The sequence below is a fragment of the Ictalurus furcatus genome, chromosome 21, assembly GCF_023375685.1.
Source record: "Ictalurus furcatus strain D&B chromosome 21, Billie_1.0, whole genome shotgun sequence".
Taxonomy (NCBI): domain Eukaryota; kingdom Metazoa; phylum Chordata; class Actinopteri; order Siluriformes; family Ictaluridae; genus Ictalurus; species Ictalurus furcatus.
The window spans coordinates 17949630-18093808 of NC_071275.1; the positions used below are offsets into that span (position 1 = coordinate 17949630).

At 41.7% G+C, this 144179-nt stretch overlaps 3 protein-coding genes across 8 annotated transcripts in view; 1 reads left to right on the forward strand and 2 right to left on the reverse strand.

Annotated features, from left to right (window-relative positions):
• Positions 1 to 27665: 27665 nt before the first annotated feature.
• adamts9 (ADAM metallopeptidase with thrombospondin type 1 motif, 9) lies at positions 27666 to 89571 on the reverse strand. Its single transcript, XM_053652729.1, has 39 exons — positions 89418 to 89571; positions 88287 to 88669; positions 84258 to 84417; positions 80181 to 80455; positions 79420 to 79503; positions 79022 to 79146; positions 78748 to 78788; positions 78516 to 78621; positions 77325 to 77471; positions 76867 to 77008; positions 75808 to 75912; positions 75199 to 75344; positions 74622 to 74803; positions 73926 to 74062; positions 73667 to 73784; positions 70165 to 70260; positions 65238 to 65404; positions 64464 to 64593; positions 63628 to 63754; positions 63031 to 63241; positions 62759 to 62914; positions 61737 to 61898; positions 60727 to 60846; positions 58191 to 58298; positions 57270 to 57437; positions 55589 to 55861; positions 54264 to 54425; positions 53801 to 53968; positions 46463 to 46630; positions 38318 to 38488; positions 37822 to 38022; positions 36756 to 36885; positions 36147 to 36241; positions 35935 to 36029; positions 35501 to 35634; positions 31493 to 31584; positions 30324 to 30428; positions 29376 to 29480; positions 27666 to 28697 (listed from the first exon to the last, which is right to left on the reverse strand). The coding sequence occupies exons 1-38, from the start codon at positions 89506 to 89508 to the stop codon at positions 29391 to 29393; spliced, it is 5571 nt and encodes a 1856-aa protein (XP_053508704.1). The 5' UTR covers positions 89509 to 89571; the 3' UTR covers positions 27666 to 28697; positions 29376 to 29390.
• A 43385-nt stretch (positions 89572 to 132956) lies between these two features.
• Positions 132957 to 134536, forward strand: rhol (rhodopsin, like). Its single transcript, XM_053652998.1, has one exon. The coding sequence runs from the start codon at positions 132957 to 132959 to the stop codon at positions 133974 to 133976; it is 1020 nt and encodes a 339-aa protein (XP_053508973.1). The 3' UTR covers positions 133977 to 134536.
• A 4942-nt stretch (positions 134537 to 139478) lies between these two features.
• The window catches only part of magi1b (membrane associated guanylate kinase, WW and PDZ domain containing 1b), a 153228-nt gene continuing 148527 nt past the window's right edge, over positions 139479 to 144179 (reverse strand). For 5 of the 6 annotated variants that reach the window (XM_053653112.1, XM_053653109.1, XM_053653114.1 and 2 more), the window contains exon 23: positions 139479 to 142293. In XM_053653112.1, the coding sequence (XP_053509087.1) occupies positions 140882 to 142293 (1412 nt within the window). In that variant the 3' untranslated portion in view covers positions 139479 to 140881. The remainder of the gene's footprint in view (positions 142294 to 144179) is intronic. The other variant, XM_053653113.1, reaches the window with a different exon arrangement.

Sequence of the window (144179 nt, forward strand, 5' to 3'; positions counted from 1 at the left end):
CATTAATCACACTAGACAGCAGATCGCCCGCAGGCCAAAGCGTGCATTAGCTCCCCATAGCTAACTCAATAAGCTACGGCACAACTCTGAGTGTTTCTCACGATGTGTGCCAACCACCAAAACAGAACCCGGATCAAAACCTTAAAATCGGGCTGCGTTAGTCATGCTGGCACTTAAGAATCACCAAACTACCAAATTATTTATCTCAGACTTCCTATAACACACTAACTCGGGGTCTGATAATCCATGGGTTCCAGTGAAGACTGCACAATGATGTTAGAGATTTGAACACATGATAAAAATAAAAACACACCATTTGTCATTGCGCAAAATGAACCCAAGCAGCCATTTTGGTGCCCCCCCCCCGGCGCTATGCTGCTAAATTAGCTAACAAGTAGCAGAAGCTTCTAGTGTCCTGCTAATCATCACACAAAGCCCCTGTCTAAATCATCGCTCACCTGAAAAGACTGTGTTTACCTCAGTAATTCAGTTTGTACATAAACAGCTTCATTATATACCGTAGGCATGATGATAGCTTAGCTAGAAGCTAAGCTTTTGTTACTTGTTAGAAAAATTAGCCTTGTAGCTTCGGCGCAAAACTGAAGGAGTAAACGTTGGACACTGGCTGATAATGTGTGGAAAAAAAATGTGTACGCTTGTTCACTCTGTTGACTGGAGTGTCACGCTTTTCAGACACTCTCAATACATGTGGTGAACAGATTCACACACACACACACACACGCACACACGTATTTGCCTCATCTTTCTCTGTCTCAAGATGAAGTGTGATCATAAAGCACCTGCTCTATATTTGTTCTCACACGCATACAAACACACATACACATTCACACAATGCAATAATCCATATGTGGTGAGAGCGGAGACAGATGGAGTTATAAAGAGTTCTAGAGAGTGTCTTTTGTACATTATGCCTAAAACCCGCTCATGAATATCTTATGTAAATCCATCTTTAACCTTATCTCTAACTTTGAGAACACCACCAGCTACATGTTCGATAACACACACACACACGAGGTGCTCCATGTTGCCTGGATACAATTATTTAATTGGTTTAATTATAGATAGGACACGAGGAGACGCAGCAGTCAGACAGCAGGACGCCGGCACTGCTCTCACCCAGAAACTAAAAGTGTTGGAGATGAGGGAACGGCTTTAAAGAGACTGATGAGTCTCCAGAAGCGGCGCCGCTTCTCTGGAAGTGCCTCGTCCTAACAGCTCGTCCCTCACACTTCCCACACACTTCCCATTTTCAAAACTCATTCGTCTTCCCAAGCTTATAATCTACCCAACTCGTAGCTTTATTATTATTTTTCCCTCCAAAACTACACTAGGGTGCTATTGTAGGTCTATTCATGTTTGTATAGACAGTATGTCCGTTATGTGTGAAGGTTTTTTTTTTTTTACTTATTGTCAGTCATTTACTTCAGCCCTATTCGGACAGGATTAGTAATGTAATAATTACTGATGTATCTCTGTATTATGAATTTCATTATGTCAGGAAGATTATGCTTTCTTTTAAGTACTATAAATGGACTAGTAGAAACAATACCAGGTAATAAATATACATCCCATCCAAACTGACGTGTTGGTAAAGGTCCGTAATATCCTGTTGGGGGGGTGGGGGGTGGGGGGTGAGTGGGACTCACAGCAAAACCAAACTAAGTTTTGCGCAATAAAATATATCATTCTCTCCAGGATTGTGCGATTTTGTGATCGCAGAAATTAGCGCAAAGATCAAAGAAACATTTTTCAAAATTACCGCAGATTTCAGCCGAGACGCGTCATGTGACATCACAACGCAAATACAGCCAAAGCCTCGAACGCGAATACAGTTAAAAAAGGTCTCGTTTACCAGCAAACATCACTGCGAAAGTTTTGTGCAAAAAAACATATCCAACAACAACAAAAAACTCTACAAGCTGCATCCCAATTTTTTTAAAAGCCGCATCAAAATGGCCGCGACAATCACAAAAAAAAACCTGTATGGACTGAAATATAGGCGAAAGTTGAAAGAACGATTGTTCTACGGGCTTTAGCTATTCAAAGCTACGTGGTATGGTCATGTGAACTACTAATTATCAAACTTGTGATTATACACGTGATTATAATAAAGCCAAAACAATTATTTTTCATTAAAAAAAAAAAAACATATGAAGTGTATGTAGTACCATATGGAAATGTTTGATCTTGTACATGGTGAAGACACGCCCGTCTCTACCAAGTCAAAAGCGAAAAGTATAAGTGCTGTGATCATCAATACGACGCTGAGTATTTTTATTAAAGCATCAGTCAACGTGGTTTCAAAAAAATCCTTGTGGTACTAAATATGTAAAGATCTCAACTAAGAAATTGGGAAATATTTGAATTTCACAATAGAAGCTATAGGTTAGATAATAAAAGGGAACTAATATTAAAAACAACAACAACAACAACAACAACAACAACAAGAAGTTGACCTGGGCAAATTGGACACCTTTTTCCTTAAACCTCATTGGCTCTTAAATTTTGTGATGTAATAACACTTTGCTGTAAAACTATAACAGATACCTTAATGAGATTTCCAGCTCCAGCAAAACCACTGCAGTGACAATTTCCACATCTAAAATGAATTCCCGCCAAAAGCTTTTAATCATAAATAATGTTTTATGTAGTTTAGGGTGACTTTAATTACGCGATCAAAGCCAAAGAAACCATATACCACTCTTAGAACCCACAGCCTGAAATAAAGTGTCATTCCCATGCAGGAGACGTCATACCCAGAGAAAAATTCTTCACAAACCCACAGACCCGAGTACCCAGAAAAAAAATAATTCACATTATTAGGCAAACAAACAGAACTCGGCCCTGATTGGACGCAGATGCTGCGAAAGCGTTAGCTTTAATCAGCTTCATAAAACTGCTTGAGAACTATAAAACCACTCTGAGATGAAGTCATCACCACTCCTACATGACATGACATCACTTTTTAAACAACATCCCCTTCGTCACCCCCCCTTTTAACCCACACTTCATTTCAGAATAAAAGTTCAGGTAAACATACGCGTCCCGAGTCAGCACGTGAAGCGTGCTCATGAGCGTGCTCGTCAGAAGTAACCCGCCTGATTAGCTAGCCCTCCTAAAACCATTATCTTCTAATTCGAGGAAGGAGACACTGGTTAACGTAATGTGGAAAAGGCGCTAAGAGGATAAAAGATTCATCCACATGAAAGCGGATGGGCGTGAACAAACAAACAAAAAGTGACACAAACAAACAAACGCACGCAAATCTGAACTTTGTTACAATCAAATGAGGAACAAAGCGAGCACGCGCACACACAAAAAACGGCTTGATGAGCGCAAAGAGGCTTTTGATCTTCACCATGAGATGAGTATACGTTACTCTTTCAGTACACACACACACCCTCAATTAGGGGGTGTGTGTGTGTGTGTGTGTGATGAGCACGGTTTAAAACAGGGACTGAGTCAGAGGCTGTTAACTACTAGAGGTGGAGGAAATGAGCCGGAGGGAGATGTGCCCACTCAAGCCAAAGGAAAAAACAGAAATAGTCCCTTTAATCTGAACTATCTGATACCACGGTTTAAAATAAATAAATACATACATACATACATAAATAAACAAACAAACAAGGTAATTTGAACAGTTTGGGAGTCTTAAAGGCACACAGGAGGCTTAAACTAATTGCAAAACTATAAAGTGTAAAGTTTCCCACATGGCTACATGGAATTGTTATAAAATAGATTCATATTTTTGATATCATATCATATATATACACAGTATATTATGTCTACTTGGAATAAGGGTTGAGATTTCTTAGCATAGAATCACCAAATACACAAAATGTGTTTATCAAGCATCCATGCTAATATCATCCTGCTGGAAAAAAAACTAAAAGAAAGCATCACTGAAATTCTAATGGTTTCCACTACATATACAGTGTAGTGTACTGATTTCCTCTAAACTCGATTGTTTCAGAAATTAAAACAACGTCTAAGGCAAAGGGTTTTAAAATGAAAATGGTATTTATTGAAGCAAAATCCAATCCAATATCCAATACCAACTGGGCCTGTGTGAAAATGTGTTTGCCCCTTTAATTACTAATTCACCAAATCTATGAGACTGCATTCATAATGGGGTTCAGCTGGACTAGACACAATCAGGCCTGATTACTGCAAACCCTGTTCAATCACATCAACACTTAAATAGAACTTTTTCAACAGCAGGAAGTCGGTTAAAAGGTCTTACTGAGTAACACACTACGCCAAAGCTGAAAGAAATTCCAGAAATGATGATGAAGTACGTGATTGAAATACATCAGTCTGGGAAGGGTTACGAAGATATTTCAAAGGCTGACCATTCAAAATTCCTCAAAGAGCAAAGTGACGACTCACCCAGGAAGTCCCAAAAGATCCAAGGACAACATCGAAGGACCTACAGGCTTCTCTTGCGTTAATAAAAGTCACCGTTCATGACTCCACTATCAGAAAGACACTGGGCAAAAATAGCCTCCATGGAAGAGTGGTGAGGTGAAAACCACTGCTAACCCAGAAGAACATTAACGCTCCTCTGAATTTTGCTAAAACACACCTTGATGATCCTCAAACCTTTTGGGAGAATGTTCTGTGGACTGATGAGTCGAAAGTGGAACTGTTTGGAAGACAGGGGTCCCGTTACATCTGGTGTAAACCAAACACAGAAATTCCACAAAAAGAACATCAGACCTACAGTCAAGCATGGTGGAGGAAGTGTGATGGTGTGGGGATGCTTTGCTGCTTCAGGGCCTGGGCAACTTGCAGTAATTGAGGGAAACATGAATTCTGTTCTCTACAAGAAAATCCTAAAGGAGAATGTCCGGTCTTCAGTCCGTAAGTTGAAACTCAAGCGCAACTGGATTATGCAGCAAGACAATGATCCAAAGCACAGGAGTAAGTCCACCTCTGAATGACTCAAAAAAAGCTAAATTAAACTTTTGGAGTGGCCGATTAAGCCGATTTGGGATGCTGTGGCAGGACCTTAAACAGGCAATTCATGCTCCAAAAGCCCTCCAGTGTGGCTGAAATAAAGCAATTCTGCAAACAAGAGTGGGCCAGAATTACACCACAGCGCTGTGAAAGACTGATTTCCAGTAATCGGAAGCGTTTGGTTGCGGTTATTGCTGCTAAAGGTGGCACAACCAGATTTTAAGTTTAAGGGGAAATTATTATTATTTTATTTATTTATTTATTTATTGATTGATTGATTGATTGATTGATTTATTTATTTTACAGGTAATAGGTGTTGGATAACTTTTTTATTGAAGCAAAAAAAAAAAAGAACTTGTATTGTGTGTTCCAAGTTGTATTTCGTTTGAAGATCTAAAACTATGTAGTACAAGATGTACACAAAAACAGAAGAAATCAGGATTGGGGCAAATACTTTTTCACAGCACTGTACCATTACAAACCATCAGCTAACCAATAAAACCATTTCCATCACTGGTGCTTAAAATGGTAACCACTAGACATAACACACCACCAATAAAAGGCAACAAATTCCCAGTAGAGACCCACAGGGACCATTACATTTTCCATTAAGTCCATTATAGTTCTCATTATAATCATTAAAAACATTACAAATTCTATGAGGGATTCTATTGTTTGTTTGTGTCTCCAAGCAGGGCATGAAGATATTTAACGACATTCTAATGATTTCTTTTTTTAATTCATCATTTTTATTTCAGTCTACAGTTTGGTTCTTTCAAAGTGACCTCATCAGTCAATATCATGGAAACTAAAAAATAAATAAATAAATAAATAAATAAAAACACAATATTCTCATGATCTTCAGGAAGTTTGGATGATGCCACTTCCTGTTTCATAGGGGTGTGTGTGTGTGTGTTCAGGTTACAGGGTTGAACTAACCTGGACATCTTTCATAATCTATAATGGATGTCTCATGGAAAAGTATGACTCGAAAATAATTATACTTGAAGTGTTTTAATGAGGACATTAAAAAGTATCATAGTTTGAAACATAAAAATCAGAAACATCAACATAGGTTGATGGGAAGGATTATTTAGCGGTGTTTAAAACGTATTGTACTTTTACTTTACATGCATACATGTAAATGTAATGGCACGCCAATAAAAAAAATTATAATGACGTTTTCAGTACTGACATTAGAAGAGAATAGGAACACACTCAAACTATATAGACTCCGCCTCTGCCTGCCTGCCTGCCTGCCTCTCTCTCTCTCTCAGATCTGAGAAGTCATCAGCAACTCCATCATGACCTGGGATGATATTACAGATCCGTCTCACACCCCACGTTGAACGATCCCTCGAGTTCAACATCATCAAGTGCAACTTTCATCTCATTTTTGCATTCTTTCAGACTACAAGGCTATCGTATTTAAAGATAAACGACTTCTTGCCCTTTTTAACGATGGCCCTAGTTTCTTATTTCACAGCCACTCGATCAAGCCGGCGAGCCAGGTTTGCTGCAGGTACTGCATCTTTACTTTTGCTCGCCCGATAGCATTTTAAATCCAGCACGTGCAAATCACTAATTAAGTTTCCATCCGAGACCATTAATCAAACGCGCTGCATGGCCGCTGCATGCTTGTGAGAGCGTGCGTTTGTTAAAAAGCAACAGTGCGAGGCTGGATGTGTAACATGAGAGCGCAGAGAGATCGGAATGAAAACATTTTATTGGCCTGCACGTCCTTGTGAAAACAGCGACTCGGGACGACACGCCAAAAAAGCAAGCTGGGACGCATGAGGCGGAGGAGAATGTGGGGAAATCTTCCTGAACCTTGAGAAGTTTTAACAATCTTGATCAATGGCAAAGTGTTACACGGTGTTATGTAATATTCTGGCTTTGTGTACTTTATGTGACAATTTAGTGAAAGAGCTTAAACTATGTCAAATCTCAGGGTCTATTATCTAGATGTCTCCATGGAATAAGTATGACTGTGTGGTTGTGGGTATGTTTTTATACACACATTAGTGGAGACCAAACAGAAGGTCCTCACAAGGACCATTGTGTGTGGGCATGCTATATATATATATATATATATATATATATATATATATATATATATATATATATATATAGTGGAGACCAAACGGATGGTCCTCACAAGGACCTGTGTGTGCGGTAGTGGGGTGGGGGGGCAGGCATGTTTTTATATATTAGTGGAGACCAAATGGATGGTCTTCACAAGGACCAGTGTGTGTATGTGTGTGGGGGGGGAGGGGGGCATGTTTTTATATATTAGTGGAGACCAAATAGAAGGTCCAATGGAAGGTTCTCACAAGAACCAGTGTGTGTGTGTGGGCATGTTTTTATATATTAATGGGGACTAAGCGGAAGGTCCTCACAAGAACAAAGTTATGAATATCTGATGGTTTTGATGCCTCAATGCAGAAAATTGTTTTTTTCTTTTTATAAAAACTCAAAAATTTTCCTTTTGGTTACAGAACATTAAATGGAAGGTCCTCACAAGGACCAGTGCAGGTGTGTGTGTGTAAAGCACTGAAGAGAATGAGACTGAGACTATGTCTGCCAGTAAGACTAAGAGAGTATGTCTGTGTCTTTGTCCCTCTGGACTCCGTAGATGTGTGTTTGCTTTCTGACCTCTCATTCGTTGCCAAGGCACTGAAAGTGTGTGAATAGAGGCATCACCGTGGAAACAGGCTCAGGGACGAAACTTTTGTAAATGTCACTGCTGATTTTTTTTCTTCTTGGCCAGCTGTGCTGTAGCTCTAACATTTACAGACTTACTGACTGTAATCATGGTTTCTTCTTTAAGGTTTCAGCACACAAAAAGAGCAACGTCACAGCGCCACCTGGTGATCGTTAATGTCCTGAAGCCGGTCCAAAGTGTGGCATTATTTTGGGTTAATCTTAATCGTAGCTAATCTTTATCTTGTGAGATCAAACGCAAAAGGAAAAGCAGTGCCCTTTAGAAAACATTCAGCTGGGGAAATCTCTTTAGATGGTTCTTGATCGGCGAGTTCACAGCTGTTGTGCTGTAACGTGACCCTCAGGTGCTCTGTAACACCACCCCTGGAGGAATTGGACGTGTGTGTGTGTGTGTACACTTGCTCTGTGATCACAGGAAGCTGGACCGAATTCAGCTCTCCTATTAAGAGCTATTTCCTGCCCCCTGCTATCAGAGGCTGCTCCTTGAGCCGTGACATGCTAAACATTCCACCCCACACACACACACACACACACACACACACACACACACACACACACACACACACACACTGAAAGAGGCTCATCTTCTCCTGTCTGGGATGCCCATTTTACAGCATTCACAGCCAAACTGTGACACAAAAATTGTAGACTGAAGACTGATAACATCTCTCTCACACACACACCCCCACACACACATACTATTCTGGCCATCAGCACTGAGCTAATTCATTCTGATAGACTTAAAGATGCTGTTTGTTATAATAAATCAAAAAAATGCAGAGTAACCTGCCTAGTTTAATCGTTTTAAGTTTTAAGCTTCCGTTTTCATTTATTTCTGGCCTGGACACTAGCTCCACCCTCTCCTGGAGCCGACCTGCTTAGCTCTGACTGACCCTCGCATATGATATGATTTAGAGCAGTTTTAATGATACAGTGTGACCATGTTCTGTGAGCAGTTAAACTTTACTTGAAATTTTTTTTGGCACAGACGTCACGCCTCCATCACCGAGACAGACTGGCACAGAGGCCACGCCTCAGTCACTGAGATTGACAGACAGGCCACGCCTCCTTCCCTGAGATTGAAAGGCACAGAGGCCACGCCTCCGTCACTGAGGTTGACAGGATGAGGCCACGCTTCCGTCACAGATGTTGACAGGCAGAGGCCACGCCTCCATCACCGAGGTTGACAGGCACAGAGGAACTGCAAGTGCGAAGCAGTGACAGTTTTGCTGGGTAACTTGCTCAAATTTCTGCAGGGGCCTCATAACACGTCTGTTATTGTAGCGCTTGATGTCTGGCCACGAACAGGTGGCATTCAGAGAGAGAGAGAGAGAGAGGGAGAGAGAGAGACAGAGAATATAATCAAAGACTGTTTTGAAGTGCTTCAGCCATTTTGATCCCTTTTCACAGACAAGCTGTTGTTTAAGTTCCATCCGTGTGTCTCCAGGCAGCATGTACTGTACATGCATCAGCTCTTCTCAACCGACTCTGCATGATTACCAAGCACTTTTCATTCATTTCCACGTAAAACATCTGATGCTTAAATGTGTTCATGTGTATAGACTTAAGCTTCGCGGGCTATCTGCAGATTCTTAGCTACTGAAGATGTTTAGAGACAGCGTAATCGTTTTTAAAAGTTTTCACAAAGAAGTAGCTTAGACCTTGACACGATGCTTGTTTTTGTTTCGTAGGTTTTTTTTTGTTTGTTTTGGGGGCTGCAAACAATCCCATAATGCAACGGGACTGGTGCGGACGAGGTCAGAAAAAAAAACATGGCGGAACACAGTGCGTCAGCTCTTTTCACGTATTAAACCTCGGTTAAACAGGACTTTAACAATACCGGAGTAAATTGTTCACTTGTTGAAGTTTTAAACGATAAAACCGTCGTCGCAGTGCTTGAAATCTTTTTCTGCCTTAGCCGGCCAAGCTAACAGCAATGAGTTTACCTCAGTCTGTTAACCCCGCCCATGTTACTTTACTAATTCACTTTCCTGATGTGCAGTTTGACGTTCGTGCGGTTGCTTTAATCTGGTGGTCCTTTTAAGATTGGTGTGTTTATGACGACGTCGAAGGTCACATGACAATGGTAAATGTAGTATGTCCAGTATTGTAGTCATAACACACACACACACACTGATTAGTGTGTACTGCCTCGAATGCAGTACATACAGTCACAGTAAGCGATTTCGGACGCAGCCCGAGTGTCGTACTCAATTCAATTCAATAGACATTCTCATATCTTTATAGAACTCTAGATGTAGATCCCTAATTAACAAGCCAGCAGTGACTAATGCTGCGTCCCAATTCGCCTACTATCCGGCGTAAATAGTATCCGAGATGAGAATTAGCGTGTCCCAAATCATGAGTATCCCAAAAAGGTACCCGGATGGTCTACTATTTCCGGTAGAGCGGTAGAAGTGTGTATCCGTTTAGACTTTCAGCTAATACTGCCCATAACTGCTTGAGCGAGGGAGGAGGAGCTTTGTGACCGTTTGAAGGACGCATTTTGAAGAGGTGTAAATGAAATGTGGAAAAATAACTCGAGGGAATGGTAAATTAATTTCTATACCGCTTATCGTTCAGGGTCACGGGGAAACTAGAGCCTATCCCAGGAGGTACGGGGCTCAAGGCGGGGCACACCCTGGACGGGATGACAATCCTTCGCAGGACACATTCACACACTAAGGGCACTCTGGACACACCAGTCAGCCTACCAGGCATGTCTTTGGACTGGGGGAGGAAACCGGAGTACTCGGAGGAAACCCCAGAAGCGCGGGGAGAGCATGCAAACTCCGCACACACAGGGCGGCGGTGGGAATCGAACCCTAGACCCTGGAGGCGTGAGGCGAACGTGCGAACCCCTAAGCCACCGTGCGCCTTAAATTAAACTCTGTAGTATAAATGATAAGGAATAACGAATGAAGAAAAGCTGAACTGCAACGAGGAGTTTGTTTACAGTGACAGAGTGTGTAACTACGCAACAGCGTTCTCTTCCTTTAGGCGTTAGTATGTCCCAGTACTCGCATACTCTTTTGCGACACACTTAGAAGCATGTACTTTTTCCCGAAATCTCCCTCAGATGACAAACTTTGAGCAATGCAACAGGGAACCCATATAACTAACTCATATATAACCCATAAATCATAACAGTATACAGGTGTAGAAGAGGAAAGACGAACAGTAGTGTGAGCAGATTGTGAGATCAGAGTGTTTCGGATTACAGCAGCACTTCTTGGGTACAGTATCTACAGCATCCAGGTGAGATTATCCACTCAAGCAAGCATGAGACATGGGAGTAGACCTCTTTGGAAAGGACAAATCTTCGAGGGTGTCCAGGTCGGACAATCCACCGTAGCAGAAAGTTAGTCGCTGGAGTGGTACTGTAATCGTCTCTGACTTTAAAAAAAAGACATTTTAGAGTAAAGCTTTAAAAAGTACTCCACAGGATGGAGTTTATATGTTCGAAGCAGTTCCTGTTTTTCCTGAAAGTGTACAACAAGGTATTATGTCACAATTTAAACGTGTAGACTGCAACTACACACTTCAGTGTGTGTGTGTGTGGGTAACAAGGCGACGGGACAGAAAGCCCATCAGGATGTTAAGCAGCTGCAACCGCTTCTAACATTTCAGGGGTCGCCTCAAACTCAGACAACCTTTGACCTCTGGGTTCAGGGGCTTTAAGAGAACGCGCCGGTTTCCCACACACTTCTCCGAGCGCTAATCAGTAACGTGTCACATCATCCGAGTGATCCGAGATAGCATCGGTCTGTCTCATACAGCGCCACGTACTGAGAAATTCCATACCAAAGTATGACAGCAAATGGTGGCAGTGTGTAAGAGGATGCACGCGTCATTTTCCTCAAAGCGTCAGAGATCATGTGACCCATTAGAGACAGAGAGAGAGAGAGAGAGAGAGAGAGACGGAGGTGATGCTCTCTCTACCATTGTATAATCAGCTTAAAACTTTATTACGTTTATCGCAGCCAATGTGGTGTAAAGATTTACAGATTTATTCAAATGATGAAAAATATAACTGCCTAACATTTTATAACAGTTCACAATATCACAATATCTTTATTTATTTATTTATTTATTTTTAAAAAATAGATCATAGTTTATACTTTAGGTATACTTTATCCTTCTCTAATAATGTTTATGGATTAAAAATTAAATAAAACGGTATATTTAAATTTTTATATATATATAAAAGTTTCCATATTTTCAATAACTTTTTTTTTTACTATTTTAAGGTTGATTTTAATGAATGTAATTATTAATCAGCTAAATCATAAGAATATTAGGAATTGTATCTTACGGTTTTTTCTCTCTCTTTTTTTTTTAATTGGCTACTGATTAATTTAATTGAAACACATAAAAAAAACACTATTTTTAAAATGACTTTTCATGAATTATTTTAAAGATTTTTTTTTTCCCATTTAATTTGAATTAATATAAATATTATCCAGCATAATATTAGAATTTTACACATTGTTAAAATGAGGGTTGTTTCTTTTTTTTTGTTTTTTTTTGTTATATTTTTTTTAAGTTCACAAATTATTTGTTTGTTTTTGTTTGTTATTTATATATTTTTAAATTATGCATGAAACTGATCAGGAAGGAAGACTGAGGACTGCCATGGTTTGGCCTAAACATAGTTTACAGATTAAATAAAGTAAAATACAAACGAAACATTTAATTATTGAGCTATTTGCTGAGTCTCAGCACGAGATCTACCTCCAGCTCAGTCTCCCAGCAGGACTGGGTGGAACTGCTTGGGTTCACAACCAGGAATAAATGTCAAACACTACAAATTTGCTTTAACGCCGTTCTTTTTTTTTCTTTCTCCGATCACGAGTGTATAATTACGTACGTTAGGATTTGAGGCTACTTATACCCTGATAAAGTTCAGGCAGGAGCTAAAAATGAGCCCTCGTTAGAAAAGCCTTCAGTCTCAGGGATTCTGAAGGCAAACTTGAGATGAAGACTGATTAGAAAACTCGTTTCTCTGCCATTGACCTTTGGAACTTTCCAGACTTTCTGGGAGTCAGGTTGGATTAAGCTATTCGGAGGTTAGGGGGTGGGAACCACGTCACCACACAATGGAGCGGGACTCGGTGGAGGGGTGGGGGGGGAAGAAAAAGTGAAGCTATTTGTCCCTGGAATAGTTACTACATCCCCCCCACCCCACCCCACACACACACACCCCACCCCCCCTTTAAGCTGCCTTTGTTCCAGATGACATTTCAAAAGGAGGATTGGAGTCATTAAGACCGGGGTTAGCCGACGTGGGAGGGAATTAAAGTAGATGAGCCTTTAAAAGCTCAGTGCAGGACACAGACTCTGTATTTACATTCAGTGAGTAAAAATTGCCGGCTGAAAGACGCCACGTTCTTAAATTAAATTGTATTTTCACGGGGTTACAAAAGGAATATCAAATCAGTCTTGCATCAAAAGTAACATTGCTGTTAAATCTGATTTATTTTCAGGTACATGCTATATCTCCACCAAACTAAAAAACAAAACAACAATTATTTTTAAAAAATCAACTCGATGTTAATAACGTCCAGTTGGAGACATTCATAATCACCCTTACGATGAAGATGGATTTTCTAATGACAGATCGCCGAAGATAGAATTTGAGCAACACCAGCTGGACATCTGCGATAGCAAATCCAACAGGAAAATTCATAAACGATGTGCGAGGATAGCCGAGCCCTCTCGAGACGAACCTGGAGCTGAACGACAAAAGCCCTGGTTCAAAGGCAGACAGCTGAGGAGCTGGACAAAAGAAGAGAGATCATACTGACACGCACAAAAAAAAAAAAAAAAGCTAGGAGATGGAAACAGATGAGACGCAGTGAGATGTAGACGTCAAATTACCGAGGAGAGATTTCAGGTGGTAAAAGGTCAAGAGGTCAAATCTTTAAATCATGGATGTCAAACTTAAAGTATTAAAAGGTGTTTTTTGTCGTCCGCCCCCCCAAACAGTCATGAGTGAATGCAGCGTTAAAATCTATTTATCATAATCCTGATTGCCTCCATCCATGACAGGCACATGACACAAATAACACACTTCACTGGAGCAAAAGTAATGTATGCAGATACGCTCGTATGTTCTCTCTGGCTCTCTCTCTCATACACACACACACACACACACACACACACACACAACCTCCTGCAATCATTAGCCAAAGAGGTTTAGAGAAAGATAGAACACACACACACATTAACTCCGCTGAGCATCTGCTCCGTCACTGTGTAAAGTGTTTTATTTGTTTCATTATAACCTAGATCCAGTCACCCCAAGAATATAATACATGGACAGCTCCAAGTATTCCAAGTATAGATTAAGGGTCAAATCACTTAAGGAATAAAACACCCAAGGGGGGGACCACCAATAATCACTGGTGAGATGGTGTGAATCAGTTATTGTTACCTTGACGTTTTTCTATAACAGGACATCTTGATGTGTTGGTTTGTTTGGGGGTTTTTCCCCCCCCACTGTATACCCAGCAATACCATTTCTAACACTTATTTAAAAGAAAAGCACATCATGCTTTTATTACTTTTACGGTTACATTTAATGTTGTTAGACGTCCACGAATCTAGAACGTTTCTATGCTAGACCTGTAAAATACAGTATGTTCCTCTTAACATGTGGGCTGAGATCGAGGCTGTGGCTTTTCTCATGAAGGCCGATCCGATTCGAACGCTTCCCTTTCCACCTTGAACGAGTTAAAAGAAAGAAGAAAAAAAAGGAAAAGAAAGAAAGAGAAAAAGGTGACGAGTCATCCGGCTCGCACGCACATCGACCGTCCTGAGCAATTTGTTGCAATTGGATTAATCGTCCTGTTCGACAACAAAGCCGACTGTCGCCATGACTACCGTGACTGACAAACAACAGGTCATTAGGTCCAATCAGATGCACACACAGGCACGTAAATGTAAACACACACACACACACACACACGGGAAGCCAACAATGCTGCTCGAGCACTGTCACTGATTCACAAAAGGTTGATCCATGATTCAGTGAGGTTAGAGGCGAATCCAATCAGAGCGTCGCGTCAAAGGGCACCAAACTGACCAGACATTGGTTTAGCTAATAAGCTACAGGAGGTAGCGCTAACATACGGCCCAGATGAATGTGGTTATCATTTCAAAAGGATGCGAGAGAGAGGGGGGGGGGGGGGTGGGCGACACACCGATTCCATCCCGTTAGAAGTAAAGGTCTTTGACGCTGCTCCGCATGGACATGCTAATCTGACAGACTGTAATGCAGCTCAGCTACTTTGTATACGTGTGTGAGAAAGTGAAAGGAGTGATCTCCCGAATCTCTCGGAAAGACTGAGCATCAGGGTCCGTCTCCTCCTTCAGCCTGGGTCAAAGGAGCACTCCATTCATAAACGGTGTAACCGGGTTGCTGGTTAACAGGTCGCCTGTGTTATGCAGATCCGTTCGGGTTAGCGGGAGGACACGTCAGTATCCACAGCTGTTTCTAGAAAGTTTGGAGTGAACGTTTCTCCAGAAACGGGCTCTTTACTCTAGCCTTCAGGGACCACAGCAATCGGAGAGAGGTGTCCATTTTAGGTGCAATGGTTTGGTTAAAATAAAAAAATAAATAAATAAATAAGTGTCTCACCTTTACATGGCCAGTTTTAAAAGTGTAACCTGTCAAAATAAAATAAAAGATCTGTATGACAAATCATTCGTTTTGTGTATGAATGTATTTAATCTGTATTATTATTATTATTATTAATTTTGATAGCTAGCTAGGCTAGCTAGTTAGTTGCTATAGTCTGATACAACACACTCCAAAATAATGAAAGGACTCCTAAATAATGAATTCTAAAATGTATGCATTAAACACACGCATTAAAACTTCTAAAACCACCATGTGTACGATTGTTGGTGTGAATTTTAGCAGCAAGGAGATGTTTATTAAACATTTTTGGAAAGGAGTCTCCAGTGTCAGCGCTTTGTGCCACGGGGAAGTCAAACACCCGCTTATTTACCATTCGAACCACACAACCTTCCTTCCCTCCTCCCTTTCTCTTCTTCTCCACGTCGTTTCTACTTTCTCTTCGTCTAGGGTTTCAGATGAGGCCTCGGAGCACAACGGAGATCTTTGTCTGATCCTTGCTCCGGTCGTTAACAGCTCAGGCTACGAGCGCTGCGGATGGTTAGCGTTGTAAATGCCGAGTGTTATAGATGGGATTTCCCCGGCTTCAGTGAACATACCCCTCTGTATAACACAGGTCAAGTGCTAGCATTTCCCCTGGTCCTTAAGAGCATTATTAGCATCCGTAACATGTTACGTGGAAGCAGAGTTACAAGGAAATGGCTCTTTTTTTTTTTCTTTTTTTTTTTTAAACGATCAGAGTTTTGTACCTTTGTTTAGGTTCTATTTCTGTAGTGGTGCATTGTGGGATTCCACAAGTTCACAAGCATCAGACAATTGCTAATATCGTCAGGGTTTTTACGTATGCAAGGCTGATCGTGAATCAACGTAAACACAGCAGGTAAACGGGGCACGAGAGCTGATCAGTTTGCAAACACTCGCAAATCCGACGTGGATAGCGGCTGTAATGAGCCTCGTTAGCACAAAGAAAAAAAATCAATCACCCGAACGGTGAGAATTAATAATTCAACACGTGTCGCACAAGATAAAACCGCCATCTCCGGTTCCTCTTCCAACCCACAGTCCTCATCTCTGGCTGGAACATGCACATGAACTTGAACACAGACTGAAATAACATATTTTAAAAGTCATTACATATGTTGTGTACACATAATAATGTAATACGGTTAGGTTTATTAGAAATAGGAGGGTTAAAAAACAGTGCTCAGAGTTCATCATGAGTTATTTTGCTCACAGTACACTGGGTCGTCTTTCTCAGCTGCCGGTGGTGAGCTAACTTCTGCAAATTTAATGAAACGCAAATGAACGTATTGGAGTCATCTCAAAATCGCACACTCTTATCCCGAGCAAATCTTGTTAACATGTTAAGTAAAGGAATTTTACTGAGCACAGTGCTAGCAAAAGCTACACAGAACCCAGGAGAACCCACATCTATTCATACAGTGACAGTAATAAAAACAGGTCTTGACTGCAGCAGATCCGTGGCATCTTGTGAATATTTCGAAGATTGTGTATTATTTAAGGAATTCCAGCTTGGATCAATGTTGCAGAATGGGAATGTGAGTCCCAAGTGCATTACCTTCTTTACCGATCAATTCCAGTAAGGCACAGAGGCCACGCCTCCTTCACTGGTACTCACAGAGGTCTCACATAGGCCACACCTCCTTCACTGGTACTCACAGAGGTCTCACAGAGGCCACACCTCCTTCCCCAAATACTCAGAAGTCACACCTCCTTCCCCAAGTACTCACAGAGGTCTGACGGAGGCCACACCTCCTTCACTGGTACTCAGAGGTCTGACAGAAGCCACACCTCCCTCACTGGTACTCACAGAGGCCACACCTCCTTCCCCAAGTACTCACAGAGGTCTGACGGAGGCCACACCTCCTTCACTGGTACTCAGAGGTCTGACAGAGGCCACACCTCCTTCACTGGTACTCACGGAGGTCGGACACAGGTCACACCTCCTTCCCTGGTCTTGACAAGAGCTCCGACAGAGACCATACTTCCTTCACTGTTACTAACAGAGGCCACGCTTCCTTCCCCACATACTTCTATACAACTGTTCCCGGGTCCTGACAGTTTACAGAGGCCACGCCTCATTCCCCACATACTCACGTACACCTGTTCCCGGGTAGTAACAAAGTTTACAGAGGCCACACCTCCTTCACTGGAAGGATTCAGTCGCAGTTGATACACACTGCAATCATGAATCATATTGAGATCAGTGCACTGAATCGATTCAGTCAAAGCTTGTGATGGAGCTAAACTCGAACTACATTTTTAGAAATTTCAGAACTCTTCTTCAGTTGTCCTCCAGCATTACCTTTTTGTGGAAGCTAAGAACCCTTGATTTCCCAATGAAGCCTTACAGAACCATTATTTTATCCCCAAGAGTAAACACCTGATAAAGTCTGAAGAACAGCACCAGGAGAAACATACGTTCAACCTGATACCAGCTGCTAGTAAGTTCATCTAGTTCTGTTTACTTTACCAACTGCCCTCTCAAAAAGTAAGTGTGTGTACACCTGCCCGTCTGTGTTTCCTAATCTCTCCTTGTCTAGGGTCAAATCATGGCCACATACCTCATCTAACTGTCTCTCCTCCACCCCCCAAAACACGCACACAAAATTGGCGGAATAACGAATGCCTTTATTTCAGCCTTCATAAAGCTCTTTAAGAGATGCTATTGCACTGAAGGCTATAAAATCACCCCATACCGAGCATAGCAGTCAGTCTCTCTCTCTCACACACACACAGAGAGAGAGAGAGACAATAGGCTCCGGAACTCAGTAAGAAATGTCTGCAGTCACTTTGCCGGGAAGAGACTGATTTTATTGTAGCGCTGCAAAAGTTGGGTAATTAAGGCTGCATTCCTGAGCTGACTGTTGCCCTGTAATAGTTTACAGCAACGGAGCAAGCACGGACGAGCTTTCCTCGCTCTCGACAACCAACCGAGCAACCGGCCCCGCCTTCCTCGGTAAAGACCGCAGTGCAGGAACCGATATTTGCTTTCACAGCCAAGAGGAGTTTCTATAAACAGGATACTGAATTAAATTAGCTTTCTGGGCAAAATCAGAAGTGTGGAGCTCAGCGAACAGTTTAAGAGCCGCAAGCTGCATGAAATATATACGGTTCTGTTCGAAGATCTACACGTACCCCAGCAAGCATCAAGACATTCGTGCCAGACTTGAACAAGATGCCCTGATTTTGGTCAGAATGAAAGTCAATAACACGGCTCTTTCAGGATTTCAAGCGCCTCGGTGCGATCACGTAATCAGGAATGTTACGTGATTAACGCAGAGTTCAACTAAAGATTTCCAAAACCTGATGAGAAACACACGCCAATCAACTCGGAATTCCTACTCGGCAACTCGGGTTCAGCAAGCGACGTCAGATCAACACGGCCGCTCATAGCACCAGCAGTAAACAACGTAGACGTTCTTATGTACTGTATATACACATGTATTGGCTTTAGATCAACCAACATACAGAGATATTCACTTGTTAAATCTAACACTGACTCTTCAGGTTGCTGTTTTGAGGAGGAAAATATCCATCACTCATCACAGTTGTATAGCTGGCTAGCTTGTTGCTAATAAAAGACAAACACGGAGGCTTTGTCCCACTTTGTAGCTGGCAAGTAGACGAGTCAACAATGACTTCTCACATCCAAGGCAAGTCCAATGCAGGACAATTCTAGTGTTTCTAGCTTCGTGAATCGTGCGGTGTTTGCGAGAAACGCTCATTGGCTCAGATCGTGTTCCCGGGAAGTACGTTCACATGAACCGAACACCGAGGACCTCACGGACTTTGCTACCGAAACGAAATCTTCAGTCGTGGACCAAACAATTTTTGGCAAGGTTCCAGCCATGACAAATTTAAGAAGTAGCACAAGTAGTGTGATTGAACTCTCGTTGATTTAATTAAAAAGGCACGAAATAAAAGTCCTGGTGATACCAACAAGCTACCTAACTTGCCAATCATAAACAAAAGAGTCTCCAGTTCAACTTCCTGACTGACTAAAGGATAAAATGGCGGTACTTATTTATTTCGGTTTGCCTTCTTTTGTGGATCTATCGAGGGCAATTCAAGCTGTGCTGTTGGTCGGCAATGCTAATTTGCACACCAGTTCAGCATTACGTGAAGTTTTTAAGCCCCGGAATTCTGCAAAACACACACACAGAAAAACCCACAGCAAAATCCATTTAAATTGAGGTCAGATTTACCAACAGCTAGCGTGATTGTGTCTTAACCCCAAGTTGGAGTCCAGTTAAACCTCTGCACTGTTCACATTTCCATTCCACACCACACCACTGACTCTACATTATAACGTCGAAAGCCTTGGAGTCGCCCAAGCAGGAACGTGGCTCGAAGCTCCAGAAAAGCGTGAATAGCGGGCGCAGTGTAAACAGATATTTTTGGGAGGGCTAAGCTTCGCGCTGCCAAGCCTATTCACTACAAGAACACTAGCTTGGCCTACTAAAGCACATTTTAACCCTCAGCTGAACAAATATGAGACTAGACACAGATTCGGAGCTTAGCAGGACACATCCGTGAAGACCGCAGAAATACGAGACAGAACATACAAGCACGTGGCACTTTAATGTTTCGGAACCTAGGCTAACGATGTATATACTGCATTTTACACGCAACTAGCTGTGTTTTTCTTACAAGCAGAGGAAGACAATCCTCAGCACCTCCAGAGTGAATCCGATGCTTTGTTAGCTCTACATGATGCACGGATGATAAGGAAAAGCGCGTTTGCTGAAGGAGGAGGTGTGTGTGTGTGTGTGTGTTAAGATGTGGTGTTTTACCTCCATTTGTGCATGACAAAGCCAGGACACTGCTCACCACACACATTACAGGGCTGGCCTCTTCCCGGATTGTCCAGTGCACTAGGCTAAAATTAAGAGAGAAGAGAAACATTGAAAGAGTCAGGTACATCCATGTACTCTCAGAAAAAATTTCATTTAACAATGAAATTCTCGACATGTTGGTCGATTTCCACTTTGGTTAATAGTTTGCTGCATTACCCACAATGCCATCTGACTGCTTTCTGATAATACGCCCAGTGGGATACAGCTGTGCTTGCTTCATCTCTATCTGAACACAGCGATGCAGCGGCGCTTTAGTGCTTTAGCTCCTCCAGCTCTCTCAATCTGTCCTCATCTGTACGCTCTGCTCAAACGTTTATGCAACATCAACGTCATCATCTTGTAGATCATCTCGTATACAGCAGCTGCACTGCATTCTGGGACTCCAACGTCTGCACCAACGTCTTCACTACTTCTATGTCGGAGTTCTCATTGCTACGAAGATTCTGCTCGAGCAATAACAAGTCCCCCTTGTGCGACATGCCAAGTTCAGCCAAGTTCTCCGAGGAATAATGAAAACGCAACACCGAGCAACAAAGTAGTCACTAAACACGGCATCACAAATATTTCAGTATACTGAACTGTACATGTGACAGTACCATCAAGCACATCTTCAGTACCTTTACTACCTTATCATTTAAAAAGGTACACTATAGTCACGTTTCCTGATGAAATACACATTAAAAAGGTACAAAGGGTGACAAGTGATAAGGAAAGGTACCATTTTCTTCTGTGCGTGTGGTGCAGTTCCACTTTATCTCTCCATCCACCATTCCAAAAGCGACCAGGCTACATTCTCTCAGGCTACATTAATCAATGTAATAGCTGGATATTCACTGATCCTCATATTGCTCTGGTCTCAGTGTCCTCAACTCCTTGTGCTGGGTGTTATTCATTATTCATGCACTTCTAATGAATAACTGATGATGTACACAATGTCCAGTGTAATGCTGATACTCTGGACATGCGACCTTTAGTTTATGGTAAACGTCATTCACAGGAAATCATATTTAAATACGCAGGTTATCCAAGTGCACGGAGCACGACCGGGATAAGTACCAAACCTTATATTAGAACAGGATACTATGTCCAACAAAGTGCTTCAGTTGAGGTGCAATACTTCTGGAAAAGTACGCATTACTCAATTACGCACGCAATACTGCGCTCTAAACTTCAGTGCGTAAAGGCGCACAGTGATGAAATAAAACTGCGCTTTACTCACCGATCGGCTGGACTTTCTCCTCTTAGAGCTTCTCCTAAACATGGCAGGTTCAGAGAGGTGAATTCGAGCTGGGAATGAAAGAGGACACTCGGAGGAGTCCCTGCTCGCCCCTCTGTGCCTATGCGTTTACGCGTGAAACCCTGGCCATCGCACAACGTGCGTGCGTGCGTGCGTGCGTGCGTGCGTACCGATGCGCTTCCGGATTCTTCCCCCCTACCTCAACTCATCTTAGCCAATGAGAAATAAAAATACACCATTAAAGCTCATGAGATTCCGATTACGCTCCAGATCTAACTTGAAAGTGTGTTGTTCAAGATCGGAAACTTTGGAGATTTAATGATTTGTTTGCACCACACCGCTGTTGGATTCTCGATTCTGATTGGTCAGAAGGTGCTGCTCAAGTCGCTGTAACAGCAGCTGCAAAATCACATCTTATTCTTCTATAGCAACAGCTCATTCAGTCAATTAGGCTATTATTTGTAATTAAAAACACGTACGAGATGTTTGTGTACCATTTATGGAAGGAGTCTCCACTGTTAGCGCATCGTAACAGTGGAGACGTTTTCCACCAATGGAAAGCCTGCAGAACAGAGGAGTTTCTGGTTTGTCTTATTAATTTGGAGAGAGAGAGAGAGAGAGAGAAAAGGAAAATGGTGGTGAGGGAATAACTGTTTATAGCTACTTTACTGTTAATAATAACAACAAACAACAGGAACTTGTTTCCTGGACATTCCACAATATTAAATGCAACAATAAATGGATAAATAGTTTGGCATTTCATTCATTAATACCATAAAGATTGGAATCTTTCACAATTCCTGTGGTATAACAGGAATAAAACATTTGGGGGGGTGCTTCAAGATGGTACCATCCTGCTGAAAAAAAAAAAAAAAACCCCAGTAGAAACCATCACAGAAATTCGAACGGTTTCCACTACAGATACAATTGCAAGCCATCAGCTGTCATCCATTAAAACCATTACTAAATAGTTTCCATTACATGGTTGGATGTATTAAGGACATAGATACTTTAATGGTATCCACTAGATGTAACATGCCACCAATAGAAAGCAACAAATTACCAGTAGAGACCAACAGGGACCATTACAATTTTCATTAAAACCAATACAATTCCCATAAAAACCATTACAAATTCTGTGAGGGTTTCTATTCATGTTATCTTGTTTGTTTTTTCCAGCAGGGCATCAAACCATGCATGCATTGTTTATTATTTTTCTATAGCAGAACATGGACGTCTCGTTGTCTCGGCCTGTTAACATGTATAATACTCTCTCTAGTTGCTTCACAAGTCGTTTTATGCGATTAATTTGAGAGTTTTTTTCCTCTCCTTCTTTACAATTGTCATCTTTCCAGCTACGATTTTTTTTTTTTGGAAGGTGTTCAGGTAAACACGCATCATTTTTATCCAAGACTGAGACTCTGAGTTTACTATGATTAAAATAAGATATAATAAAGCTTTTGATCATACTTTTGTTACATTTTTACATAATATTTTGCAAATTGTACAGTACATTTAACATAATGAATTTATACTGTGTATCTATCTATTTTTAAAGTGCACACTTGGCAGGTTTGCTCATGAATAACACTCATTACACAATGCTCCTAACTCTACTGCAGCATCAGGGGAAATGGTAATTACATTTCTTGTTAAGTAATGCAGCGCGGGCTTCTCAACAAGCACTTGCTATTATATCAGTGAAGAAAAGGCTAGGGAGTAGGGAGACTAAAGAAGGCTTGATCAGTCTAGTGGACTTCAGGTCTCAAGGGCCTTCGCATTCTGAATGGTTAAACCCTTCAGCAGGAGCGAGCGAACGTCGAGCCGTTATTCGATCCTTCAACGCCTGATGTAACGCATACACAATTATGTACCTCGCACCGTCAGCGGCCATTTGCTTCGAGTGTCCACATCGACACCCTGGAATTATCCGGATTGGAATTTTTAACTAAATAAATCAAGTTAAAAAAAAAAAAAGAAGAAAAATGTAACTGGGTAAACTTTAGGAAAAATGACGGATTATTTACAGTCAAAGTCAGACTCAATTAAAAGTGGAAGTATCCAGCCTAAAATGGAAATAAAAAACAAAGAGTTTCTACTTTTCAGACGTATTTAAGTATGAAAGAGTAAAACGCAAGTCTTTTGAAATGATGAAATCAAGTTCGTCTTCTTTTCACGGGAAAACTAGCATTTAACTGTTTTACAATTACGTTTATTCATTTAGCAGACACTTTTATCCAAGGTGACTTACAAATGAGGACATGACCAGTTTGCTAATGAATTAATCAGAAATAACCAATATTTACCATTAGCTAGAATTTGAGTAATTTGCTAGCTGCTATATCTAGCCATTTACATTAAGCAATGCTAGTCTAACCTGCCATTAGCAAAGCTAACAGGCCAACAGATAAATGTAGCAAATTAGCTGAATTTACACCAGCATGTTTTTTTTTTGTTTTTTTTTTAATTAGGAGACTCCCCCCCCCCCCCCCCCCCTTGTTTACTCCAGCCAGCATATTGAACCTTTTTACTGAGACGCTAATCCTCAAGTTCCACACTGCTGTCCAGTGGATAATCCATATTTAAATTCACACGGATACCTAGAACATTAAGCACTTGTGTTGTACTGTGTAGCACGAGAAGCTCATTGCAGATGCATGAGAAGGTCCCTGGTGAATCGTGATAGGTTTTTTTTTCCCTACATCGACAGACTTGACTGAATGCTAATCTGAGCCATTTCAATCAGCTGTATGAGAGATGAAGAGATCTTCCAGATGGCTTTGTCCTTTGAAGGTCTACAATAACAATGTAACAGGTCAAATGTTTCTTTCTTCTTCTTGGAAATGTAATTAAGTCATGTAAATACACACACACACACACACAGGTATTCAGACTCAATAACACTCATGTGAAGTATAAATAGGGAGGAAAATCTATGAAATACAATTACTCAAGATTTCCAAACCCTAGTCTTTCACAATCCTGGTCAAAATGTGCAATTAAATTTCATAGCCTTTTTATTTACACTTATTAGATAAGATCTATCTGCATAATTTAGGGTTCTTAGCTTGCTAAAGATTGCTTAACTGACGAATCCCTTCTTTACACACTTACTGAATTTGGGTGGACAGGCCCCTCTTGGTTGTGCAATGTTCTTTTGACAATTCTTTTTTTAAATAATGGATTTAGGGTTTTTGTTTGTTTGTTTGTTTGTTTTTTTAAATAACCAAACCCTAATTGATAATGTTCCAGAACTCAGACTTGCTTTGCTAGGTCTTTAGTCTTCATTATAGTGCTTGTTGAGGTTCTCTAGCAAACTCTCTGGCCTTCAGGAAGAGTTTATATTGAGGTCACATGACACTTCACAGGTGAACTCCGTTCAACTAATGATGTCACTTCTGATGGCAAGAGGAACTAATTTAGGAGGTGAAAACTTATGCAATTCAAACATGTAGGGTTTTTTGTTTTTTTTCTAAAGGGATTTGTTAGTAATTTTGCACAAACATGCAGATTTTTCCTCCCACTACAGTTTTAAGGCTTATTTTGTGTAGATTTCTGACATCCTGGTTTTAAAGTTCTCACAACATGCTGCTAACTCCTTCTGACCTACACTCGAACCTTCAGCAGTAGTTTTTCATCATGCTTTTTTCATGAATCGACTCTGACAGGAAGCTAACAGCATGGGCTCGAACCTGGAGTGAGCCAAGACAGCTGTGAACGAACACACACACACACACACACCCCCCCCCCCCCCCACCTGAGAGATAGATAGACAGTGTGTGTTAGTGGCATTAAAGAGATAAACTCAGTCTGTACATATATAGAGAATGACATAAAGAGGCTAGACGTAGTGGGAGATCAGACTAATAATCTTGTTATCCACATAAAAAAGAAAGGAAAAAAAGCCGATTTGAAAATGGAGCTCATTCTGGACCAGGGATTGAATTACTACTACTATTATTATTATTATTATTATTATTATTATTATTATTATTATTTTTAAATAAAAGTTTCATGCATATAAGAAATGAATGAACCTTGCTTGATGGGGATGGAGCAAATCAAACAGAAAACTGTTTTTTTGTTTGTTTGTTTTTTTTAAATCAAAGGTAGTTTTATTGCATTAAGATTCCCTTTTACATGATCCATACAAGAATCATAACACTGCAAATCCACATCATTCCGGCTTAATCGCCAGATGCACAAGACATATGTTTATATATATATATATATATATATATATATATATATAGATTTCAAACAAGCAAAAATCCATTTACCTCTGTAAATATAATAAATACAGTAATGCAGAGACAAATTCGGGTGCACATACTTTTATAAATATATACAAACCAAGGAGTGTTTGAACTTGGCTATGAAACGTGAACTCCCTTTTTTAGTATGAAGTTTTACCTAACGGCAAGTCAAGATCCTCGATGATAATCGAAGAATTGAATAATCTATAACCTAAATAGCACCGTCTGATAGGTTAAGGCACGGATGGCTTTTTTTTTGAAGAATATGGACAATACCAGTGGCTCTAAAATGGATACAAATTCAAAAATGTGGAACAACTAATACGTGCCTGAGAAATGCTCTGAGACCATAAATCATTAATTAATTGTGACAACAACAACAACAACAACAACAACAACAATAAAAAAACAGCAGGAAAAAAAAGCCAAATAAGACGTACCCTGAAAACGATAGAACATACAAATAAAAATAAAAGACCACAAAGAACAGTCATTTTGTTATTTATGAGACCAAAAACAAATTATTCAAATTGCAAAAAATAAGTACATAAAACATACAAGCAGAATTCGTGAGGTATTTAGAAGTAAAAAATAAAGATGAAACATAAACACCATTTGTTTAAAAAAAAAAAAAACAACAAATCGATATTTTTTCTGTATTTTCTATATCTGTATTCGTGAAGGGTTTTTTTTTTTTCTTCTTTTTTTTTTTAGTTACTTAATAATTATTAAATGACCAAATGTCGTCCATCTTGTGGACTTCATTTTCAAAACTCCCAAAAGTTTGGTTATGGCTAACAGTAAGCATCATCTTCATCTGAAGTACATTTCCTGAAATAAAGCTGAAACAACTAAAAGCACCGAACGTCATATTTATTTCTTCTCCTGAAAATTCAGATTCAGACTCGATCTTCATTGCAAAGCTGCTTTTTTCCCCTTCTCTGAGATCTTATTGACCTGATGTCGTGATCGTCCTGTCATGTAGCGGCACTTCTGGCTTTTCATAATCCCAGTACGGTTAATAAACTCTAGACGACATGCTGAAGGTCCTTCATTCTCAGTAACATGTTTGTTGGACACGACTAAGGTGGTAGTGTCATTTTAGAGCTATGATTTTGATAACCTTGGCTATTTGGACATAACCATGATGTTAGTACCATGACCATTGTTCTTCTGGCTCATTGTTAATTTGTTTTTGTTTTTTTTTTACAATACCTTGATGGTTTCATTCACTAAAGAGATGCCATTTTGTTATCAAACTCCATTAAAGAAATATTCCAGTGTTTTTCAACCTAATCTCGATCCACTGTATCTGTAGTGTATGTTCGATTCTTGATTAGCATTAACATGAATTTCAACACATATTGACAAAAGATGTGAAAAACTGTCCATTTCAAAAAGTTACTTACAATGGAAGTCTAGGGGAACCTGTTGAATTCTGTCAAATATTTAAGACATAAATATATACATTATATATATATATTTAAAGTCCACGAACTTTAATTCTTGAGACAGATTTATTTGTAAGTAAGATCCAATCTGTATATTCTGTACTGTATATCTTCCAGAATTTGGACTACTTCTTCTGAGGGAAAGTAACCGGAACTACTTTTTACCGAATTTCTTAACATAGTCTTGGATAGCTGTTCTCTCATAAAACCACTCTTGCTTAGACACTCTTCACTCCCGTCTTATCTTTCCGTGGACCTTTATGGTTAACGTTTTAATTGTTGTATTGTTTGAATTTTGCAAAATATAGGCATATACTATATTTTAAACATTTATCGACAGAATTCAACATCTGCCCTGAGACTTCCACGTATGAAGTAAACAGGTTTTCAGGGGGTTTTTTCCCCTCAGTACTGGGAAATGATTTTTTTTTTTTTTTTGTGTGTGTGTGTGTGTGTGTGTGTGTGTGTATGTAGTATTAACACATTCACTCCAGATGTGGTCAGGAGAGATGAGGATGAAACAAACTGCAATACCCCTTTTATTTTAAATATATATATATATACACCCGCCCCTTCACTGTATACACTTTCCCACATACACGAACTCACAGACACCTACGATTGGTTAGTGCCACTCTGATTGACAGTAATGAGTAACGCCATTCCTCCCACCCACAGAGCACGGCCGATTTTGCTCTCAGACCCCTCAGTCGACGTTTTTATTCTGCTATTCCGTTCACAATCGGAGTCTTGCCTAACTTTATAGTTGTGTACGTTCTGAGCCTTGTTTGTCCACTGATATATGCGGCTTACGCTGTCTGAAACGTTACAATCAGCGAAATGTTTTCCACCTGCTGATGAAGGTTACATTCCCAGAGCGACTTCCCTTACCTGCTTCATTCTCTAGACTCATTCTGAGTTGCCATTTTGCCTCCACTAAACTAATCCCGCTTTTAGCCTGTCTTTTAAGATTATTTCTTGTCACACATACTACGAGATGATCCCAAATCAGACATCTCATCCTCGAATGATAGACCTGTGATTCAAGAAAACTACATTCTGCTGACATCATCAATCGGCGAGATCTCCAGAACTCTAGCGAGGTCGGTTAGGAAAACCTGACTTCCTTTCTACAGCACCCACAAAGTCTTAACCCTCCACGGGTCGTATGTATGGAACATGAAAGCGTAGGATGTAAATACTTTTTCCCCCATGTGTTATTGTGGAGCTGCTGGTTTCTTTATGTCCTACCCACCCTGATGCAGAAGAGTTTTCAATGACGAAAAACACTTATTATAAAACCCAAAACACGCGACAATTCACAAATGGCTTTGTTAACATTTTAAATAATTGTATAAAAATAAATGTGGGTTATAATAAATAATTCAACACGATCTGTACATTACATACACCAGCTGATATTTACATATGGACAGCAGGAAGTCGGGATGGACGAGGAGCGTTCTTCGTTGTCTTTATTGTCTTTAGCACCAAATAGAGAGGAGAACCCCAAGAGAAGAGAACGTCCTGAAGAAGAAAATCAGCAAATGGTTTACTTTCAAGGCTGATCTCACTTGTTTCAATCCTTATCCCATTTAGTTCTACAGCTCTATAGGTTGATACCTTTTGCTGCACAATCCCAGTTCCCTAAAAGGTCAGACGGGTGTCAAATTAAAGGAAAAAAATGGTGGCTACGTTACGTTTGGGGGTATTTATTTATTTTGCCAGCTTGATTTGCGTGCACGTGTCCCTTTAGAGGAAAGCGTCACTGCAAATCAATAGAAAGCTCTTCTGACTGATCACTTTTATCCTATGATAAAAGTATCTATCCTGGTGGGCGTGGTCACTTCCAGGATGACCCCGCCCCCATCCCCAGTGCTTCGAGAGCTCACTGAATGGTTCGGCGATGATAAAAACGATGTAGAATCAAGTGCTACGGCCTCCGACCTAACCCAGATCTCAACTCAGTTGAACCCCATTTAAGGTTTTGGAGCGACGTTTTGGACGGCTCTCTCCGTCACCTTCATCAGGACGTCGACAAGAACGGTGTCCGTCTCGACAGTGCAATTCCAGAGACTTGTACAATCTGTACCAGTGTACACTGAAGCTGTTCTTGTACCACTCAGACACTTAATGTTTGTTTTTTCCTTGAATTTGTCACCCAAATGTGTTGTCGTTATAAGAATGAAGAATGTAAGTCTGGACCTGTAAGAAGGTTTCTCATGAAACTTGGATGAGAAGGCCTGAACTGGAAGATGGAGTGCATTTGCCACAGTAGCCACCACACATTCCTGTCACTCTACTGCCATCCTGTGAAACAAGAAAGGAACTGCACGTCACAGGCCGTACTTAAAAACTGCATTTACAATGAGTGTTAAACATGGAATATTAAAGATTATTAACACAGCACTGCTCTTGCGTTCTCAGATCTGTCTGGTCAGACGTCACTGTTATAAATCAAATGACTGCTTTTAATGCATCCTTCTAATACATTATTATTATTATTATTACTTATACAGTACTGACACATGAACTCTATGTAATCTAAGTGAAATAATGAAGAGTTTGGGTGGTAAGAGTAACTCTGCTTGGCATATAACACGAACCGTATAACACGAACAAATGACAATGAGAGACATTAATTCCAGGAAATGGCATCACACGAGAGAAAAAAAGCAGGCTCTCGTCCGCATAATGAACCGATCCGCAGGATTCTCTGCAGCTCTCGACTTTAACACATCTGACTTTCTGTCCACTTTCCTCTCCATGTGGAGCGCTTTTCATTGCAAACCTTTTCACTCCCTGCCAAAAAAGGCGCCCCTGACTGATTTCAATTACAAACACAGAAATGGAGGTCTTCTCGTGGCAGCTGCTCAATAGTGCTCCCTGGCTGTGCACTTGAGGCTCCTGAAGAGGGGGGCGAATGAGGCAATGAATGTTTGGATGGAGAGAAGAAGTGTGTTCAGGGAAGGGAGGACTTGAGAAGGTGTATGAAGGGACGTCAAAATAGAGAAGAAGAGAAAGGAGTCAGGATTAGAAAACTCGACAGTGAGGATTATAAGCAAATGACTGGGTTCAGGACGAAAGCAGGATCAGATTAACGCATCACTGGTACGTTTTCTCGGCACTTTCTCGACATTACGAACGAGGTACCTGGGACTTGTGGATGTCCGCCACGGCGTAGTTCCCTTGGGAAATCCACTGGGTATTCTCAGCCACCTGGAAGCCTGTTCCTGAGAGGTTGAGTCGGAATCGGCCCTGAAGATCCAGAACAGAAATACACTCAGCGAGTGAAACCTCAAACAGGATCCATGTTAGTCAGTCAGTAGTGAATCTTTTTCATATAAATGGTATTACGAAATATAAAGGACATAACCATAGTACCCAACCAAGGGTACTCATACTGTGAGGGCAAATCGATGACTTGAAAATTGCTGTTCGCCGACGATCTCCATTCAATCTGACAGATTTTAAGCACTTTTACCAAGAATGGGCAAAAACATCAGAATCCAGATGTGCAACGCTAATAGAGATATATCCCAGCTGTAACTGCAGCCAAAGGTGGTTCCACCTAGTATTGACCCGGGGGTGAATATTTATACAACCAACCAACAAACATATGTATCCTACATTCTTATGGCGTTGACAATTCCTAAGTGACTGCCCTGGCAGTACCTGCTAAAAATAAACAAGAATAAATAAATAACTGTATAGGATGTTCACGGATCGTGGATTGCTTGAGACAGCTAAAACGTAAAGAACCGATATTCACTGAAATACATGTGTACTGTTTGAATGGGATGCAGCGACAAGCCGAGCTACGCTTCCTCTCTGGTGACTCGGGTAAAGGAAAAGAGGATAAGAGAAAGTCTGTTCCAGAATGTTTTTCTCTCATCTGGGGAGCTGAGAGACGGAGGAACACGATCGAGAAGAGAAAAAGAAACCGAGTGCGGTTGAGAGCTACGAAGAACACGAATATCAAAATATAGGATGGATGAAAGAGTGAAGACTTGAGAAATGAGTGCCAGATGTCAAATAGGTCGCTGGTTTAAAAAAAAAAATTTGATCGGGCAAGACCTGCAAAAATGCACATGCACACCCACACACACACACACACACACACACACATTCCTCTTAAACTCTATACATTTCCCATTTCCTTCTAGCTTCTTTAATCATCCCTGTTTCTGGTGCCAGACAATGCCCCGCCCCCCCCCCATGTGTGTTTTATTCACTGCATGCTAACAAAGCCGTGATCAAGACTCTAGTAACTTTCTAATACATTGCCAGGATGCATAATTATCTGGAGGAGTTGTTCCCACCTGTGGGCAGCGGGCGGCGCTGTAGCAGTCTCCTGCTGTGGCGAAGGGAACCTTATGACCTTCTCGAGTGTACGAGTACTTCCAATCTGTGGCTAAAAAAAAACCAAACAAACAAACAGAAACAGAGGAATAATTTACCCTGCTAGATTTAGACAGTGTGTGTGGCTTAGTTGCTGTATTTATAACACTTCGATAAGTTTCTAGTGCAGTTATTTTTGAGCTCTGGGATTGTAACCATCCCAAATCTGACCACTTTTCCTCTCAGAGGTTGCCACCTATGGCATAATAAGGATAAGTGATATATAAGTGAAACATAATACGAGGGCAATTTGAACCAATCAAGTCCTTGCCTTGTAATCTTGAGCTTTTTAGCAAGCGCAAACTGCAATCTTGAAACCATTAACCCCTTCATGCTTGGACCTAAATGATTCCTGGGCAGGCGCAGGGAAAGGTTAGCGCAGCAGGGAAGGCTACGGGGTTTTTTTTGCGTCTGACGGCTCCTTGACATTAGACAGAGCTGTAATTAACCACAATGTTTATTCTGGATTTGCTCATGACCCCACTTTCTAAACAGGTCCTCCGCTGAGAAGAAGATTAGTGTCATTAACCTCTCCAGATGCCAGGCTAGCAATCTCTGACCTAAACAGGTCACATGGTGGGAATACATACCCTCATACACTAGGCTCCTTTAACCTTTCAGGGGTTTTTTTATTATTATTTTCATAAAACTCTTCAAAAATTCTCTTGAATATGTTTTCTGGTGAGAAAGGAGAGCTCATGTGAAGTTAGAATTCATTTTATAGATTGGCGTTCCAAAAATCATGGCTATACCATCATGGAAGTATCTAGAAGAATGTGCTCGTACCATCGTCTTGGCAACATTGTAGTGCCCGAAATCTTTTAGAGCTACCATCATGGTAGTGTCCAAAAACAGCCATTCTACCATATTCTATAATCACGGTATTGTCTATAAAATCGTGGTTCTGCCATAGCAGAACTACCATAATACTGTCCAAAACCATGATTCTATCATGGTGAAACCATCAAGGTATTGTAAAAAACAAACAAACAAACAATGAGGCAGAAAAACAATGGCCATGGTATTACCATCATGGTAGTGTTCAAAAGGTCATGGCTCTACCTTGGTACTAACATCATGGTTATGTCCAAATGGTCAAGGTTACCAAAATCATAGCTCTACCATGATACTACCACCTTGGTCGTGTCCAAAAAACATGTTACTTCATCATGGTTGTATCCAAGAATTCATTGTAACACCATCATGGATGTGTGCAAAAGGCCATGGTACTACCATCATGGTTATGCCCAAAAGGTCATGGTACAACCAACATAGTTGTGCGCAAAAGGTACTACCATCATGGTTATGCCCAAAAGGTCATGGTACAACCAACACAGTTGTGCGCAAAAGGTACTACCATCATGGTTATGCCCAAAAGGTCATGGTACAACCATCATGGTTGTGTGCAAAAGGCAATGGTACTACCATCATGGATATGTCCAAAAGGCCATGGTATTACCATCATGGTTATGCCCAAAAGGCCATGGCTCTACCTTGGTAGAACACTACCACATCATGGTTATGTCCAAATGGCCAAGGTTACCAAAATCATAGCTCTACCATGATACTACCACCTTGGTCGTGTCCAAAAAACATGTTACTTCATCATGGTTGTATCCAAGAATTCATTGTAACGCCATCATGGTTGTGTGCAAAAGGCCATGGTACTATCATCATGGTTATGTCGAAAAGGTCATGGTACAACCATCATGGTTATATCCAAAAGGTCATAGTACTACCATCATGGTTATGTGCAAAAGGCTATGATATTGCCATCATGGTTATGCCCAAAAGGTCATAGTACTACCATCATGGTTATGTGCAAAAGGCTATGATATTGCCATCATGGTTATGCCCAAAAGGCCATGGTTCTACCTTGGTACTTGTGTCCAAGGATTCATGGTAACATTATCATGACAGTGCCCAAAAGGTCATGGTACTACCATCATGGTTATGTCCAAAAAAACATTATCATTGTATTGTCCAGAAAACAATTAGTATAAGTAAATCAGGTGACGAGTTATGGTTTGGCATGCTGAGTATTTTCCTATAGCATGCGTTTGTCTATAAAATAGCAGCTATGTCTCAGGGCCGCGGCACTGCCACACGACACGGCCTTTCTATAATCACTGTTATTTCCTCTCCCTTTCGTGGAACACGAGCCACATGTTTTGCTTTCGCAGCAGATCCCTCTCTCGGCCATCCGATCGCACGGGTAGTGACGAGAGGGTCCGCTAAGATCGATTTCGCTTCATATCTTCAGGACTATGACGCACGTGCGAAAAGGAACGTCCGCCATGGCTGTCCCTCAGGGAGACGGTTTGGATTAGCACCGTTGCTTATAAGACGTATGCTTTGCAGAAACTGAAAACTGAGCTCTAAATGCTCCAGTATCTTAATGTTATGTTGATGGCAAAGCTATTATTTGAGTCCATTAGACTGAATCCAATAGGCATAGTCATATTTCTGCTTTAAAACTCCTGCCAAGACAGAAAAGTCTTCTAGCCAGTCTTTGGAATGAGGCACAGCGAGAGGTTTCACATTTTTTTGTAGGATAGAGAAGTTCAGACGTGCTCTTTCCTCCAGATGTGGACTGTGGTGCGCAGCTTTTCAGATCAGCTGTGTGTGTGTGTGTGTGTGCGATCTGTCAGTTTTGGACGAAAGCAGATACAGCTGTTGGAGAATAATACTGCACTTATACTCAAGCTCACATGGTGGGAGAAATGAGCCTTCAGGACAAAAACTGGAGCTGTAGGATTGCATTATTAATGCTTATACTGAACAGCAATGGGGGCGCGGAGGCTTAGTGGTTAGCATGTTTGCCTCACACCTCTGGGCATGGGGGTTCAAAACCCACCTCTGCCCTGTATGCGCAGAGCTTGCATGTTCTCCCCGTGCTTCGGGGGTTTCCTCTGGGTACTCTGGTTTCCTCCCGCAGTCCAAAGCCATGCGTTGTAGGCGTACTGGCATTTTCAAATTGTCCGTAGAGTGTGAACCCACTGCGATGGGTTCCCTGGGATAGACTCCAGACTCACCTGCGACCCTTTGTAGGATAAGTGGTACGGAAAATGGATGGATGGATGGATGGATATTGAACAAAAGGACTGGACTGCGTCTGCTGATAAGTTAGGAATAAAACTCTTTGGAGCATGCTGTAATATGAAAATAATCAACGACAGGCTGGTGCGATGGGGCCCAATGCTAAAAGATTTAAAAACTAAGAGGGGATAGAGCTCGCCCATCGTTTATGGAATCAATTGCCACTGGACATCCGTCTTGTTCCCTCAATTATCGTTTTTAAAAAGAGGATGAAAGCGTATCTCTTCTCCCAGGCATTTTAATCTCATTTTTACTCTCTATTTGGTTTCATTTAAACCTACTTACTCTGTTCAGCACTTTGGTCAGCTTTGCTGTGTCTAAATGTGCTATATGAATAAAAATTTACTTACTTACTTACTAAGAGGAATTGCTGACACTGGAGACTCCTTCCACGACTGTTTATAGCTGCTTTAATGCAAGTGATAACAGGAACCAACTAACTCTCGGATGATCCGCAACATTAAATGTAACTATGAACAGATAACAGATTTATTAATGAATCGTTCTTTAAATAATAAACAATGCAACTGCTGTGTGTTGTGGGCAATTTCATCACTGATTACTTTCCTATGACAGCAGACCCTGTCGTGATTTATTCCTGTAGCCTTCACTGGATTTCGCTTGTGTTTTACATGACAGTATCCTAAAGCACATCAGTAAGTCTCACGATTTACCGAAAAATGATTTGTTAGCTATATTTCAGCCAGATTCAAGCCTGCCTTGCCCAATCGATCACCTTTGATCTGAAGCGCGAGTGTAAATGAGGTTTTCTTTTGCCGAACCATCGTTTAATCTACTGCAGCGCGTGTGCCAAGGAGCGTTTGACTCACTGATGACGGTCATCTTGCTCAGGTCCAGTCGGACCCGGGTGAAAGTGGAAAGGCCAGCGGCTGTGTAGTCTCTCCGGCACTGGCACTCCTCTCTGTGGATCAGATTTGATGGACACTGCGTGGGATCCATCAGCCTGGACAACACATTTACCGAGAAACACAGTGAAATACAAGTTTTGCTGATACAATCATTAACTGTATCAGTTAAAACAGCAATGAAACTATTACACACACAAAAAAAAAGCCACGTATAAATACGTATAACTATTTATAATCTAACTAGAAACGCTTAAGGAACAAATTCAACAGCCCATAGCAGCCAACGATAAATACAAACGTTTCTCCTTTATGCGCTGTATTTCAGTGGATTACAATGTTACATTTTAAAGAAGGTGTGGGGGTTTTTCCCCCCCAGACACCTCTTCTTTACCTACCTGTATGCAAAAACCTCAGAGAAGTTCTCGCCCTCTCCGGTCGTGAGAGTGATGTACTCTTTCGGACTTTCCGTGTGCATCTCTGAACAGTAGATCTGAAGAGAGAGTGGAAAATCGAGAGAGAGAGAGAGAGAGAGAGAGAGAGGAGGAATGAACTGGGATGAACAGTAACTGGATGAGTGTGAGGCGAATGTGTGGCGAACGAGTCTCACGTTACGTGCTTTGCCCTGTACACTGAGAAGCTGCTCTCCGTCAGATACAACACCGTTCTGCATCTGCACATCCCTGCAGCTAAACGGCAATATACCTGAAAGACAGACACAGAGAGAGAGAGAGAGATACAGAGGGAGAGAGAGAGATGGATGCTTGGTCAGGACTGTACTTACATAGTATTTTTTACATTGAGTTAAGGTCATTTATAATACTTTAAACCGAGCGAGTCCTGAGTGTGGGGGTGAGGTGCACAGCAGCTTAGCGGTTAGCATGTTTGCCTCGCATGTCCGGGGTTGGGGGTTCAAATCTCGCCTCCACCCTCTGTACATAGAGTTTGCATATTCTCCCCATGCTTTGGGGTTTCCTCCCGGTACTCCGGTTTCCTCTCCCAGTCCAAAGACATGCACGGTAGGCTGATTGGTGTTTCCAAATTGTCCGTAGTGTATGAATGTATTGTGATTGTGCCCTGTAATGGGTTGGCACCCCGTCCAGGGTGTCCCCCACCTTGTGCCCCAAGTTCCCTAGGATAGGCTCCAGGCTCCCCAGTGTAGGATAGGCCGTATGGAAAATGGATGGATGGAAGGATGGATACGGTGTTTTACACTCACAGTCTGGGTTACTGCATGACCTCCGAGTCTCTGGCTTCGAGCTGGAGTCACACTCATCACTGAGCTCCCCTTCTTCTGAATAACACTGCACCATGCGCTCCATCCAACCATCAGCACAGCTCACTGAACACTGTATACACACACACACACACACCAGACAGTCTATAAATAACCTGAAACAGTACACTAGACATAAGAGATACACTAGGATCTAAAAGTCTGAGCCCACTATGAAGACCTGTTTTTATTTCATCATCTATGAGGACAACAGAAAATAAAGCAGTAGGGGAAACAACACACGACATAGAATTCCATAAAAGAAAACCTTTTAACACTGTGGTGTAGGATCTGAAAGAAGAAATGAACCCGATTTAAAATAAAGTAATAAATAAAAGGTTTAAATTCCACGCGGCTATTAAGCGTTCCTCGATCAAATTCAGAAATATAGATATTTTTTCTTCAGTAACATGCATCACCTGTGCAAGAGTAGATCGGATTATCAATAACTGGGTGTTATTAAAGCGCACCTATTATGGTTTTGAAACCTGTCTAATTTTGTTTTAAAGGTCTCATATGATAGATTTACGTGCATCCGAGGTCAAAAAACACTTTAAGGTGCTCATAATTTAAAGTGCAGCATCACCTTTTTTAACCAGTGTCACAAACGACTCGTTAAATGTTCCGTTCTAAAGGATTCATTCTAAACTCCAACTTTCAGAGAGCATACTCTGCTCTGATTGGTCAGATATCCCAGTCTGTCATGATTGGTCTACCGCTGTCAGCGTGTTTCAAAAAGGAAACGCCCACTACCGTACCGAGGCGGGGTTTTTGTTACAAACCTACATAGGTTAGTACAGGAAGTAAAGTCTGGAATCACTAACGACTCGATTCAGCTGTTCAGAATCGATTCCTTCTTTTGGGAGTCGGTAACTCCCTTTGTCGTGCGCTTTGATTTTGGAAACTTTGCAGATGTTTTTACACTCACAAACAGCTCGATAACACACTGCATGAAAGGTAATATTTGAAAAACTATAATAGGTGCACTTTAAGAGGTAAAAGCACTCACAGGTCCCCAGATGCCCACTCTCCAGCTGTACACCTGACTTGAAGGGCACGAAGGTAGTCTGCACGCTTGGTAGCTCTCAGGAGGTGTCCCCGGGCAGTTGGATGACCCGTGGTGGCTGTATACGTAATTCTCATTCCCAGAATGCACTTCGCTGCAGGAGACCCGCCTCCTCTGGTAGCCCTGACCACAGGTGACAGAGCACTGAGGAGGAAAACAGAGAAAACACACAAACTGATGGAAAGGAACCGCTAGAAATCCATTACAGACACTTTAAGGCTCAAAACGTCTGACAGATTTGCGTAAATCTGCAACAAAAACGTGATATTAATTCGCACTTCCTCCTCAGAGATTGGACAGCACTTTCAGATGGAAGACTTTGTAGCTATGTGCCTCAGTGTTAGTGTTCGCCTGACTGTGCGTGGATATGACGAAACCTTCAGGAAAGTCTAGGTAACTATAATGACCTTTTTTTTTTAAAATAAATAATTTTTTTTACCTCCTCCCAGTCCCCTGTGATCCAGACGAACTCGCAGGGTTGAGTGTTACACGGCTCGCTCTGGTTTGGTCTCTTCTGCGCCGAACAGTGCGAGTCGTGGATCTCGTCCCCGCTGTGATTCACACACACCACGGCGCGACTCGTCAGGCCAGAACCACACGTCACGCTACACTGTAACGACAAGCGATAACGCTGGTAATGAACCGTTAGCCAACGTCTAGATGATCAGGCTTAACAAAAAGAAACAATGCAGTGATTGGTTATGAGGCCGATTTGCATATTGCGACCTTTTGAACATTTATGGGTAAAAGGTCATCTCTGAGTAGAGCACATAAACACGTCAGCCTAGAACAACACCCAGGAAGAAGAATGAAGCAAAATACGGGTGTAATCGTGACCGTTTAGGAGCCATCCACCTAACAGCTTACGTGTGTGTGTGTGTGTAAGGTTCATGCACGTAGAAACATGAAGAACAACAAGAAGTGACATTACACACTCAAGCCATGATGCTTTTATACGTGTTGTGTGTGTGTGTGTGTGTGTATGTGTGATTAATGCCCTGGAGCTGGGCTGATTATTCTAGCTGTGTTTTGTGGGACGATGCCCGCTCTCACACGTCACACACACTGTAAAACACTTCAGCTCTGACGAACACAAACACAACATCTGCTTTTTCTCCAACTTCTCATCACCTCCAGGAGACAGGACTCACTGCAGCGGCGAGGCTATCATCACACTCTAAATCAAACAACGCAGACACACTGTATGTGTGCAGATTCGTATATACGCTCCTTACAAATTATGATTTCAACAGTCAAATAAGATAACAAGATCCCTCCTGTGCCCCATTCAGAGAGTTCACGAGAGATGTGTCATTTGGGCTAATACAAGAATCAGTCATGTCTCGGTTCATAAGCAGGGGAAAGATCATGGAATTAAACACGGTGTTATAGGAAAACAGTTAAAGACTGGGTGGGGTTATGTTGCTATACAACAGCAGTGTTTTATTTCTCTTATACTACAGCATTAGTATTTCCGTGCAACAAAAGGGTTTGCCCTATCACCAGGAGATCGCGAGTCCGAATCCCGGTGACGCCACAGCCATACGGTCGGACGCCAAGGAAGAAAAATCGGCCGTGCTGTCTGGGTGGGAGGGGCATTCAGGTCGTACACATGGCCACTAGCCAATCACAAGCATCTGTGAGCTCATGTACGTGTAAGAGGGCAGACAGCAAATAAAAATGCTCTCACGTCAAATATATTTGTTGTGTTATCATAGATATCATTGGTACGGCGACTGAATAACAAAACACGTCATGGGTCAAAACTGTGGGACGGCTGTTTATAGTTAAAATTTCTTCCCATTTAAAAACTTGACTATCAAATAAGTAAAAGTACAAAACCTTTTCAGGGTGCTAGGTTTGTCATCCAAACAAAATAACGAATAAATCAATCAATAAATACACTTTTTTGGGGTTTTTTTTTTACTGTTAAACTGTGAAGCTAGGAAGGGATTTGCGGTCAAATTTATTTTAAAAATCGTGTTAAGCCACGGTTCTATGCAGCAAAATGCAAGACAAGCCTTCTTAAAGTATCCAGAACGAGGAAAAGCGAAGACTAGGAACTGCTTCACAGAAAACATGACAAAAGAAACTACAACACTATCCTGCTGAAACAAAAACATAGAATTTGTAATGGTTTTAATGGATATATAATTGGAATTGTACTGGTTTTAATGGAAACTTTAATGGTCCCTGTGGGTCTCTACTGCTAATTTGTTGCCTTCTATTGGTGGCATGTTATGTCTAGCGGATACCATTAAGGTTTTAATAGATATATAATTGGAATAGTACTGGTTTTTAATGGTTAGCTGATGGTTTGTAATGGTATGTGTAGTGGAAACCATTAGAATTTCTGTAATGGTTTCTATTTATTAGTTCTTTTTTAGCAGGGTAGTAATATCTCACAGATCACACATATGCTAATGTAAAAATGTTGAAACTATACACGCTCTCAGAACAGAGACTTTACCGAGAGTTTCAGCTATGTTATGGACGTTATATATGAAAACTGTGTAAATCTTCATGATAAAAAAAAAAGGTACCATTAGTGTTGAGAGGTGCGTGGGAAAAGTACCTGCAGCTAGGAAGCCTATCACATGTTGTAAGTAAAAAAAAAAAAGCTTTTTTCTGCCCTAATGAACTCCAGCTGCTCCTCGTCTTCGGTGCTGGGCCAGCAGGAGACACGTTTCCCAAAGCAATGCTGCTCTCTGCTAATTGGACTTTTCTTCTCTCTGAGCTCTGATTCCACGCTGCTAGTTGACCTGGATCTGAAACCGCCAAATCATCGATTTCTTCGCTCCGAGAAATTCGGCATCTCTCCGACTGACACGATGCTTCGATACATCCGCAAAACAAAATAGTCCCTTCTATCCCTAACGTTATGGCATCTCTTAACAGCTGCTCCGTCACCAACCTCTCTTTATTCTTCTCTTAAAGATAATAAGACAAAAACAATAACTAATAAACGTCCCGAAGACGTCCCTACGGCGGAAAACGTATCTGCCGACTGTTATAAATCACTGACACTGGAGACTCCTTCCGTAAATGTTCTGTAAATAAACCTCTCCTGAGAGATAAACGTCACCGTATCGACGCTGCTATGTTTCTTTTTCTTTCCTGCATAACAACGCATTTTCAGCTGTTTATTATTAGTCTTCGGTTATGCCATACACCATAATGCGTATATTTAAATAATTCATCAACAGCACTCATATTACACCTCGAATCAGTCGTCTTTTTTTTCTTTTTTTCCCCCCGTGTAAATCTGGAGCTGTTTATTATCCATCAGTGATTAAATATATCAGAGCTATTTATTTAAGTCGGCAGCTTTCGAGCGCTCACGGCTTCCCTTTTAGTCTAGAGAACTTCCATTTAGGGGGAAAAAAGGAAACCACAAAGGCATATGATTTTCATCAGAGCACAATCTCCTGTTCCCTCCGTCCAGAGATTTCTCTCTCTCTCTCTCTCGCTCTCTCGCTCGCTCTCTCTCTCTCTCGCTCGGTCTCGTGAAACCCTCTCTTTGTGCTACACCACAGTCCTACAGGAGGCCAAACTCTCCGGACTCAGACGGGGTAAGTGATTAGCACCTTTTCTTGCTACCCTTCTGAAAATTCGGAGTGTTATATGAACGGTCACTACGGCAAAATTAGCGAATAGAGTTAAGTTAAAAGTTTTAAAGTTAGTACTTTATAAAGTTTTTAAAAAGTGCAAGAACCAAGCTTGTGTATGTCAAAACCGCGTACTTTGTATCTCTTTAGAAACGCAGCCATTACATAGAGACAACGTGGAACGAATAAAAAATGCATTAAAAATGTATTTCAAATGATTTCTTTCAAATAAAATCTTTAAAAAAAAAAAAAAAAAAAAAGTTCTTATACTGTCAACGTCAGTGTTTGTTCAGATTAGCAGGTGCTAGGAATGATGGATTTTCTTTAATAATAATAATAATAATCAGTCGTTTATATTAACAGACATTTGTTCACATGATGCTGAGTTCTGGGGAACAAAAAAAAAAGGAAAATAATCAACTCCGGCATGGTGGGAGTAACTCTGCTTCGCATCGACTCACATAATGAGCGAGTCCATCGTTGAGTGATTTCAACAAGTGATTTATCCCTCGCATACTGAGTTATTAAATGAGATTTATTTCAAACATGGCTCATCATAGCGCATAGCTTTGGCTCTGCTGGAAATATTTATTACCGTTAAGTAATACAGCTGTTCATTTGCTACAGTGGCGTCATCGAGGTTGTGTTGAAGGGTGCAAGCGCACTGTTCTAAAAGTATTAATAAAAGAGTAGAATATGTAAATTGGTGTCACTTGGATAAGCTTAGAAGTGGCTGGATGAATAGTGAAAAGTATCCGTTCCAGTGCAGTAGATTCAACAAAATACATTTTGGAGCACGGAGCAAATACAGCTATAATAATGAAATGTATTCCTGAAGAATTCAGGAGAAAGATCTGCTCTCCTCTGCTCGGGCTCAGGCAGAGATTGTGCGCCTGTGTGTGTTCAGTCTCGACATTAATAAGCACCAGACTACATCTGGGGTCAGGGCAGAACACGCGCATGGCGTGAAGGAGTTCTCGGTTCTCCCTGACAGATACACTGGTGTACAGACTCTGATGGAATGTGGAAGAAGTTGTGAGAGCGTTCAGATTTGAGTGAATGACAGAGTAGAACACAAGTTATGTAACGATCAACCAAAAGATGTAGATAGATGGACGGGTGGATAGATAGCTGGATGATGGACTGATGGGTGGATAGGACTGATCAGATGGATGGATGGATAGGACTGATCAGATGGATGGATGGATAGGACTGATCAGATGGATGGGTGGATAGGACTGAACAGATGGATGGGTGGATAGGACTGAACAGATGGATGGGTGGATAGGACTGAACAGATGGATGGATGATAGGACTGAACAGATGGATGGGTGGATAGGACTGATCAGATGGATGGGTGGATAGGACTGATCAGATGGATGGGTGGATAGGACTGAACAGATGGATGGGTGGATAGGACTGAACAGATGGATGGATGATAGGACTGAACAGATGGATGGGTGGATAGGACTGAACAGATGGATGGATGATAGGACTGAACAGATGGATGGGTGGATAGGACTGATCAGATGGATGGGTGGATAGGACTGAACAGATGGATGGGTGGATAGGACTGAACAGATGGATGGATGAATAGGACTGAACAGATGGATGGGTGGATAGGACTGAACAGATGGATGGGTGGATAGGACTGATCAGATGGATGGGTGGATAGGACTGAACAGATGGATGGGTGAATAGGACTGAACAGATGGATGGGTGGATAGGACTGAACAGATGGATGGATGGATAGGACTGAACAGATGGATGGATGATAGGACTGATCAGATGGATGGGTGGATAGGACTGATCAGATGGATGGGTGGATAGGACTGAACAGATGGATGGGTGGATAGGACTGATCAGATGGATGGATGGATAGGACTGATCAGATGGATGGGTGGATAGGACTGATCAGATGGATGGATGATAGGACTGATCAGATGGATGGGTGGATAGGACTGATCAGATGGATGGGTGGATAGGACTGATCAGATGGATGGATGATAGGACTGATCAGATGGATGGGTGGATGGATTAATGGGTGGATAATAAATTCACAGATTGGCATATAGTTGGATGAACTAATGAATAGACAGGTGAATGGATAGATGGATGGATAGATGGAACAGACAGACAGATAGACTCCACCTCTGATGGAAGGATGGATGGATGGATGGATGGATGGATAGATAGATAGATAGATAAACAGACAGATAAATAAAGTTCCGCTCAGGCAAATAGAAAGATGGATGGAGGATTCATAGATTGATCAATAGACAGACAGAAAGACAGAGAGACAGAGAGACAGATAGATAGATTCTTGCTCAGGCAAATAGATATATAGATATATAGATAGACAGACAGACAGACAGACCGATGGACAGATAGATAGATAGATAGATAGATTCTTGCTCAGGCAAATAGATAGATAGACAGACAGACAGGCAGACAGACAGATAGATAGATAGAAAGATAGATAGATAGATAGATAGACAGACAGACAGACAGACAGATAGATAGACAGACAGACAGATACATATACAGACATGGTTGGTTCCATGTTCATATGGATGGATGGATGGATGGATGGATAGGACAGACATAGACTACAGCTCCGATACACAGATGGATGAATAGACAGATGAACAGATGGAGGTGTAAACAGATATTCCTACAGATCTAAGCCTTAAATGTCCAGTAATTGATAAGTCCCTGAGTGGTCACATGACTCCCCATGCTAATCAATTAGGAAGTAACCGAAAATGTCCCTCTGACCACAGAACGGAGACTTTTAGGCATTTTCCCTGTATAAAGTACCTTACATACTGATGCATCAAACCTTTACTGTTTATTTCATGGAGTTTGAATGGAAAGCTTTGTCTCACTGCAGGCTCGAGTTAACTCACACATCCATTACATAATGAGTGCACCGTTTCAGAGGTGATGATTTATGAGGCAAAGGTGCGGCACTGTGAAGCTGTGCATCATTACACGCTGCTCTACAACTTGTAAAATGCTTTAATTGGATACAATCTGGGTACAGTCTGGTATGTGAACGTACAGAGAGAGAGAGAGAGAGAGAGAGACTCTGAGAGACAAAGAATAAGAAACTTGAAAATGTGAAGGTTCGATTGTGTGTACTGAACAGAATCCTCAGCACCAACATGCGAACGGGACTTATTGAGATATTTCGATTGACATATTGTTGAAAATTGCTTTTTCCATTACTTACATAAGGAAGAAAACACTTGGGGGTGTGCTGTAGTATGAAAAGAATCAACGATGGGGTGGTGTGATGCAGCCCGACATGAAGCGAGTTACTGTTACCACCCTGACGTTGATTCATTTCCTATAACAGCAAATCCTGAAGCGTTTTATTCCTATTACGCCACGCCATTTTTTCCTTTTTAAAGCACGCCACGTCATACAATTTTATCCATTTATAAATTGCAAGAAGTTCAATTTAATGTGGAACGTCTGCGATTGTTACTATAGAAACCATAACGTATTAGAACGCGCACATAAATAGAAATCTCCCACCAGCTTCCAATCCATGAGGGTGAAAACTTCCCACATCTTTTCAACATGCCCCCTCGGCAGCGCTAACTGCCTCGGCATCTGGGGAGACGTACACCCGAGCTAACAGCTGGAATGCGCTCTGCCATGTTCATCATAGACTCCTAAAGCCCATCTGCTTTGCTCTTCTGCTTCTCCGTACGATAACACGAGACGACGCACGGACAGCTCGTCCGCGATTCTCACACGTGCGCGCGCGGCTGAGGTGTGTGCGCCAGATGTGTGCGCTTTTGGCTCTACCCTGAGCGTTCCCAGTGCTCATAGAAAGATGAAGAGAATTACTGCTCGCCAGATGTTCAGATGCACATTGAGAAAGGTGCTGTCTTGCCTGTCTCCATCTCTCTTACTCTCTCTCTCTCTCCATCTCTCTCTCTCTTTATTTCTTTCTGTCTCTCTCAGGATCGGTCTGACGTTCAGCATCGACACATGAAGAGGAGAAAGAAGGGAACAAGGCTTAAGCAAGGATCTTATTTATAAACTGTCCCTGTTATGAAATGATTTGATCCTAATTTTTTATTTTTTTTTATCTTATGTTAAATACAAATGAATATGTGCTTGATTCTGATTGGCCAGAAGAACAGGTGTTGATTCATTTTCTATAACAGCATGCTCTAACAGTTCTTCAGTAGTGTGTTTAGATTAATGCACTCGCTTGAATTCATTATTATTTATATAGTTACATCTTAGACAAAGACTCGTACAGCTGACGTGCGATGTAATCGTATACATCACTGATGTAATGAGTCTCCAGTGTCAGCGCTTTGAACAGTCTGATCTAAAGCTGGACGTTTTTTCACCGTGAGGAAGTCTTCAGGACAGAGGAGTTCGTGCTTCTTTTTTGAAGTTAATAAGAGAAAAGAAAAAAAAAAACTCAACTCAGCTTGTCATGTTGTAAAGAAACCGGAAAGCCCTTCATTCTGAAGACGTAAAAAAAAAAGTTAGGGCTTTACCTCTGACTGATCCAAAAAGTGCTGACACTGGAGACTCCTTCCATAAAGTCAAAATAAACGTCAGAGCTGCAGTTACAGAAAATTACTCGACACCTTCTGACCAATCACATTCAAGCATTCGACAGTTCTGTGCTATGCTTCTCAATATATACAATAACATAGATAATATTATGCAATGAGTTGCTATCGGATACCAGAGCCTTATGAATAATTAACCAGCTGTTAATGTAAAGATATAAAGATATTATAATCACTAATTATAATGCCTGCTATCTATTTACACCAGACAAACGGAAATCCAACTCTAATGCTATTGACATATTCAAATCCACGAGTGTATAGCCTACTGTGTATCACTCCACTGCATGTGAACACACTAAAAACATTCTGGAAATGTCATAAGAGCTGTCCGTATGTACGTGTGATGGAGTGTGTGTGAAATTTTACCTCTCCCCAGATGCTCGTCCTCCACTTGAGGCACTTCCCACCTTTGCAGGACTTCTCCTTACGGGGGCGGGGCAAGTGCAGACAGTTCTCTTCGGCTGTTGGTTGGCCAGAGCGGCTGACGCAGGTCACGTTGCGGCGTCTGAAGCCCTTCCCACAGGAGGCGGGGCACTACGATGAAAAAGAGAGAGAGAGAGAGAGAGAGAGAGAAGGAAAGCCATGCAGGGAAGCAATTAGTCATGTTTATAGAGTGACCTGTCAGAATTGTGCTCTTGGATGGAATTATGTTAAATCAAGAAGAAATAAAAAAAAAAATGAGGTCGTGATTTGGTAGAGCAGTTTTGGTGATTTGAGAAATTGTCACATATTAGTACGTATCAGATGACCCATCTGTTGATGATGTTAAATGTGAATCAAGTCTTTTATAAATCCTGAAGATATTTCCAAAGAATAAAATTGAAAGAAAAAAACAAAAAACTTGAAGAGTCTCCTGTAAGCAGTGATATGTATTGTGTGTTCAAAGTAAGTCTAGACACCGTCTCGTATTGCTTCTAGATGAAAAATATTGCTTGTTAGCCACAAAACATGGCTACAAGAAACAAGCTTTCTTTTTTTAAATGGTCCAGGTTCAGTGAATACGGTGAGTAGTAATCCCCGCCTCCTGTGACATCGCCGTTTAGAGCCTACGGACCCAGCAGCTAATCAAAGGCGCCGCTCTGATGGTGGATGAATGCGATGCGACAGGTCTACGAGGTCTACAAATGCACCGCACAGTGGGAGCAAGAACCCGGATGAACTCTGACATCTTTACTTTGACATGAAATCACAGTAGTGTACCTTTCATTGTGATTATTACTAATAAATATTTATTTATTTATTTATTTTATTTTATTTTATTTTTATTTTTTTTTAACAAAGCTTGGCAGTCTTTCTTTATCATACACCATACACATCATCAAAGGGTTTAACAGCAGCATAAGATCTGTCCCTGCTCTCCTTAATGCATTACACACGAATGAGTGAGTGTGTGTGTGTGTGAGAGAGAGAGAGTCTCAGCTGCCGATGTGCATATTATACACCATTTCACAGACACATGATGTCACATTCAATATCATGTACATTCACTATAAAAAAAACGCTGTTGCTTTTCTCTGTGAATATTTCCTGCATAATGCATAATTAACTGTATAATGCAGTTTTAAAAAAAATAAAATTAAATAAAAAAAAAAAACATTTAAATTTTTTTTAAATGAGGAGACTGCATAATACAGGCTATATTTAAAGACAACAGACATAATTAGTTCAATTAGTTCATAATTAGTTTTTTTTTTCTTCCAAACTTTCCATTATAAATGATCAAAATATCATTTGAATTCTATTTTTTCTATCTTTTTATTTTCTCAGAACAGACGGGAAGAACGCTTCGAATGCAAATACCTGGTTTGGTGTGTATGACAAAATGCAGAAGATTTTTGTGTGAGTGTGTGTGTGTGTGTGTGTGTTTAAAAAAAAAAAAAAAGAAAGAAAAGAAAAAAGAAAACCTCCGTTCTTCCCCGAGGGACCGACAATCCTTATAGATGAAATATTCGTCCTTAAAGTCCAATGAAGGACTATAAAGGAGTTTTTAAAGGTTATTTAAAGATGGATTACTGAAGGTTTGATCACATTGACAGTATTTATACCCTGAAAAAATTCCATTTTAGCACCATTTTTGCGCGTAAACTCACTAACTAGGACTTCCAACGAAGGCTCGTGACATACGCTAATAACAGAGGTAATACACTACTTTACTTAAGCGTGGTGTTCATAAGCCCTTCATGACTGGCACGTTATGTCAACTTCAAAAAACATATCCGAAAAAGTATTCTACGAGACAGTATGCTCATTATTACTAATAGCGGTAACACTTCATAAGCCCTTCATGATTGACATAAACCGACATAAAGCTTTATAAACATTTACAAAGGTTTATTCCAACACGTGTCAGCTGACGTAAAGAGTTTTTTTTTTGTATCAATCGTTTATATCAGGTTGACATAACGCACAAGTCAAGTGTAATTACCTAATGTCAATCAAAATCGACTCAAAAGGATTCAGACGTTATGTCAACTTGACATAATAGAGTCTGGTAATGAAGGTAACATAAAAGAGATAACACTTTAAATAAGGGTGGCATCTAACGGGTGATGATTGACATAAAAACTGACATAAAGCTACATAAAGGTTTATTCATGTTTAGTCCAACAAGTGACAAAAGAATTTTTTGTCAGTCTTTATGTCAAGATGACATAACACATGAATTAAGTGCTAAGGGTGACCTGTGTATAAACGTCATGACAACTAATTTTGTAGCTCAGTGCATGGAAAAATAAATAAATAAACAATCAAATAAATAAATAAATACATTTTCCAATTAACCTGAGTTACAATGTCACTTATTATAATGTTCGAATGCATGGAAAGTGTCGACCTTATGTCAACCATAATCTCACAAGACCGAGAGCGTTATGTCAGCATGAAAATGGAGAAAAGACATACGCGCATGACATACGCTAATAACATACGCTGGTACACTTTACTTAAGGGTGCTTTGTGTAGTCAGAGGCCATGACATAACTGACATAAAGCTACATAAACATTTATAAAGGTTTATTCCAACAGGAATCAGTCTGTCATAGAGACATCAAGGTAAAGACAAGGTAACATAAAAGAGATAACACTTAAGATTTTAAAGGGTGATGATTGACAGAAACTGACATAAAGCTACATAAAGACTTATTCATGTTTAGTCCAGACAAGTGTCAGTTGTCATAAAGACTTTTTGTCAATCTATATGTCAAGTTGAGATAATATTATAACTCAGTGGACTTCTGGTTTGTCTATTAAGAGTCACTAAGTCAGCTGTTATAATGTTCGAAAGTACATCAGGCTAGGGTTAGGGTTAGGGTTAGGGTTATGTCAACCAAAAATCCCAAAAAGACTCAAGTAGGATGGACAGAAGTATTCTTTACAACAACTTGTAGTAACACGTTTATGTCAGTTGTCATGAAGGGCTTATGTAGCTTTTATGTAGCGTTATAAAAATGGCACGTGAGTAGAGTTTACTGCATCATCTGGTGCTTGTTATAGCAAGAGTTTTCTTCCTGTGAAGTATTTTAAGGTGGTATTTTTGTGCATGGAAGGTTGCCAGATCAGTATTCATCTTTTTAAATGTAGGCATTTTAGCCTGCACAAATTACTATTATATATTAAACATCAGGTCAAAGTACCTTACACTTCCTTTTCATCTACACGCCAGCGCACACATGTACTGTACGCTTGGCCTCCATGCCCTGCTCAGTGTTTTGTGCGTAATAGCTTTAAGGTTCGGTTCAATAAGCTGCATATACAGTAGTGTACAAGGGATGGAAAACAATCCAGGCCATACAAATCTTTAGGATACAGTGAATTCGAAGAAATTTTGCATTTTGAGGTAAGATTCTCAGGTTTATTCACCTCTAACGGACAAAAATGGAAAAACAAACAAACAAAAACAAAAACAAAAACAAAACAAAGTCCATCAATCCAAGGGAAATTTGAGTTCACACTGTGATCCGATAGAAACGGCGACAAACATGAGCGCAGGGGCCTCCGACAACCGAGAGATCTTTTTCCCATAGAGCGCATAAAGCATTTTCTGAGAAGTGCATCCACGCTGATTACACGTGAGAAAGCACGGGAAGGGGCCCGCGTCCGGATCAAAGGTCACCTCTGACCCCACGTGACCTCAGCTGACCCCCGCCATTGTTCTAGCACAGTGTTCGTTGGAGTGACTGTCAGCGCCACACCGGCATTGTGCTCCATTCGGAAGCAGACTGGCCGTACAAATCCCCTCGCTTGGAATTAGGGCAGCTTGAAAATGATTCTCCATTGCTCGAGTCATTTTTGATGAATAGAGGCTTCAGATAATCGGAGCCTGGGAATTTCAAGCCTTTTTAGGACCTTGAACCACACCTTTTACAGCGACGATCGATCACAAGTGCTAGCTTTCAATAAAGACGTGTCTCTACAAGAACTGCAAGCATGCTTTAATCCATTGACATCTTCAGCATTGTATTTTTAATAGACAGTTTTGTAATAATAATAATAATAATAATAATAATAATAATAATAATAATTCAACATTATATAATAATTCAACACGTTATAGACATGCTATGATCTACACCAGTCTTACGTTGATACCTACGTATATGTTGTATAAAAATATCTTTAAAGGAGTTTCCGACATAGAAAAAAACAAAACAAAACAAAAAAACCCCAAACAAATACGTAAAGCCTTTGTGTATACATATTAAATACGGACAATAGATTTAATACACTGAGCAGCAGAAATAAATACAAATACTTACATAAATAAACAGAGATTTCACCTGACACAACATTGTGTATTACTGCCATCAAGTTTGTAACTTTTCAACTGACGATATGAGGAAAAACACCAGAAATTTGACATCTGGCAACGCATCTCATGTTCATATTATACGACAATATCGAAGTCATAGAATTGACTTCAACTGATGATGAAGATGCTATTGGTTAGCATTAAAACTGAAGATCCAATGAATGTCAATGAAGATCCAATAAACTGTAATCCTAAATGGCAGAAACGGCACAAATATTGCTTCACGCGTTCAGGTTATAATATGTTCATCTACATCATTATGTACAACTTTTTCAAGAAGATTTTTTTCAGAACAAGCAGTCTAGGGCTGGAGAATACCAGAGGTAATTATCTTAATACAGCATTTTATGGAGGGGAAGAAAAAAAAAAAAAAAAGAACAGTTCGAACAGATCAAAGATGATAATGTTCGGTAACAGCCAGCAAAATGACATGATGGTCGTCGATAAAAACTTTCGTTCATCGCTACTAGCACGAACCCTTTTCACAACAAGGATCTTTAGCGCTAAATCAATTCCGTACAAATTCTAAAAGAGGCAAAATTTAGGCACAAACCATAGCTTGGCTAATTCAATGCGTTTTCGCAGTGTGTAAAAAAATAAAAAATGAGGCGAAACGAATTTTCCCCAAATTTGAACCATTCCTTTAAAGGAAATTACGAAAAGCCTGGGAAAGTGTTCAGAGCTCGTGTAAATGATCATGAGGTAGACGCTTATCACTGGCCAAGAAAAAGAATAAATCCTCCGGAGCATAAAACTAATCTTTGGGGAACTGCAACAACAACAACAACAACAACAACAACAACAACAACAATTTGTTTTTTTTTTGACATGTAAAAAACAAAAAACTGCGCTACAATCAAAAGAAACTTTTATAAACTATATAATATAGTATATACGACCGCTATGTACGAATTTGATATATAACCAGAAATCTATCTGCTTAATATGTGATGTTTGTAATATACAAAAATAAATATGAAAACATGAAGAAAAAAAAAAGAAATATGAATAATAATTAAAAAAAAAAAACAATAGCAGGGTGAAGTGTCCCTTGTTTTGTGAAAGCACCATTATGAGATTCAGAGTTGAATGGCGTACTGAGGTATGGTCGTGAGCGGAAAGTCCAGACATGGCGATCGGACCATTTACAATCAAATACAGGAGATAATACAGAAATAAAGATATCAGTATTTTCATCTTAAGCACCGCTTGTGAAATGTGCCGTAGACTTTTACAGTGTGTAATATAATATATACGAATACAGTCAGATTTCACTGTAAACCCACACCAGACGGATGCTTGCTCACGAATTAGAGATTAAGTTCATAACTGATAAGCTATAAATTGCGAGTACAGCATTTATTTAGTAACATTACAGCTTGTTAGTGCTTTATTTATTGTTCGAATATTCTTACGTTGCATTATTTCGGAAAATTAGTTTGAAAACGGTTGTTAATTCGACGTGTTCGATGTATAGTGCAAATGCAGACGTATTGGACAGCTACTGAATTACAGTTCAAATAAGCCGCTGGTAATCGAAATCAAGCAGAATAGAAAGGGCATTTCGATTAACGATTCAGATTTCAGCTGAACGAAAGCATTTAAAGACGTTTAAAAATGTATATAGTCACGAACAGCGATTAAGGGGTCCAAGCACTGTGTGATGGACTGGTGCGATGCCTTTTGTTTCGTTCCATGCTCATTTTAAAACATCTAGAATTCGTGTGATAGATGTTTTCATTTTCCGAAGGGTAATTTGTATTTTAATTATCAAGGTGCACACCTGAACGTTGGTGAGAAGACTTTCTGGACCATGCCAAAGCAGTGTGCCAGATTTCATAAAAAGAATGTGAACTGTTCTATGTACTGAAACAGACTTCCATGGCATGTGTAATATAATATAATATCCATCCATCCATTTTCTGTACCGCTTATGCTTCAGGGTCGCGGGGAACCTGGAGCCTATCCCAGGAAGCATGGGACACAAGGCGGGGTACACCCTGGACGGGCGCCAATCCATCACAGGGCACATACACATTCATACACTACGGACACTTTTTGGACATATAATGCATGTCTTTGGACTGGCGGAGGAAACCGGAGTACCCGGAGGAAACCGACGAAGCACAAGGAGACACACCGGGAGCCGCGGCGGGAATCGAACCCTCGACCCTGGAGGTGTGAGGCACACTTATCCTTTTAGGGCTCCTGCACCTCTGGTGCTTGGACCCCTAAACACTTCTAGCCTTTACACTAAAAAGCAACATTTCCAGAAACAGCAAGAATGTTTGAACACTAAAAAAGCACTAAGAATCTGCTAACGCAGCCAAGTAATTGGTGTATTCACTACATGTGGGTATGGCGCAGATTATTTCTGAAATACCGCTGTATTCGATCCGTCTCACTTTAGGATTGTGGGAAAAAAATTAAAATACAGGAATATGACCAGATAATTTCAGCAAACGACTTTCTGTACAACTTGATTTTTTTTTTCCCTGGTACTTTTTTTTTTTTTTGCATATGGAGTTCATGATGAAAAGTCCTCATATACAAAATCCAACGGATCTACAAACAAGAACTGCATATACGCTACATAACAATGTGTATAATGTTCTAAGAGAATGAGTAATGATGTAATGTGCTATACGCGTTTTTCAAAATCTTATATAATAAATTAAAAAAAGCTAGCTACAAAACTTCAACCTTGGATTACTTTGGCATGTGTGTAAGAAGCAGTCGTCACGGGCTAAGCAGCGATTCGGACACGTACTGTAAATACCACACTCTCGTTCTGTTCCCTTTTTGTATTGAACTTTAGCGAGAGCTCAGCGTGTGTTTGGGGTTAGGACGGGTGAAAGACAGGACGGACAGAGGGAGGAGTGTTATTACGGGCGTACCGAGCTCCACGGTTCGGCTCTCCAGTGGGAGCACGGCTGCATGTTGCACTGCTCTCGGTCAGGCGGTTTGTCCAGAATCTCGCAGCTCTGATCGCTAAAGCGTTCGCCGCTGGGACGCTGACAGACCACGAGGCGCGTCTTTACTCCACCGCCACAGGGTTTCGAACACTACAGACACACAGGGAAAGAGAAATAACGGTTTAGTGCGTTCTCAATCTGGTCACGTGACCTTCCAGGAAGACCAGCATTTCTACAACGGTAATTTCAACACGTTTCTTAATGTTCTTGCGCTTACGTCTCACCACAGCCAATCAGAAGCATTGAAAATTGACCCATATGAAAAAAAAAAAATGCTTTTATGTTCGAATACCAGCCAAAAAGGATACCAGCTTACTAGTCAGTCTATCATGTTAGTGAACAAATACAGTGTGTGTGTGTGTGTGTGTGTGTGTGTGTGTCGTACCTTGCCCCAGTTGCCGTACACCCACTGTGGACACGGTCCAGACTCACAGCCGCGCTGTTCTGCAGGTCGAACGCTCTCGTCACAGCTGTTAGCCGGGTACCCGTTCTCATCCTGGCACACCACCGCCCGCCTCTGGAATCCTCCGGCACACGTGCTCGAGCACTGAGGAGACCAAGACGGAAACGTCAGCACACACACACACACACACCATCACAAACACCCGCTTGTTTTTGTGACATTTCAGACATGTGTGACATATACATTGCACGTTTGCGAGCAGGAAGAACTTTCTACATTCTACATTTTCTAATCCTGAGTCTAACCCTAAGCTTAACCCTAAGATTTTTCTGCGCTGTAGTGTGGATGTAAAACCACTGCTGACTGTCATGTGATCCAGCCAACGTGGAGGGCGAGTTCATTTACGTTTACGGTATTTAGTATTCACGCTGGTCCGAAGCAGCCTACAGAAGTGCATCAAAATCCCAACGTCACGCTAGTATATACTATATACTAGTAATACTATCAAGCTAAAACCCTGTTAATGAGGAGATTACACAGAGTACACGCCTGTTGGTAACGTTTTACTGATATATAAACACAGCAGTCCTACAGTACAGACATATCTCACAGCTGAATATCTAGGAATAATACGTAGCTGAATAATATCCGTCTTGGCCTGTCGTCACGAAATAGTGCAAACGTCCTGGTTCAGGCAGGACGAGCAATGTTTATAAGCTTAGGATAGCCGTTTTATCTCATCGATGCATTTCAGGGTGGATTAGAACCACCAAAAAGGACAAGAATAGTTTTCCAGACGCTTTTGAATGTATCTGGTCTATTAACATTAACATCCACGTTGTGGTCGAAAGGAAGAGATTATAATGATGCATATACGTGTGTGTGTGTGTGTGATATACACTAGAAACACCCCCCGAAACCAAAAATAATATTTCTAAATCCGGTGCTCGCAGCATCCTTTTAGACAAGGACGACTTCAGATTCTATAAAAGAATCTTTTGAAAGAGCAGAAGCTATTTTTGGCTTCTATAAATACCTTCCATGGATGTATTTATAGATCGAAATGTCAAGACTCATTAGGGACACAATGGTCTTTATCTGTAAAGAGGAAATGCTGATGATTCGCAGTCTGCGGGTAAAGCGTCCACTGACCTGCTACCATCCAGGAGAAATGTTCTACGGACATGTCCTCCTCCGACGCTAAAACTAAAACGTTATCCCCTAAATCGAATCGAATTGTTTTCCGCTCAGATTGTCGGTGACGTATCGAAGCTTTAAGCAGAACCTTATCTCCATGTGATACTCACCGCTCCCCACGGTCCGAACCGCCACTGCGACTGCGGACGCGCCCCTCGGAGTCGATCCGCCCTGCCAGCGGGTGCGGCTTTTTTACGGGCGTCTTGGTTAGGAGGGAAGGGGGCGTGGTCACCGGGCCGAGACGGGCACTGGGGCATGGCGCACTCCTGCTCCGTCGCCGGCCGATCGTCCGCGTCACACTCGCTCACGTCCACCACCTGATCGCTGAAGTTCACGCAGAGAATCTGACGAGCAGCTTTACCCTGACCGCAGGAAACAGAGCACTGTGGACACAGAAACCACATCGAATCGGTATAGAGACGGCCATCTCGGTAGAAAATGTAAAGCTTTCAACCGGAAAGCTGCCGTTATGGAAAATGAATCAATACCTTCTGCTCTATTCTGAGTTCGGATAAGTAGCTTAAGACCTAGCTATATAGTGAAAGGTAAATAAATTCATATCGGATCGAATCGGCGCTTTTATTATTCATTTTGGTCCATATATACAGACGTTTACACACGTATATACATACACACACATACATCTGGGCGGTGGTGGTGGGGGTATCGGTTCTTTGAGAAGCGACACCTGATTATGTCTTTAAAATGTGTGTAATTAACTTTAGTTTCATGATGTTTACTTATTAGGGTTTATTTTGCTTACGCCAGCACTCTTCAGGCCCTAGAGGCCGTGCTGAATCATTAGAAAGTTTTGTGGCAATGAACTGGTTGTAGGCCTGTGTGCTCTGTGTGTGTGTGTGTGTGTGCGCTGTGTTTACAGATGTTTCCCATCAAGAGAGTCGTGCTGATACGCCCACTCACACACACACACACACACACACACACACACACACACACACACACACGAGCAGCCATATGCAGAGAGGCCAGAGGAGGGTCTGTGTGTTATTTATGTAAGAGATACTTAGCGTAGTTCTCCAGGAGGACAGTCGTTCCCTATACAATCACATATACACTCCAGCTACCTCCCTTCCTCTCGTTTAAATGCCCTGATTGCAGCCTATCAGTGATCAACGTAGAAGTGAAGCTGCCCTGTCGACTTAGAAGTGATATAAGCAGGTTCGTGTGACTAATCACACCCATAACACTGCCTTGTAAGGAATGATTATGTTGAGTTCGTGTCAGCAGCTAAAGCACAGAACTGCAAACAGCAGCATAAATCCCCTGAACTCGTACGGTACCGTCATACCAAATCATCCCGTCGTACTGTATTGTTTCCAGCCAAACAGACGAACCTCCAGGTGAGTCTCAATCAGCTGCCTAGGTGGTGAATCGGTGTACGGGTACTGGTAAGGACCCTGGCTGGCTACACATTGGGACACCGATGACTCAATTTCCAGCGATACGACTACACACTTGCGTTGTAAAACGTCCCCACCGGCATTTATCACCACCAGGCAGGATGATATATTTCTGAAGTGTTTTTTAGGGAGAGAACGTTCCAGTGCACTGGAAGGATTTCGATTGAGACAGCCTATTGACGCTTTGTGGGCGTTCCCCAGCATTAAAATAACAATATGTAGCGATATAATGTTATGATAGTGTTTAGTGCAGGCCTAGATCACTCTGTGAAAAGTCCCCCAACTACCCCCCCAACTACCCCCCCAACCACCCCCCCCCACCCCCCAGCCTCGACTTCAAGTACGGTAGAAGACGTTGTCGTTGTCATACCTGAGACCATTCCAGAACCTTCCACTGACCACACGCCAACACGGAGCACACGTCCGTAGCGGGAGGTTTGGGGAGATGAGCACACCATGAATCCTCCGCCACGCCGCCCTGAGTGTCACGACAGCTGACATAGCGCATCCGTATTCCCTTCCCGCAGGTGGCGCTACACTGTGGCGTAATGAAAGACACAAACGCTTAGATCAAACACACACACACACACACACACACACACACACACACACAAATGCCTTCATACATACAGTACGTTCCAAGTTAGACATGCAAGCACGTAGTAGCTATAGTAAATAATAGCTAAGGAGGTTTAACGTCACCTCTCGATTCTGATTGGTCGGAAGTTGCTGATTAAGGTTTATATGAATATTAATGAGCTCGTTCTAATATGTTATGATTATCGTTTCAGCTCATTCACAGGGGCTTGTATGGCGGAGGTGTTCGATTAAAGAACGTGTGATCGTTGATATGGTGACTTTTTTCTGTAAGGAGTCTCCAGGGTCAGCGCTTTTTCAGGACAGAGGAGTTTATTCAGTAACAAGAGGCTGATGCGGGAACATTTATTTATGTAAGTGATCGCAGGGACTGATATAATGTTTTGCACAACATTAAATGGAACTATAAACAGATAAAAAGTGCAAGGCTCTGTTTCTCAGGAGGTAAATAGGGCACGTGTTGGTAAAATGCTGTGGTATAAGAGGAAGAAAACACTTCAGGCATGCTGTTCTACGATAATAATGAAAAGTAATGGTAACAGTAACTCGTCTTGGCGCTCACCGAGCCATCGCTGACTATTTTCCTAAAGCAGCACGTCCCCAGGTGTATGCGTAATATTTATTCCGCGTGTCAGGATTGTAATAGGATTTACCTTGATACTGCATAAAGGAAGGGAAGGCTGTGATGTTGTACCTGAGTCCATGATCCAAAGCGCCACTGGGTTTTGTGGCCCGGATGAGGAACCGGCTTGGTGTCTGGGGAAACAGGATGGGTGACGGGGCACGGCGAGACTTCGCAGTCCTGTGGAAAGAAAGAGAAAGAGAGAGAGAGAGACATAGAGAGAGTGAGACAGTGAGAGTGAGAGACAGAGAGTGAGAGTGAGAGAGAGACAAAGAGAGAGAGAGAGAGTAAGAGAGAGAGTGCAGTGAGAGAGAGAGAGCGTAAGAGAGAGAGAGAGACAAAGACAGAGAGAGAGTAAGAGAGAGAGAGAGACCATGAGAGAGAGCAGTGAGAGAGAGAGAGAGAGAGAGCATAAGAGAGAGAGACAAAGACAGAGAGAGAAGTGAGAGAGACAGAGAGAGACAGAGAGAGAGAGAGACAAAGAGAGAGAGAGCAGTGAGAGAGAGACAGAGAGAGAGAGTGAGAGAGAGAGCGTAAGAGAGAGAGAGCAGTGAGAGAGACAGAGAGAAAGACAGAGAGAGAGAGAGAGACAAAGACAGAGAGAGCAGTTAGAGAGACAGAGAAAGAGAGACAGAGAGAGAGAGAGAGAGAGAGAGACAGAGAGAGAGTAAGAGAGAGAGAGAGAGAGCAGTGAGAGAGAGTAAGAGAGAGAGAGCAGTGAGAGAGAGACAAAGAGAGAGAGAGCAGTAAGAGAGACAGAGAGAGAGACAGAGAGAGAGCAGTGAGAGAGACAGAGAGTGAGAGAGACAAAGAGGGAGAGACAGAGAGAGAGAGTAAGAGAGAGAGAGACAAAGAGAGAGAGCAGTGAAAGAGACAGAGAGAGAGAGAAAGCGTAAAAGAGAGAGAGAGAGACAAAGAGAGAGAGAGCAGTGAGGGAGACAGAGAGAGAGACAGAGAGAGAGCAGTGAGAGAGACAGAGATGAGAGAGACAAAGAGGGAGAGACAGAGAGAGAGAGTAAGAGAGAGAGAGACAAAGAGAGAGAGAGCAGTGAAAGAGACAGAGAGAGAGAGAAAGAGTAAAAGAGAGAGAGAGAGAGAGCAGTGAGAGAGACAGAGAGAGAGACAAAGAGAGAGAGAGCAGTGAGAGAGACAGAGAGAGAGAGAAAGAGTAAGAGAGACAGAGAGACAGAGAGAGAGAGCAGTGAACAAATCTGCAGTTTAGATGATAGATTAATATTTAGAGAATGCAAATACTAATTTCTGAATATATATCCGATCATTACTGACTCTCTCTCACGCTCTCTCTCTCTCTCTCTCACCCACCCACACACACACACACACACACACACACACACACACACACACACACACACACCCATCTCCAGGCCTGCAGTGTTCAGGGTGGGCTGCCGTGTCCCAGACTTCACGCCCAACTGGCCGGCATCACACGGCCCGACTCGCTCTGGATCACCGCCTCTGACGTGGTCATTCAGAAATGAAAAGCGAGCCTCACTGCCTCTCTCTACCTTTCTCCCCTCTCCTCTATACACACACACACACACACACATATATATATATATATCTCCCTGCCTGTCTTCCTGTCCAACTTTTCACTCCTTGCTTTTATTCCCGCTTTAACACTTTTCTTCTATTCCCCTGATTCAATATCGTCTCACGTAAACCCGTTCCCAAAACTCTCGCGGACCCACGGCCGGTGTCTCGTTTCCAACCATTACACCTCTTTACACTGCCGTTTTTGTCCTTTTCACTCGTTTCACACATTCAGGAGAAAGAAATGCTACACTTCTACCAGGAGCTTGTTGGCACCGGGTCAGAGGGTTTGTCCAATTGACACTAATTTCATCTGAATGCTCAAGAAAGAAAGAAATCACTTGGGGGGACCACACCAAGACCACACCAAGTTCCAGACCATCGCAAGGTTCATTTAATAAAGCACGAAGTACGTCGTACATCGCAGTACTTTTTGTCCATTTATAGTTACGTTCAATGTTGCTGAACGTCCACGAAAGAAGTGTTTTATTCCTCACATTCTACTGAAAACTATTACGATTTTGTCCTCCGCAACGTTTAGGACATTAGCTTGAATAGTTCCTGGTCCAAAAAGTACCTAAAATAGTTCCTGGTCCAAAAAGTACCTAAAAAAGTTCCTGGAAATGTAGAAACATGGATTGGGTTTCTTAAAAAAAAAAGAAGAAAAAAGATCCGGGGCTCATGGCAAAGCCTTACTTGAGCTAAGGTGTGAAATTTCACACACACACACACACACACACACACACACACAGTAACTTTATAAGCCACTTAACACGAAAAGGTTTCTGAAACACGTCTCACTTTCATTTTAACAAAGGTTTAAATCCACACCAGCGCGTACTAACATGAACCCGTGTGTGTGTGTGTGTGTGTGTGTGTGTGTGTGTGTGTGTGTGTGATTCTCAAGCGTCTCTTTCCCGCTGTGTCACATTTGAATGATAAATAATCTAAGTATAAAGATTTAACAGTTTCGTATATTAGTACTATTGTATAAGACAAGAACGACTGACACACACACACTCACACACACACACACAGGAGTAAATGATTGTCTCACCTGTGTGTCAGTGGGGCGTGTCGCTGCGTTACAGTCAGTGTCGTCCCTGACCGAGCCGGACGAGCTGACGACACACTTCACAACTCTTCTTTGATAGCCGGGGCCACAGGAGGTGGTGCACTAAAACCGCACACACACACACACACACACACACACACACAAACCAGAAGACAGACAGAAAGAAAGGTCAGCTAGGGACAACAGTCAACAGTTATATGGTTCTATCCTCTATCCAGCAGGATGGAGGAACAAAAGGCAATGAGCTCTCTCTATCTTCCTCTCGTTCCTTTTCCGCCTCATTGAAGTCGATGAAATGAGGTCAGGCCCGAGCGACGGCGTTTTTCCGTGCGGCTCCATTTAATGCCTTCAAACGTACGTTTCAAGTGATGGATCGGTCCGTGCTACGGGAAAGTCTGATCTCCGCCATACTCTCGGACTTGAATGGAAGTTTTCGACTCCTTTTATGTGAGGTTGTGTGTGTGTGTAGGGCCTGAGCAAATATCGCTGGCTTTTCACAAGGTTTTCACATACAGACATAAAACGCTTATGGTTGCAGCTTGCACATAATACACTCACACACTCACACACACGCACATACACACACACACACACATACACACACTCTCACATACACACACACGAGTGCAGATGCTGTATACAGTCAGTGATTGATGGGTTTTATTTTGTGTGTGTGTGTGTGTGTGTGAGAGAGTGTGCGTGAGTGAGAGAGTGTGTGTGTGAGAGTGTGTGTGTGCGTGTGAGTGTGTGTGTGAGAGACTTTGAGAGTGTGTGTGTGTGTGTGTATGCGTGTGTGAGTGTGTGTGCGTGTGAGTGTGTGTGTGTGCGTGTGTATGCGTGTGTGAGTGTGTGTGTATGTGACTGTGAGAGTGTGTATGTGTGAGTGTGTGTGTGTATTCGTGTGTGCGTGAGTGAGTGTGTGTGTGTGACTGGAGAGTGTGTGTGTGTGCATGTGTGTGTGTGCATGTGTGTGTGTGTGTGTGTGTCCTCACCGGGCCCCAGGAGCCGAACTGCCAGGACGCACACTCCTGCTGCTGACACGCCTGCACCGACTCCGGTTTGGCCGAGCTGCAGAAGCGCTCGTCTAGCCGCTCGTCTCCGAACTGACACCACGTCTGACGGTGTTTATAGCCTTTCCCACACGTCACCAGGCACTGCGCACACACACCCATCACATCAACACGTTCCTTTGTGTATTATACTCATAACAGGAAAGTACTAGGATTGTATATAGAACAATTCAGATTAAGATACGTTAATTCGTGTCCTTGCATCACGACGATAAACTGTGATAGCTGTGAACTGCACATTGGGCGTGTAAAATATATATAAACATTTACACACAATATAATTGACATTTATGTATATGGATAGCCAAAAACTCCCACATTAATAAGCATAATACATAATACAAATATGTATGCAAGAGCGCCTATAGGGCATGTCATCTCATTTGGTTGAATGTAGGAGCACCTATAGGGCACGTCATCTCATTTGCTTGAATATATACATATATAAATGTATACACATAATATAATTGACATTTATGTATATGGATAGCCAAAAACTCCCACATTAATAAGCATAATACATAATACAAATATGTATGCAAGAGTGCCTATAGGGCATGTCATCTCAATTGGTTGAATGTAGGAGCACCTATAAGGCACGTCAGCTCATTTGCAAGAATGTAGGAGCACCTTTAAGGCACTTCATCTCATTTTCTTGAATGTAGGAGCACCTTTAAGGCACATCATCTCATTTGCTTGAATGTAGGAGCACCTATAGGGCACGTCATCTCATTTGCTTGAATATATACATATATAAATGTATACACATAATATAATTGACATTTATGTATATGGATAGCCAAAAACTCCCGCATTAATAAGCATAATACATCATACAAACATGTATGCAGTAGCGCCTATAGGGCACTTCATCTCATTTTCTTGGATGTAGGAGCACCTACTAGTTTAAGCTTGTTCATTAATTCAGGGTTTAAAGTCTATACCTCTGACCACTCGCCAGTCCTCCATTGCGGACACGGGAACTCGTTGCAGGGCTGGACTACGAGTTTGTCCCTCGAGTTGCATTTACTCTCATCGTTCTCAGGCGACATACACGTGGCGCTCCGACGGCGTGTCCCCCCTCCGCAACTTTTTGAGCACTACGCACAGCAAGCAAACAGAACAAACGGATGTTTTAACATGCTCATTGTTAAATACAGTAGTTATACGAACACTAATGAGCCGAAGTGTGAGGTCGACTGATTTTCATCCTCACCTCCGACCAGGGCGAGTACTCCCACACGCCGGGGTTACAGTCACCATGGCAAACCTCCTTATTGTCAGGTTTCTGCAGGTGGCTGCAGTTTTGCTCATCAACTCTCTGGGTTTTGCCATCATTACGGTTGTATTTTGCGCAGTAGATTTCCAGCGTGCGGTAACCCAGTCCACATGTAGCCGTGCACTCGCTCTTACGGGCCACGTGCCACCTGGGAAATGAAGATTAAATTACACCTTCCCTTTCCCAGCTGTAGATCGAAAAACACCACGAAATGATCCAAGTGACAGTTTGAAATCCGTGTCAATGGTTTAGACCAATACAGATTAAAGCTCATAGATGAGAAGAGCTTGATGAAATATTGAATTAACAATCCATAACTATAACAGAGAAGGAAGTGGCAACAAAAGTTACCATTAATAGTGCTTTCTGTTGACATGTTCTGGCCACATTGGCTTCCCAAAGTTTCTAAACAGTAATAAAGGCCACTCCAGGGATTTGAACCAACAAACTTTCGGGTATTAGTACAGAATCGTATCCACTGAGCTACCGCTGCTCCGTTGCTGTAACTCTGAACCTGGATAAATAGCTGAATACCTGAGTTCACAGTCTGTGTTGCACGGTTCTGTGAAGGCCTCCGGTCGAGGTGAGCCATGGCACCTTTGATCCGAAACCACCATGTGGTCCAACTCACGATTGCACAGGATTTTCCTCTTACGCTCCCCTGAGTGATGCAACAACAAACAGATACACACTGATATTTCATCCACATTAAGATATACGTACACATAATCGTTGCATCCATGAAAAAAATAAATAAATAAAACCTTCGACTCCTCTGCCTTGAAGACGTTCCCGTGTTGAAAAATGAAAAGTTACAGTGTTGACACTGGAGACTCCTTCCAACGACGCTAAATAAACAACTCCTTACGCTATCGATGTTGTAGTGTCATTACAGAAAATCAATCAACGCCCGAACTGGCAAATCAATTCGGGTGCTGTTCCAATCTCTGAATCTTTTCTTGCAAAGGAAAAGCGTATATATATATATATATATATATTTCTTTTCAGGGTATCCAAAGATCAGCTCCTACGCGACGGATTTGCAATCTCGGAATATTCCGGGCCAATAGATTTCCATCAAATAGCTCTAAGATTGTGTGAAGGCGGGAAACCCCGAAGCCCAGATGTTTGGCCAGTGTGCAGCCTTACTGTTTCCAATGGCCTCATTGACCTCAACCTCTCTAAACTCCCTCACAGGAGACACTGAAAAGACTGTAATGGCAGAAGTCCTGGAGAACCCTGACGTAAACATACTCATCTCTCATCCCAAGCGTAGCAATACCATATCACCAAACGATTCAGCCAACTGTATAGATAGCAATGTAAAGAGAATATTTTTAACAACAAGGAACATTACAAACATTCCTTACCTTGGCACAGGCGGCTACACTCCTGCCACGGGCCGTACGCGTCCCAGATAAAATGTTGAGTCATGTCTTCGATGGGAATGTTATAGGAATACCTGACGTCTGGATTGAACAGGTTACCTACAGACAGAACCTGTGAGAAACGTAAGAGAGGGCGAGAAGACGAAGGGATTATGATCCTCGAATGTATTTTAATAATGCAAATACTCGCAATATCACAGTAACAAAGTACCGAGGATGCTCGAAATACTTCCAGAAAAGTCTTATCGTTTCTATGGAAACCAGTTACACAGGGATTTGTAGGATGGACAGTGCACATGACTAGATCGCACGTGAATGATGGTTTCTAGCTATAACATTAAATGTAACTATTAACGGATAAAAAGTATGCTGTTTCGCTTCTTGAATAAATAAAAAATTGTAATTGTCGGCAAGCCGCTGTGGTATCAGAGCGATAATAAAACACCTCGGGGTGTGAGGTTTAACAAAAAATAAAACTTCAGGGTGTTAACAGCAACTCCAGATCACACTACCCTGTTTTTGTTGTGTATTTTACTATTACAGCTCAGCGCAAGTGATTTATTCTGTATGAAATCGTCCGACGTTCCCAGAACTAATCTCTTCTCATTTGAATATACAGCTCCTTTTCAATTCGAAACAAAATGCCAAACAGAAACGGTCACTTCAGACAAACCCCTCAAATCCTTCATGTGAAAAACTCAACGTGTGTCATTATATTTCGGAATTCCAAAGCGGTGGAAGCGGCTCGGCACGGACCTGGATGACGATCTCCTCCTCGATGCGGTCGGTGCAGTTGAGTCTCTCGACGACGTGGTCGGAGCCGCTGTACTCCAGGACAGCTCTCCCGACTTTGACTTCCCTTTTAAACATGCTGACCACAAAATCTCCATTCAGTAAATATTCTCCACGACTGTTGGCCACGGCTGGGGAACAAAGGAAAAAAAAACAAACAAGAAATATCAAATCAGAGTGCGTTTATTGACACAGATTATGACTTGCCGAGTTGTGGCTTGATCCAAGGCCAGATAAATACTCATCTGGAAAACTTACGGTGTAAGCCTAATAAAGTATACTGTTATATCACTTTTATTACTAGTATTATTATTAGTATTAGAGATGCATCCAGGATGTTTCATCAGAAATAGTACAGTACATCATGATAGTACTGAACATGTGTCAAGAAAATGTTATTGACTACGTTTACATGGACAGCAGTAATCTAATTACTGACCTTATTCTGAATAAGACAGTATTCTGATTAAGGTGTTTACATGAGTCGCTTTTAGAATGCTATTTTCATGTTCCCGTGTTACATGTTATAGACCATAATTAGATTAACGGCACACGTCATTACATCCCCACGCCACACCGTCCGACGTCCCTCCAGAATTTCACGTATCGACATACAGTTTGTCTTCGTTATGGGACCGTATACAGTTTTGGGTGTTTTTATTAAAAAATTTTACGAACGCTTCAAGTGAGGTTAATTATTTGTCATGCTGTACATGCTAATAGACGACTGCTTGAAGCCGTGGGCTGCGTCCCAAACCGCGTACTTACCTACTGTATAGTAGCCGAGATACATGTATTTCGCCTGCTATAGGCCTAAAGAGGGTAAGTACGCGGTTTGGGACGCAGCCGTGCTCTCTTGTTTGCAGTCAAACGGTTGAGCGCTGATCGTGTCCTGTCGCAAAAATGCGGTGAAAACTCTCACACGACGTTAACAGTGTGATTAAGGTGTGTACATGTCTGTAACGCACGTCCATAATGCGACTAAAACAGAAATCCTCCACACGTCTTAATTCCATTTGTGTTTACTTCGAGTATGACCTTAATCGGATTAAGGTAATTAAGAATTGCTCTTTACATGGTAGATTCTTAACCAGAGTATCGTCTTGTCATAAGGTATAAGAGCCAATCGTGTTCCAAAATGCAAATACGGCACATGCAACATCAGTTTCCTAAGAAAAGGGGAGGAGCGAGTGAGATTTTCAACATGTACGCACATAGAATCATGATGAGAGTAAAAGTGTAGACGCTTCTTTGCCTTATTTTTTTTTTTTTTTTTGCAAAAAACAAATCACAGGTTTATATAAATGCACTCATTCTAATAGTTAAAAACACAGGGACACAGGGACTTTAGATTATTTCGCATCTATGGAAAGAGTCTCCACTTTCCGTGCTCTGTGACAACCAGGTTAAGCTGTAACCCGTACGATAAGAGAAACGACCTTCTTTTATGGCTGTTCCACGCCATTAAACGTAACCATAAATGGATAAAAAGTCTGCTCAAATGCGTCGTTCTTTAATGCGTTTCAAACCGCTGTGGTATGAAAGGAAGAAAACACGTCGAGATGTTATACACATTACCGTTATTGGAAAAGAATCGACTTTGAAGCGGTAGCTGTGACTCACCTAACCATCGTAGATTATTTTCCTATAAAGGCACACCCCCAAAGTGTTTAGCGCCTCATGTAGTACACGTACGTTGGAAAAAGTCTAGCTAGATACATACATGCAAAGAAATCATTTTCACTGCGCATTTCAGGCGTGGTCCCAGCAGAAATTGTGCACGTTTTATCGACAGTGCAACGAAGCTAATTGGGCTAAAGGAGTTCGGCATTCCTCGGAGGAGCCGGCTGTTCCTTTAATGCACACATTCATATCCACTAATGCGATTATGTCGCTTATTTCCTGCATTACTTTCCTCACCATTTCACACATCACAGATCCCAGAGACTTTCCGTAAACCTGCAAATCTCACACACACACACACATACACACACTCACACACACACATTATCATCATCTCCAGGGCACAGTGACCTACTCATGCTACAAGCTGTGGACAGGATCTGTTTTTTTTTTTTTTTTTTTCTCCTGAGGCTTACAGAAAGTTCCGGCCCATTAAAAGTATGAGCATGTGCTCAGCACACGATTTGCACACTAGACAGCTGGCTGGAAGCCGACTTCCTCAAAATTAAAGCTCTCTCCGATCAAACACACTCGGCTGACTCATGGAACCACTCGAGTCACATGATGACACACTGGACTGTCGTACTGAGCACGAGGAATTTCCTTTTCTGTAAAAAGAGGCTCGCCGGTCCACTTACACAATAACACGGGACCGCGTTCTGAGCACGGCACTAGTGATAGCAACAACCGGGACTGTTTGCAAGATTAAAAAAAAAAAGGTAGCTCATAGCGAGGTGGGAAACGGATGCAAAAATACTTCTTTTGGACGCTCATTGCGGTCTGGAAGATTTCTTTTTCATGCTTCCTGTTGGAAAGTTAGACATCACGCGTGAAAAGGATGCGAAAAGGATTTCTCCTACAAAGGAGAAGTAATGATGGTTTATGCAGGCAATAATGTAGCAGACGGGAAATGACGTGTTATTTGACTTTTGAGTTTCTTTTTATTTCATTTTATATTAGAAGGAGGTTCCCATCTAGTACCCAAAAGCACCCTGTTAGTAGAACTCCTTAAGAAACCAGAACCACTGACCATCCGAAGGTCATCACTATCAGTGCAAGAGACGTAACAAAAACGTACACTTTTTTGGAAATATAGAGTTTTTTAAGGTTCCTAAAGGGTGTGTCCCCTTTTAAATCTGGTTCCAAGTAAAATAGCCCAAATCATTAACCATCTAAAGAACCCTGGAGGAACCCTTTTGTCTGAGAGGTTATAGTTTAACTACTATTAATATCATAGACAAAACAAAAAGAGTACTTTTAGAAATAAAGAGTTCCTTTAGGTTCTTTGGATATTGGGGTGGGGGGGGGTCTTTGGATAGTTAGGGGGTTTCTTTGAATGGTTAGAGAGTTCTTTGGATAGTTAGGGGGTTCTTTGGATAGTTGGGGGGGGTTTGGATAGATAGGGGGTTCTTTGGATAGTTAGGGAGTTCTTTTGATAGTTGGGGGGGGGGGTTGGATAGATAGGGGGTTCTTTGGATAGTTAGGGGGGTTCTTTGGATAGTTACAGGGGTTCTTTGGATAGATAGGGAGTTCTTTGGATAGTTAGGGGGGTTCTTTGAATAGTTAGAGAGTTCTTTGGATAGTTAGGGGGGGTTTGGATAGATAGGGGGTTCTTTGGATAGTTAGGGGGGTTCTTTGGATAGTTACAGGGGTTCTTTGGATAGATAGGAGTTTCTTTGGATAGTTAGGGGGGTTCTTTGGATAGATAGGAGTTTCTTTGGATAGTCAGGGGGGTTCTTTGGATAGTTACAGGGGTTCTTTGGATAGATAGGAGTTTCTTTGGATAGTTAGGGGGTTCTTTGGATAGTTACAGGGGTTCTTTGGATAGATAGGAGTTTCTTTGGATAGTTAGGGGGTTCTTTGGATAGATAGGAGTTTCTTTGGATAGTTAGGGGGGTTCTTTGGATAGTTAGGGGGGTTCTTTGGATAGTTACAGGGGTTCTTTGGATAGATAGGAGTTTCTTTGGATAGTTAGGGGGTTCTTTGGATAGATAGGAGTTTCTTTGGATAGTTAAGGGGGTTCTTTGGATAGATAGGAGTTTCTTTGGATAGTTAGGGGGGTTCTTTGGATAGTTAGGGAGTTCTTCACATTACTCAAAATTTGCATCTTGGAACCTCTTTCATAAGGAAACCCTGGCTGTAGCTTCTACATCTAAGAAGGGTCCTAGATTTAAGATCATTTCTTTTCAAGACTGTACAGAACAGCTAATGAATGAACCTTTAATGAAATATAAAACGAGTGTTCCGCTAAAGATCTCTGTACTCTAGAACAATGGAAAGTTCTTTGATTTGTCCTGCTTGAGGAACCCTTAACGGTTCTATACAGTACATGCTCAACGTTAAACCCCTTTGAAATATCCAAAGAGCCTTAGGAAACTCCTGAGAGGTTACCATTTTGTATGATCTGTCACATTAATAGTGGAGAACCTTTAGAGCGGGTTCACATTTAGGAGGCTAAGAACTATTACCTACACGCATGCGGGTCTAGTTAGACGTCAGCTCGGCACGTCTAAAGCCGGAAAATTTCGCTACGTAATGTGCTAGATCTGCAATTTATGTCTGGCAGATATGCGTTTTGTGATATTAATGTTTGTTTACAATTATCAAGACCCTTTCTATTTAGATAATACATAAACAATCACATTTATCAACCACAATATCTATATCATGTCCAAAACGAATTAAAAAATAAATGCAACATGATGCAGACTCATCTCCACTTGCTTTTCTTTCAGTGATTTGCCTTGCAGCGTTTTTGGTGTACTACCCCTTTAAGAAAACTTATACACACGCAGTTAAGGCTAACTACGGCACGTCCTAGTAGTCTAATTTTGTTCCAGTCGCTCGACTGCTTGTCTCCTTTTTTCCTCTGAACCCGGAAGTCTCTATGCTATGTGCTATCCCAGTACTCAGGCAGACGTGTGGAGGAAGCGAAAGTTTCCTACAGATGTCCTTCTGTTTGGGACGGGGTGATAAAGGATATGTCATCGTATCCTTTGAGGAAGAGAACTATATTGTTTGGTGACACCCACGCACGACCATTACAAAGGAAATCCACCGGGTTTCCAAATAAAGACGTTTATTAGCCTAGAGACTGCGTACATGCCAATTATAGTTTCTTCATGTTTTCCAACCTCATGAACTTCAAGTCTGAAATTGGCTCAACACAAACTGAATAAAGGGGTGTGTTTCTCTGAGCTCGACTCACCGAGGTAGTTATCATCCTCTGGTTTATCTGAGTAGCTGTGCTGTCGCACGTCTATGTTTGTAGCACCGCTGGGGATTCGCACGACGAGGTTGTAACCTATAAAAAAAGATAAGGGACTAAATAACTCAATGACATCTCGGATATGATGAGTGACTGACCGAGTGCGTGAAGGACTGAGAGAGTGAGAGAGTGAGTGTGAGAATGAGTGAATGACAGAGAGTCAGTGAGTGAGAGGGAAGGTGAATGAGTGATTTAGTGAGTCAGTGAGTAAATGAGTGAATGTTTTAATGAGTGAGAGCGTGAGTAAATGAGAGAATGAGTGAGGGTAAGTGAGTGAGTGATTTAATGAGTGAGTGAGTAAATGAGAGAATGAGTGAGTGAATGAGTGAGAGGGTAAGTGAGTGAGTGATTTAATGAGTGAGTGAATGAGTAAATGAGAGAATGTTTTAATGACTGAGGGAATGAGTAAATGAGTGACTGCGTTAATGAGTGAGGGAATGAGTAAATGAGTGAATGTTTTAATGAGTGAGAGGGTGAGTGAATGTTTTAATGAGTGAGTGAATGAGTAAATGAGTGAATGTTTTAATGAGTGAGAGAGTGAGTGAGTGTTTTAATGAGTGAGGGAATGAGTAAATGAGTGAATGTTTTAATGAGTGAGAGGGTGAGTGAATGTTTTAATGAGTGAGGGAATGAGTAAATGATTGAATGTTTTAATGAGTGAGTGAATGAGTAAATTAGTGAATGTTTTAATGAGTGAGAGAGTGAGTGAATGTTTTAATGAGTGAGGGAATGAGTAAATGAGTGAATGTTTTAATGAGTGAGAGGGTGAGTGAATGTTTTAATGAGTGAGTGAATGAGTAAATGAGTGAATGTTTTAATGAGTGAGAGAGTGAGTGAGTGTTTTAATGAGTGAGGGAATGAGTAAATGAGTGAATGTTTTAATGAGTGAGAGGGTGAGTGAATGTTTTAATGAGTGAGGGAATGAGTAAATGATTGAATGTTTTAATGAGTGAGTGAATGAGTAAATTAGTGAATGTTTTAATGAGTGAGAGAGTGAGTGAGTGTTTTAATGAGTGAGTGAATGAGTAAATGAGTGAATGTTTTAATGAGTGAGAGAGTGAGTGAATGTTTTAATGAGTGAGAGGGTGAGTGAATGTTTTAATGAGTGAGTGAATGAGTAAATGAGTGAGTGTTTTAATGAGTGAGTGAATGAGTAAATGAGTGAATGTTTTAATGAGTGAGAGGGTGAGTGAATGTTTTAATGAGTGAGTGAATGAGTAAATTAGTGAATGTTTTAATGAGTGAGAGAGTGAGCGAGTGTTTTAATGAGTGAGTGAATGAGTAAATTAGTGAATGTTTTAATGAGTGAGAGAGTGAGCGAGTGTTTTAATGAGTGAGTGAATGAGTAAATGAGTGAGTGTTTTAATGAGTGAGGGAATGAGTAAATGAGAGAATGTTTTAATGAGTGAGTGAATGAGTAAATGAGTGAATGTTTTAATGAGTGAGGGAATGAGTAAATGACTGAATGTTTTAATGAGTGAGAGGGTGAGTGAATGTTTTAATGAGTGAGGGAATGAGTAAATGACTGAATGTTTTAATGAGTGAGGGAATGAGTAAATGAGTGAATGTTTTAATGAGTGAGAGGGTGAGTGAATGTTTTAATGAGTGAGTGAATGAGTAAATGAGTGAATGTTTTAATGAGTGAGGGAATGAGTAAATGAGTGAGTGTTTTAATGAGTGAGAGGGTGAGTGAATGTTTTAATGAGTGAGTGAATGAGTAAATGAGTGAATGTTTTAATGAGTGAGAGAGTGAGTGAATGTTTTAATGAGTGAGGGAATGAGTAAATGACTGAATGTTTTAATGAGTGAGAGGGTGAGTGAATGTTTTAATGAGTGAGGGAATGAGTAAATGAGTGAATGTTTTAATGAGTGAGAGGGTGAGTGAATGTTTTAATGAGTGAGGGAATGAGTAAATGAGTGAATGTTTTAATGAGTGAGAGAGTGAGTGAATGTTTTAATGAGTGAGGGAATGAGTAAATGACTGAATGTTTTAATGAGTGAGAGGGTGAGTGAATGTTTTAATGAGTGAGGGAATGAGTAAATGAGTGAATGTTTTAATGAGTGAGAGGGTGAGTGAATGTTTTAATGAGTGAGGGAATGAGTAAATGAGTGAATGTTTTAATGAGTGAGAGGGTGAAAGAATGTTTTAATGAGTGAGTGAATGAGTAAATGAGTGAATGTTTTAATGAGTGAGTGAATGAGTAAATGAGTGAATGTTTTAATGAGTGAGGGAATGAGTAAATGAGTGAGTGTTTTAATGAGTGAGAGGGTGAGTGAATGTTTTAATGAGTGAGTGAATGAGTAAATGAGTGAATGTTTTAATGAGTGAGGGAATGAGTAAATGAGTGAATGTTTTAATGAGTGAGAGAGTGAGTGAATGTTTTAATGAGTGAGGGAATGAGTAAATGACTGAATGTTTTAATGAGTGAGAGGGTGAGTGAATGTTTTAATGAGTGAGTGAATGAGTAAATGAGTGAATGTTTTAATGAGTGAGAGGGTGAAAGAATGTTTTAATGAGTGAGTGAATGAGTAAATGAGTGAATGTTTTAATGAGTGAGAGGGTGAGTGAATGTTTTAATGAGTGAGGGAATGAGTAAATGAGTGAATGTTTTAATGAGTGAGAGGGTGAAAGAATGTTTTAATGAGTGAGGGAATGAGTAAATGAGTGAATGTTTTAATGAGTGAGAGGGTGAAAGAATGTTTTAATGAGTGAGTGAATGAGTAAATGAGTGAATGTTTTAATGAGTGAGAGGGTGAGAGAATGTTTTAATGTTTAATTAAATAAAAGAATGTTTAATGTTTAATGTGTAAGTAAATGAGTGAATGTTTAAATGAGTGAGAGGGTGAGAGAATGTTTTAATGTTTTAATGAGTGAGGGAATGAGTAAATGAGTGAATGTTTTAATGAGTGAGGGAATGAGTAAATGAGTGAATGTTTAAATGAGTGAGAGGGTGAGAGAATGTTTTAATGTTTTAATGAGTGAGGGAATGAGTAAATGAGTGAATGTTTTAATGAGTGAGAGGGTGAGTGAATGTTTTAATGAGTGAGGGAATGAGTAAATGAGTGAATGTTTTAATGAGTGAGAGAGTGAGTGAGTGTTTTAATGAGTGAGGGAATGAGTAAATGAGTGAATGTTTTAATGAGTGAGAGAGTGAGCGAGTGTTTTAATGAGTGAGGGAATGAGTAAATGAGTGAATGTTTTAATGAGTGAGGGAATGAGTAAATGAGTGAATGTTTTAATGAGTGAGGGAATGAGTTGGGGAATGAGTGAGAGGGTAAGTGAGTGAGTGATTTAATGAGTAAGTGAGTGAAAGAGTGAGTGAATGACTGAAAAGATAAATCACTGAGTGAGCTGTAATGAATGAACTGAACAGCGTATAACAGAATGGATCAGAATCAAACCGTGAACTTTTTTTTTTTTTAAGGTTGTAATGAAACCTACCGTAGTGCACCGTACTCAGTGTCCCTGCCACTGTCTTACAGGATGAGTTGTCTCCTCCACACACTCCACATTTATCTCTCCTGGCCTTGGAGTTTAAAACATGGTCACAACCTGCTTGCTGCAGAAACACAGTGCAAATACGGACGAGAACTCAGTTCTAAAGTGTAATCAATTATGGCTTGTGATGGAACTTTAAACATAAACTCAATGTATTGCCAAAAAAAAAACCACACACACACACACACACACACACACTCACCCTACACAGGCCTTGCACACAGATGTCGTTGGTATCGGGGCCACACGGCGTGCCATCGATCACTCGGTCCTTGAGCTGATAGTAGGCTGTGTTTCCTGCTACTCTGCAGAAGAGCTTGCAGCGGTCCTTCATTAGAACTTCACATAAAGAGGACAAAATGCAGGAACGTCAGAGAGGAAATCAATTCGTGGAAATCAAAACACCACGATTATAAAATCTTTGCTTGCCATTGATAGACCGAGATGTTCTAATTAACTCATTAACTCATCTTTCGTTATTTTGATCTAGACATTTGGTGCATTTCCGTTTGACATTCAGGAATAAGAATTGGAACAAGCAAAAAAAGTTTCGATTTCCAACATTACGCGAAAGAAAATCCAATAAAAATATATGAGATGAGACAAATTTCCAGGACAAATCTGTCCTTTAGTATGTCTAAAAGTTAGTATTAGTAAAGTTATTCGGATAATTGCAGGGATTTATTTTTTAAAACAAACATCAAGCCTCAAGCCTGAGCTGCTTAAAAATGGATGAAGAAATACCGTTAAAATGCCGTTAAACCTGTATCCAATTAGCACAACGAAAAGAAAGAGCTAGCTGGGGAAAAATGGACCACGTGAGGAAAATATCGAATGACTGCTACGACTGGAAAACGGTAAATAAATAAATAAATAAATAAATAAATAAAGGTCTTACTTCCGCTGTACTTGGGCACCCAGCGCACATTTGGAGGTAGACCGTTGATGTTAAAATGGCGGCCGTCGAAAGCAGCGCACTGCTCCTCTCTGAAGTCTCGTCTCTGTTTAGAACATGGCTCAGAGTTGCACGAGCGAAACTTCATCCTGCGCCCCACGCAGTACTGTCCCCCGTTCCTAGGTCTGAATAAAGCCGTGCACACGTTACAAAAAAGAACTCAAACGAATGAATCCACGAGCGATCATGTCATTCTCAAATTCAGTGATCTTACGAAGAAGTCCTGACTGTCCCTTAAACATTTTACAAACTGCACCTTTAATATGTTTTTCATTCCAATGTGGGGTACTGTATTTTCTGGCAAATTAATGATCGTTTGAGCAGGCAAAAAAGAGCAGAGATTAAATCCGTAAAAACAAACAACAACAAATTGATGATTATAAAAATATTACTGAATAACTTCTCATGGTTTATATTATTTATACAGTTACCAAGGCAACCAAAATGAAGCATTAAAAAAAAAAAAAAAACATTAATCTCTACACTGGACAAGGAGGAACCAATCATTCGCAGTGCTTACGCGGGTCTGTTACAGTCCCGGGTGGCGATCTTGATGCCCCCTCCACATGTGCGTGAGCAGGAGCCGAAGGGACTCCACACGCCCCACTCTCCGTCCACCGGACCCAAGTCGTGCTCCTTCGGGGTGCACACGCCATGCTTACAGTGCTGTTTAAAGAGAGAAAGTGGGGTGAGAGACTGAGGTCAAATACACGCAGGATTAATTCAAGCTTGGTAAACTATACAGCAATTTTATTTTAAATCTGAAGGGATTGGAAAAAAAAAAAAAAATCCTATTACGTTAATCCTCAGAGTTATAGCCGAATGTCTGTTTTCTCTTTAAGAGCAAATCCATACTCGAGAGCGAACTCCGCTCCGAGTTAGGGGGTGTTCTGTGCAGATATACGAAATGTAAACAATGCCGGGGAGCCCTGAATATGTTAGGATTATTAATTGCTGGAGCTCAGATCCTACTAACTGTACGGACGAGGAGGAGATTTAGTTCTGAGAGAATGTCAGAACATTAGTTTCATATTCTGAAGGTTGTAATTGTTTGGAGCTTTAAGCTAAGCCATCAAGGCATTATCTGTATCTGTGCATGTTTAATAGCACTATTAACTTGAATACTTGCCCTTCCATGGCCACAGTCAGTGCCGTCAGCCCAGGGCATGTGCTGGGTTCGACAGCCACGCTGAGGTCCTTCTGGACTCATGCACCAAAGCCGTCGACACTGCATCTGGAGAACACACACACACACACACACACACACACGCACACAAACCCACACACACACTGTTAGCCCTCAGTACCACCCCCTCACAAACATATACAACTTTTACACACACACACACACACACACAAGCAATGGGTAACTATCCCCCTCTCATAGGGCTTACCCTTTAAACAAACACTTTAAATGCCACTGACTAAATGTACTACACTGTGCTGTTTAACAATGTTATGTAACTACTACTTAGAACTGGAACCTAAAATAGCTCCTCTCCATTCCTCTGTTTGTACATGTCCATGTAGAGAGCAATACTCAAGACAGCGAATCTCAGCATGGACATAAATGCATTTCATCCACATGTCATTCGAATGCCTTGCTAGAAAAGGTGGCATCCCATCGTTAAATAAATCATTCAGGTGGCATCCTACCGCCGTGTTCTTTATCAATATGGCGGAATCCATGAAAGTTCAGGTTGCGGTTGATGCTGGCTGTAATTACAGTGTCATTTTAGTTGCCTTCTTTTACCAATTTATCAACACATCTTGTGGTTATGACCGCGGAACGTGGTCAGAACTTAATCCTAGCAAGAGTTAGCAACATATCCTAGCAACATATCTGATGTAGCTTTCGCTGTCACTTAAGGTACTTATGAAGAGTTTAAAAGACCAAAATGTGAACATAATGAGTCTTTATTGGTCACATATACATTGCAGCACAGTGAAATTCTTTATTCTTTGCAAATCCCAGTATTAGGGCCAGAGCACAGGGGCAGCCATAATACGGCACTCCTGGAGAAGAGAGGGTTAAAGGGCCTGAACCCCCAACCTTCTGATCAGTAACCCAGAGCCTGGCAGTGCTGGGGCTTGAACCCCTGACCTTCTGATCATTAACACAGAGCCTTAACCGTCAAGCCACCACTGCCCCAGTGTAATAATCAGTGCAATACCCTTGTTTACTTACCATATATGAGCAGACTTGTGTTCCAGGTCCAAATATGAGTTCGCATTGTTGATTGACGCTGTATATGCGCCCCGGGAGTTGCTGGAGCAGGGGGTACGGCCTGGACACGGGCTCGTCGAGCAAGCACTCTCCATACCCTGTGCTAATAAGAAATGATGAAAAAAACGACTTGAAGAGGAAAACAAAACAAACAAGACAAAAACAAGACACACACACACACACACACACACACAAAAAAAAGAACACGGCTTGAGTGTGTGTTGATGGGATTGAATGTCTAGTTTCATTCAAAGATTTGGAGGACTGGAGCTGATTGAACCAACTTGGTGTAAAAAATGAGCTTTTAAAATAAACGTTCTCTCAAACATGTCTGATCTCGTTCTCTTTCAGAGGATGACCTTACAACTGCATGGAAGTCACAGGAAGCCACCAGTGTGTATACAACGGGATGTACGTACTCGAGGAACTCTGTGATGTATTTTCTGCTGCATTTGGACCACATCCAGGGGTTGGTGTTGTAGTTGAGTGTAGGGGCCATGACGTGCTGCTGAATCTTAACACCGTCCTCTTTACATTTGTTACTGTCATCATGGGGCATGTTGAACCTGCAGAACACAACGTACACATGCATACAGACATCAGTAGATTTACACAGCAGATGGAGAATATTTCCGTTCTACATTCGGGTTAGCGCTGCCAGAACAGTATCGATGCTGTTTGTGAAGCTGGTTGAAAGGAGGTCACGCAGGGAACGGAGACGGCAGGAGCGAGGTGTGATGTGTACAGCTTTGCACCTTATAGCACCAGGAGCTCAATCCCCTGCTCAGCCTACAGCAGTGAGGTCACAGCCCTCCACCGGATAAGAAAGGAATTCCAAAATCCCATCTTGGGCACGCAGTGGAAATAAATGAATGGTTATGGTGCAAAAGGCTTCAGTGAGAAAAAAACGCATATCTGTACTTCTATAATATGTGGGTGTTTAAATAGGTTTTAAAAATCTACTGGTAAGGAGTAAAATATTTGGCAATTCCCAAAAAAAAATTTAGTTCTTGATAATGCTTACGTTACACCAAAATTGCTTCATAAAGATCATTTCGGTGCTATCTGAAGATAGTGGTAGAACTATCTAAGGGTTCAATGATCAGCCAATGGCTAGGATTCAAAGATTTTGCCTTGATTATATATATATATATATATATATATATATATATATATATATATATATATATATATATATAAAAGGATGGTTGGTGTTCCTGATAGCTAGTGATGATATGTGTGTGAGAGGAATCATGTGTTAGCCTTCACTGTCTCAGGTTGGCAGGTGTCATGATATGATAATAAGCTATAAACTCTGTCCATGCCTCTTAAGCAAACCATCATGAACATATGTTGCAATTTGTTATGTCTGCTAGATGTAAGTTTTGCAATTGAAAAACATTAGCATGGAACTGTAGTAGAATAGTACAGAAATGTAGTTAAATCTACAACACTTGAGGGTAAAAGTCCTTCAACATGGTGTTTCCCTCCTAGAGAAGGTTCCAAGTAGAACCCAGTAACTATCCAGAACATCCATCATTAAAACCCATTTGCTATGCGTGTAAGACTGACGATCAGCGGGTAGATAGGTAGTGGAAGTGGTCACTTACACGTGGCCGAGTTCATGAGCGATAGTGAAAGCGGTACTGAGGCCGCTATCTTCGCTGATGCTGCAGCTCCTGTACGGATCACACACTGTGCCTAATTCTGCAAGACCTGGCAAAGCAGAGAATAACTGGGATTGGTGAAGTCGTAACTATCATTTATACGAATCGTACGATTATTTAAAAATAATCACCGACGTACTCATTATACTACTGATATTTAATAAAAAACAATTACCTAAAGTGTCACACTTGTCTTTTGCTCGACAGATGTCCTGCCTGTACAAACATATGGGTTACACTTATATAAAGCAGACACACACTTGAGCTGTTTTATACAATACTACAATTCTATACAACAAACAACTGCCCACTGGGACGCAGATTTAAACCCCCCAGTCCTGCAATTATACCCTTGAATGTGGCACCTATTCGACTTTCATTTGCCCTAGTTAGCCATGTTAGCATTTTGGCTAACCTTTCCTTCTAAGAGGAAGTAAAAGCTGCGGGACCTGGTGATGAGGATGGCCGTGTCGTAGTGGTCATGGTGTTCGTCGTCGAGGTTGTTCTGGTCCAGCTGCCAGACGCAGAAGTTCTTTAAAGTGGCTTGTGCATTGAAAGAGATAACTGGACCCTTCTGTGTAGAGAGAGAGAGAGCGAGAGAGAGAGAGAAAGAGACATGTATAGATCACTATTCTGTCTGCAGGCTAGTGATCAGTAAGCTGGAAGAAGCTTTAGCTAGGCTTTAGTTATAAAAACATGGGATGGTGGAACTAGCTGAACACTGACATGCTAACATTTGGCTTGGATGAAGTTGCAGGTCAGTGAAAACTTACAAATGGCCGGCTGTGCCAGCTGAGACTATGCAACCATGTACGATGTATGAGAACGCAGAGAGGCGTAAGCTTACCAGCTCATTGTTTATTATGACTAGCTTCACAATGACAATGTGGATTAGATTGCCAATGCTGGGATCCTTGTAGATCGAGGAAACCTGGATGAAGACAAAGCAAATCAGGCTTGTGTTGGTGAGGAAATGCCATTTTGGCCAGGTGTGTGCATTCCTGTGGATGGATTGGTCTTGATGTTTGCAAAGGGACATGAACAGAGCAGCCGCATTACCTTTATCAAAAGAATCCCCCATTATCAAAAAATCTGAACGATCTGTATTCACATTTCAAACGTTATTTGCCAACATATTATATCTATGCAATGCTGTCAAATAAAATAAAAATAAAAACAACATAAAATGCATGACCTCTAGGGATTTATAATTCGATGTCTGCAAGCTCGGATAACTCTAATAAATGCAGCTGCGTGAAGCTAAGATTTTCGAGAAGGGCCCACACAGCAGTTCTATTTATAATACAGTTGGTCATCTGCTGCAGAAATATTTCTCGGCTGTTGAGAAAGTTGATTGCGCTCCCAGAAATCTGTAGAGAATGCAGCCTGTGCCAAGACAGAAGTAGGTCAAATTCACCTCCCAGGAAGCCATGCCAAAAAAAATCTCAAGCATGCATTTTATGTGACCGTTCCTCCTGGTTTTATTCCTAAGGTTTTTCACATGTCAGAAGAGTTTGTGTTGTAGGATTGGAGTTAGTTCTTGGGCTAACTGTTGGTACACCTAAAGCAACAGCATGCAGGAAAACCAGTCCGTGAGACAGAACTTACAATAGACATTAGTGTCAGAACGTAGTGCTGGAGGTTGCTCCTGTGATATTCCACCATCTTGTAGTCAGCAACGACCATGGCTTCCACGAAGCGCGGGTAGGAGAGGAAGCGCTTTGCTCTCCGGTGAGGTCCTGAGTCACTGCTGCTGTGGTTAGCTGATAGCTGCTTGTCTTCTGTCGAGGGTAAAGAGCCCGAGAGAAGCCCTGCGCTGAGACTCTCCAGGTCAGACGCCAAACTCCCAGACACCATGTTTTTCTCAGCAGCTGCTTTATCACCTGGGATACAAACGCAAACATGACATTATAACCCAACTCTGTACTCGTGTGCACAAAGAACTGAGCAGAAGTGCACGATTGGACAAAAATGTACAACGATATCTGCTATACTCCGTGCAAAAACGATGCTTGCATCCGAAAAGGTTCGTAAGTTTGTCTCGCTGGGAAAAACCCTGAAGGTTCTATGTAGAACCCTAGCAGAGAGGGTTCTCGTAAGTAAGATCTTAAGACTCTTAGAGGAAAATCCATCCTGAAAGACTTGCATATCAATATTTATAGTTTGCTGAGCGAAAGATTTATTTTATGATCCAATTCCAAGTTGACTTGTTTCCACTTGGGTTAAAGGCTTCCTACATTACCCACAATGCTCATCGACTACCAGCTGACTGTGCTACAGAGGGACTTCATCTCTACCTAAAGAGATGCAATGCAGCGGCGCTTTAGTCCTCTGCTCAATCAGATCATCTTCCAAAGCTTCGACTTTCATGCGGCCAACGCTGCTGCGCTCATCATCTCGTAGCTTGCTACCTAGCCAAGCGGTGTCACTGTCGTAACTCGGCGCAACCGCATCGTACTGCTGCGTTGCATTCTGGAACTTGAGTCCAGTGTATGTAAGTTGGATTACTTGTGAATTAATAGTAAGAAAAGAACTTCTTGCTCTTTTCTCTTTAGGAGCTCACAGCGAAACCTGACCGTTGTCGCTCGTGTCTGAGATCGTATAAACATTTTATTTCTTATCCTAGAAAATGCCATTGGAACTGTGCTCGCGATTACAATTTCAGCGTAGGACACAACCCCTAACTTCTCATGGGCCATGAGAAATGGCCAACTTCCACAGACATTTCCCTTGAACCGAGCTCCATCAGGGGCTTCAGCTATGGGCTTCCCCAGGCTCGGTGAGTGATTTTCGGGCAAAATGGCCAACTTCCACAGACATTTCCCTTGAACCGAGCTCCTTCAGGGGCTTCAGTACTGGGCTTCCCCAGGGTCGGTGAGTGATTTTCGGGCAAAATGGCCAACTTCCACAGACATTTCCCTTGAACCCAGCTCCATCAGGGGCTTCAGCTATGGGCTTCCCCAGGCTCGGTGAGTGATTTTCGGGCAAAATGGCCAACAAATACAGCACTAACCAACAAATTAGCATCAGAGTCAGAAATATTTCAATATAAACATCTTTAAAGAGAGTCAGGGTGGGGTATTACTTCAAGAGCTCAACATTGGGCTTGAAGAATGCACACTGAATCCACACTAACATTCATACATTGTTGTGAACTCTGCTGTTTAACCAAACAGTCTAGTCCTTTAGCTTTGCATCGGATGAACCCTCAACTGTGTGGCATTTGAAAGACAGCAAACATAAACAACAGACATGAGCTCTCTGGTAAAGTGTTTATCATTGTTATTGGAATGAGAAGAAAAATGTTGTGCGGCTAAGCTTGAGGTTTCGTCTGCTACGAGGCTAAGTATGAAGTCAGGTTCATGCTACGTGAAGTTGGCATCTTGCCGTAAAAGCCTTGCCATCTTTAGACATCTGGGATACAACAGCGGTTTTATACTTTGCTAAAAGCATACAGTATGTCCTAACGATGACTGTAAAGAAGAAGCAGTTTTCCTTTTTGCAAAACAAGGGAAGCAAACACCAAATTCTTGTAACATCACACCGACACCCCCTCAAAAACGAGACAAGTCAACTTATTATTATTATTAGGTTTTTTTTGCTGCCTGTGATTGAAGACAATGAAACTTATCCTCCGGCTAAAAACCAGAAGCCACAATAGGCCTTTCATAAACCTTCCAGTTATCTTGTACACACTTTGTGCCCCAGTGCATATTTGGAAGTTGGGGCAAATATATTTCCTTTATATATCGCAGTATCACAGGGAAAATACTGGCAACACAAAAGGCCCTGTTCAGGTTTATGAATAAACCACAGCGTGTTGCCGTCCTGCACTACACCACACACAATTAAAATTTATTTTCATAGAGATAAAATTTGCAAACACTTTGGACTTGTTCAGCACTTCGCCTCAGAGCCGCTTGCCGTGGCACGGGTGGTATTGTGCCTATCAGGTTCCCTTATCTGCAGGCCACAGGAAGTGCAAGAGTCAACAGGATTCTGTGGCAATAAACTGAGATGGAAGGCGATACCAGAAACATTTGGAATGATTCTTTCCTGCTGCGGTACAGAAAAAAGGCTTTTCCAGCTACATTCTGAGGCATTCTTTTGAAAATAGAAATAAAATAGGCCATAAATAGGACCAGAATTTTTTTTTTATGCCACTATCTCTAAACATTACAGGTCTGTGAGAAGGAAAGAAACTATTACACAAGAAGCAAAAATAACTGGTACATGATTTCAGATGTGTTTTAGCATAAGCATTAGAATTAGACACCTATTATTTCATTTTTGGTTTGCTTAGAATTTTTTTGTATTGCAGGATTTGGAGATTTTTACACAATTTTACTGTAAAATGGTAAAAGTGTACTGTAAAAGTGCTAACTTGGCAAGCTGTGGTAACAAAGATGACACTTCAGCACTAACTGAGTGAGCTGAGGTAATGAAGACTAACGCTAACTCAGTGAGTTGAGGTAATGAAGACTAACGCTAACTGAGTGAGCTGAGGTAATGAAGACTAACGCTACCTGAGTGAGCTGAGGTAATGAAGACTAACGCTAACTGAGTGAGTTGAGGTAATGAAGACTAACGCTAACTGAGTGAGCTGAGGTAATGAAGACTAACGCTAGCTGAGTGAGCTGAGGTAATGAAGACTAATGCTAACTGAGTGAGCTGAGGTAATGCTAACTGAGTGAGCTGAGGTAATGAAGACTAACGCTACCTGAGTGAGCTGAGGTAATGAAGACTAACGTTAACTGAGTGAGCTGAGGTAATGAAGACTAACGCTAACTGAGTGAGTTGAGGTAATGAAGACTAACGCTAACTGAGTGAGCTGAGGTAATGAAGACTAACGCTAGCTGAGTGAGCTGAGGTAATGAAGACTAACGCTAACTGAGTGAGCTGAGGTAATGAAGACTAACGTTAACTGAGTGAGCTGAGGTAATGAAGACTAACGCTAACTGAGTGAGCTGAGGTAATGAAGACTAACGCTAACTGAGTGAGCTGAGGTAATGAAGACTAACGCTAACTGAGTGAGCTGAGGTAATGAAGACTAACGCTAGCTGAGTGAGCTGAGGTAATGAAGACTAACGCTAACTGAGTGAGCTGAGGTAATGAAGACTAACGCTAGCTGAGTGAGCTGAGGTAATGAAGACTAACGCTAACTGAGTGAGTAGACCTAATAAAGGTGCTAAATTAGCAAGCTAATGTAATAAAGACCATTAAATGGCATTGTAATTGCGCTAGCAATATTCCTCTGTGACATCACCGCAGCACACAACTGCTTACTTCTCACAGAAATAATGAAAATACAGCACGAACCAACAAATCAGAACCAAAATTGCTAAGCACATCACAAATATTTCAATATACACATATTTAAAGTGCATCAAGCTGGAGTTGTCCTTTAAGTTCAGTAAAATAAATAAATAAATAAATTAATTAATTAATTTAATTAAATTAAAAAAGCAGTGCTTGTTATTGCAGTTGTAACCACATTACCAATAGGGACATGTTGGTAAAGTCGGTCCAAAGTAAAGTTCATTTGAGAAATTTGAGCAAGACTCCTGCAAGATGTCTAGCATTTATGATGAAACCCAATGTCTGTTAGCTGTTAGGAAAGATTCTCCAAAAAAAAGAAAGAAAGAAAGAAAGAAAGAAAGAGGGAATTTAAATGAACTTTCTTACCTGCAGTATCACATAACGACTCGTCTTCTTTGGCCCTCCTGTGTGCATCTTTTCTGTACACAATATGAGGTTTGATGTGTTCTTCTTCATAATGTTCACCATTGTAGCTGTGAAGAGGCTCCACAAAATACTCCCCTTCTGACGACCTGAAAGTGCCAAGCTGGAAAAAAAACAGCACCACTTCAAATGGAGCGTGCCCACCGAGGTGTGTACAAACATTCCTCAGGTTGCTGTTAATTGCCCTTGTCTTACCCACCCCCCTCACCCTACTCCACCCCCCCAAAAGCTTTATGTCCTGCATACATGATGTAGCAATTAAAAAAGGGGTACATATATTGCATGCATATAGGCAAACTGGCCTCCAGAGGAAAGCAAATGTGAGCGATGATTATCAGGAAATGATGGTGTAGTGTGATTTTTATGTTGTGAAAGCTGATGAGGGGAAAAAGTGCTGACGCTGGAGATGTGAGGCCAGCATTCCTTTATAAGAAGTGTGGGTTCTCGCACCATGAGGAAAGTAAGAGAGCAACCAAGAAATCCCAATCCGGAAAGTAAGAAGACTGCAATAATTGAATTATTTCAATTCATTTAGTTTTGCATAGTAATACCTCACCTCAAATGCATATCAGAGCAAATGTAAATTCAGACCAAAGTTTTGGCAGATTGTGCTTGGGTGGGTAAAATTTGGTGTTGACTAGCAAGTACGAGTCATTTAAAAAGGCATACCCATCGACCTTCATAAACCACCCGAGAACACAGGTAGGTTTTAGATGACATTCAAATTCTGCAATGCCCTGCAAATGCCCAGTCACTCATGAGGGTGTTTTTTTTTTTTTTTTGGCTTTTCCTCCGTTTTCTCCCAATCTGGCCATTTGTCAATTCTCTTGCCTATTTCACAATAACTACCAACCAGTGTGCTTTCTCTGAGACATGTGAATCCACCGCATCTTTTCGACTCTCATGCTACACCACAGCTGGAGGAAAGCGCTGTCTTCCCTCTTCTGCATACCTAAACTCACAGATACCCTCAAACGGCTAATGTTAACCATGGAGCCATGGATGGCTGTGGCGTTGTCAAGACTCAAACTCACGATACCCCAAAGATAAGATATGTTGAACACTTTTCTGTTGCACCACTCAAGAGCCCTCACCCTTAAGCTTTACCGGTGACCTTGGACCAGCCAACAGATACAGTCAGGAAGATCTTAATTACTATCTTTGTTATATAATAGTTGAAGGCTATTATCTCAACTTTCCACAAAGGACCCCACGTCCTCCCACACTGTCACTAACAATAGCACCAAGCCAGTGTGATGCGAAAGCAATTCATTGTCATTGGAAATGCATACTCATGTTTGCCACTGAAGTCCTTTCAGTTTAATTGCTCTCGTTTCCCTAAGTGCATGTGTAAAGAATGTCCAACAGCAACTGGTCTTTCTAAGAACGTGAGCAAAACTACAGGAAACTGCGAGGAACGTTCCAACAATAACAACACTCGAGAGAGTGCTAAATCCCACGTCAAAACACACTTCTGTGTTTCTTACTCAGCAAATATGGCCATAATCCAAGTCCACTATGCCAGCTCTAAAAAACCCTATTAAACCTGGTCTTTAAATCATCAGAGGGGTCACTGCTGAAATAAGTGGGTTGGTCTTCATTTCACCTTAGAGAACTACAATTAGACACACTTGAAATACATTGTAATGGATTTTTTATGTTCTTTGGAAAACTCTCCTTGGTGGGTCTCAGTGAAAAGACCATGTGCAACACTTTCTATGAAGGACATATCTGTAGGGCATTATTCTGCACACACACCAAGATGTAAATCAATTCAAGTAAATCAAATTATATATATATATATATATATATATATATATATATATATATATATATATATATATATATATATATATATATATATATACGCACACATAAATAATATATATATATACACACACATATATGTATATATATATATACAAATAATATATATACACACACACACACACATATATATATATATATATATATATATATATATATATATATATATATAAAATGCACTTTTATGAAGTGAGGTTGAATTTATTTGCTATAGGTAATATATTGCGTTAACAGCACTGATTAAAAATCCATATTGCGTATGCAAATTTTGCTATAAACTGTCGTGCATATTCATGAATAATTAGAACAATGTGTATAATCCCTTATGAATACATTATAATCTGTTATAAATGTGTATAAAGGTCATTAGAGATATGGCTTTCAGAAAAAGTTTTTAACAGAACATTTTTCCAGCTTCAGCCTTTTTAAAGAGCCAGAAACATAAAGATATGCAACTATTCATTATTCATTCATTCATTCATTCAAGTTGAGTAACCACTTTATCCTGGTCCCCGGGAACACTGGGCTATGTGTTAGCCCATAGCACATCGACATCTAGCCAAGACGGTCACAATGTGCATAAATGCGTACATCTCAACTGTGCTGTTTTTGATGCACGTTATTAATATACTGCTTTAAATAGCACGTTAGAATATTTATTCAGTTCCTGGATGTAGTCAGTGGAATGTTAGAGGCTAAACAACACCACAAGAGAAGTTGATTAATTCAATTCATTACGGAAGGGAAGTTGAATATGTGAATGTGCTTGGTGAGAGTTTTGGATGTTAAAGAAATCAACAAACTCAACTGACGTGTGCCGATATCTTCCCATATAGGGCAAAACGAGGTCATTTTCATGTCACTGAGATGTAAATTTCACATACTGTGCTTATGTATGTGTGCTATCTGGGAACATTGGGCCCTTGAGCAATGCCCTTAACCTTCAGCTGCTCAGTTCTACGTGTGGATTGCATCCTGTGTAAAAGTGTCCCCCAAATAAATGGACATAAATGTCATGTTTTGCGGTTAGCCTGCTTTCTCATACAACTGCTAAAACATTGAGGTGTGTTTACTAGGTTCGTGGTTGAAGAGTAACCAAATGCTTACTCAGAGTGTTTAGAAAGGTACAAGTGATGATGTCCGATGATGCTGAAGAATGTCCCAAGCTAAAATGGAGATTACAAGGACAGGTACGCTGCATATGAGGACGTGACTAGGGCCGTCAGTACACCTTCCAGGATCCCCTGACAGGTTAATGGACAATTTTAGTTCTCTAGGGCAGGGGTTCCCAAACTTTTCCAGGGCAAGGCCCCCCAAATCTCATTAAAATTTGACGAGGCCCCCCTTTTGCAAGGTGTCTTTAAAACACATTAAAAATACAGACTTCTGAATATACCCCCTTTTTTATTAATAATTACATCTTACATTACATTAGGAATTGATTGTGTGTGTGTCTGAGAGTGAGAAAGATAAAACATACATTTATTTATTTTTCACACCGAATTGTTGAGGCCCCCTGGGCGCCCCCTGGCGGGCCCCCAAGGGGGCCGCGGCTCCCACTTTGAAAACCACTGCTCTAGGGTACCCACCTTCCCACCCATCACAGCACCCTTGGCTAAGACATTTTGTACCTCCTGGAGCACAGATAGATGCTATGAACGGGAGGTAGCTGTTCCGGTTTGATCCTGACTTCAGGTGTCCGTGTGAGTTTCCTATGTTTTCCCTATAACCGTGTGGGCTTCCTCTGGGTTCTCCGGTTTCTTCCCACCTCCCAAACTCATGTAAGTACATGGATGTGTGACTCTAAGTAGTCCGTAGGTGTGAATATGTGTGTGTGTGGGTGTGTGGGCATGGTGGCCTTGATGGACTGGTGTCCCATTTAGGGTGTTACGCCCAGCGTTCCCGGGATAGGCTCCAGATCCAACGTGACCCTGACCAGTATAAAGCACTTACTGAAGATGAATGAATGAACGAATGAATGAATTTCAGTTTGTTTCTTTAGGAACTGCCCCATTACTCTAATGCACTTTTCATATGCAAATAATCCCGCTCCGTCCATCAGTGGCTTTTAGCACCTTTTTTTTTTCTTCTGCGCACGCGCATTACCTTCTTTCAAAGAGAGAGGAAAATGTTTTTGCCACTCACCAGGCCAGAACAGAGGCTGATGACGGCGGCGTGCTCCGTTTCTCCGTTCACGTGTCCTTTATAAAAACAGTGCCGGTACACCGTTTCGTCCTCCTCCACTTCCTTTTCCTCCTGGTGCGTCCGGTTCATCGCGCCAACGATGGATACGGTATAAAGCGGCGCAATAAATCCCGCCTCGAGCGTCAGGTTCAAGTGATAGTCCCGACCGAAGGCGGAGAGTCTGTAATGCACGTGCTCGGATTCCCAGTGTGCCGGTTCCGTGTCGTTATCGGCGCTCCGCTTCCTGCGTCTGAAGTGCGCGCTCTGGGGCAACGCGTCCCCGGCCTCGGTCACTCTGATGGGCGTCACGATCTCGTGCGCTCGGGTGTGCTCCAGTGATCTGGCTGTGGATGAGTGTGGAGATTATGCTTTCATAACCATACCTTTACAAGATATCGTTCAGGTCACTGGGATAACTTCTAACTAACTATCTAGCACCAATCTTTAAATCCATAAATATTTATATCCAATATTATATTTATATCCAATATCTTCCTCATCACTGGGGTCTGATTTGAAACTTCTCAATCACACCCCTACACTCTCAGAAAAGGGGTACTAAACTGTACCTTTCCTCGTCTCTGGGGTGTCCCGAGTACATATCTTTCACCTAGAAAGGTGCATGTACTAGTGTAACTTTAAAGCTTACAGTTAAAGAATAGTATATAATATGTAGTGCAGTGGAATTGTCATCGGCGCGTTGATAATCGATAATCGATATCGCGATATTTGATATAATCCGTGCAGGAGAGCGCAGTGATTTATCGATCACTAAATGTTTCATGCCGTGCATCCTGATATTGAATATGAGTCGATGAGTCGTGAGTACCGTGATCATAATCATTCTGTGCCAAATAGTTGTTTTTTTCTAAGCGTCACAAAATTCCAGTTTGAGACACATCAAGAGATCATAAACCATTGCCAAGCCAACGGAATCAGTCCTAAGTATTCAAGTGCACGAGTGGAAATTCATTCATTCTCCAGGCTATCTCCCAGGTGGAGCGCGCGATATAACGGGGAGCAGAAAATGAATGACATGACAACTTGTAGAGGAGGAAAAATAAATAAATAAAAATAAAAAGTTTTCCTTACCTTTTCTCGCGCGTACCGGAGCTCTCCGGGTCCCATGCACAAAGTCGGCGAGAAAGATGAACAAGCCCAGACCCCAGAGAAAAGCGTGCATGATTAATCTGCTCAAAACAGCGCGCGCAAAATCCAGTAATATTCCGAGGGTTGGTGGTTTTTACTCCGGCGCGCGCGCGGCTCTCCTCCTCGCTCGTGCTGCTGCTGCGCTCAGGGGCGGATTACATGGTCGCGAGCGTGCGCCGGGGTCCGCGAGCTCTCCGTCCGAGTTCTTGGCGAACTTGAATAACGTAGCCTATTAAAGGCTTGGGGGAGGAAGTAGGGAGGGAGAGGATGGAGGAGGAGGAGGAGGAGGGTGTGGATGTGAGGGGAGTCACGGTGGACACGGTGGGCTCCGCTGCCCGGGTTCAATACTACTCAGGGGGCGGGGTCGAGGCAAAGGCGATACGAAGGTGTCTGAGGAAGAAGGATCTCGTGCACAGGCGGAGCTTGGACTTTTCCAGCGCACCATGGGTGCAACTGATTTGACCTCAATTTATATATCAGGGTTGAAATGTTAGCACGTGCGCATACACATTTCCACGACCCAGAAATGTCCAATACATCCACGCATACAAATGCAACATTTCCCTTCCATTCTTCTGTCCGTAAAACGCACGGAATCCAGTCAGACAGCATCATTTTATAGAGTTAAGCACTTTAGCTGACAAGACAACCCAAGTTACCTGTTGATTCCAATACATTAGAGCTTTTTCAACACATCAGAGAGCATTTCTGAGGTTTCTTTAAAACCAAAACACACACTCAGTTGACGTCACGTGCTATTAAAGGAGCAAACAGTCCCAGTGTGAAAGATCTGTGCACTAACCCATCAGGTTTATTGCTTTCATTGAAATCTTAGCTTTATTTATCCTTGCATATCCTTTCCACAGTGAATTCGCATTCTATTAAAGAACAAGATTAATACATCATTTATGTATTTTGTTGTTGTTGTTGTTTATCTCGTAATTGTAAATGATAGAACTGAGACGTCAGGCTTTAATAGCCTATATTTACATACAAATAAATTTGAACAAACTTAATGCAAACCCACCATTCTGTTAGCCTATAGGAAACATTTTTAAGTAGGCTAATTATGCGCATGCACTTTTCGAGTGTTTATACATTTTAGGCAAACAACAACAACAACAACAACAACAAACAAACAAATAAGAGGCAACTTTTACTCCAAGCATTTGGTGTTAACCGTAAACCCCTGTATATACGCTCAACATACATCAAAACTCCTAATAACTTTATCATAACTGATTTACTGTAAATCTCAAGTCGTTTCACGTATCCATGACTACGGATGATTCCACTTATAGGTGGAAAAGGGGGAGCTAAAAGGGTGCACACAAATAAAAGAGCCCTCTTTGTGTGTGTGTGTGAGTGTGTGTGTTTGGGGGGTAAGAGAAATAGCTGGCCTAGTTGTTCATTCGAGTTATAACGAGTTGTTCATAGGATGTCTATTACACCCAACACATTACAGCGTTATAAAGAGCTATGAGCGAATGAAAAAGGTCAAATGCATGGTTTTCCAAATGGGTAGTCCAGGAAACGGACATAACAGCCAATAGGATTCGTCTAATTTGACCACGTGATTAAGAAGTAACTAATTAGGTCATCCATCCTTCCATCCATCTTCTACTGCTTACTCCTTTTCAGGGTCACGGGGAACCTGGAGCCTATCCCAGGGAACATCGGGCACAAGGCGGGGTACACCCTGGACACGGTGCCAGTCCATCACAGAGCACACTCACATACACACTCACACACCCATTCATACACTACGGACACTTTAGACACGCCAATCAGCCTACCATGCATGTCTTTGGACTGGGGGAGGAAACCGGAGTACCCGGAGGAAATCCCCACAGCACGGGGAGAACATGCAAACGCCGCACACACAGGGCCCCGGCGGGACTCGAACCCCGGACCCTGGAGGTGTGAGGCGAACGTGCTCTAATTAGGTCAGCTATGCTTAATTGAAGTTGTTTGTTTGTTTGGAACGGCATAGTGGCTAACATAATATAACGGCTTTCGGCTGTAAACGTAAAATTGAAAAAAATGAGAGGAAAAAGAAAGAGAAAGAGAAGAACTGGACAAGGAAAAAGTGCCAAAAAAAGAAAAAAACGAGCTCTTACTGTGAGTAAGTAAACTCAAAACTAGTATAGTGAACTTTAATGTCTTAGGAAAGTCTACACTGTAAAACCGGATGAGTTCATTTAACTCAAAAAACTCGAGGAAACTAATTACCTCAGAATTTTTAAGTTGATGAATCGATTTTTGTTTAAGCCAAATACACTTCAATATAACCAAAAATTTAACTCAAACTTGTTATATTGAAGTGTATTTGGCTTAGAGAAATTGATTCATCAACTTAAAAATTTTGAGGTAATTAGTTTCCTCAATTTTTTTTAAGTTAAATGAACTTATCCGCTTTTACAGCGTAATAAATTTGATAAATAGTTAGAGAACAGCTGTGTTTATGATATATTGTTCTGTCTTGTAGATTTAAATGCCATCAAATGAGCAAGTCATATTACCGGTGCTTGTGCTCAGACTTTTATAGTGTTGAACCTAAATAACTGGTGCAAAGGGTGTGATTATTGACTTGTTCCATTGCAAATGCTTGTTTTTCTGCTTTGCTATATTAGTGCAAATAAATACATTATCTTAGATACTTTTACCAAAATAACTGAAAGTGTAGAATTAAAAAAAAAATATGTAATTTTTTATTCTTTTGTGAAACTAAGAACCACACAACCACTTACGCTGGTCAAGATCCACATAAAAAGTAATCATGTGATGTGTCTAAAAGTATTTATTTTATTTTTTTTTACTGTTAGATTCTCAATTTTAGTTCAGAAGGCGTTGATTTCATTTTCTATAACTGCAGCTTTGACAGTTTAAGTACAGATTCTAATATGTTATCGTTTCTGTGGTAATAACGTACTCGGGGACGATGGAGGTGCCATGTAAATATGTAATAAAACAAAAAAAAAAACAACCCAAAAAATGTGTAATTGTTGACATGGTGACGTTTTCCGGAAAGAGATGTTTATTCACCATTTATGGAAGTAGTGTAGCTCCAATGTCAGAGCTTAACTTAGACAGGGAACGTCTTCAGGTTGGAGCAGTTTGTGCTTTGTGGTTTGTCGATAACGTTCAACGCTGAAACGTAAAACATAACTTGTTTCAGAGGCGTTCTGGAACTTCAAACGTAACCCTAAAAAGTACAACGTGCGTTAAAAAATAAATAAATGAACGTTTGGCAAATTGCTGTGGCGTAATTGTGGTGTAAAAGACCACAAAATGTAACACTTTGGGATGTGCGGTTATTTTACAAGGATCAAATTTGGGCTGTGTCACACCACCTGACCACTGATTATTTTCCTTTCAGTGCTCAATTTGTCATGTTCTATTCCTTACATAGCCAGATGAAAGCTTTGAAGTGTACAGACACTTTTAAGCTTATAAAATGGACAAAAAAGCAATGAGTGACTTGAATGGCTTGGTCTATAGGTGTTTATGGGGGAAGGGGTGTATACGCTACACGAAACAAGCTGAGAAAGCACATGTACTAAAAACACACACACACACACACACACACACACACACACACGTGATTTTAAGTCATTTGTCCCTCAGCCACATAAAGCAGCAAAATGTTTTCACATGTGAAGACCTTCGCTAAACACAACAAACACACACGGTCATTTAGAGAACCTCAGTGCGGTTTTGTGCAGGTGTGCAACTTCGAACAGTCGCATCACGGGACACGGTTTTGCCCCCGAGAACACGCTTTGATATCGACGGTATCTCTGGCATATAAGGAAACTGCAAACGCTACACACACCACTCACACACACAGTCATAAACGTTCCCAGAGTTGCCTCTTCACCCTCATTATATGCTGGGTAATGTATGATGCACTCAAACCATCAGCTTACATCAAAGACGTGTACTCTAACAGCTGTACGGTTGGGGAAATGAGAACCGTGGTAAGACAAAGGAGGAAAGCGGAGTCTTCGTTCAATATTAGTGGAGTTTGTGATCAAAATTGTTTAGCTGTAAAATGTGTAATGATTACAGTTGTGCGCAACAGTTTTCACACCCCTTGTAGACTCGTAATACGTAACAAAATAAGAGGGATGATAAAAATCCCATGTTTTTTTATTTAGTCCTGTCCTGAATAAGCTATTTCACATAACAGATGTTTACATAAAGCCCACAAGACAAGATAATAGCTGAATTTATTTAAAAAAATTACCCGGTTCAGAAGTTTACACACGCTCGATTATTAATACTGCGTGTCGTTACCTGGATGATCGACGACTGTGTTTATGTTTTGTGAGAGTTATTCATGAGTCCCTTGTTTGTCCTGAGCAGTTAAACTGCCCACTGTTTTTTGGAAAAATCCTCCAGGTCCTGCACATTCTTTACTTTTCCAGCATCTTCTGCATATTTGAGCCAGGGGGGTGTAAACTTTTGAACAGGATGATCGGTGTAAATTATTATTTTGTCATCTGGGAGACATGTAACTACCTCACTTAGCTTCTGAAGGGCAGGACTAAATGGAAGAAAAAAAAAGATCTTATAAACAAAACAATAACGATGTACACCGATCGTCCTGTTCAAAAGTTTACACCCCCCTGGCTCTTAATGTACCGTGTTGCCTTCTTGAGCATCAGTGAACATTTGCACCGTATGTAATAGTCGTGTACGAGTCCTCCAGTCGTCCTCAGTGTGAAAAGATGGATCTGGACATCATATAGCCGCTGTTGGAAAGGGCTCAAATATGCAGATGCTGGAAAAGTAAAGAATGTGCAGGACCTGGAGGATTTTTCTGAAGAACAGTGGGCCAGTTTAACTGCTCAGGACAAACAAGGGACTCGTGAAGAACTCCCACAAAACATAAACACAGTCGTCGATCATCCAGGTAACGACACGCAGTATTAATAATCGAGCGTGTGTAAACTTTTGAACCTGGTAATTTTGATAAATTCAGCTATTATCTTGTCCTGTGGACTTTATGTAAACATCTGTTATGTGAAATAGCGTATTCAGGACAGGACTAAATAAAAAACAACATGGGATTTTTATGATCGCTCTTATTTTGTTTGTTTGTATTAAATTCACGTATGGACTTTGTGCATCACTCGGGCGATCTTTCACTGCATTCCCATCACCCGTTTAATAGGTTCAGGTTGCTACTACATATTTGTTTTGGAAATGCTGAATGATGATGGAGCTTTGGGAGGCTTTGGCAATCTTTAACGCTTCAAGCAAGCGACATGAGACTGCACACATGGCCCAGTACATGTGGGAAGTCATTTACATACCGTAGCATCCATCGCCTTGGCTATGATCTGCTTTTCTAAAGCTGTATACACACCATTGTTGTGCTTTTCTAGAAGACATATATTTCTGTATACCTGTTGAATTCTCGATTCTGATTGGTCAGAAGGTGTTGATTATATTCCTAACAGCCGCTCCTACTGGAGTTCTGGCTTCATAGCACGGGTTTATATTAACGCACTCATTCTAATGTTATCGTTTCTATAGTGACAACGTACTCAGTCTAAAGCTAGTGATAAATGGATTTGAAAAAAAATATATTTTAACAAAGAAAAATGTGTAATTGTTAATATGATTTTTCCAGTTTCTTAGTAACTTGAAAAGCTAGTGTTTTTGTTTAATGAGTAGTACTGTAGTATAAGAGGATTAAAATATTTCTTGTGTGCTGTCATTTGAAAATGTTCAACTTTTGGGTGTTAAGAGTAACGCTGCTTTGATATGTTTTCCAGTTACAGTATTTTTCAGTTTATTTTTCTTAGGATTGAATATTGAATATAATTTTGCCCATCCCTGAGAACCTATAGGTACCGAGGTGGTACATGTAACTTGTATGGTAATTGCTGTGCCACATTTATATTCATCACTGTAACATGAATGGACCGCGGTGTACCTCTGAGTGTAGATTGCCTTTGCAGCTGCAGTTTGCTGAATGAGCAATCCCAAAGCGAGGGGGGTGCTGGAAGGGGGGGCGGGGTTTCTGGGGGGGTTGGTGACTCTTAAGGGCTTGACTCTGGTTCTGATCATGTATCCCGAGTGACCTCACGTCTGTGTAAACTTCACTTCCCCTGAAGTCTGATGTCGGCAGATAAGGAGCAGAAAGCTTGAACGGGACTCTGCAAGCTGGCCCATATTTTCAAAGCACGGGGCGGGGGGGCAATTTGCCAGGCTTTTAAAGCGCCGATGCCCTAAAGCTTTCCTCAGAGTCACCCTGCAAGCTCTCGTAAAGACATAGCCTTCGTCACGTAATCGTGACTTTTGAAACGGGGTACTGTGCGTCAGAGAGAGGCTGGTTGTAGTTAACACTGAGGAAGGGGATAATTGTGTTTATGTTGATGGATTTACTTGATTTAATGCTCAATGGATTGGCAGTATAACTCCATTTAAACACATTTTACTTAAACCCCAGCCTTTTCAATAGACATGACGGCCGAGTTATGGGGCTACACTTCCTCCTACAGTGGTCTAGGACTCGCATCCCAAAAATCCAGCTCTTGGCCATTATGTCTTGGGTGGTCTGTCCAATAGGACAAATTCACACAACACCAGTTAAAAGGTCCTTTTTTTCCCCCTCGGGATCACATCCTAAAAACAGATGACTAGAACGTAAAGTTTGTGGTAACATTTCAAGGTAAGCATTTGTTCTTGGAAGACAGTATTGCCTTTGCCTAAGGGTAAAGGGTGAATGGGTGTGTGTGGGTTTGGGAAGCAGTGCATGCGCGATTGGCGTGATAGAGGCTAATCCTGTTCCTGTTGGTTTGATAACTCAGCCTGAGAATGATCTCTGACCCATTTCATAGCAATCAGGCTGACACAAAGTTCACAGTAATTGGAGCATGCGACGGAATTACCCAATAGGTCTGAGCAAAAAAAAAAGGAGGTAAGAATTATGAGCTTAAATCATGATGGGTGGCATGGTAGCGCATTGGGTAGTCTTGTCACCTCAAGGGTCTGTCCCCAGCTCCAGGGCCTGTGGTTCGATTCTGAGTTAGGTTTACAAGTCTGGCTGGAGTTTCACATGCTCTCCCTGTATCTGTGTAGGTTTCCTCCCACCTCCCAAAAGCATGCTGGTTTGTGGTTTGGTTATGCTAAGGTCATGTTCTGAGAGCCACTGGCATATTCTTGCATTGTACCCAGTATTTCTTTCCTGGGATCTGAATCTTTCTGGACCCTGACCAGGATAAAGCACTGAAAATGAGTGAAAAGCGTTTCCAGTTCGTTTCCCCCAAAGAGCTGGTGACGCTGCAGATATTCATGTCAATCAAAGCAGAGCTATATCTAATAATCATTTGAAAACCAAGATAAATTGATGAAACGAATAAAATGAAGTGTGGCGTCTGCTTGGATGGAATCGAAAAACTGTCCATATCTTATTAATTCCCAGAAGACTGGAAACTACTGGTTTATAAAAATGTGACCGCTTCTTCTCGGTCCAAAGTTATACATTCTCTTACCACTTCTGTGCTGGAATGTTTTAAAGAACCATCTAGCATCTTAAATTGCAATGGTTTAGAAGCACAATGTTTCTTCTATACTCAACCACTGATCTTGGATTCTAGGTCACCAATCTGGCCTCCAAACAGTACACAACACAGCTGTTTGGGGTCTTTTCCAAAGCCAGACACATCTCAAGTCTTCCCCCACGCTCTGGAATGGTAACATTAGTCGAACAGGGATCCATCAGGATTTATACACAAAGATTAGAGTGAAGACATCCTAACTCACAAATGAGTGCAAGGTTTCAAATGATAACCTTCAAATTCTTGGATTCTCAAGCTGTGCACTGCCTCCTCACAGGATGTTTCTCATTGCACATCAACCCTCGTGGAAGCAGTCGGTCCTTCTATGAATCCCACGGAAATATTGATGTATACTTTAGGCTAGGGCTGACTCCAGCATGACTCCATACTCTGCATGTAGCCAGTTTCTAAAGGTTATGTGTTTTAAAATAAGAGACCGGTTGGGGGGCAATAGGTCTGGGGCGTGAGTGATGTGCTTAGGGACCAGAGACATCTCTGATTAGGATGAAACCATGATAGATGATCTCGCAGGAAAGTTGTCCGAGAATTAGAGATCAGAGAATTCGAATCACAAGATAACCAATGAATCGAATCACGCTTGGTTGATTAAAGAAAGCAAAAGCAAGGGGCTTTGTGGGTTTTATGCACCAGACATGCAGGGGAAAGATCAATTCTGTCCAAGAGCACATTTTACATTCTCCCAAAGTTCTCCCCCTTAGCATGACACCTAATGACGTCACTTTCATATTGTCATTAGAGACCCTTTTTATGGAACACCCTGGATATGACGGATGTACAACTTTTTTTTTATTTTTACATTTTTTTTAATTACACACCGATTCTTTGTAACGCATCAGCACTGCAGTAGAAGACGCTTTATTCCTTTTCTTGTGTTCCCCATGGACTAATTCTTTTGTTATTCTTGGCAGTCTTGCTGATCATCAGGAAGCTCTTTTTCTTTTTTTTTTCAAATCCTCACAGAAGCTGTAGCGATAGATATCCTGAGATGCGTCTCTTCTGCGGTGCGCATGATGCAAGACAGTTTAAAGACTACCACTGATGTAGATCTCATTGAACTGGCAAAGGATGCGGTGGATTAGTCATTTCTGCTGAAGTTCAGCCTTCTGGGTCAGGAGTCCTATTTTGTGGCTGTCAGAGAGACTGACCCAAGAAATGACCGCCTGAAAGAGACAGTGAGCTGGGAGAGAAAAGGGAAGAGATGTGCTGAATCTTGTGAAAATTTGTCGGAATTTTAAAGAGCAATTTGGTTAAATTTTCTATCGTGAACTTGTGTATAAAATATAAATAAATAAATGAATAAATAAATAAATAGACTAATGATAACTACCTCCTCCTTTAATCTAGAACCTGGTATGTTTTCATAGAAGTTGATTCTTATAAACTCAACATCTTTTCTTTCTTACCTTTTTGAACCCCCTTAGTGGATTGAGACCATGTATTACTGAAGGGACTTGTGTACTTCAGTGGGCCTAAGGGTAACCACCAGGAGTTTAATGCTCCCATTACGGCCAGCCTTGGTGAATCTGAGGGAAGAGGTCCGATAAAGAGCATTGCAAAAATTTCCTTCCAACTTTTTAGTTATCGCCAGTTCACACTCGCAAACCGAGTCACATACTCCCACTATTGGCTATTGTTTCTCGATCGACAAGGAAAAGAGTAAAGCCATCCTTCCCACCCAAAGAGCAGGGCCAATTATGCTCTCCCAGACTCCCAGTGAAGGATGGTATGCCACATTGTGCAAAACTTGCAATCTCCCAACAACAAGACAAACACTTGGATCCAATATTAGCTTGAGATCTTGGGAGTTCTTTTGAATCCTTAAAACTGAAAATTCCCTGCTGGAGAGGATGTGAGGGAGCCAATGGAAGAAACGGTGAAATGGAGAGAGATGCAGTGAGCCAGAAAGAGGAATCCTAATAAAAATCTTCCTCCATCTAACCCCATAGTGACTATCATATGACTCCAGTGGGATTGGAGAGTCTTGGCCAAGCTGCTAAACCGTAGCTCAAGAAGTCAGCTGTCGACTGTGCACAATATTTCAATTCTGAACCCCGTTCCTATATGCTTTATTTTATTTCACAGAGCCTTATAGCAAAAAAAAACAAAACAACAACAACAGCATAACCTTTGTGCGGAAATGATGGCTTTATTTTTTTTTAAATCAATTTGTAAATATTTGTGATTGTGCCCTGCGATGGATTGGCACCCTGTCCAGGGTGTACCCCGCCTTGTGCCCGATGCTCCCTGGGATAGGCTCCAGGTTCCCCGTGACCCTGAAGAGGATAAAGCGGTATAGAAGATGGATGGATGGATGGATGTAAATATTTGTGCATCAACCTTAGTACATTGGTGGAATCAAAAAATGGTTCGCTTTTGGCTTTGTTGGCTTTCAGATAAAAAGTAACAATGAATCTGACTCTCTGGAGTCAATAATATATTGCTGGGTGGCAAGCAGCATTGATACCTCACTGCCCCCAGGGTCACTGTTTACTTTCTATATGGAGCTTTGCTTGTTCCTCTGTGTTAGCGTGGCTGTCCTCTGGGTTCTCCGGTTTTTTCCCACCTCCCAAATATTTGCTGGTAGGTAGATTGGCTACTCTAAATTGCCAGTAGATGGGAATGTGTCTGTGAAAGCTGCACTGTGACGGACCGGTGTCCCGTCCAGGGTGTATTTCCGCATCACGTCCGGTGTTCCTGGGTTAGGCTCGGGATCCACCAGTGCTTGCCTTATGAAATACAAATATAGGCTGCTTGTACACCTCAATTCTAATCCATTTATTTTCTCCGATCGTATGCTATAGGCTCAATAAACTGCATTTCTTAAACCTCTTATAAATAAACGCTTTTGTGCTGAGAGCAGAAATACGACGTCTCGCTCCGTCCAGCTGGCAGAGGGAAGGACAACGGTGAATTGATGCTGAAACTACAGCTGTGAGAATGTAGAAATTCAGTCTGGTGGCTTTCTTTCTCTCTGTACCTCCCTAAGGCATTGGCGTTATAGCCACAGACTGTCTGAATTGTGTGAACGTTTCTGTTGCCGAATAGAACAATGGGAGAAAAATCGCAGTCCCTGTAGGGTATATCCACAATTCTCCACTGTACAGCTAAGGGATTGGACAAAAGTGCATTATTAAGTTTCTTTTGTTATTTTACTATTTGGGGGAAAGTTATACTGAAGAAACAATGTTCGACATGTATACACTCTTAGGAAAAAGGGGTCTTGAAATAGGTGTGCTAGTTGATGTCTGAAAAAGGAACCCTCTGTTGCATGTTTCCACACAGAACCTTTAAGGGTTCTCACTGAGGGACAAATAAGTCTTCAGGGTGGTACATCTAACCCCTTTTATTTCCCCACCCTCAAAACTGTAAGCCAAGGTTCATGTCCGAGTATGTTGGATTTAAAATAGCTGAAAGAAAATAAGGTTAACTCTTGAACCCTGAAAGGTTTTGTCCCTCTGAGGAGACCTTTTTAGCAAGGCGCATTTACAAGGAAGTGTGTGAGAGCTATTTCGAGGACGTCTGTGTGAACGCTAGATTTCAGAAGCAGCGGGGTCAGTCGGGTCCAGAGGTCAAAGGTCGGCTTAGTGTGAAAGTCTGCGGCCAGAGGTTTGTGGAAAGGCCACTTGGCGAAAAGGATATTTGTGGAGCATAAGCAATCCCAGAGCGGGAGCAACGAAAGCAAACTGTAGTTATGCAGTTAGTCCACACAGAGCTGTTTATTTCATATGTGGAAATAGAATTAGCTAATGGCGTTCACACCCTATGTAGATCCCAGACGTCTATTAGAAATGCCAGTTCAGGATAGCCAGTGATCTCTAGAAACATTATATATAAACACCTCACGTTTATTTCTGAATGATAATACCACAGGTCACTTGGTACCTTTGAAAGTTTGAGAGAGCCAGGATCATTTTTGTTGAGAATTTCTCTCACAACTTGATTTTTTTCTTTTGTCAGTGGTCTGAGAAAACATATCAGTGAGAGACGGTGAGATATTACAATGATGCAATAGTTTCTACTATTTACGCAGCCATCAGTTCCAATGCGCTGGGAAAGTCCACTTGTACTGGAAGACAAGACTTATACCACAAATAAACCGTCGAAGGTACTTGATATCCTGCGACTCTGGATATATTCAAGCAAATTGACCTGGAGCTCAAATTGGACTCGATAATTATGTGCAATGTTTGTCTGTCTGGGGGAAACCTTCTATGTAGGTTCTACGTAGAACATATGAGGGTCCAAAAATAGCTTCTTTACGAAGCTTGGGTTTATTATTCAAGGGGAACTTTTAAAGATTTTACGTAGAACCCTACATCCAAAGAACCCTTGAGTTCCCTTTTTTTCATTTATTTTTTAATCTTCAGAGCATAACTATGACATGGTGTGTTTAATCGACTAATCAAGAAACGTTCAACAAAGGGGTCAAAGTAGAAAACTTTGGTTCGTTCCTCAAGGGGAACTCAACGATACCATGTAGAACCCTACATCAGGAACTTCAGAGAAACATTCTGCTTAGAACTCGTTACCGTCAAATGAACGATTGAGGAAAGATCTTTTCTAAGATCATAACCAAGATCTTGTAGTTTGTCAACTAATCTAGAATTCTACAACAAAGGGTCCAAGTAGTACCTCTTTAGATGGCTTTGGTTTGGGAACTCTTAAAGATTCCATGTAAAACCATACATCAGAGAGTTTGCTGTTCATAAAAAGTTTAACTGGTAACCATCCAAAGAACCTTTTGAGGAATATATATATATTTTCTAAGATCGTGAAACGCACAACTCTTTCTTTCTTATTATTATTATTATTTAATTACTGCCCATTAAAGTCCTTTGTGAAGAGTCTTCAGTCTTTGTTCAGAAGCCAGTCATCTGACTGTGACTCAGACAGCCAGTGGAAGTTCATTCCACCACCTGGGTGTTTTTGTAGCGAAAACCATTGAGAGCGTAACCATAAGATCATGTATTTAGTCAAATACTCTTGAAAAGAAAACATTTAAAAAGGTCATTATCCGCGCCGTAAACAAGAGCCATTCCACAATCAAGTAATGGTGCTTTAATGACAGAAGAAAAGGCTACACAGCTGCCTTCTTATAAAACGACCTACCATTAGGAAGTGGATTATTTTTATACACGCAGTACTATGAATCTCGCGGTTATATGACAGGTATAGTGTCTGATTTTTACTGTGAAATTGCCCGTTTCCAATGAACTCGTCTTTCTGTCCTCTCCAGTCCCCAGATTTACAGCCGACTGCAGCAGGATCTCTACTGACTCGGACTCGGAGTTCAGGCTTTATTTTAGTCTCTTTCATGAGACCACACTCTTCCTTTGTAGTTTGTATACCGAACGCTGCCTCACATCTCTTCTGCGTCTGCGGTTTCCTACACCCATCCATCTGCACAAGCTTTTCAACAGCCACTAAAGACAAATACAGACCGATACAGGATACCTTTATATTTCCACAAGAAATGTTGGTTTCTGCCTAAATTTGACATCAACACATCATTTGTCAAGCGAGCATATGGTTCTCCGTCGCACACAAAGCCGAAATTAGAGCGGTGCATGATGATAGAAAGGATTTTAATCTTGTGGGCTGACTTCTGCTGCTGTGGAGGTTACCACATGGATGCCTTCTCCAAAAACTAGCCAAGTCTCGCACATGTTTCAGTGGACAAGCTATTACAAGATACTGTAGGTTTGCACCTAATACCTGCTGCTTTAATCGTAAAGTCCTGTTCTCTCCTGTTCTCATCCCAGGACTCCATCCTCCAGGATTTTGTGATTTTTGCGATCGCAGAAATGAACACAAAATCGCTTTCAATTTTTATTAAAATTTCCGCAGATTTTGGCCAAGACGCATCGTGTGTGACGTCATCACAACGCGCAATCGGCCAAAGCGCTCTTCGATTCACGTGCTTTTAGAATATTCCCTCCATGTTCCCGTTTTACATGTTATAGAACATAAATTGATTGACGGTACACGTCATTACGTCCCCACGTCACACTGTTCGACGTCCCTCCAGAATTTCACGTATCAACATCGACAGTTGGTCTTCGTTATGGTACCGTATACAGTTTTGGGGGTTTCATTTTTAATTTTACGAAAGCTTCAAGTGCGGTTAATTATTTGTCATGCTGTATGTGCAAATAGACGACTGACTGAAGCCGTGGGCTGCGGCCCAAACCACGTACTTACCGTCTATATAGTAGCTGAAATACATGTACTTCGCCTACTATATAGCAGGTAAGTACGCGGTTTGGGACACAGCCGTGTTCTTTTGTTTGCCGTCAAACGGTTGAGCGCTGCCGTGTGTGATCGTGTCCTGTCGCAAAATGCGGTGAAAACTCCTACACGACGTTAATAGTGTGATTAAGGTGTGTACATGTCTGTAATACACATCGATAATGCGACTAAAGCAGGAATACTCCACACATCTTAATTCCATTTGTGTTTACTTCGAGTATGACTTTAATCGGATTAAGGTCATCAATAATCTCTGTTTACATGCTAGTTTCTTAATCAGAGTATCGTCTTAATCGGGTTCATATCGGATTATCATTGTCCATGTAAACGCACCGACTGTGATTCTATAACTGAACGTGCGATAATATGCATTCTGCATGTTGGGTTACACAATGAAGATCTTCTAACGAGCGATTAAATAACGCGTGCCTCCTCCTATCGGAGCATTTCTCACACTGAGATATGAATCGAAATGTTAAGACACTTCCAGAACTTTGTCGCTAACCCGCTTTGGTCTCAATGGCATTACATCAGTGAGAAAGTCACGTTATGCATTCTAAGAAAATGCAAAATGATGCCAAAAATCGTCGTGTAAATCCAGCTTTAGGACTTCTTGGCCTCAACGTTCTACACCTGTATGCTGTAATGATTTATAACCTCACTATCCGCCGTCACCTAGAAGAGGTTTTTGTGCGTGGTTACTCTCAAGGTTTCTTAGTGTCTTAGAGGTAATTATTTTTTCTTCGTTATCGTCTCCTTTGCCTCGCTCATTAACGATCTAAAACTTAAATCCATATTTCCCGTGAAGCTGCTTTGTGATGACGTCTATTGTCAGATGTGCTTTACGAATAAAATTGAATCGAACTGAAGGAGCTAATTGTCTTTCTAAACAGGAGGGAGCAAAACGACCACAAAGGAAGCTCCAGATACTGATAAAAGACCAAAGGAAAGGAAATGTTGTCCTATTACGTGTTCTTATCAAAGGGGCTGAGGGGATCTCCTTAGGCAACATGGTACATGACAATAGGATGTTAATAATCCCCTTCCTCCCTCACGGATACCGACCAAATCAAAAGAACGAGGTCAAATGCTTTCCTTTTGAGGTTTTACCCGCCCCCCAAAAAAGTTCTGCAACCTAAGGTGTCTGGTTCAGTTATTGTAGCTGGGTTCATCCACCTCGCTGTGTGCATTTACTGTGTTCTCACCTGCCTAAACAAATTACATCGAGGAAACAAACACACTAGGGTTCAATTCAAACAGACTAAATGCTGCATACGTGAAAGCATTTTAAGAGCCACACCACACTCTTTTAATGTTTGTGCCAAATGCAAATGAGTCAGACAGGATTGCTAATCTTCTAACCCAGAGGTGCTATTTGCCCTTCAGACACATACTCCTGAAGCGTTGTGATCTGCTTTCTGTCCCTAAATAATACACCCTGTCATTTTGTTATTCTTAGGCTCAAACTGGGAACGATCAGATGACCACAGCACAACAAAGTGGGTGCACCGGGAGGCCAGCTGTTTGAATTCTTTCTAAAGGGACAGTTTGCTGCTCGTATATTTCGGGATCACTCAGTGTCAAAGCGTTCAATAAAACAGACCGTTATTGGATTTCTGTAAAAACTCTTCACCCAGAAAAACAGCTACGCACTTTCGTCACGTCGGAGAGAGGAAGCAGGATTTCAGATCTGAACACGAATTACAGGCCATCATGGTTTCCTTGGGAATCAGTGGAGTTTTCCCATTTGGTCGTTCCCTTGCCAAGTACTAATAGCAGAGTTGTCAACTCGTGACCTCATGTTTGCAGCAGACAAAGAGTCCAAGATACTCAGGATTTGAGGAAGAGGATTCAAGACTTTTCTAATCTTGTTGCACCATCAGAGAGAGAGAGAGAGAGAGAGAGAGAGAGAGAGACAGACAGAGAGAGAGAGAGAGACAGACAGAGACAGAGAGAGAGAGAGAGACCGAGAGAGAGAGCGAGAAAGAGAGAGACAGAGAGAGAGAGAGAGAGAGAGAGAGAGAGAGAGAGAGAGACCGAGAGAGAGAGCGAGAGAGAGAGAGAGAGAGAGACAGACAGAGAGAGAGACCGAGAGAGAGAGCGAGAAAGAGAGAGACAGAGAGAGAGAGAGAGAGAGACAGACAGAGAGAGAGAGACAGAGAGAGAGAGAGAGAGAGAGAGAGAGAGAGACAGACAGAGAGAGAGAGACCGAGAGAGAGAGCGAGAAAGAGAGAGACAGAGAGAGAGAGAGAGAGAGAGAGACAGACAGAGAGAGAGAGACAGAGAGAGAGAGAGAGAGAGAGAGAGAGAGTCAGACAGAGACAGAGAGATAGAGAGACCGAGAGAGAGAGAGACAGAGAGAGAGACGGAGAGAGACAGAGACAGTATTGTGGGTATTTCTAGTATATTTAACGTATTACTTGTGTCATATTGATGAACTATGTAGCAGTGTGCGAGCTGTCGGTGTTAGTAACTAATCCAAGAATCCTAGAGTCCATAAAGTGATAGGTTCCCTTCAGTCATAGTACCACAGTTGCATACGTAACCTTCAGATTTTGACCTTGCAGTTGGGTTAACTGTTGGGAAACTGCTGACTGCTGAAACCGTTTGTCACAAATATCCTAGCTAATGGAAAGCTGGGAACTGATTCTGTTTGTTCACTTTGATTCCAGCCATCATTTTCCAGAGTGACATCTGGAAGAGGCTCCGTTACTGACTCAGTTATTTAATAACATCTCTAATTTGGATTAATCTCATGATTAGCCTGTGGTAGCATGAGCTTTTTCGTTGGGTCTGTTATACAAAACTCAATTAAAACGGTTTACGAGCTTTGCTACGGATTCCTTTTTCTTTACAGTAGTGACTCACGAGGCACAAATGGGCAACAGATGAACGGATGAGACTCGACCGGGTTTTGGACTACGAGCATCAAATGAGTCCTATTTTCAGGTGAAATCTTTTGATCAGTACCATATTGAACAAGTCTTTTGCTGTATTAGAAGATCGTATGTACCAGATGGCGAACAAGTAAACATGACTTCTCTCTGTTTGGATGCTTGTCGGAAAATGTGCTCGCAACACGGAGCGGAAGGAAGTCGATTTTTCTTTGCTGTATTAAAAACAAGAAGACACCAAGCAGGGGATTTCTGAAATCGTACGAGTTTCCTATTTCTAATTATGATATATTTCATGTTTTTGTGAAATTTCCAAGTAGGACTGTTTGTTTTCACCTTCCTTACAACCCCCCCAAATCTGAACTCCATATCATTCCTTCAGGTTTGCACCAAATATGGTTGACCAAAGTGCTTTCTTTAAGTAGAGAGGAAGATTTAATTTAACGCTGTCTTGGTTTTGTCCACATTCAGTCACAGCCTCCCTCTGAGATACATATTTTACATTTCCTATTTAAAATGAAAACCTCTATTCCTTTTCATTCGGCCAGACGCCACGGTCGGTTGGTCGAGTTTGGACGAAGAACATAAGCCGTGCGTGTGACTACGAGACCTCAGACATTGCAGAAATTATGGGGGGGGGTTTGTGCTACTTCACTTACTGAGTTCCCATTGCATTAATCACCAGCAAGAATCCATCTGCATATGGATGAAACCAGACAGATGGCTTGTGTGTCCTGAAGGTAACCTGTATAACCCAGGTTAGGGGCTGTGGACAAGTTAGACCCGTATTTGCTTAAAAAAAGTGGCATAACACTTGGCTTGTCCACAGGGGGAAAAAAAAAAATCTCACCAAACCCTTTAACAAATTGCAAAGTGATGACAGAGTTTGGAGGACATCCAAGTGGAAGAGAAAGACGTATTATGACTTTCTGAGCAAGACCAGGCCGTGTTTAGAGAAAGCCACGCTGGCCGAAGGGGATCTTGCTGGAGTTGTTGTTTAACAGCCGTACCATCTACAAGAATAGAGACAGCTGTGTGTCCTGTTTTACATTTCAGAGGATTTTCCCCAAAAGTGGTTTAAAATTCCAGCCATTTAGGACTTAACACAGTTTCTAAAAAGGGTGTGCTAGACTCTGCCATTGCTCGTCACTGAGGTGAGACCCTCAAGGGTGCGTCTTCAGTGCTTTACTGATAACTGGACACTTGATTACATTCACTTTCGTCAAGTGGTGCATCGTGTACCCGTCAAACATATTTAACGTACATAATTAGATTTGAAGGATAATGGTTGTTCTTTGGTTGTACTTGTCTGGACACTGGACTGCGTCTTGAGAATTGAGTTTCGTGTGCATAGTGAGGATTTAACCCTGCAGTATAATATTTTTCAATGTCAATTTTATTTTATTTGTGTAGCGCTTTTAACAATGGACAGTGTCTCAAAGCAGCTTTACAGACACATATAAACACAGGATAGAGATTTTAAGTGTGTGAATTTATCCCTATTGAGCGAGCCGTGGTTACGGTGGCGAGGGAAAAACTCCCTGAGATGATACGAGGAAGAAACCTTGAGAGGAACCAGACTCAGAAGGGAACCCGTCCTCATCTGGGTCACGACGGATAGTGTGAAAGTAAAAGAAAGTTCATTATGGTTTTTATATGAAGTCTGTTTGTTGAACTAGTCCACTGTTCACTAAAGGAGACCCGACTGTAAATCTGCATGTGGTAATCGCAGTCCCAAGGCCATCGCAGCAACCGTCGTCCCAGCAACCACAGCGAGAACGTCCATGTGGAATTGAGGTCCAAAACCATTTCCATGGAACTTCAATACTGACGTTCGTCTTATCAGACATTTTCAGTCAGTACAAACAAATTAATTATTTTATTGTCGCAAGTCTGCTATAAAATTAGTCAGGACACTGTTGGGTTTCTGTGTGTAGAGTATCATGACTGCATGAGGTGAGCATTGCGATTGGAAAGGGGAGGGGTGTGAGCCCCCTGCTGGGCAAACAATTCACACCTCTACACAATAACACTGTATACAACGGTCACAATAAAATGATAACATTTAAACCTAGTAAGCTAGGTCAAAAAAAAAAAAAAGAAATACTTAAGAACAACTGCGAATTCTTAAAGTCTTGAGTGTCTACTTTCTTACATACTTTCTCATTAACCACTACTGTGGACATCAAAAATAAATTCAATGCTGAACACGGGCACCCCCAAAACAGGCCTTTATTTGTCCGTAATTTGGTAAAATTATGCAGGATTCTGACCTTGGACTTTATGAGATTCTTCTTGCATTGTACTGGCTTGAGTGAGGAGCAGTATGACATCTATAGGAAGTATTTTATTTAATCAAGCATCAAAACAGCGGGTTAAAATTATGTGGCTACGTTCTGTGAACACATTACGATGAACAGGTGACCCAGAAAATCAACTTAAGAACCTGCGTAACCTGACTCCTCAAAAGCTCACGTTTTGAGTTGAAGTCACCTGAACTGTAAGTTTTACTTTACATAAAAGGACATTAGATGCACCCTTGATTGCCTCCCCACAGAAACAAGCAATGGTACGGTCCAGTATTTGTAATAATATTATTATTATTATGCGATGAAGTATTTCATGTGTTGTATTCGGCGAATTAAACACTTGCTATTGCTTTATTCTTCTTGTTCTTACATGACCTCCCTGAACTTCTCCCTCCCTCCTTCCTTCCTCTCATCCACGTATGTGAACTTAATCTTCTGCTCATCTTTCCTTCTTTCCCCTCCATTTATCCCACTATCTGCTCGGCTTTCGCCTCGTCCTCGTGCACATACTGTAAGTGGAAGGATGTAAATTAAGTCCTGTTCGGTCACTTTGTTTATGGGAGAGTCAGGAACGGCTCAGATACGGACACAGTGTCTAGTCCCAGTGGTCATCGCGCCAGCACCCTCCCATCCTGCCCAATGAATGAAAATCAGATTACCCCCTCAAAAGCAGTGCAGATGATCATACCCCACTCCATAACCAGTAGCCTAGTAAATAAACTCCATATTCAGGAGAGTTATACTCACTTATTCAGTGCTTCCAGTCTTTTTTTTTTTTTTTTTCCCAGTCTGTTTATTTTGACTCTGAGTGCAGGTCACGGAGTAGAAGCATTGGACTCGGTTCCAGATGTGGTGTGGTGCATCTGAGGAAGCGCTGCTGCTTGTTTGTGATTAGAAAGACCCCCTCTCCCCCCACCTTTCACCATGGGAAATGTTTTTTTTTTTTTTTTTCATTCGCATTTTAGGTATTAAATTATTTCATAGCTGAGGAACTTGATGAATGGCCAAATCATGTCCACGTGTGGTAATTTCTTTTCTTTCTCAAGATATTGGGCAAATATTGGGAAGAGATTAATGTACTGCATGTAATAATGGAGAAATCATTGCTTTTCTGCTAGTTTCCTCATCGAGTTCCTATTTCACCAGAGTGAACACATGTGCTTATATATATATATATATATAGGAAAAAGCAAACAGCAAGATTGTGTATGCAGAAGAAATGTCATAGATCATTACACAGATATAAACCAGGTTGGAACCCTGTCCAAATCAGAATCACATTTCATTTTAAAAAAAACAAAAACAAAAAAAAAAACAAGTGATATGACTGTTGGAATGACTGCAGGAATGTTTGCCACAACTTTGGAAGTTGCTGACAAGGTTTGGAGGAGGAGTATGAGGAGCCGTGTGAATGTTGGTTTGACTTCCTTATTTAATGCATTTTTGAAACTCTTTTGGGAAGAGGCTTGGTCCAATAGGTTCTTGGATCTGCTTACATCATCAACCCGTGGGATCCAGGACTTTTTGCCGTCTTTGTTCTCATTGGCAGTAAATCGGCTACTGGTTTCGACTCGGGGCCAAAGAATTGCAACGACTAAATTGGGCTGAAAATGGTGCGGTGTAAAGCTGGCTTCAAGCAAGATCCTTTTTGCTTCAGCTTCTAACTGGAAAAATAAGCCTTGTTCTTCTATCCGAATGACCGCGGCTTCTCCATTGCTTCAAGAAAAGATCAGATCTAGGATAACACTTCATTTCTAAACTTACTTTCACAGCCTTTTTTCTAAAAAGCTTCTACTTGGAGCCTTATCAGAATGTCGAAAGTCCCTTATATAGTTCTGCGTTAACCCCCCCCCCCCCCCCCCCAAAGAGGAACAAATCTCAAAAAAGAACTCTTCACGAGTCTCAGAAACAATAAGGCAGGACTGTATTCTCTTTTTGTTTGGTTAAAAAAAACCCTCCGGAGTAACTGCTTATTAAAAAACAACCAGTCTTGTCCACCATTTTACAAGTTCCAACAAAGGGAGCAGATCAAAGAACCCATAATGCTACATTGCTACTTTTGTAGTACTTCTTGGTTTTCTGAGCTTCTTTGAATTTCTTGTTTCATACCGGCATTAGCCTGTAGTCTTTCAGGTTGTGAATTCCTGCAGATTCACTAACTAACGGAAATCCTTGCTCCTGCAGCTGTGTACACGTTTTGTAAGACACATTGGATAAGAGCATCTGCCAAATGGCTGAATGTAAACACAATGTAACCCAAGGTCATTGGTTTCATGCCATTAAACGTCACCCTCTCACTGCTGTTCCTGAGAAATAGATTTTCAGTAAATAAAGATGCCACCAAACTGCTTGCTTATATAAGCTACTAGATGATAACTCTAGTGGTCAGCGACTTTAGCCAAAGTTACTTGCAGGATATGCAAAATACAGTCTACACGGCTGGATCGAGCAGCTGAGGAATAGGGATCTTGCTCAAGGGATTTCTGGTACATATGAGATCATGCAGCTACTGCGGCCCACCCTAGAGATGTGTAAAATTAATGATCCTATCCTAAAATTTCAGTCATAGTAAATGTAAATCGTAGTGTTGTCGTCACATGATTTTTTTAAGCCACCAAGCTGCCAATTTTAGCTGCTCAGGCAAGGCCCATAAACCCTAACCGTGGGCGGCTGTGGCTCAGGTGGTAGAGCGGGTTGTCCATTAATCGTAGGGTTGGAGGTTCGATTCCCGGCCCACGTGAGCCCACCTGCCGAAGTGTCCTCGGGAAAGACACTGAACCCCAAGTTGCTCCCAATGGCAAGATAGCACCTTGCATGGCAGCTCTGCTACCGTGCGTGTGTGAATGGGTGAATTTAAAAAAGCACTATATAAGTGCAGACCATTTACCAACCTATCTGCCCCAGGGGCACCATATCAAGACTGGCCCTGCGCTCTGACCCCAACTTACTTGTGTATGCGAAGAAAAGAATTTTACTGTAGCATATACAGTCAGGTCCGTAAGAATTTGAACAGTGGCACAATTTTGCCTCTGTACACCACGAAGCAATCAAGATGTGATTGACGTATAGACTTTCAGCTGTAATCCATGCCATTTAGGCATTTTTTTAAGGGCATTTTTTTTTGCAGAGTCCATCCATTTTCACAAGCTCAAAAGTAATTGGACAAACTAATAAATCATAATTATTAGGATTTTTTTTAATACTTGGATGCAAATCCTTTGCAATCACTGAAATCTGGATCCCATCGACATCACCAAATGCTGAGTTTCCTCCCTTGAGGTGTTCTGCCAGGCCTTTACTCCAGCTGCCTTCAGTTGCTGCTTGTTTGTGGGCCTTTCCGCCTTCAGTTTTGCCTACAGTAGGTGAAAAGCTTGCTCAAGGGCATCGGACATTTACGAACATTTCATTTCCTTGCCTTAAGAAGCCCTTCGGTTGCTTTCGCAGTATGTTTTTGTGTCGTTATCCATCTGCACTGTGAAGCGCCGTCCGGTCAGTTTCGCAGCATTTGACTTAATCTGAGCAGAAAGTCTAGTTCAGTACGCTACAGAATTCATCCCGCTACTTCTATAAGCACTGTCCAAATACTTATGGACCTGACTGTATGTGATGACTGAAGTCTTTGTTCTTGAAGATGTATTGGGTGTAGTGAAGTGCATTAAGGCAGGGGATTATCAGTATAAATGAAAACGGAGCTTCTTAATGAAGCACAGACGCAATAAACTTGATGCAGTCCGTCTCACAAAATGACATCGGTTATACAGTGTGAAATGGATGGATATTCGGTGAATAATGTATTGGTGAAAATGTCCTTCAAGTTTTGTGAAATCCACTTCGCAGAGCTGTTTATTTGAGGAAAGGCACTGAGTAAACCTCTCAGCGGCATTCCCATAGCCAAACCGAGCAAGGCCTTTTCACCAAGTTCTAGACGAATCACGTTTTAAATCGTCCACAAATGCTGGGCTGTCAAAATCAGGTTTCCTTTGGCCACCCATACACGTAAAGAAAGAGTTTGATGTCCTTATCTCGAGCCAGAGAAACCATTTGAAAGAGCTTTTTTTCTTCCACAGGTCCAGCAAGCATCAATGCTACGGGTTGCAATTTGTAGCAGAAGGCCAACATGCATAAAACAGATCTCGATGATATGTTGCGGCGTGTTATGTCTGGTGAGCTGCAGATAAACCCGCAGCTAGAAGACATCCTGAGGGTTGTTCTGTTTGTCTGGCCTCTCTCTGTATGTGGGGGGAAAAAATAAGGGTTTTCTGGTGGAAGAGACAGAACAGAGCTCTGGAATGACCCTTCCCACTGATCTTCAACCACTTCCCCCTTCCAATCATCTTGACCTTTACTATTATAAGAAAACTCGGCTTTAAGCCAACATGCTTCAGTAAGCCAAGTACACCTTCTACCAGTAATAGTCTAAAGTATTATGGCGACGTGCCATGTGACTAATACGTCCCGGATGTTGGTAGAACGTCTTCTTACGCGTCGGTTATTTCAAAAGAACAGTGATTCAGCAGTTATAGTACATCATGTACAATCGTAGCAGTGTATTTATAATTCAACTGATGACTCGATGTGAATATTAATGAATAAACCTTCATATATACACCTAAATCATAAGTGGAGCAATCGTAAATGCAGTAGCTTTAAATGCAGAATCTGTAACGTGTTTGCCCAAATGTTTCGGCTCCCCAGGAAATCAGATTGTCCAGGCTAAAACGTGGTAGCTTGAGAAATTTAATAATGCTCGTTAGCTAGTCAAGTGTCTTAATACAGACGAAGGGAAAGAAGCATATGACGGTATATAAGACGTATGTGTTCTGTCCTCGTGTCGAGGATAAAATATAACTATTCAAGTCTAGTTAGCGTTCGAAAAGGTTATACAGGTTGTCGAACCTTCTTGTGTGCCGAGCAACTACAAATTAATAACCGCAAGCTCAGACCCAGGCTTCTGATTTGTCTACCCGTGAGGTTAAACTGCCTGAAGGATGAATGAACTCTTTGTCCGATAGAAAGAGGGAGATAAAGAGGGTGGATAAAGTCCTTAATATTTAACGGATCAGTGGAATAAACGGAAGAATAGTCATGGTTTGTAGACTTGGGACATGTTACATTCACATGTTACATGTGAATCTGTTTCAGAATGGACGCTGTCCATCATGGCTGCTGCACACAGCAGTCCTGTGGCGAAAACGACGTTTGCTGCAGGAATTAAAATCGTGAAATTTGTGCGGCGTTAATCAAAAACCAATGGGACAGTTCACAAATGGAATGGAACGATTCAGATTCTCGTGCGCTTGTGGGGAAAAGCTTTAAATCCAATCCAGTCCAAGAAGTTTGTATGCATGGCTGCATGCCACTGGATCTGGTGACATGATGCACTATAACAGCTTCGAAGTAAGTACAATGTGATACCGTTTGTACATTGAGGTCATTTTAAACTGGTTCCACATCATGTCTGATAATCAGTGTATTAGGTAGTGCAGTGGATGGACTGAACGTCGCCCTAAAAAGGCAATCTTGTATTATTTTCATCACTGTAGCCTCGCCAAAATCAACCCCTCTACGAATCAATGAAGTAATAAGATCTGGCCGGGTAATATATTTTTACAGCGTATTATTTTTTTTTCTAACTAACACTCAGTTACTGAGGTCTTCAAGCTATTAATAGTTACTTCAAGCCTCTGGAAAAACACTTGGATATTACACACAAACACGAATTACACACCACAAACCCACAGACAGACACACAGGTACACACACACTTGTTTCAACATCTCTCGTTCGGCACAACTTATCTCCGAGAAGTTGAGGCAGGTGGTGTTGTGGAGCTCGGAGGAAATGTGTGTTCTTCTGGATGTTCCTCGCAGGTGATCGCTGACAGACGGTTAGTTATTGGGCTTACCTTACAGGATGTATTGACTAACAAATCTACGTGAAGAAGAACAGGAGGAGCATCAGAGTTCATGTGAAAATCTTATCAGTCCACGAGGAATGTTCATTAGTTCTTTGTGATTTTCTCTTCACACAGAGGGCACATGTACACACAAATACAGAAGATTGGCTAGAAAGATGACGGCATGAATAAACGACGGTAAAAACCGTGACCTTAATGTTGACCTGTTTAGTGCATTCTGACCACTAATGAAGAGGAAACCCGTTCTGAATGTGTTTGATAAAGTCTCATTACTAACCGCAAGGAAGTTTGTGGTGGCTCGGGAAAACCCTACTATCATTTTTACTATATGCAGTGGTGCTTATGGTTTGTGAACCCTTTAGAAATGTTCTACATTTCTGCATAAATATGACTTAAAACATCAGATTTTCACACAAGTCCTAAAAGTAGATAAAGAGAACTCAATTAAACAACAAAAATATTATACTTGGTCATTTATTTATTGAGTGTGACACCGTTGTGCAGATAAACGTTTGCGGTAACTGGTGATCGGTCCTGCAAATCGGCTTGGAGGAGTTTTAGCCCGTTCCTCAGTACAGAACAGCTTCAGCTCTGGGATGTTGGTGGGTTTCCTCACATGAACTGCTTGCTTCAGGTTCTTCCACAACATTTCTATTGGATTAAGGTCAGGACTTTGACTTGGCCGTTCCAAAACATTAACGTTATGCTTCTTTAACCGTTCTTTAGTAGAATGACTCGTGTGTTTAGGGTCGTTGTCTTGCTGCATGACCCACTTTCTCTTGAGATTCAGATCACGGACAGATATCCTGACATTTTCCTTTAGTATTCGCTGGAATAATTCAGAATTCATTGTTCCATCAATGATGGCAAGTCATCCAGGCGCAGATGCAGCAAAACAGGCCCAAACCATGACACTACCACCACCATGTTTCACAGATAGTGTTTGTTGTTATGCTGGAATGCAGTGTTTTCATTTCTCCAAACATAACGCTTCTCAATTAAACCAAATGTAATGTAATGCTCAAAATGATGCTTCCACCACGATGCTTCATTGTGGCACCAAATGTAGTGGTTTGTGCCAAGGCCAAACAGTTCAGTTTTGGTCTCATCAGAGTAGAGAACCTTTTTCGCACGCATTTGCTGAGACTTTTGACAGACTCCTAACAGGATTTCATAATGTATGGCTTGCCACAGTGTCTGGACTACAGTTATGTAGTGTATCTTCTCTCATTTGAGCTGTTAGGTATTTAAGTGTCTAATATAAAACAATTTAGTCGTGACTTTTATTTATCATATCATATATAGAGCAAAAAAATTTGCAGATGTGTGTACAGCCAACTGAAACACTGATACAGATACAGAGAAACACTGATTTTCTCTAACTTCTTTCCACTTTAAGGTCAGATGCAGACATGAAGCACACTGACACATTTCAAGCTAGACATGACCCGCCAGTGGAGCCTGAAATGTTGAGCAAATACAGGCTTTCTTTCCAGACAGTAATACAGCACCGCTTGCCTCCTGGGAAAACGCTGTAACTTTGAAAGCATATGGCATAAGACGGGTAAGATGACAAAAAAAAATATGGTGCCTTATTGCGTTTGGAGAAACTCTGGCATTTTACAGTGGCTAAAAATTTTGCATTAAAATTAGAATTTTCTGGCACCGAGTATTACCCAGTCAACCACGATGAACAATAACCCGTCCGAATCCATCACTGATTCTTCACACCGAGAATCAAAAACATCTCGTGCAGTTCATAACTCTGAAGCAATCCATTTGTTGGTTAGAAATAAACGTTGAGAGCGTGCACAAGCAAAGACCGGATGTTAGGCCGTGAGTCAGGAAAGTCCAATCAAAGGTATCAACCTTGAAAATTGAGAGAGTATGACACCATGGATGCCGAACTGGCTCTGGCTCACACGCTGGCTCTGTAGTTCATTTTCTAACGATGGGTGTTAATTGGTCCCATCTTTTCGCCTCACGCACGACAACGTAAACAAGTCCATCTTTTAGACAACCGAGGAACATTAGGATTTCATTGAACGCTAAGGAAATGATTAACATTCTCTGTTTGTTGTCTTTTATCTGTTGGAACAAGTTCTGAACAAGAAGCTCTTGTTCTTTTATAAACACCGGCAAAGCCAGAGTGTGACACAAGAGTCATCTGAGAACAAAAGAGTGTAGCACACCGGAAACCAGTAAAAAAAAAATAATCAATAAATAAATAAATTAATAAATAAAGCAAAGTCATTAAGCTCCACGCAAGTCAAGAGTTATGAATGTTTAGCCTTTAGAAAAGTCCTTAAGACTTGGCATGTTCAGATATCGCCTGTGATCACAGTCGTTTGGGTTGACAGGCAAGAAATGGACCATTAGAGATATTTATACTGTTCTGTTGAATTCTTGATCCTGATTGGTCAGAAGGTGTTGATTAACTTACTATCAGAGTGGCTCAGGCGGTAATTCAAAACGCATTATTTTTAATGCGCTTATTTTTATCTTTTATTTTTAATGATCATAGTCAATATGATCAGGTTTTCTCTAAGGAGATGTTTATTGAACACTCATGGAAGGAGTTTCCAGCGAAAACAGCAACACATTATTGATGTTTTTTTCTTACAACAGCATGTCCTGGTAGGTTCTATTTCATACATAGATGCCGTTTCTGCTCAAGCTTTTGAACCCCACATGTAGAAATTGGAAACCCGAGAGCCTTGTGGACCACGAGACCACAAGTATGCGATTTGGACACACAGTTAATAGTAGACATGTACTGATCTCTTCGGTGTCATGTTCTGGTTAGCAAAAACAGCTGTTTTTAAGTTACACAATATAATAGTCCAGCATGATGTTAGGATGATCACTTAGGAGTTAGTTTTGCTAATGTTACTGTTAGCGCTTAAGCAATAGTTAAGTAGCTAACCAAGAGTTCATTTGCAAGTCAGTCTAATATTAGGCTAAGTATAATATTGTATATTGAACTTAACCATATAATATAACAGTCAGATGTTAGCTAGCTTGTTGGCGAATATTCCTACGTGTTTAAGTTCAATTGTGTGATCGAAGCTAACGGAAGCTTTGCCCTTGTTGACCCAGGGACACTTCTGACGGTAGAAAATCAGGACATGCTAAGGTAAGAGCAAGGAAGGGAGCTAGTGCTTCGAGATCTTCAGACATACTTGCTTGTGATCTTTAGAAATACGGATTTGGGGGAAAAGTTGAGCAAGTATAAGGAGAATGAGAGAGCGAGAGATGCTGGTTTTAAAGAGGCCTAATTGAATGAACGGATGTTCTTGTGAAAACTTGGCAGCCGGTCTGTGCGTCGGTGGTTTGGAAGACAGATCGGTTGTTAATTCTTTCTTCCTGTCCCCACTTCGCTCACATCGTGCGCACCGGGGATCCTGATGAGCGCGCAGAGGCGGACTCAAAGGTAGCACTGAAAGTTTCACAGCAGCGGTGCGTGCTCATGGGGAATTTAAAATAAAATAAAATAAAAACTCCTTCACACAGGACCTGCTGCTGGTGGGGATCAAAAGCAGATGGTCAAATGCAGGTCAGTTAGGTTAGCAGAGCAAATACTGCAAACTGAGGACACATTAGGACATGTATTGCTCGCCTCTTCTCCCTCCTGCACTTAGCCGTCTTTCCAATCCTCTCTCCGCTCCTGTCCGCCTCTCTTTCACTCCCTCTGTCCAAGCCCGAACGTTGTAAATCTCATCAGCGTTGCTTTGCAGAGATCAGTGTGCAACAAACTTTTTAAAAACCTACATAGAAGAGATTTCAAAATGTGAAAGTAGTTCTTGCTTCTGGGGGGGAAATGACCATCAAGTGCAAATAAAATGGCCGTGTAGTCTGATTGCGTCTACCAGCTGTAACTGTTCGTGTGAATAAAGTTGGCTGTAATAATTAACTTTGCAGATAGAAAGTTGCATGCTTTTAATTCATTAAATGTTCCACCAAAATGTTCCTTTTACTATCGGCTCCAGGTTCCCCCGCGACCCAGTAAGGATAAGCGGTACAGAGAATGGATTTTCATGACTTGAATACATTTGGTCTGCGCTACAGTACCAATCTTATTGGATTATTACAAAGTATATTAAAATCCATATAAAATGGATTTGAAATATATATGGATTTTAAATCCATATATAGCAAGATGCAATATAGAAATTATATATATATATATATATATATATATATATATATATATATATATATATATATATATATATATATATAGCAATATATACATACAAGATAGCAAGAACTATCTTGTAATTGCATTTAATAATAATAAATTAGATACAATATATAACAAGCAGTGTCCGGCAAACAGTTACAGATTAAAGTGGAAAAACATCCATCCATTCCATTTGCCTCGCACCTCTGGGGTCGGGTGTTCAGAGGTTTGCTCCGGGTACTCCGCTTTCCTCTTCCAGTCCAAAGACGTGTGTTGTAGGCTGATTGGCATTTCCAAATCGTCCGTAGTGTGTGTGTGTGTGTGTGTGTGTGTGATTGTGCCCTGCGATGTGTTGGCACCCCGTCCAGGGTGTCCCCTGCCTTGTGCCTCGATGAGGATTCCCTGTGATGGGCTCCAGGCTCTCCGCGACCCTGTGTAGGATAAACGGGGTGGATGGAAAGGCAGCTTTAAACCTTTGCTCAAGTATTATTTCGGCACAACACCCATGCTTTCCCTTATTAAATAATTTTTCTGTATTTCATTCTTTTTTTCCCCCCCACCAAGGCGTGCATCTTTCACAAGTGTTTATGGCAGGTTGCAGGTAAATTTACAATAAAATCACTGCATGTAAACATAGCCAATAAGAACAAAGAAAGAAAATAAAGGCAGTCGAAATAGGGAGAAGTGTACAGTGTGAAATGAGGATCAGATGCTGCACTGCTGGAGTGACGTGAGAACTGGACAGTTACATTAATGATGTTGTACAGAACTCTAAATTACCCCTAGCTGTGTTTGAGTGTGTGTGTGAGAGCATGGCGTCCCATCCAGGATCAGTGTTCCCAGGCTTTAAATCCACGACAACCCCGACCAGGATAACACTCCTACTGAAGATGAATGACATGCAGATCAGAAGGACATGAGTCACACACACACACACACACACACACACACACACACACCGCTGGTATTCAGAGACAGGAGAAAAATTTGGATGGTGTTCATGTTCAGCTGCGAGAGCTGACCTCACACTGCAGCTGCGTCGCATGAGTGGGAGCACAAGAGGAAAAGAGGTAGAGAAGCATCTCTGCTAAACACGCACACTTTTCTCTCTCTCTCTCTCTCTCTCTCTCTCTCTCTCTCACACACACACACACACACACACACACACACACACACACACACAAACCATCAAAGTCCAGTAAACTCAGCAGGGAGGTAAGCCGCAAACGAAAACACGGTCCGGGATTCACACACATGTACACAGGACAGCAGGAAAGGGCCTGTGCAGCAAAGCGTCGGGTTTGTTGAGTCTGTGAAAAGCTATTAGGTCATTGTTATGGAAAGTAAAGCAAGGGGGGGGGGATGGTGAAGTGAGGGGTGTGTGTGTATGGTTAGTGGTTAGTGGTTAGCAGGGGTCCCCCGGCGTGAGACGTTTAACATGGGAAAGTCATGCTGACACAACAAAGCCGAAGCAGCCTCTGTGGCTCGGAGCGAGGTACGCGCAGGAGAGCTCGCGACGCGCCCCAACGATGGGAAAACGAAAGCGAGCCGGTCATTAATCCTAAAGAGCTCTAGTAAACCTGCGGGGAAAGTAGAAAGAGAGTGCAGGAGCGTCTAATGAGTTCTGCCTCGACTCGAGGTTCTGTGTGCGCTCGTGATGGAGCGAGAATGAAGATGAAGTCGAGATGATGGAGCGAGAGCACTCGGAGCGCCGCGCTGGGAAACATCTTTCGACCCCTTCTGAACAGGCCTGGCTTCAGCGTGAAGCAGAAATGATCGTGGAGGAGAGGTACAGGTACAAGTGTGCCGAGCGTGATGAGGGAACCTTAATTAATTCCCAATAACCGCGTTCATCGAAGACGACATGTTTTTGTCCATTTATTGTTGCTGGACCGTTCCTTAAAACAAGTTGGTTCCTGTTCTCACTTGCAGGATTATACATTATAAACACTCGTTCCCTCACCAGCATCTCTTTTCGCCCTCTGTCTAGAAGTTAAGAAGACAAAAAACCCCCCCAAAAAAACCACACAGCTTGTCATGTTACCAAGAAACCTTAAAGCCCGAAGACGGTCCCTGATCGGTCCCTCTTGCGATTTATTTATTTATTAATTTATCTTTTAGCACAGAAATGAACGCAGAATCGAGCAAACGCTGCAAGATTGGGAGGAGCAGCACATTTTTACGTAGATTCGGGCCGAGACGCGTCACGTGACGTCATCAGAACGCACGTTCAGCCAAAGTCCGCTTCGATTCACGTGCGTCAAACACGAGTACAGCTAATTCTCAAACCAACCCCCCCAGGGTCCCTCTCTCAGCGAGGGAGGATGACTGATCCCACAGCAGCAGCATCATATGCCAAGGCACACTAATTCCTTTTATCTGACCAAGAGGCAACAGCAAGCAATGGAAAAAAAAACAAAACAAGAAGTCACACACACTCACACACACTCACACATTCACTAGGGGGAGGGCGCGCTCGTTCACTCTCTCTCCACTTCCCCCGCTATAAAACACACCGCTATCTCTCCTGTGCACAGCTGTGAGGTCGAGAGGAAGGGAGGTCTGGTGTGCACTTTCCACAGGATGCATTTGAATGCTTTCAATCTTTATATCTACACACACACACACACACACACACACACACACACACACGACCCTAGTGCTTATAACAGTGGTTCCATGCCATTTTCGTTCCTGATCATGAGAGAGAAGGATAGCACAAGTGATTGGATGGATGGACAGATGTACATGAAGGAAAACAAAATTTAAGCTAAAACACACACACACACACACACACACACACACACACAAAACTAAATGCCACATAGAAGACAGAGGTCACTGGTATTTATTATACTTAATTTATTCTATAGACTAACAATAAGAATGAATGGAAAGAGACGATTTCATGTCCAGTAGAAAAGCAACTTTTGTCATGTTTAGGCAGTAATTCTGCACAGCTGGTGTACACCTGAGAGCTTTGATTTAAACACCGATTGCATTTCAGTATTGCGCAAGTGCAACACGGTGATGAGAGGAACGCAGGGCGACTGGAAGCTCCATTCGATCCTGAAGAGTCCACGTCATCCTCTTTAAAAATGCAATGCCGTGTTGAGTTTATTATTGTTTCCCCCCACTAAAGAGATCAAGCAACCTTCGAGCAGTGCAGTGAAGGCTTTGAAGGACTCGTGGAAGAACGTTCCATGCAGCTTTCTGCTCGACCCCGAGGACTGTTTGTGCTTCAATCCTTTTAGGATACACAGAGCTAGGCAGTCGCACATACAGAAGCCTTCTTACTGGCTCAGGATCAATCAGACATGACCTTTGGCCTCTGAGGACGAGCAGAGGAAACATTACTTGCTAAGTGTCAGTCTGTGCTTGTGTTCCAGGAACCGCAGGTAGAGCTCGAAGTGGTTCAGAGCGCAAGGAACAAAACACTTAAGGGTGTGCGTGTGCATTATAGGAAAATAATCAACGACGTGGTGCTGATACGAGCGATACGAGCTGACGAAGAGTTACCGTCGCCATGGCAAAGTTGATTTGATGTTCACAGCAATTTAATGATTTAACGTCTCGTAATTGGGGGTTTTTTTTTATCCGTTTCTGATTACATTCAACGTGGAATGGCCACAAAACAAATCCCTGTTATTACTTATGTTATCGCAGCTGTGTTTCTTTTTACAGCGTTATCTCGTACAAAGTTCTGACACTGGAGACTCCTTCCAAATTTGCTAAAGAAATGTATGACGCCCTTATTGAGAGCGACTTAGAGTTATCTCGGTTTTTTTTTTTATATACCACTGAGCAATTGAGGGTTAAGGGCCTTGCTCAGGGGCCCAGCGGTGGCAGCCCGACCGTCCAATCAGAAGTCTGACGTCCTCACCACTACCACTTTATGTGGGACGTCTACGAGCTGTTACTGTAGTAGAAGGGAAAACGTTCTGGACGTGATGGATAGAGAAAATACAAATCCATGTTTTTTGAAAAAAAATTTTTTATAGAAACTATTAACTGTTGCAACGAAATCTTTTTTCTTTCTGCAAAAATGCAGCCACCGTCGTGAAGTAGATCAACTGCAGTGGAGTGGCATCAGCATCAGCGTCCTGATCCCACAGTTCTCACAAGTGAGGCTTATGAGATCGGGAATAATCTGAAAAGTCTCTGCTCATCCCTCCGTTCTCATCATCTAAACATCTCGCTTACTTGGAAACTGCAGGCGTCACTACATTCTCTGGCTCTCGGAGAACACACACTCTGTAACGTCACCGAGCAGCCGGCCAACCAGGACGCAGGACCTTACGCATGCTGAGGATTTACACACGCTTTAGCGCAAGCTGGGTAACGTCAGCCTGGGAATGCTGTTTTTAGTTCCCTCTGTGTGTGAGTGAGAGTGTGTGTCAGTGAGTACAGGGGAGGAGCTCGGCCTCTACGGACACTTGCGGGAAAAATCGTAAGAACGTCATTTGCATATTAAATATTAGTTTAAGGAAAAAAGCTTGAAACCCTACACACTTCAATCTGAGCCTGGTTCTTCATACGTGAAATAGTGAGCTAGCTGGAGTGGACTGTTGCTAATCTGGCTTGTTTTTTTGTTGTTGTTTTTTTGTAAACGAAATAGATGATTAAATAGACGAGCAGTGAAAATCAATCAATCAATTAATCAAGAAATATGATGCATGGTTGGAATAAAACCATAGACATAGAAACATTTTTATTAGAAACCCTTTTTTAATTTTTTTTCATTATGTAATCACAAGCATAGTGACTCATAAACATTTGACTCATCTGGTATGAAGCAAAAATCGTGACGCGAAATAATGACCGAACAGACGAATGCGAAAACACGGAACGTTTCCCAGAATAATCAGTTCTACGTATTCTGGTGAAAACAGCGGGTCACTGACCCGACCCCGTACCCGTGAGACCGTATAGCGTAGTATAGGAGAACGAGTTTGCGTTCGGTCGTGTGAACCTCATCGCTCTGTCCTCGCAGCAGGCGATCATGATTTGTCCCAAGAGGTGACGCAACTGGCCTCTGTCCCAAAAAATCTACCGAGCATGCTCGGTCGGCTTTTCCCACAGAGCCGGAGCGTTCCGGCACTCGCGCTACTCTCCCTCTCCCTTCCTCCTTTTGTTGCTCCTTCTCTTTACTACGTGCTGCGTCAGAGTTATGTAGCCTCGTCACTTCCCTACACGGCGACCCGGACATCCCGTAAGCACTTTCTCCACATCTTGCTCGTTGTCCAGATACCCCGGGGAATCGCATAACAAATGAACATCCAGTGCAGCCACCACACCTTCCATTCATGTCGTCTTCCCCACCCCTGCGTGGTCACGGCCCGGGAGGATATGAGCCACTCCCCATCCACCGCCCATTCTTACTGTAAGAACTGACTGCTCAAGCTGGACGACGAGCTACAGCAAGGAGAAGGAGGCTCGGGGTTGAATTAGTGGAAGGAAGTCTGTGTACTTGAGGAGGATGAGCACGGAAGGGCCGGGAGGCGAGACACACGGCCGAGCCAAACTAATTATCATTTCACAGCCTTTAAACTTAAAAAAAAGGTTATAAAAATGAACTCCCAGCTACTGTGTGCTATTCTGACTGGTAATTAGGGGTCCATGCACTGTTTAGTGCCCTATACACATGGACTTCTTCTTCTTCTTCTTCATCATGACCACCATCATCTTCTTCATGTTCATGAGCATGTTTATTTTCTTCTTCCGGTTCATTTAGGTCATCATTTGTCCGTCATGTTCATCTTCTCTGTCTTCGTTTTCTTCATTATCGTCTTTTATGTTCATGTTTGTCTTCATGGTCGTGTTCATCTTCAACATTTTTCATATCCTTCTCCATCTTTGTCTTCATCGTCGTCCTCTTCTTCTTCATCATGTGCTTCATTACGATCGTCTTTTTTGTTCTTGATGAATTTCTTCTTCATTATGATCATCATCTTCAGCTCCTTCTTCATTTTCATATAGTTCTCCTTAACCTCACATTCATTTTTTTCCCCCCTTCATGCTCCTCTTCATTGTCTTCATCTTCACGTTCCTCTTTGTCCTCATCATCTTCATGTTCTTCTTCATTATCCTCTTGTTCATCTTCACCATGACTTTATTTTCTTCAGCTCCTTCTTCATTTTCACATTGCTGTTGATGTTCTTTACCTCATGTTTATCTTTTTTTCTTCTTCTCCAACTTCATGTTCATCATCATTTTCCTCGCCATCATCTTTATCTTCTTGATCAGCTTCATATTCTTCTTCTACATCTTCTACATGCAAGTCGGATGCCTGTGGCAGCCCTAGAACCATTCTCCCATTTAAAAAAAAAAAAAAGAAAAAGAAATTTGGTCCAAAAGAACCTGTCAGCATTTTATTATGCCATTATATTGCCAAAAGTATGTGGACACACGATCTCCACTCTTCCGGAAGGCTTTCCACTAGATTTTGGGGCGTGGCTGTGGGGATGTGTGTTTATTCAGCTACAAGAGTGTTAGTGTGGTCAGGCACTGATGGTAAGTGAGGAGGTCTGGGGGTGCACTCGGTGTTCCAGTTCGTCCCAGAGGTGTTCAGTGGGGTTGAGGTCAGGTCTCTGTGCAGGACACTCGAGGTCTTCCAGTCCAACCTTCACACACCATGTCTTCATGGAGCTGGCTTTGTGGACAGGGGTATCGTCATGCTGGAACAGATTCGGGCCTCGAGGTTCCAGCGAAGGGAAACTAGAATGACGTTGTACGCTGCAGCATTACAGACAATTGTGTGCTTAGAATTTTGTTTGAAGAAGAACCACATATGGGTGTTGCATGTTCACAAACTTTTTATTATTTTTTTATTGTTTTTATATTTCCATGATCATGAAAGTGAATGAAATTTGAACATAGTATGTTTCCAATAAAACAGATGACTCGCTCCTCCTTACTTCAGCCTGTTCTTGAGTAGATAAAAAAAAGAGGCAGCCTGTTTTTTTTTTCTTTCTTCTTTGTAAAAGCCACTCGTGCGGTCTGTCGCCCGTCACGGTCTTTTGGATTTATTGTGGGAGATAAGAACCGGCTCGGTCACCGAGTGCGGACACAGAACATTCCAGAGAGGAAATCCCACTCACTTTAGAGCGAAGAGAATGAGCAAAAGCACTGCAGTTGAAGTTTCTTATCTTGCTTTTGGAACAACGTCCAGGATTTTAGACGTGTTTTATAAATAACGCTCCAGTTTCTGCCTCGTCATGTCACGTCTTCTGACGAGTCTTTGGCGGCGCACCGTTCCGAGGCTGATTAATCGACTTTACAGAGAGATGACTGATCTTTACAGTGAGATCTGTGCTTTAAGCAGACCGCAGATTGACACGAGGCATCAATCCAAATTCTGCTTCGTCATACAGACGAGAGAGAGAGAGAGAATGAATTAACAATTTAAGGGCAATCAAAAGGAAACTGACCGTGTGGGTGCAGCACAGCCAGAGAAGCTTTCGAGCAATAACAGATGTAGAGTGTTTATATTGTAACCACGTTGATGTGTAGGCATTGTAGGACAAAGACCCGAAGGTTTGGCCACTGTCCAATCCCGTGCTCCATTACTCATGCTCGTTCTGATAACATCCAATATCACATGATGCACTAAACCTAATGTATCCTAGGTAACCAATGTAGCTACCTAAAGCTTGCTAACTCGTTAGCGTTGTAAGGAACAAGACTAGTAGCCTGAGAACATTATCACACACACGTGTATCTTTTCGTGAGCTTCACCAGGGAAACTTTTTTTAACCGCCTCCCCAACCCCGCTTCATTCGCATTCACAAGGCAACATTTCAAAGCGTAACAAAATGTGTTCATGCACGTCATATAGAAGTAAACTTTCCTCTCATTGGTCGAAGTGCACCTGTATATGTGCCGGGTTCCGCTCATCAATATGGATAAACAGCTCACTGTGGTTTTCTTTTTAGCTGTAGTTATTATAATTTATCTAACGTATATGTTCCACGGAGCACTTAAAGCCCAGCTCCTTGAGACGTTCGCCTTGTAAACCTCTGTGTTTTTGAAAGTTCTTCAGAAATATGTTCGTCAGACTAAATTTCAACGAGGCATTTTACCTCGTTTTTTGGTCCGAGTTAAACCGGGATTCATGTTACGAGCCATTAGCAAAACAAACACGCCGTTTAGGCAAGGCACTTCCCATCATGCATTATTATACAGGTCGGTCCGTCGGGTCGGATTGCTTTCTCTACACAGAGTGTTGTTTCGATGCGGAGCCGAGCACGGTCGCCGTGTTCATACGTCTAGATGAACCGAACCAAGGAAGAAAACGCACCAGGTTCCAAAACGAGCCAGGTGTGAAAACACCAAGTACGGTACTTATTACAGTATTGTAATTATGTATGTACAGTATTGTGGCTTAGGGGCTAGCACGTTCGACTCACACCTCCAGGGTCCGGGGTTCGATTCCCAACGTGGCCCTGTGTGTGCGGCGTTTGCATGTTCTCCCCGTGCTGCGGGGGTTTCCTCCGGGTACTCCGGTTTCCTCCCCCAGTCCAAAGACATGCATGGTAGGCTGATTGGCGTGTCCAAAGTGTCCGTAGTGTATGAATGGGTGTGTGAGTGTGTATGTGATCGTGCCCTGCGACGGATTGGCACCCTGTCCAGGGTGTACCCCGCCTTGTTCCCAATGCTCCCTGGGATAGGCTCCAGGTTCCCCGTGACCCTAAGAGGATACGCGGTATAGAAGATGGATGGATGGACTTATATAGTGCTTTTTTTAACCTTAGCGGTTGCAAAACGCTTTGCACTGTGTCTTATTCACCCATTCACACACTCACACACCAATGGTAGCAGAGCTGCCATGCAAGGCACTAACTTGCCATCGGGAGCAACTCGGGGTTCAGCGTCTTGCCCGAGGACACTTCGGCACATGGAGTCACGTGGGCCGGAAACAGTTTTGTATGTTTAGTTGAGTGTATACGGGTGCTGTCCACATGTTGAAAAGATGACCAGTCTTGAGCAAATGTAAGAAAACCTTAATAAAACATAATACATTCAAAAGTATAAAAAGGAAATCTTTTTCTTTTCGCCCCTTACTGTCTCCTATATCCGGGATACACACTCTGAAGATGTTCGTCTGCGTCTTAACCAGAACACATCCCATTACAGAAGATCAGGGTCTCGCTGTAATCCAAACGAAAGAAGTCTGCCGGATCAGAGCTACACGTCGCCCGAACAGCACCCGGAGTTCGTCGTTCTATCTGCGCGTTAAGAAGCGAGGGCTTCACGCTGACTGATAAGAACATACTATTATATAACTAACAAACCTGAGCTGTTTGAGCTGGGGGGAAGTCCTGAGGATTGTTTGGTCCCGTGTGAAAACAAAGCTCGGTGTAGTCTCGTCAGAACGCGACAGCTCTGGATGATGCAACAGTGCAATGCTCAGGAATGTTCGCTCGAAATGATTTAACTGGATGTTTTTATACCACATGTCAGAGTCTGGATGTAGCTCAGGGCATGACAGAGGCAGATTTGTGTATCGCTGCTCGTTGCTACCACTGCCAAACTCCCAGGGCCTGTAAAGTCTTCTGTGAAAGTCTAACGATGCTCAAAGTGAAGGAAAAAAACCCTCCTGCACCAATATATAATTATCATTTTATAATATTATTTTGTTTTAGTGCGTGTCTGTTGGTGGTCTTGATTACTTCCTCTTCCCAGTTCATGGAAAACTGAATGGTGGGAGGAAAGATGGTTTTAGATTGAATTCTTATATATTTTCTCAAGACCTTCAAATGAAACGCTTGGTAGTTCAAATAAATGGGAAGACAGGAAGCCAGTTAAATGTTGTTTTTTTTTCTTTTAATTTATATGCGGTCGTAGGAATTGTTTAAAATAAATAGAGTGTTACGCCATGTAAACATAGCTACATGTCAAATGGAAACGTTTATTTTGAGAAAGCCAGTGAGTAGGATGTCTTCCTTTCCGTTTGTTAAACCTACTTGTCTGTCAGCTTCAAAAATAAATAAATAAATAAATAAATAAATAAATAAATATCCCCGCCTTGTGCTCGATGCTCCCTGGGATAGGCTCCAGGTTTCCCCATGACCCTGAAAAGGATAAAGCGGTATAGAAGATGGATGGATGGATGGAAATAAATAAATGAAGGGGAAAAAAAAAAAAAAAAAAAAGCAAAACAAATAGCCTGAAGATGAAGTCTGATTGTCCTGGTGCCAGGGTTTCTGATTCGTCCACCCCTGGGAGACCAACATCACATGTATGGCTGTTAACTATAAGTCATCCCTACGGCGCTGTAATATGTATCTCTCTCCACACTGTAATCTATTTTATTTAAAATTCTCTTGGACCAGACATACACAGCCACTGATTGCAAAAATGCTACACATAAACAACAGCTGATGTTCGAGTCTGATTGAGAAACTGTCTATTTGATGAAAAAGTTAGAGGATTCGGTCTTTCCTGAGATGCACATAAACACATACCTAACTAAACCCAGGCTCAAGTCAGAACGAAACAAATCCCATAATATTAAACGTAAACCTCTCTGAGAAGATCCTGTCCAATCCATCGCCTTCACGGATCGAATAAAACTCCAACCGCCACTCTCGGCTATCTCTCCGTCCAACCGGCCCTTGATCCAAACACTAACACGCACCGTATTTCACGACGACGCAGGACGGCTTTGCTGCATTTGAATAAGCGATTTCTGAATAAAGCTGTCGGCGATAAGGAGGCGATAAGTTTCAGGAGTTTGTGCCTGTGCTTGAGAAGCTTAGCTCAGTCAGTCTACAAGATCTAGAGAGCAATGAGAAACAAATATATCGCTACAGGACATGACGGCTCCCTGGTAGCTATCAAAGTGCTATCAAACGTGGTATCCGACATGAAAAATAGTCGCAGAGAGCCTCTATATCACTTTAAATGTTCAGTAAGGAGAGCAAGGCCAAGTAGAGCAGCTGTGCAAGGTGAAGAAAAAACAAAAACAAAAGCATCTTCAGTCTGTTGTACCGCGTTTTTGTTTCCGCATTACTTTAATGACCACATAAAAAAAACCCCACAAAAACAAGAGCTTGTCAAATCAACATGTTTACATGTAGTTACGTAATCTGATATCTGAAAAATTCAGGCTGTACAGACTGATGCCAGGCTCTGAGAATCCGATTTATTTACTTATTAATATGACATCTGCAGCACTACAGTCACTTTATAAAAACCCCTCTGGAGAACATCTTAAAGTTACGAAGGTTAACGTTGTAGTTTGTGATGAGCTTGGTGCTTGGCTTACTCCACTAGATTTCTAAGAACTTTAGCAAGGGATATGTTTTGAAGGACATGAGAAGATTAAATTTCCTGCTTACTTCTCCATCCATTCATCTTTAAACGTTTAATTGGGTATTTAAAACACGGAGAATGCTGTCCTTTTTAACTGTAAAGTTTATGGATGTTTACATTCCAGTTGTACTTGTTTCCATCTGTGTATATATTATATATATATATATATATATATATATATATATATATATATATATATATATATATATATATATATAGAGAGAGAGAGAGAGAGAGAGAGAGAGAGAGAGAGAGAGAGATCTCTCTATATATGTGTGTATATATATATATATATATATATATAGAGAGAGAGAGAGAGAGAGAGAGAGAGAGATATCTCTCTATATGTGTGTGTATATATATATATATATATATATAGAGAGAGAGAGAGAGAGAGAGAGAGAGAGAGAGAGAGAGAGAGAGATCTAGCTGTCTATCTATCGATCTAATATCTCTCATATATATATATATATATATATATATATATATATATATATATATATATATGTTATTTTAGTAAGTGAGTATATCTTGAATAAAGAAAACTTAATCTAATATTTCCTCACTATGAGATTATTATGGAACATGTAAGACCATTAAACCCATTTCTATACACATTTCCTAATTACAAGTTGGTCTTATTCAGATCATTTGAATAAATGCATGATGCAATTTCGAGCTTGAAATGAGTGTTAAAAGTGATCCTAAATAGGTTTAATAATCACATTTTTGCTTCAATAAAAGCTGTGTTGATATAGTTGTTGTATTTGCCTATATTCGAGATATTTGTACTCGATATTATTATATGATTTTTTTTTTTGCACTGTTACCGAATCAGGTGACGGACTGCATGTCTAGACGTGATGCGGAAGGAAATAAACGGAAGCCTTCGGGTAGAAAACGTCAGTCAGTGAGGTGATTCAGATGATGAGCCACAACAATGTCATCTTTTTAGTGCTATTAAAGTAATACAAAATTTCAAGGAAAATTTCAAGTCATAGAAATAAAACAATTTAAAAAAAAAAAACAACCTCTCGTACGTAAGCACACTAGTGAACTCGGCTACTGGATCGAAATGTTCTAGCAGAGCAGGATGTCATTAAAGCAGTCGATATGAACGGAGATGATTTTACGCTTTGTCGACTTTCAGTGTGCCTGTAATGCAGTGTGGTAACAGCAGAGGGCTCTTCTCAACCGCTTTCCCCCCCACGCATCCCTCAACCCTCGCCCGGAGTGCACAGTACGAGCTCTGCTGCTGCTTTCTCAGTCTTCTGATCAATAGATACACGAGAGGCTATATTTATCAGCACGCTGCTTCACAGGCACAAATATTTGACAGTCATCGATTGTGCATAAACAGCTCTCTCAGTTTGGAGACATAGAAGTTGTTTGTGTGAGAGTTTTGATGTCAGTTTGTGTAGTCTGCTGGTGGTTTTGAGATACCAGTGTGTGACAAAAAAAAAACAACAAAAAACCCGTAACATGATTGATGTGTCTGGTTTTATTTTATATATATTTTTTGTTTGTTTCAAAAGTTTTTGAGTCAGTTGAACTTAAGGTACCAAAATTCAATCAGATTTTATTTGTATAGTGCTTTTAACAATATCTCAAAGCAGCTTTACAGAAATATATAAACACAGGATAGAGATTTTAAGTGTGGGAATTTATCCCAATTGAGCGAGACGGTGGCGAGGGAAAAACTCCCTGAGATGATATGAGGGAGAAACCTTGAGACGAACCAGATTCAGAAGGGAACCCGTCCTCGTCTGGGTCACGACGGATAGTGTGAAAGTAAAAGAAAGTTCATTATGGAAGTCTGTTTGTTGAACTAGTCCACTGTTCACTAAAGGAGACCTGAGTGCAAAACTGCATGTGGTAATCGCAGTCCCAAGACCATCGCAGCAACCGTAGTCCCAGCAACCACAGCGAGAACGTCCATGTGGAATTGAGGTCCAAAATCCATTTCCATGGTTCTTCAAGCGGTACCATCCTCAGCGATCTCCAGGCTGCACTGCTTCGGGTCGTCCGCAGTGGCAGAATGTAGCCTCCAGTTGATGAGAGCTCCATCCAGAACAGGGTGGAACCTGAAAGAAACTGCCATTTATCACATTTAAAAGGGTTACGTTTCTGAAATGTAAAATTTTAATCAGTAGCTGCATATGAAAGAGAATTTTTTTGACGTTACCGCAGATTCGAGCCGAGACACGCCATGTGACGTCATCACAATGGGCATTCAGTCAAAGCCCTCTTCGATTCACGTGCGTCGAAAGTGAGTACAGCAAAAAGGTCTCATTTACCAACAAACATCACCGCAAAAGATCGCGCGAAACAATTTTGTGCAATCTCAATTTCGCCAATTCGAGTGTACGACTTTTAACCCTGCCGAAAGTACGAGAAAAATATAACGGCAAGTTAGCATTTGTGGTACAGAAGGCTAATATTGTACAAAGCAATTTATATATATATATATATATAAATAAAATAATATACACATATATACACACACATATATATATGTGTATATATATGTGTGTGTGTGTGTGTGTATATATATATATATATATATATAAATAAAATATATATATATATATATATATATATATACACACACACACACACACACATATATATATATATATACATATATATATGTGTGTATATGTGTATATTATTTTTTTTATATTTATATATATTATTTTTATATATATATACACATATATATACACATATATATATACACACACACACAAACATTCATACATTCATACACACACGTGTATACTATTATAATCGTGTAGCCTCTTAGCCTCATTGGAATAGACAGTTTATATCCCACGTGACCCACAGACTGTTATGCATGCTAGAGCTCAGTAGTGGATTAGCATTAACGTAGCCCGCATCATATTCTGCTGATCAGTCACATACGCTAATCTGTCCTGTAGCATGTTTGTCTGCTATCCCTGCATACTCACTAGGAAGAAGCTACACAGGACAACTGGACTATACCTAATCGTCAGTCATGAACGGCACAGAGGGCCCCGATTTCTACATCCCCATGTCCAATGCGACTGGGGTAGTGAGGAGTCCTCACGAGTATCCGCAGTACTACCTGGCCGAGCCATGGGTGTTCTCCTTCCTCACCATCTACATGTTCTTCCTCATCATTGTCGGTTTTCCCGTCAACTTATTCACCCTCGTCGTCACGGTCCTGCACAAGAATCTGCGCACGCCAATCTACTACATCCTGGTGAACATAGTAGTGGTTGACCTTTTTGTAATCGCGGTCAGCTTTCCTTTCACGATGCACGCAGCCATGCATGGCTATTTTGTCCGCGGTCAGGTGGGATGCAATTTCGAAGGCTTCTTCGGAGGCCATGGTATCCTGACCATGTCGTGGTGCTTGGTAATCCTGGCTGTGGAGAGGTGCATGGTGTCCTTTCGACCCGGGATCGACATTCAGTCCCGCCGGCGGTTTGTCATTAAGGGCGTCGGCTTCATCTGGCTTATGGCTTTCAGCTGGTCTTTGCCTCCTCTCTTTGAGTGGTCGCGTTACATCCCTGAGGGTTTGCAGTGCTCATGCGGCGTCGATTACTACACCTTGAAGCCCGAGCTCTTCAACGAGTCCTTCATCAACTACATGTTCACCGTACACGTCATCGTCCCGTTGACCGTCATCACGGTGTGCTTTGGCCGATTACTCTGCGTCGTTAACAGTGATGCGCTCGACAAAACCGAACGAGATGCCAACTGCGTGACGGTCGTCATGACTCTGGGGTTCTTCGTCTGCTGGCTGCCTTACGTTAGCGCTGGCTGGCACATCTTCTCAAACCAAGGCAGTGCCTTTAGTCCCTTGACCATGACTCTGACCGCATTCTTCGCCAAGAGTGCAGTGGTGCACGTTCCTCTTCTTTTCATCGCCATGGACAAGCAGCTCCGTCAATGCATGTTCATCACACTATGCCAAATAAAGAACCATTTCGCAGACGACGACGGAGCCTCAAAGACCGAGTCCTCGTCCGCCTCGGTGGCTCCTGCATGAGCTACTCGTCACACTGCCTGAGCATTTCAAGATTACCAGGATTTTGTGGACACATGGGCGACTCTTTGAAGTCGGAGTTAGTTCCACACTGTTACAGCTGCCTAAAACTCCACTCGGAGACAGAACGTTATGCTCTTTTATGTATATGATCGTCGGATCTCACAGGACAGACGAGGGAGGATGTCATCTTTGACTGCAACTCGTTATGTTACAGAGGGGTTGTACCGAGTTAACCTTTTATTTATTTATTTATTTATTTATTTTTTAGGAGAAATGAAGATTAGCATATTAAAACTCTGATCTAAATGTGATCTTACAAAATAATATAGAAATGTGGATTAGTGTTGTTGTCTAGTGTATTATTGTCTTGACCCCTTGAGTCCATAATCTGTTCCCAAGGTCATTTTGCATAAGGAGATGACTCTAACCAGGACTATCGGATCAGTCTGGACCGATCTGGGACAAGAAGCTAAAATTAAAATCCCAAGCTCCTTGAAAAGATTGTTAAACTTTTGAACTATTAAGTCGTTTCTCTGAGCTTCTAGTTTAGACCCGTGTTCGGTGAGATCATTGTTGTGCTCTCTATCAGTTTCTCTTCTAACTAGTTAACCGCTTACTATACCTTAAATCTATTATTTTTTTAACAAAAAAACAAGTCAAAACAGAGCATTGGACAAGAGGTGGACAAGAGTGACCATATTTAGTACTCGGACATTTTACTGTTTGTATCGAGTCCAAATCTAGCAGTAGTTTGTTACATTGAAATAAAGTCAGTCTGTGTATCCAGCTGTGGCTTCTTTTGGGAACTATTTTCATTGCTGGATCCAAAAAAAAAATAAAAATAAATAAAAAGTTGACCATATTGCATCTGAAATATGAGTTACTCGATATTAATTTCTTGTTTATAGAACCGTTGTGTGTGTGTATATAAGAAGTATCGCTCTCAGAACCATGCTGTTGTACTGAATATCATCTCGGACATGATTACCTGCGGCCTCGTGCCTACTGCCCAATCACAGCCGTGCTATCCTAGAAAGATAATAAACTCCCGCTCCGTAACATTCGCCTGATATTCCCGATAAAATGTTTAGCTTCTGCTGTTTAAAACGACGAGATACAACCGCTGCACCTGATAAGCATTTAATCCTGTTTAATGGAGCGATCTTCTGCTGTGCATGAACTGTAGATATTCAGTGTAACTCATCGGTAATGAATTGAATACAGGTGTATAGACCCCGACACGGCTTGAAGTCGAGTGGCGGAGCGTCTTACTGCGGTCATTTTCAATCATCTGCCTCTCAAAGTCAACATTCATTTTGATAATAGTGAAGAGACCGAAACTGAACTCAAGGAATTTAAGAATAAAGGGCTGGTGATTTGAATTTATTTATTTTTTTTTTTGTCATGGAAACGGCCAGATGATGTCGGGGTTGCCGTAGCAACCCTGAAGCCTTCCTGTTTTTCTCCCACAGATTTTTTTTTTTTTTTTTTTTTAAACCATGCCACAGACTCCATTTACTCCAGATACAAGATTTACAAAATGATTTTTTGAAATGAGAGCACTCCAGCTTCAGCACGTGTTAAGCTTACAAGCGCTTTTGTTCCGAAAATTCCGAAAAATGCAAGGCGTCGAATAAAGGATTCATAAGGTAGTCCGTGCTGTCAAATCTGGGTGTAGATGCTCAAATAAAACCACAACAGCACTTTAGTTTGCTAAAATCATAATCTGCCCTTAGTCAGGATTGAAATGACTTCCATGTGATACGTTAAGACTGTAAGATAAAATACACCCCAATTACATGAGGCGAGCACATGGTGGGAAAAACGGTTATACACGGCGATGAATTTTCTCTCAGCATGTGGTGTGAAGACGGGGAAAAAAAATAGTCAGAAAAGGATTTTCTGGAATTCACTTAATAATTTCTTCCTAAAGAATTAGAAAAGAGGAAAACTTTCTGGAGCTGATCAAATCACTATTCGAAGAAAATCTCATACGTAGTTGCATATCATATCTCTTCCCTGTATTTATTTATAGAACACACCATTTTGTGTGTATGTAATAGACATATTATTCTGTATATTACATACAAGGCCAAGGTTGGTGAAGGCCAACCCACAGAAGAGCGAACGTAGAACAAATTGCTGAAACAATTAATGCTGGCTCTGATAGAAAGGTGTCAGGCCCATGCTGACCCCTGTCCACCACCGGAAGCACCTACAATGGGTACGTGAGCATGAGAACCGGACCATGGAGAAGTGGAAGAATGTGGCCTGGTCTGATGGATTATGTTTACTTTTACGTCATGTGGACGGCTGGGTGTGTGTGCGTATGCGTCGCTTACCTGGGGAAGAGATGGTACCAGGATGCACTATGGGAAGAAGGCAAGCTGGTGGAGGTAGTGTGATGCTCTGGGGAATGTTCTGCTGGGAAACCTTGCGTCCTGGCATTCATGTGGATGTTACTTTGACACGTAAACATTGTCGCAGACCAAATACACCCAACAGCTGTCTGATGCTCCGTGCCACAATGCAACAATTGGTCAGGAACGGTTTGAGGAACATGGAAAAGAGTTCAAGGTGTTGACTCGGCCTCCGAATTGCCCAGATCTCAATCCAATCGCGCATCTGTGAGATGTGCCGGACAACAAGAAGTCTGATCCATGGAGGCCTCACCTCGCAAATTATAGGACTTGAAGGATCTGCTGCTAACATCTTGGTGCCAGATACCACAGCACACCTTCAGAGGTCTTGCGGAGTCCGTGTCTTGACGGGTCATTTTGGTATCACAAGGGGAACTACACAATATGCGGCGGCTGTGGCTCAGGTGGTAGAGTAGGTTGTCCACTAATCGCAGAGTTGGCCATTCAATCCCCAGCCCCTCAATATGCCGCAGTCTCCTTGCTCCCGATGGCAGGCTAGCGCATTGGTGTCTGAAAGGCTGTAAAGTGTTTTGTACAATCGCTAAGGTTAAAAGGCGCTATATAAGTGCATCCCTACTGTAGATAATCAGGATTGTGAAATCATTCAGTCTTCTATAACTTCCATTATAACATCAGTCACGATCAGTCGTCCGATCCGTTCATTGAACGTTCAGGATCATGAGGATTATAATTTAGTTTTGGACGTACTGTGCCTTTATAATCCAGACATGAAAAAATGACAACTTCCTACATTGTGAGATTTTGGGACAAGGGTGTGGCTATGTCTACACCCAATGTAGTCATACCCCTACTTTAACTAAAAGAGCATGGAGGAGTGCTCGACACTCATATCCTGTATGTCACTAGTCTAGCGTTTCGGTACTTTGCTAAGGAGATAGACTTCCTGCAAAATTAGCCAACTTAATTTCTCTTAATCAGTCAACATTGCAATTTGGGCTGATGAGTACTCAGGAAGCAGCGCTTGGCGTTATTTGCAGAACACTGAAACTTGGATTTAAAAAAAAATAAATAAATAAAAATCACACCATTGGATATATTTACAATCGTTTGACTGTGTTTGGAATACATCAAGCCAAAATATTTGTATATATATATATATTATATGTGTAACTAAATTCAGCCCTATTAAAACCAGCATGGTCTAATTATTAAGTGGGAAGACTAATTCGCCATTTTTAAATTATTATTATTATTATTTGCACGTTTAAAGGGGAGATGAGAGATGCATCGTAAAGCCACCTATTTAAAAGCAGCATATTTTAACGTAAAGGTATGCTTCTTTTAGGCCTCAACATCCCATGTGCATGAAAATAAGGATATAAAGATCAACTTATATATATTAATTTTCCGCTCAACTGAAATTCTAATCTTGCCCCGACTCATATCATGCTCGATTAATCTCTGAGGTTCACATCTTGTTCGTCGTCGTTAATAACGTCTAGTGATAATTTGAACTCATTAACGGATGAGCAGTGACGGCTGCACGCCGTCACCTGATCCACTATCGGATTTCACGGACCATTTGTATCGCAAAAACCGGAAAAAACACGTATCTGTGACTGACCGATTAATTTTACCTAGCGCCGACGGAGAAGAAGAAAGTGTTGCGGCAAGCCTAAAAGCCTTCGTTTTCCTCCCGCGTTTATAAAAGTCCTCTGAAAGGCACTTTATGCAACGTAGATGATCCAGTTGAGTGCTTCCTGAGCTGCCGTGTGTCACGCTGACAGTCCTGTAATAGTAATTCACAGTCAGAGCTATGCCAGGGTGTCTGGCCGGAATTGGCAGGAAATTTGCACACATGCGTCATACGCCAGCTCGGATGTGTCGAACCCCCCAGGCACGACTAGAATCAAAGACGATCCCCCTGCTGTTATCTGGTTTATACCTAAAGTTGAATTTGTATCATTATCGAAATGCATTTTTCAACTGGATAAAGAGAGGAACAACGGCAGAGCCGGACATGTCGTTGGGATGGGTGTGTTTGTCTTTTTGTTTTAGATCCAACCACTGAGTAATAGCAGAACAATAACGACACAGGCTTTAAGAAATACCCTCTCAAGTATTTTCTCATTCATTTCCATTACAGTGGAAGTCTAAGAGAAGTTGTCCGGGCTGTCAATCAAACGTATTTATAAATGAAGCTATAAGTCATCCTTTCAGAGACGGGACTAGTTTATCAGAGAGGGAAGAATTTGTGGTCGTGCGTTACAACCATGTCGTCACCGTACGGTGAAGTAAACACGACCTACATCTGAGCGATTGTACACGGACGCGACAAAAACACGTCGACAAAAAGGAGTCGTGTTGTATTATTCCAGCGTTGGAAAGCTGGGTAAAACTACACAACAGCCGCCGTTGGACTTCCATTATACGTCATTTTCAAGTAAACAAACTCTCTTTTATCGACGGAAGCACAATTCTTGTCTGTATTCATCACCCGGAACTCTACAGATTAGGGATGGAATCCTTAAATGCCCAAATACGAAGGCACTATTTGGAACGAATAGATAATGTGTTCTAAACAGATTCAAATATGCAGATATGGGGCACACTTTTTGGGTTACCCCCCACCCCCCGACCCCCACGGCATCTGGTTGAGACTAAAGACTAAAAGTTGTGCAAGTGGGAGGTGTTGACGTTCATGTGGGCAAGTGGTCAGATAGATTGGGAAATATGTACAGCCAATTAAATTGGTTAGAAAATATCACGGGTAGGTACAAGCAAAAATAATAACTGTGCAATTGGGTTTTTTTTTTTTTTTTGTGAAGTCCCATGTACTTCTCCCTGTTGAAAAACTTCAAAAAAAAAAAAGTTAACCATTCACGTTCACGTTAAAAGAGCTTCTGGTTTAGACCACGCCCACTATGGGTTTAAATCAAATTCAGATACAAATATTTGTTGTCCAGATACAGATACAGGAAGTGGCATTGCATTACACGGCTAGCGGATAGAAATTTGCTTTAAAAGAAATTGCTGGCATATTTCTGCAATTCCTTTTTATAATAATAATAATAATAATTATTATTATTCTAGCGTTTCTAGCACAGTTGCATTGCGCATCACTTATATCCTTCTGTTTTCGATCCGTCTTTGACGCAATCACGTCACCGAAGGACTGAAATCTGCCTGAACAAACAGCGAGATATTGTAGGTAGACGGGAATGGCTTCTGAATAACAATCCCCAACCCCCTGCTAACTTCCTTGCTGGAGCTTCACGAATCAGAATTCTGGGAGGTTGAATCTTGATTAAGAAGTAGTATTAACCGCCAAATGATGAGGGGGAAGTAAACGAACCACTGCATGATGAAAATCAATGCGTAATGTGGTAAACAAATCCAACAACAACAACAACAACGAAAAATACATCGATTGAATACAGAAAAAAATGTAGCTGCCTCCACAGTATTTATGAAAGCGACCTCAGATGCCCTGTACTCCTTTTCTCCAGTCTTCGTCTTGTCAGACTCTCCATATCAGAAAACAGCATGCACTCTGCTTTTCAGAAGATAACCCTGTAGAAAGAGAGGCCACCTCACTGGATTTTTAACAGAGGGCTAACTCTGTTGCCAGATTATTCAATCATTTCTCTCCTTTATCCTCTTTGAAGTAGGATGGAGATATCCCGCTGTATCTTCCAGCCAACTCGATATGTCCGGAATGTGGCTTGCTTATTTATTTAAAATCAAAATCAAATGACCGTTCCGCCTTCTCTGCGGTCTTCCCCCTCCGTTTGCATCGTGGCCCGCCGACATGCAACCTGCGTCGTACAGACTGCGGCCTTTAAAAGTACTCGAATTAAGACAGGAGCGAAGATTGCGTATATATATTTTATTCTCACGTTATCATATTTTAAACTTCACGTTCCCTTCATTCTGGTAAAACGATCACCTCTGAATGTACACGTACTGCAAACTGTCAAAAATATACAAATGAATGCAGACTTGTGCTATACTCTGGTCAAATGTGTAAAAATCATTGGCACCGAGGGAGAGAAAGAAATGAAATAAAGAAGAAAGACACTGAAAGTGTAAAGACATGCACGGCATACATGTGAGCACCCGGTGAAGAGAGATGCTCGGTGCATGGGCGTGGTCTCTGAAACCGAAAAATACTATATACTCGGACAGTAGTTCAAAAGACTGCCCTTTATAAAATAAAAACCATCAAGAATGGTACTATTAGGCACATAATCGTTTTCTTTATACATAGTCGTCAATCTCTGATAGATGTAGAAGTGTTTGTGATATTGTAGGAAAAGAAAGAAAGGAAAAAAAAAAAAAGAAGAAACGACCAACAATTCCTGGAACGTACAGCAAAAACCATTCTTCCGCTGTTTGTTACAAGTTGTCAAGTAATCTCTCTAGGAAAACACAGGAATGTCAAATTCATAGCATAGTATACAGGGTCCTCGGATGAGGGCTTGTATGGAGCGAGGGCGTGTTTGTTGTTCTGCACCAGTCTTGTCAGATGCTGAGATCTTTGGAGTTCTCTTTGTAGGCCTTCCTCCTGGGCTCGGGGAGTGCGTTGTTGACATTGCCGTAATTGGACTTGAGTTTGCTGTAGTAGTTTCTTACACTGCTTTCCTTGTCTTCCTCGTCCGAGTCTAGCATGTTTCGGGAACCTCTCGCAGGCAACATGTCTGGGTCGAGGCTCCTGGCTCTGTAGGAGGCTGCTCCTGGAGTGTCCGACTGGGATAACCGGGTCTTTCGCTCAGGAGAGCGACCCCTTAAGAGCGCACTGTACTTCTGGAAAGCCGAGTCAGGGGTACTGACGCGGGGAAGGCTCTGGTCCTGGTAGGTTCTCCTGGGCAGGCTGTCCCCGTCGTATGTCCGAGGCAGTGTCGAAAAGCGGTCTGTGGACTCTCGGGGAAAAGGATTGCTTTGGGGCAGACCGTCGTAGGACTCTCGGCGAAGAGCTTCGTTTCTGTTCGCACGGTCATATGAGAGTAGGGGTTGCGTGTCATCGTGGTTCAAGTGGCCATAGGACTGCCGGGGGAAGGTGTGGTCACGGTTCCAACGTTCATAGAAGTGAGGGAGGCTTGTACCGTTGTTTGGAAACTGTTGGGGGAGGGTGGTGTTACTGTTCAGACGACTGTAGGACTTTCCTGGGAATGTCAGGCCGTTGCCACGTTCTAAACCGTCATACGTCATCCGTGGCAAGGGGCTCTCGCGGTTTAGCCGATCCATTGCAGGCAACTCATTCAGGACACTGTCCAAGTGGGAAGAAGGATCAGGAGATGGAGGCTCCTTCAAGACAACATCCTCATCCCGCTGTGGTTTGCCATTGGGCCGCCTGTCAGAAGGAGGGTTGGATTGCTGGCGTGGGGAACGGTATCTGGCGCGATGTGGGGAGCGATATGGTGATCTGTGACGGTGAGGGGACCTGTGGCGGTGTCCTGACCGACGTGGTGAATGGTGCCTATGAGGAGAGGAGTGGCGATTGTGGCGTCTTTCCGGTGATCGACCGTGCCGACGTTCATGTCGGCTGTCCAGAGTGTTCTCGGCACTCCTCGCCCGGCGCCTCCTCTCCGGCGAATGGTGCCTCCGGTGCTGCTGATGGTTGTACGAATCATCCTTGCTGTACCTCTTATTATTATTATTAGCACTGCTGCTACTTTTCTTATGATGGTGTCTGTTCCTGCCCCTTTTGTCTGGGGTGCGGTGTCTGTGGTTGCTATGGTGATGGTTGGAGCGGTGGCCCTGCTTGCGCTGACCCGACTCACGTGTCCTCCTGTCCTCATTCCGGGATGTTTTATGAAGGTCTTGTGGAGAGCTGGAATCCAATGGCGGGTGGGGCTGTCTGTCAGGAGGTGCTGCGTTCACTTCCGAAACAGTTTGAGCCCTGTTGACGGAGCTGCTGTTGTCGTTGTTGCCGTCTGGAACATACACAAGGAATTATATGTAAAATAAAGCCAAATTTAAAAAAAAAATAAAGACCTATCCTAGCCAAACTTGCCAAGGATTTACTTTGGTTTTCATACAAATGATGCAATAATGCAAACTCTGTTAGGAGTTCAGGAGTGAAACAGCGCTGTACGTTTTTTTTTCCCCCCAGTTCTAGCACACTTGACTCAACTTAGCATGGAAGTTCCCAAGCTCTTGACGAGTTGAATCATGTGTATTAGAGTTCCCTGGCATACCAGCTCTAGAGCCATTAACACAGGAAAAAAATAGCAGCGACATATCTAGTGGCATGACAAAGTAGTCATTAATCGTGCTAGCAAAACCATATGAATCATTTGAACAGGTGGTAATGGCTTGGCCCTAGAACTAATTTTAGGGAGGAGATAATGAAATATTAGTAACTGTAAAGCCAGAATCTAGTGTCTTGTCTGACGAGCGCTGATGATTCAGGCAAAGTGTATATGGAATAAATGTTCAATGGCTATATGAATATGGTACAGCAACGATCATGAGCCACATTTAAAGAAAAAGAAAAAGTCCGTTTTTAAGGAAAACGTAAGATGCTCATGCTTTTAAGCTTTTCACACGTAACGTACGCGGGCTTCTAAATTACAGAAATGAATCCTTGAGGCAGATTTCTGGACAGGTCTTGGTCTACTTTCCTCAATCGAAGATCTTTCACAGGCCAGGTCTACTTTTAATCAGTGGCATTAAAAAGGGCTTACAGACCGTCTCATGCGCACATCGATTTCTTCGGCAGATGTTTCACTACAGCATTCGGTTTTAGTGCTTTCCTTCCAGTTTTACTTGCGTATGATTTCCCAAATATTACATCACCAATTTCCACTTAATCAAGTCTTAACTGCCACGCTGTCGACACACTGGATGATGCAGTGATGCGCACGTGCATGTCAAAGCGTGTTGGGGAGAAAAAGCCACATCCGACCTGATCATTCTGATTCATGTCACAGTGCCTAAAACGTATCCGATTCGAGGACCACGTGCCGCGTGGCTTCGAGCACGATTTAAAAAGTCTGTCATATTAAGGCAGAAAATCAGATTTGTGTCACTCGGGTCAGCCTGGTAACATGGCATGGAAAAAAAAAAAAAATGCAGCATGGAAAATGTTCCTGTATAAAAAGCAGACTAAAACGCACATATCCGTTGACTTTTCACCGAAATGAGAGGAGCGATCAAAGAGCTGGATTGCGATGCATTGTGGGTGAATGGATAGAATGAACGATGATGGCACGGCACGGCACGGCACAGCACGGACACGGCAGCTACAAACCGTGGTCTGGTTTTGGAAGAAACCAGCCTCTCCTGCCTTTTCGTTTCTCGCACCGGCTGTGGCTTGTGGAGCGGCCATCGCTGAGAGAGGAGGAAGAGACCACCACAACCGATTTAAACCAGAAAAGAGAAAGAAAGAAAGAAAGAAAGAGAGAAGCAGATCGTTTAGACACCAGAAACACCCAAAAAAAAAAAAATCCGAGAGTGATTTTTTGCAATGGAAAATGTGTTTTTATTTTGTTCAAAGAGAGATTGTCCATAAAATGCCCCCACCATTGAGTGAAAAATAAACATTAATAGGGAGAGAAATATCCAGAACACCATATACACCAAACCCAGCAGCAAACAGATAGACCCAAGCTCCATAGACAAATGTGCAACACACACAGCGGATAATGCAATGTACTTCGCAAACAGAAAGTGGCAACATGTGGATGAACATAAGAAAAAGGTAGAAGAAAAAAAAAAACGGTACAAAAATATACAGAGATCATTTGTGAAGGAAAAAAAAAAAAAAACAAAACACGTCACATTCCGAACATGACAAAATACATGGAAGAAAAAAAAA

What these genes read in the sequence shown, in the direction of transcription:
- adamts9 (XM_053652729.1), bottom strand. Translation starts at nt 89,508, where the DNA reads ATGCACGCTTTTCTCTGGGGTCTGGGCTTGTTCATCTTTCTCGCCGAC. An exon ending in AGGAGGAGATCGTCATCCAG is followed by an intron (nt 64,594 to 65,237) that starts GTCCGTGCCGAG and finishes CGTTTCTCACAG; the next exon opens with GTTCTGTCTGTAGGTAACCT. An exon ending in AACACAGACTGTGAACTCAG is followed by an intron (nt 63,242 to 63,627) that starts GTATTCAGCTAT and finishes TTCATTTCCCAG; the next exon opens with GTGGCACGTGGCCCGTAAGA.
- rhol (XM_053652998.1), top strand. Translation starts at nt 132,957, where the DNA reads ATGAACGGCACAGAGGGCCCCGATTTCTACATCCCCATGTCCAATGCG.